This window comes from Oncorhynchus gorbuscha, linkage group LG10, assembly GCF_021184085.1.
Source record: "Oncorhynchus gorbuscha isolate QuinsamMale2020 ecotype Even-year linkage group LG10, OgorEven_v1.0, whole genome shotgun sequence".
Taxonomy (NCBI): domain Eukaryota; kingdom Metazoa; phylum Chordata; class Actinopteri; order Salmoniformes; family Salmonidae; genus Oncorhynchus; species Oncorhynchus gorbuscha.
In genome coordinates this window covers 66601261-66718444 of record NC_060182.1, presented here as the reverse complement: position 1 = coordinate 66718444, position 117184 = coordinate 66601261, and the positions used below count along the sequence as shown (strand labels likewise).

Genomic DNA, 117184 nt, shown 5'->3' with positions numbered 1-117184 from the left:
AGGAATGGGAGTCAAGTTCAGAACAGAACCATATCGACAGTCCAGAGGAACTGGTTTACTCTCGCGCCTCGCTCCAGTTGTAGCCAGTCATTACTTTACCTCAGATGCACGCGGAGAAATACACAATAACACATATCTATTGCCGCGTTCAAGACAACTTGGGAACTCTGAAATTACAAGGTTACATCATGACGTCGGTGATCTTCAGCTCGGAAAGTCAGAGCTCTAGAAAGAGCCCCGAGTTGGAATTCCGAGTTGGATGACCGTTCAAATCGATTTTTCCCAGTCGGAAAAGGAATAGATACCATTATAAATGAGACTCAAACAGGATTTTTGAAGGACCGTCACATAAACTCTAACATTCGTTTAGTCTTGGACCTTATTCAGATGCAATTGACTCAGATGCGGTTGTCCTATTTTTTTTTTACTTCTGTAAAGCCTTTGACACAATTGAACATACATTTCTCTAGGTCTCTAAAACTTTTGGGATTTGGTGAAATGTTATTAAAGTAATTCGCATGTTTTACACAGATATAAATAGTTATGTGCTACTAAACCCTAATACTTCCAAAATATTCAGTATCAACAGAAGTGTACGACAGGGATGCCCAATTTCGCCATTTTTATTCATTTTGGTTGTGGAACTTCTATCTCTAGATATTCTGAATAATGCAAATGTTTATGGCTAAACCATTTTTAACAAAGAAATCAACATTTCCCAACTGGCTGATGATACTACTCTTTTCTTAAGAGACAAAGACCAGGTCGCCCAAGCCCTTATTGCTATAACTGCATTTTCTATTGCATCAGGATTAATACTGAATGTTTCTAAATGTGAAATCTTATGTTTATTTGACTCTGATGATAAAGAAATAGAAAGTATTCCTGTAAAAAAAACACTAAGTCAGACAACATTTGATTTTCTCTCCTAAAATTAAGAGAACTAAAAATATATTTAAGAATTGGCTACAAAGAGATTTTCTATACTTGGGAGAGTACTTCTGTCATTACATTTACATTTACATTTAAGTCATTTAGCAGACGCTCTTATCCAGAGCGACTTACAAATTGGTGCATTCACCTTATGACATCCAGTAGAACAGTCACTTTACAATAGTGCATGTAAATCTTAAAGGGGGGTGAGAAGGATTACTTATCCTATCCTAGGTATTCCTTAAAGAGGTGGGGTTTCAGGTGTCTCCGGAAGGTGGTGATTGACTCCGCTGTCCTGGCGTCGTGAGGGAGTTTGTTCACCATTGGGGGGCCAGAGCAGCGAACAGTTTTGACTGGGCTGAGCGGGAACTGTACTTCCTCAGTGGTAGGGAGGCGAGCAGGCCAGAGGTGGATGAACGCAGTGCCCTTGTTTGGGTGTAGGGCCTGATCAGAGCCTGGAGGTACTGAGGTGCCGTTCCCCTCACAGCTCCGTAGGCAAGCACCATGGTCTTGTAGCGGATGTGAGCTTCAACTGGAAGCCAGTGGAGAGAGCGGAGGAGCGGGGTGACGTGAGAGAACTTGGGAAGGTTGAACAACAGATGGGCTGCGGCGTCCTGGATGAGTTGTAGGGGCCTCTGGCCTGCTCGCCTCCCTACCACTGAGGAAGTACAGCTCCCGCTCAGCCCAGTCAAAACTGTTCGCTGCTCTGGCCCCCCAATGGTGGAACAAACTCCCTCACGACGCCAGGACAGCGGAGTCAATCACCACCTTCCGGAGACACCTGAAACCCCACCTCTTTAAGGAATACCTAGGATAGGATAAGTAATCCCTCTCACCCCCCCCCCCTTTAAGATTTAGATGCACTATTGTAAAGTGACTGTTCCACTCGATGTCATAAGTTGAATGCACCAATTTGTAAGTCGCTCTGGATAAGAGCGTCTGCTAAATGACTTAAATGTAAATGTAAATGTAATGGCACAGGCAGGGAGCCCAGCCAACAGCGAGTTGCAGTAATCCAGACGGGAGATGACAAGTGCCTCGATTAGGACCTGCGCCGCTTCCTGTGTGAGGCAGGGTCATACTCTGCGGATGTTGTAGACTCTACAATGTAGAGCATGAACCTACAGGAACGGGCCACCTCCTTGATGTTAGTTGAGAACGACAGGGTGTTGTCCAGGATCACGCCATGGTTCTTAGCGCTCTGGGAGGAGGACACAATGGAGTTGTCAACCGTGATGGCGAGATCATGGAACGGGCAGTCCTTCCCCGGGAGGAAGAGCAGCTCCTTCTCGCCGAGGTTCAGCTTGAGGTGGTGATCCGTCATCCACACTGATATGTCTGCCAGACATGCAGAGATGCGATTCGCCACCTGTCCAAGGCAGAGGGACTGTCGTTTTGTGTAACCCGCATTATCGTTATGTGTAAATCTTGATACTTGTAAAGAGATCAATAAGACCTTTCTTGACTTCATCTGGAAAAATAAGTTTCACAAACTAAAAAAATCTGTCCTTTCTAACAAAAGAGCTGAAGGCGGTCTAGAAGTGTTGGATTTTGTTGACATAAAATACACTTTCAAGATAAACTGGTTGAAAAAACGTTTGATCAATACTGATTACCAAATAATGTGTTTAATAAATTGGGAGTTCTTCAATTTTACTGAAATGTAATTATATTCCTGAAAGATTACCTGCTAAATTGGCTAGGTTTCACCAACAAGCTTTAATGGCCTGGAAAATATGTTTCCTGCACAATTTTTCCCCACATAACTCTTTTGTGGAATAATTCAGACATAACTATAAGGAATAAGTCATTGTTCTACCCCAGCTGGCAAGAGAAGGATATTGACTTTGGTCTTGATATTTTCGACAACAAGGGTAATATTCTCACATATGAACAATTTATAACATTGAAAGAGTTTCCAATACCTTTCAAAAAGTTTATTTCTATGATCAAAGCCATTCCCAGTGGTCTAACTACACTAATGGAAACTAATCTTAGCTTTGGTAATGATCACAAAGTTTATCCAGAACTCAGATTGGAAGGCATGGGCTTACTTGAGAGATCTTGTTATAATAAATATATGACACATTCTTCATTTACAAAACCAACTTACACCGAGTTTTTCTGGAACATGCTTATTCCTGACATGTCTGGAAAAATGCATGGTTAAGGCCTTACAAATACCGTATACCAAACAAAGTTAATGAAGTGCACTTCAACATTTTGCATAAGATATATCCATGTAATTCTATGATATCCAAATTTGTGGCTATTGATGATATCTGCGTTTTCTGTGTAAAAGAGGGTGAGAATCTGTCTCACTAGTTCTTTGAATGTAAATTTGTGTCAGAAATACTTATTTACCATTATGAACACTGCCTGTTTTTGACATTAAATATATAATATGTTACTGTTGCAGTGATAACAGACCACTGAAATTATTGTAAAAATGTTCATTCTTGTTGCCAAATACTTCATACACAAACAAAAATTCCAAAATTATATACCAAAATTACATATTTTTCTGATTGAATTCAACTATCTTATTAAAACATTAACCCTAGTGTATAACAACAAGAATAACATCTTCCAAAATCATTATAATAAGATTGTTCAGTGAATACAATTGCACTAAAATCGTTGATTTGTTGTATTATTTTAGTGATATTTTTGGTGTTTAGTATTTTCTTGTTAATACCTGTTTTGTTTTGTTAGACATGTTTGATGTAGCAATGTAAAGTTGATTTTTCTATTATGAATAATACAGAGAAAAAAAACTAGTCACAGAAAAAAAGAGCTCTAGAAAGAGCCCCGAGTTGGAATTCCGAGTTGGATGACCGTTCAAATCGATTTTTCCCAGTCGGAACTCGAATGTTTCAGAGTTCCCAGTTGTTTTCAACGCGCCAATTATTCATGTATTCATCCGGCTCTGGTAAATACAGCGGCTGCCTTCATTGATTACATCTTGTAATGTTGTTATTAGCTGTGTAGCAAATGTCTCGTGAGCTCTGAGCAGCACAGCAGCCTAACCTAGCAGTTATTATGGCTACTCACACGCAGAGCGGCTGAATCGCATTAGTGGAAACCATGACTGTTCTCAGGGCACATCTGCCGGTTTTGACTAGGATAAGTGACTTTTCGTAGCAGGTTAGTAGAATTTACGTGGCAGGTTATTAGGATAAATAGGTTAAGGTTACAAAAACGGTTAGGGTTAGCTATAGTTGTAACCGACGGGACTCGAACATAAACTCAGCAAAAAAGAAACGTCCCTTTTTATTTCAAAGATGATTCGTAAAAATCCAAATAACTTCACAGATCTTCATTGTAAAGGGTTTAAACACTGTTTTCCATGCTTGTTCAATGAACCATAAACAATTAATGAACATGCACCTGTGGAACAGTTGTTAAGACACTAACAGCTTACATAGGGTATGCAATTAAGGTCACAGTTATGAAAACTTAGGACACTAAAGAGGCCTTTCTACTTACTCTGAAAACACCAAAAGAAAGATACCCACGGTCCCTGCTCATCTGTGTGAACGTGCCTTAGGCATGCTGCAAGGAGGCATGAGAACTGCAGGTGTGGCCAGGTCAATAAATTGCAATGTCCGTACTATGAGACGCCTAACAGCGCTACAGGGAGACAGGACGGACAGCTGATCATCCTCACAGTGGCAGACCACGTGTAACAACACCTCCACAGGTTCTGTACATCCGAACATCACACCTGCGGGACAGGTACAGGATGGCAATAACAATTGCCCGAGTTACACCAGGAACGCACAATCCCTCCATCAGTGATCAGACTGTCCGCAATAGACTGAGAGAGGCTGGACTGAGGGCTTGTAGGCCTGTTGTAAGGCAGGTCCTCACCAGACATCACCGGCAACAACGTCGCCTGTGGGCACAAACCCACCATCGCTGGACCAGACAGGACTGACAAAAAGTGCTCTTCACTGACGAGTCGCGGGTTTGTCTTCCCATGGTCGGATTTGCGTTTATCGTCGAAGGAATGAGTGTTACACCGAGGCCTGTACTCTGGAGCGGGATCGAGGTGGAGGGTTCGTCATTGTCTGGGGCAGTGTGTCACAGCATCATTGGACTGAGCTTGTTGCCATTGCCTGCAATCTCAATGCTATGCGTTACAGGGAATGACATCCTCCTCCCTTATGTGGTACGCTTCCTGCAGGCTCATCCTGACATGACCCTCCAGCATGACAATGCCACCAGCCATACTGCTCGTTCTGTGCGTGATTTCCTGCAAGACAGGAATATCAGTGTTTTGTCATGGCCAGCAAAGAGCCCAGATCTCAATCCCATTGAGCACGTCTGGGACCTGTTGGATCGGAGGGTGAGGGCTAGGGCCATTCCCCCCCTGAAATGTCTGGAACTTGCAGGTGCCTTGGTGGAAGAGTGGGGTAACATCTCACAGCAAGAACTGGCACATCTGGTGCAGTCCATGAGGAGGAGATGCACTGCAGTACTTAATGCAGCTGGTGGCCAGACCAGATACTGATGGTTACTTTTGATTTTGACCCCCCCCTTTGTTCAGGGACACATTATTCCATTTCTGTTAGTCACATGTCTGTGGAACTTGTTCAGTTTATGTCTGTTGTTGAATCTTGTTGTGTTCATACAAATATTTACACATGTTAAGTTTGCTGAAAATAAATGCAGATGGCAGTGAGAGGACGTTTATTTTTTTGCTGAGTTTATCAAGCTAGCTAGCTACAATCAGGCTTGGTTTCTAATGCGATGCTGCCACAGACCGGGGAAAGACAGACTAGCAGCTAATGAAGGAAATTATTTCTAATTTCTGCGCGTAAACGGGCCGAGAGTAAATTTTATAGGGATGGGGCAGGGACGTTCCGGGTTTATATAACTGTTGCATGATCAGGACCATTTGACAGGACAAGACGCGGCATGAATTAATGTTAACCCCCCCCCTATATCTGATTTCAAACTACAGCCTCTCACAGTAACCCGTTTTCTATCCAACAGTTTTATGCTCGTAAAGTACAACAACAACAAAATAGTATGTCGCGACAGGCCTGATGGAAACTGCTAATTTGTCGGTAAAGTTTCCAAATGTCAAACAAAACAAAATACGTTAGAAAAGGTGGGATTTTTTGTTTCGGTAAAATGTATTATGATATAAAATTGGTTTCCGTCACGCGATGACGTGTGTGGTCATCCCACTACGACTCGGGAAAACATGCAGTTTATTAAACTAGAGGAAATAAACAATGAACTTCACAGGGTGGTGAAAGTGCCATGTGATGATCTTGGTGCTCCTTTCCAATAAATATCGAGGGTCTTATTCTGGTGACATGATGATCGATGATTGCCTTCCGTTTTTTTTTTTTTTTACCTTTATTTAACCAGGCAAGTCAGTTAAGAACACATTCTTATTTTCAATGACGGCCTGGGTTAACTGCCTGTTCAGGGGCAGAACGACAGATTTGTACCTTGTCAGCTCGGGGGTTTGAACTCGCAACCTTCCGGTTACTAGTCCAACGCTCTAACCACTAGGCTACGCTGCCGCGTTTGACAAATCAAAGTAATCTCATCATGTAGGCTATTGTATCTGCCAGTTATTGTCTAGAGTGCAGGTGCCAATACAAGAGTGAGCACATTCACTAAATAACGCAATTGCTTTTGTGTCAAAACCATCAGTAGAGGTGAAAATGCAATGGAAACCCAATTCATTTGCATTAATTTGCATATTTAATACATGAGAATTTAACCCCAAAATGTATTTTTATGTGCACAAGTCAACAAGTCAATTTGATGGAAACATCTCTGGTGGGAAAATGTGCATATTTTATTTATTCTGATTTTCGAATATTTGCATGGAAAACTGTCGCCAATTGGATGGAAACCAAGCTACTTTGTTGGATGAAAAATATATAAGCGGAATAATAGTGCCCTCTGCTACCTCTTGGGGCTGCCTCTATTGCAGCCACTCTGCAGGTCTACTGCTTACAACCAGCCTACTGCTTACAGCCAGCCTACTGCTTACAACCAGCCTACTGCTTACAGCCAGTCTACTGCCTACAGCCAGCCCACTGCTTACAGCCTACTTCAGTGACATTCATAGGATTAGGCTACATCTGTATCATTCATATTTAATCAAATTGGCCTGTCATGATTACTGTCATTCTCTGACATGTTACGTGTACTTGTAATAACAAAACAATTCAAATTCATAAATTTGAGCTAAAAACCAATGTCTCAAAATTCATGTCATTACTGAAACTGCATTTAATTTTCCTTAGGAATGCAATAGCCTTCCAACTGGGATCTATCATTCTATCATGCTGCAAATGGATAACCACACTTTCAGGAGACATCTCTGAGTTACCCAAAACCAGTTTGACAATCTTACCATCCAACGGAAGCAGCATGCATCAAGCACATTAGCCTGGAGGTTGCCCAAAAGTTCCTCTGATCAAGAAAGTTCTGATGTTTGTATGGTACCTTGCCAATCAGAACTGTTTCCGGGAGATGTCAGACACATTTGATGTTTCCCAGGGAGCAGCCCACAGTGCCATCATGGAGGTCCTGACATTGGTATGCAAACTTGCACCGGTTTACATCACCTGGCCTACAGACTGCAAGAAGAGATCAACATCTGGCTTTTCCACAGAGTCTGCCATAGACGACGTCATTGGAGCATTCGACGGCTGCCACATCAAGATCCAGAGGCCAAAGTTAAGGTGCGATAACTACATTAATTGGAAGTCATTCTATTCAGTTCCCATCCAAAATAATGATAATGGTGCCCTACAAGCTGCAGACCTAGAGCAGAATGCCTGTGTGAGCCGTGGGGTGGTCATTGAGCAGACCTTCAGGCCTGGTCGCATAGACTAGATGTAACATAGTAAATGTACATCCAGAACAGTTGAATTAGTATGATATGTTACGTTTCGTATGGTTACATAAGACAGAAGGTTAACTAAGGCAAAAATTAAAGTAGGGCAGTTGGTTGGTGTGGATTTGTAGGTGTATAACGCCAACATCTAGCAACCCAAAGGTTGTGTGTTCGAATCTCATCACAGACAATTTGAGCTAATTAGCAACTTTGCCACTACTTAATAATTTTAGTTACTTTACAACTACTTAGCATGTTAGCTAACCCTTCCCCTAACCTTAACCAGTTTAGCTAACCTTTCCCCTAACTTTTACCATTTAACCTAACCTTAACCCTAACCCATAGCCTAGCTAATGTTAGCCAGCTAGCTGACTTTAGCTTTAGCCACCTAGCTAGCCACAACAAGTTGGAATTTGTAACATATTGTACATTTGCAAATCACAACATATTGTACAAATTGCAAATCACAACATATTGTACAAATTGCAATTCGTAACATATTATACAACATGGATGGATATCCTCAAATTAATACATACCATACGAAACGTAACATATCATACTAAGTGTAGTGTCTCAGATTTATGTACAGAATAATATGAAATGCTCAGACCAGGTTGGGCAGAAACAAATCAGTAACTTTGTTATTTAACTTCAACGAATCACGACCTGGCATAGGATATCAACACTGAAGGGTTGGCTATTATTTAAGTGTTAGTTTTTATTGGTGTGCGGCCATCGACTTTTATACAGAGCGCCCAGAATTATCTGTGCCATGAGTTAAAAAATTATAGCTAATGACGTTGTAAATCCTGCCATAGACATGCGCATATAACAAAATCAATGGTATCAATGGTACCAAACCAAATATATTAATATGTTTAAAGCAATCGAGGTAATGTATTTGTGATGACTAAACAATCTAAAGCACAAAGTGTGTAATTCCATTCAATATAATGTGCTGAAAATGCAAACTTGTGTAATATAGTAACACGTTTTGTGCACCAGAGAAATTAAAATAATATAACATACCTAACTAAATATTCTGAAAGTATTCAGACCTCTAGACTTTTTCCACATTTGGTTACGTTACAACCTTATTCTATCATTTTTATAAAATAGCTTTTTTTTCTCATCAATCTACACATTATACCACATAATGACAAAGCAAAAACAGTTTTTTAGACATTTTTGCACATTTTATTAAAAATAAAAAACAGAAATACCTTATTTACGTAATTATTCAGACCTATGCTATGAGACTCGAAATTGAGCTCAGGTGCATCCTGTTTCCATTGATCATTCTTGAGATGTTTCTACATCTTGATTGGAGTCCACCTGTGGTAAATTCAATTGATTGGAGATGATTGGGAAAGGCACACACCTGTCTATATAAGATCCCATAGTTGACAGTGCATGTCAGAGCAAAAACCGAGCAGTGAGGTTGAAGGAATTGCTCCAAGACAGGATTGTGTCGAGGCACAGATATGGGGATGGATACCAAAATATTTCTGCAGCATTGAAAGTCCCCAAGAACACAGTGGCCTCCATCATTCTCAAATATAATATGTTTTGAACCACCCAGACTCTTCCTAGAGCTGGCCGCCCAGCCAACTGAGCAATTGGGGGAGAAGGGCCTTGGTCAGGGAGGTGACCAAGAACCTCAATATCACTCTGACAGAGCTCTAGAGTTCCTCTGTGGAGATGGGAAAACCTTCCAGAAGGACAACCATCTCTGCAGAACTCCACCAATCAGGCCTTTATGGTAGAGTGGCCAGACGGAAGCCACTCCTCAGTAAAAGGCACATGACAGCCCGCTTGGAGTTTCCCAAAAGGCACCCAAGACTCTCAGACCAGAGAACCTACTCTCAGACCAGGAGAAACAAGATTCTCTGGGCTGATGAAACCAAGATTGAACTCTTTGGCCTGAATGGCAAGCGTCACGTCTGGAGGAAACCTGGCACCATCCCTACGGTGACGCAATGGAGGTGGCAGCATCATGCTGTGGGGATGTTTTTCAGCGCCAGGGACTGGGAGACTAGTCAGGATCAAGGTGAAGATGAACGGAGCGAAGTACAGAGAGATCCTTGTTGAAAACCTGCTCCAGAGCACTCAGGAACTCAGACTGGGGCGAAGGTTCACCTTCCAATAGGACAACGACCCTAAGCACACAGCCAAGACAACGCAAGAGTGGTTTCGGGACAAGTCTCTGAATGTCCCTGAACTTGAACCCGATGAAACAACTCTGGAGAGACATGAAAATAGCTGTGCAGCAACACTCCCAATCCAACCTGACAGAGCTTGAAAGGATCTGCAGAGAAGAATGGGAGAAACTCCCCAAATACAGGTGTGCCAAGCTTGTAGCGTCATACCCAAGAAGACTCGAGGCTGTATTCACAGCCAAAGGTGCTAAAACAAAGTACTGAGTAAAGGGTCTGAATACTTATGTAAATGTGATATTTCAGTTTTTATTTTCAATAAATTAGCAAAAATGTCTGAACGTTTTTTTTTCCTTTGTCATTATGGGGTATTGTGTGTAGATTGATGAGGGGGGGAAAACGGTTTAATCCATTTTAGAATAAGGCTGTAATGTAACAAAATGTGGAAAAAGTCAAGGGGTCTGAATACTTCCTGAAGGCATTGTATGATGATAGTAAATGTAGCACACTCGTATATATTTTTGTTCCTATTTTAACCATGGAGAGGTAAAAATGCTCCTAAACACAATCCATAGGGTCTATACAGCAGGCTGAACATCTGACTTCCTTAAAGGCAGTACCTTTAGCCCTATATATTTGAGTTGGCTAACCTTAAGAATCACAAAATGACAATTAGCTATATTGTTTTTACTAACGTCAGGGAGTGAACGTTATTTATAATAAGGGTTACATGGAGAAAATCGTACCTCTCTTTAGCAAAAATATATTTTACCTAAATCCTCAAACTCTTGAAAAAAAAAAAGTGACCCTCGCCTATACCCAAAATAATAATTAAAACATAGTGGATAGCACAGAACATCCTTACTGTTTACCCTCACTTCTTGGACAGACCAGAGCCTTTGATATGCCGTTTTTATTATCTGACCCTGCTGGTCATTTATGAACGTTTGAACATCTTTGCCATGTTCTGTTATAATCTCCACCCGGCACAGCCAGAAGAGGACTGGCCACCCCTCAGAGCCTGGTTCCTCTCTAGGTTTCTTCCTAGGTTCCTGCCTTTCTAGGGAGTTTTTTCTAGCCCCTGTGCTTCTACATCTGCATTGTTTGGAGTTTTAGGCTGGGTTTCTGTACAGCCCTTTGTGTCATCGACTGATGTAAAAAGGGCTTTATAAATAAATGTGATTTTAGAAACGGTTCTTAATCCTGTTACTAGCCTGTTCAACCTCTCTTTCGTATCGTCTGAGATCCTCAAAGATTGGAAAGCTGCCGCGGTCACCCCCCTCTTCAAAGGGGGAGACATTCTAGACCCAAACTGTTATAGACCTACAGTGGGGCAAAACAATTGTGCAAGTTCTCCCACTTAAAAAGATGAGAGAGGCCTGTAATTTTCATCATAGGTACACTTCAACTATGACAGACAAAAATGAGAATAAAAAAACAACAACACATTTTTAATTAATTTATTTGCAAATTATGGTGTAACTAGGGTGTCATTAACTAGAATGTCGGTGCACCAAGGAAAATATTCAGATTATAAAGTTATAATTTTCCTAATATAACGTTCAGATATTTTAATATCTGATCACTTAGTCTTCTGATTAATGAATGATCATTTACCTCACGTTAGTCTCGTTCCAAACGTAGTAAATTGTTGGTTATCTGCACGAACCCAGTCTTCACTATGAGTCATCCATACATCAATTGTCTAAAAATCATTTATTTACTAACTAAATAATTCACAGAAATGCATAACAAACAGTAGATAGTTACAAGGAAATGATAGCGGAGTTTCCCTAGTGGGATAAACCGGCATTGCGGCTTGGTGTACAAAAGGGAAGTAGGGGTCGACTGAGATAAGACAACACACAGTTGATAATTAGAATAATTGAAATGCTAATCCTTTCCACATGAACGCTCACTCAATCGGGAATCATTGCAATCAATCAATATATTTACTCTCAGTGTGTCATCGGGATTTCTGTTGAAAAGTTCGTTTCTGTTGGAGAGTTTGTCTGCTCTCTCTCTGTCGTGGTTAGAATGGTTAGTTCAGAGTGACATTCATTTATGTCGTTATAGAATAGTTTCGGCGGTTGTTGGTCTTCGCGTTCAATGATACCGAATTCTTAGCTGCAGACTAGCAATTAATATCAAAGACTTGTTCTTATTCTGTCGGTATCGATCGTCTAAGAGTTTAACCACGTCGTATGGTTAAAAGATTCAGCCCTCTACTCAAACCTTATTTCCCTCTATGATAGAGGTACTGGTCTCGTCTCAAACCTTGGCCCTCTCGTTATCGATGGTAAGCTGGTCTGCAACCTTTAGCCATCTCGTAATTGAGGTAAGCTCGGTCTGGTGATAGAAAACCCGGGTGGGGTTTTATTCGGAAGAGCAGAAAAGGGCCTGTCCCAGAACGCCAGACAATAACTGTGCTCATGGGCGGTCTTCTGATTTAGTTCAGCTCCAAAGGGAATTGGAGTTGCCTTCATTAAACAGTCCAAAATCACATTACACAATTTCATAAACATTATCATCCTCACTCATTCATCTTATACAACAATTAGATGTAAGCCTCATATCTGAGGCTATGGTATAAACAGCGTTATGGTAATGTGGTCGTATTGTCTCCCATGAGTTTCACAAAATTGTACCAAACGGACCAGTTCGTAGCGGGATTCTTCACCGATCTTTTATACCTTCTCCAGAACATGAATGTTGTTCGGACCTCAAGTTCTGTGAGGTGGAAGAAATTCCTTTGTTCTCTCTATGAAAACTCACTCTCTCTCTATACTGTGGCCATGAGGAGATAATCTCCTCCAGGAATTTACGACCTCTGACCACAGCAGCCTGGTTGTAGGAGACAGAGAGATAGGAGATGGTGCATAGAAAAGGGCTGGTGCAGAGGGAGGGGTGGGTAGTGCTCACGGTACCAAAAGAGGGCAACGCCAAGTCCCAGCCTTCTGGCAGAGGCAACCAGATTGTCAGCCAAAATTGCCTGGTACTTAGTGGAATTCATTATGCCATCAATCTTAACCAGTGCCTCTGGACCTCTGGAATTAAAACAGCCCCAAAACATCACTGACCCACCACCATATTTCACTGTGAGTATGAAGTGCCTCTCCTTCAATGATGTCGCTCTTGCTGCTGGTGATTCTCTGATCCACCTCTACGCAGATGACACCATTCTGTATACATCTGGCCCTTCTTTGGACACTGTGCTAACAAACCTCCAGACGAGCTTCAATGCTATACAACACTCCTTCCGTGGCCTCCAACTGCTTTTGAATGCTAGTATAACTAAGTGCATGCTCTTCAACCGATTACTGCCCGCAACCTCCTGCCCGACTAGCATCACTACTCTGGATGGTTCTGACCTAAAATATGTGGACAACTACAAATACCTAGGTGTCGGGTTAGACTGTAAATTCTCCTTCCAGACTGACATTAAACATCTCCAATCCAAAATTAAATCTAGAATTGGCTTCCTATTTCGCAAACAAAGCCTCCTTCACTCATGCCGCCAAACTTACCCTCGTAAAACTGACTATCCTACCGATCCTTGACTTCGGCGATGTCATTTACAAACAACGATGTCATCCCCCAACACTCTACTCAGCAAACTGGATGTAGTCTATCACAGTGCCATCCATTTTATCACCAAAGCCCCATATACTACCCACCACTGCGACCTGTATGCTCTCGTTGGCTGGCCTTCACTACATATCCATCGCCAAACCCACTGGCTCCAGGTCATCTATAAGTCTTTGCTAGGTAAAGCCCCTCCTTATCTCAGCTCACTGGTCACCATAACAACACTGACCCGTAGCACGAGCTCCAGCAGGTATATTTCACTGGTCATCCCCAAAGCCAACACTTACTTTGGCCGCCTTTCCTTCCAGTTCTCATCTGCCGATGACTGGAACAAATTGCAAAAATCTCTGAAGCTGGAGTCTTATATCTCCCTCTCTAACTTTATGCATCAGCTGTCAGAGCAGCTTACTGTACCTGTACACAGCCAATCTCTAAATAGCACATCCGATTACCTCATCCCCATATTATTACTTACCCTCTTGCTCTTTTACACCCCAGTATCTCTACTTGCACATCATCATCTGCACATCTATCACTCTAGTATTATGCTAAATTGTCATTATTTCACCTCTATGGTCTATTTATTGCCTTACCTCCCTACTCTTCTACAGTTGCACACACTGTATATGGATCTGTTTATTTGATTTGATTTTGTGTTATTGACTGTACAGTTGTTTATGTGTAACCCTGTGTTGTTTTTTTGTCGCACTGCTTTGCTTTTTCTTGGCCAGGTCGCAGTTGTAAATGAGAACTTGTTCTCAACTGGCCTACCTGGTTAAATAAAGGTGAAATAATCTAAAATAAAAAGCATTACATGGCAATGCAGAAATGTTGATAGCGCACAGGGCTGCGGGCCAGAAGGTTGTGCAGGTTCACAGATCACCTTGAACAAGAATAGGGGTGGAAAGATCTCCTTTACAGTAGAAGCGTTACATTAACCTATCATCAGTATTTGGAGATCTGAAAAGAAATAGCCTTTTTATAAAACATTTAATGCAATTCTAAGTAAATTTACATATTAGCAGAATATTTTTTAATACCAGACAAATTACTGAATTTACAGGCTAAGAATGGCCCGAGAGATAGGCCTGTGTTCATCTTATATTTCTCCAATGCCAAATCAGTGTGTCTTGTTTGTAACAAAACTGTCCCTGTTTACAAATAATTAAATCTGAGACATCAATAGGAATCTGAGCATGGTACTTAAAAAAATTAGGCCTACCTTTTCCAGCCCAGACAGTAGGCCTACCAACGTAGAAATATTTAAGCTTTAACTACTGGCTACTCTTCTTCCTTGGCTTAACCAAACGAGAGAAGGTCACAAGTGTTTCCCTAAAAGCTGTCAGGGTTTAAACATCTTCTACAGATCGAGTTTTGATTTTAACTTAACAGCCCTTCACTGACATGGAGGTAGGTTATTTAAAGAGTGCACGGTGAGTGGAGGAATTGGCCGACAAATCTATGTATATAGCAGCCTATAGCTTAATTTCATCTGTCAAACAGGTAGGCCTAGCTCGTATTTCTTAAAAAGGAGGAAATAGGCTCCAAAACAAAGCCCTCGTTTTTATTAAAGTCTAAATGAAGATGGTTGAAATTAATTAGCCTACTTTCAGCACCATGAGCTGTCCATTTTCGATTGATTGTGCCGCGACTGCTGGTTCAAGTTTCAGCACCACAATGCAAGTAACTAGAATCTGGCTTATTGTGGGGTCAATAACTCTGATAAATACATAATGGCAAAAAACTGTTTTTATTCAAATGAATTATAGTAGTAGCAAGCTATCAAATTTGACCTCTTTGACCTCATCTTCGCCCTCTCCTTCTCAAACTGAGCAGAACATAAGCTAGTCCGTGTGCGAGATATGGCATATTTTTGGACTAGGCCCAATCAAAAATTATTTTCAGAAGAATTCTTTGACTCTCCTCCTGACCTGCCAGTGTAGCACTACACCCAGCACAGCAGCGATCTTAGAAATACAACTTTGCTCTGTGCTTCTCCAAGCATGCAATTCGTAGCCTATGGATCATTTGATTGAGACCACACTAAATAGCCTATAGATGCATTTGATATTGCATGCCCAGCAGAGAACCAGAGATGGGGGGCTGCATTGGACACACAGGTATATAGTCTAATACGCAACTCATTCTAAAACACAGTAATATTGAAATTACATCAATTACGTGACCCCTCCCTGGACTACATTTAAAAAATACGAAACCCTCCCCTTGACAGAAATGAAAAGTATGACCCTCCCCCATGTACCGATTCTGTACATTTCGATCCATCCCTTAGGTACTCGAGTAGCGAGGTCGAAAACTACAGCTGGAAAATGCATTCATCACATCATGCATAGCTCTCACACGAACATTTTACATCTTATTCACTGTTATTGAAAGAGGTGACCTGCTTCAAAAAAATGACCTTAGCTAGTTGGCATCGTTTACAGTTTCCAAGTTGGGGGAAAAGAAGTGAAATGTTCAAGATGGTTAGCTACCGCGTAAAGCACTTCACCTCACCCTCCCCTCAAACATGCTTATCGATCTAACGCAAACGTTTCATAATGGTTGTATGGGTTGATATTTTTTTTAAATAACTAGCTGAACGGTGTCAAAGATAGCTAGCCATCTCACCACTTTTGTCAAATTAGCCACTGCACGGCCCAAAAATAACCTTTGGGGTCGTAGCAGGGGCATGCTCAAGAAAGGACAATGAGTTCAATCACATTATGGATATCAGGTCAATTTGACAAATGCACTAAAATATTTCATTTGGATACCATCAAATTGGTTTAATATGGCATTGGACAATAACATGTTTAATGCCAATGTTATGTATGACTCATGAGTTACTTGAATGTAACCACAGGTGGCCTATGAGAGAAAGCTGAGCTGTAATATTTGTAACTGGTGCGGTGTGTGTACATGTACAGTAGATGATTAAAACAGCCTCACATTGATACATACATTTTATTGAATTCAATTGAATTCAATAGGAGTAACAAACCCGGAAATGATTTAAATACATTTCAAACTAAGAAAAATGTCAGACATTAACACTGAGAAGACCTCAAATCCTCATACCCAAACTGATGAGTAAACTATCAAATCTTTATTAGCACAAACAAGGTCATAGACAACATTACAGTGGTATATGTAAGAGTTTGATGTTATAACAATCCCCAACATGAAAGTATGTGCTTTGAAGAGGGATGAGTAGAGTGCAAAAATAGATCTAGCAATAGAATAAAAGATTAATCCATACACACACAACTCACACATTATATATGCAAGTCAATTTTGATCAAGCCTGTTTGCCCAATTATTAGAGCACAGAAGAGTCACCCGCACTCATTATTCTTATATTTGGCATCAGGGCTGGAGTTCAGCTGGTGGCTTTCAATCCATCACCTGTGAAGTTTCCCCTCCATCCACAGGTACATTAACATAGGGAACATAACCATGGCATTAGCCCCGACTCCACATCAAACACTGACCATAGGTTTAACCTGTTTTATACATTTTCTGCCTATAAATGCTTAACTGCGTCTTCACCAAATGCAAAAAAAACAACATAAAATATAGCTCTATCAGCTTATGTATACAGTAGATACATACTTAAAATTGTGTACACACAGTTCAAACATACCAGTAGACACATATACAGTGGGCAAATAGAAAAATAAAAAATTAATGCACAGTTGAATTTAACACCAGATGGCTGCATGTTTAACATTTAATTAAAATAAACAAATGGTTACATTGCTTTGGTATGAGTTATGGAGGCTCTCTGCTCAGGAAGGTATCACCTGGTTGGTCAGCTAGATGCACAAACAGTCACATCCCTCAAGATGGCGCCACTGAGTGGACTTTCAGGGAGAATCAGGTACAAACTCCATGGCACTATATTTCAGACATCCAGTCACTGCCTCTACCGCTTTCACTCAAATCCCTCCATCTTTCTCTGCCTTCCTCAATGCCTCGAGTCCGCAGTGGCTCCACCCTTAGAACCCAAACATATCGTCTTTCTCGGTATTGTCTGCGTCCGTTTTGTCCCAGTTAGTTGGGGACAGGCACTCTTCGGTGTTGAAGTCCTGAGGGTTTACCCCAATGTCCAGGACCTGGGGGTTATTGCGAGACTCAGCGAGTCTAGACGGGGAGAAGGAAAGACTCATCACATTCATCAGGCAAAAGACACCATATAACAGATGGGATGTGAACACTCAATACATTGAAATGAATGGAGATGTCGTTGCATTAACATTGAAATGCATTGTGCAGTAGTACAATTTAAAATGGTCAAATGTGTGTATTGGCTACAAGCAAACATTGTTGAACATGACATTAAATATACTATAGACAAATGTGTCAAATTTGAGTAAGTGTAACTACAAATACTGTGTTGGTCTCATGTTACAGTATCCAGAACTAAACAGTAGAGGCATGTTGTGTGAAATAATCAAAGAGTGAGGTATGGTCATCTAAGTAAGACAATCTCTTCACACGACTACAGCTCTCAGACCTGACACAAGACAATGTTTCAACACACGCCAGACACTTTCAACACTTCACTGTAACCACTTGGCTCACCATGTCATCACTCATTTAGTGATGTGGCAACAACGGTGACATGGCTGATGATTATAAAGAAGAACGCCACAAATCCGAGGCATGGACAAAATGAGAATAAATAACATATCAACACGTTAGCATAGAACCCTGCCTTGCATACACAGCACAGCCTTCCCACCTTCCCAGCACAGCCTTCCCAGCCTCTGTGCACTTTGCTGGTTTTAAGTAGGATCCTCTAGTCCAAACTTAAATCATATGGGTACTTCTCGGTTTGAGCCCTTCGTTACCTCAGCATCGTCAATAGGGAAAATCAATAGGACAGGGTTCCGAGCTGTGGCAACAATACTCCTACATCGAGATATGCAACTACATCGTGGCAGTAAATGTACACATCCACGCTCAGACAGATGGGCTGGGTGCGGTGAGGACAAGAGAGTGACAGAGGGGGGGTCACAGTTTGGATGAGAGTGGTGAATGTTGTGGTGGTGACTGGGGGAAGTAATGGGGGATGGGGGGGGGGCATGGCACATCCAATGGATGACATCATTACCTGAGTATGATTCAAAGCTATCCAGACTGCGGCTGAGGGGTGCAAAGGAAATGTAAAATGTCAGACAGCTGTACTAAAAGATGAGAAAATCATGTCCCCTATAGTCATATTTAGGAACTGCAGAGGATGTACACCCATGCCCAAAGTTTCCAGTAGCCTTTTAAGCCGGAAGGTGTCACGGTAATCCCTTGATTTAGAGCAATGGCTCATCAGTCCACGGTCAGTATCAGTATTGAGAAAAAGCCCTGGGCTCAACTTTGCTACATACCATTGTTTAAAGGGATGTACACGTGACCATACAGCGGAACTTAAAATCACTCACGCAGAGAATAAAGGGAAGAAATGTCAACACTGTATAGGTTTTAGAACTAGTAAAACGCTAACATACAAGGATGGAGGATTGACACGAAAACTCTTCTTGGATTCACAAGAAGTCCTGAAGGAGGAAAACCACTGTTTACATTACATGAGTCCTTTGACTTCCAGACTTCTGCTACCCCTTTCTACCACCCACAGCATATTTGGAGGAACCAAAGCCCTACTGCCAATTAACTGGCTTTTACTGAAAGCTCTTTCCTCAAACACAGAGGAAAAGTTTGACCTCACTCCACCCTATTCCCTAAGAAAAGAAAAGAACAAGCATTAGCAACAACAAAATATACCCGATTATAAACTCCCTACGTGTGGACAAACAGCCCAGTCTTGAGGAAGACTAAGGTCTCATAGACAGAATCAAATTTTTCTGTCATCACTGGGTCTTTTTAGAAAATTCATACTAAAAGAGCCAGCTTGTTTGAGTCCAGTGACAGAGACTTTGAAGTGGCAGCCTAAGTAATGAAAAACTCCCATACGCATATCAGCAACAGGCATGGAACTAAAAAAAGAATTTAAAAAAAAGAATGAGTCTACAAGTACTGACATCAGCAGATCTTCAAGGTCAGTCCATATGACACTTCGTTTCACCATTGGCTCAACGCCTCCTCAAAGGCTTGCACCAGATCCTCTGCCTCCTCAAAGGCTTGCACCAGATCCTCTGCCTCCTCAAAGGCTTGCACCAGATCCTCTGCCTCCTCAAAGGCTTGAACCTCCTAAATTTTCCTCAATTAAGACAATCACTTCTCCAGAGTCCCCTCGTTAATCACAGCAACAGACACCGCAGCAGATATTAACAGCTTAGTGAGTAATTACTGTGTGCGCAGACAAATAATTATCTGATAACAGCGTTAGATGGCTTGATTACCAGTCTATGAAGCAAACTGTCCCTACCTCTAGACATACAAACAGAGGAGGCCACTGTCAGTTTCAACTGAGAAAATTAAAAGAGTCCTGGGGGAAATTAAAGCACTGACAAGACTGGAATTAGACTCTTACTTTGTGGTAGGCATTAGAAAACATAAATATATTGGGAATTGTGATTCAGCTCCCCAAACTCCACAGTAGGCCTCAAAACCCCATCGGGGTTGATTGAAACAAAATGGCGTCTTTTGAGCTCTGCATGAGTTGGGTTAGCTTAAAATGAGCCCTTGAGTAATCCCAGTCTGTGCAAAAGCACAAGGAATACACTGAAGGACATGTTCAGTCAACCCTGAACCTGCTAGTTGTGTGACCGAAAACCAACGCTCTGTATTTATCCCTCAACCACAACCACTCTTGTCTGCCAGATTCAATCTATCCCAACTTGAAAACTTACTTGTTAAATCACTGCATGTGGGGGCCAAAAGAAAGAGGCTGAGAAAGCAGATGACGACAAAGTGTGGTGTTGACGCCAGTAAACTGAAAACACAGTCTGTTTCTAAGATATAAGCGCAACGAGCCAGGAGGAGGGAGTGGCAGCATTTATGAGACGAGCCCTAACCACCGGCTATTTCCAGAGCAGAGTGTGTGTGTGGTGGGGTACTGCAGAGGGGGACTGGATGAGGTACAGTAACATCACCCACCTTGAGAAAGCTTCATCCAGACCATCCTCAAGCTCCTACCAGAAAAAAAATGTCAAAGTAATTTAAATACTGTTAAAAACATTTAGAAAAGGTTTACAGTAGGTACACTGCAGGAAGTGATCTCCAATATAGATAATGGCATCAAACGGCTCTTATGGTTTTACAGTAGATTTAAAAAGGTAGAGTTATGAACAGCTAAAGTTAACACACACCTCTATCCAAATAAGTATATAATTGCAGAGTAACAACCTGACACCCTCCCCTGTTATGGGGACTATCTGACAAGTATTGTCCTTTTCAATGCACCATTGTCCTGAGCTTAACTCAACCCATACATATACTCTAGTACAGTGTTTCCCAACCCTGGTCCTCCAGTACCCCCCTTACTGTACACATTTTTATTGCAACTCTGGACAAGCACACTTGATTCAACTTATCAACTAATCCTCAAGGTCTCAATGAGGTGTGTTTGTCCAGGGATAAAACTAAACAGTGTACTGTTGGGGGTACTGGAGGACCAGGGTTGAGAAACATTGCTCTAGTATAAATACCCTGCCTTTGAATAAAGCGTGTATGCTAGGAGCTATTGCCAATACTGTATTGTTTCCATCTTACCCGTACAGTATACTGTTGCTGTTCCATCAATTTTATCTAACCCATACAGCTAGTTGTAGCAAAACATATGCTCGCCAAGCCTTGGGTTGTCATCCATAAAGCATTGCCCCTCTTATCAAGCCTGTGCAGCTCCAGTAGTACTATTCTAGCCCCCATTCTCTTACCCATACAGTATTGTTGTTCTCTGTGGAGTGGTTGCGCACCATGAAGGGGTCCAGCTCGCTCTCCTTTGTCCCCGAGTGGACCAGTGCCATGTTCGCCCCCTCTGCCAAGTCTAGAAGGTTTCCTGTGGCCACTTCTGTAAAACAATGGAAAGCAAACATACTTAATGGAACTCAGAGACATATACAAACCTCACTTTTAAACAGACAAAAAAAGTATTGCCTAAATGACATTACAAGCTGTACAAGTGAGACGTCTACCAAGTAATTTATCATAGCATACTTGCACCAATACACATGCACACTTATAATCATCATATGCAAACATAACATTAACCGGAATCATTAGGACCAAGCCTTCCTTATTACCCCTCCTAATTGTCTGAGCATAGATTGTCTGGTCAGACTAACTGTCGCCGGTCCCTTGAAGAGGTCAAATCTCAGTTCTCTAAACCCGTCTCAAAGTTGTACTTGGCTCTATTAACTTCTTGATGCACCCATACCGTTAGTGGGACCATTTTCGTCAACATCCGCTGAATTGCAGAGTGCAAAATTACTAAAATGTTTTAATTTTCATGAAATCACAAGTGCAATATAGCAAAACACAGCTTAGTTTGTTGTTAATCCACCTGGCGTGTCAGATTTCAAAAAATCTTTTCAGCGAAAGCATACCAAGCGTTTATTTAAGGACATCTCTCTCAGTAGACAAAACACTAAACAGCTAGCAGGCAAGTAGATCGGTCACGAAAGTCAGAAAAGCAATAAAATGAATCGCTTACCTTGGATGATCTTCGGATGTTTGCACTCACGAGACACAATAAATGTTCCTTTTGTTCCATAAAGATGATTTTTATATCCACATTGGCGCGTTTTCAGAAATCCACAGGCTCGAGCGATCACGACCAGGCAGAAACAAATTCCAAATAGCATCCGTAAAGTTCGTAGAAACATGTCAAACGTTTTTTATAATCAATCCTCAGGTTGTTTTTACAATATATAAACGATAATATTTCAACCGGAACTGTAGCTTCTTCAATAGGAAAGAGAGAAAATGTCTGCTCCAAGCTGTTGCGCATGCAAAACGCTGCTGGCACGCAGCCATACAATGACGCGATGTGATCTTTCTCACTCATTTTTCAAAATAAAAGCCTGAAACTATGTATAAAGACTGTTCACACTATGGGGAAGACATAGGAAAAGGAATCTGGTTGATATCCCTTTAAATGGAGCGAAGGCAGGCTATGGAACAGAGAGCTTTCAGGAAAAACAGCACGTCCGGGTTGGATTTTCCTCAGGTTTTCGCCTGCAATATCAGTTCTGTTATACTCACAGACAATATTTTGACAGTTTTGGAAACTTTAGCATTTTCTATCCTAATCTGACAATTATATGCATATTTTAGATTCTGGGCCTGAGAAATAGGCCATTTCATTTGGGTACGTTTTTCATCCAAACACTGCCCCCTATACTCAACAGGTTAAAGCACCTATCCTTTTTCCTTAGAAGAACTTGGCCTTTTCTTAATTAGATTTGCTCAAATGTTGGGTTCTCTCTCCTCCGTCCTCTGTCCTCCTTTTGAAAAAGGTCAAAGGTAACAGAGAAGAGGGAACGTAGACAAACGCACTTGTATGAATCACGTGTCATCAGGCAGCTAGTTGTGCAATACATTTGATAGATAAAAGCATAAGCAACATATCGTTTTTAAATGTTTGCATGCTTTGGAGCTGGGGTCTGGGCATTGTCTGGCAGGCTTGCCCCAGGGAGTGAGCGGCAAACAGGAGTATCATGTTACAGGCCTCTAAGAAACTACATCTCCAAGTGGAGAGGACACGGGAGCATGTGCATAGAGATGCACACGTCAGCACACAAACACTAGTTTGTGTGATGAGCAGGAAACTATCAGAGGGGCCCCAGCAACACACCTTCCTGAGGCTCCCAGGTGGTGTATACTTACTGTGAGCACGTTGCATCTCTGTCAATACCACTTCATTATGAGTCTAACCCACACATTCCTCTGTGAGTCATAGCTCAAGTACTACCAAAAATAAAGTGACAGGGCTGCAATCCCCTTACACTAAAGCCCCTCTGTTACAAAAATATAATTTCCAGGTCAAGGGTTTTATCCTCTCTCTAGAGAGGATCTATAAATCTCTGAACCCAAATGGCACTGATCCTTTTGTGATCTCGAGCTGATCCAGTTCCGGCCCATGTTAACAGTGTCAGCTGAGGGATCCCACTCTGGCTGGCTGGGGTCCAACTGGCCAGAAGACGGGGGCACGTGGCTAAGACTATGTTTTAAGGCTGCTCTGTATGTGTCACACAGTGACTGATCCCCATGATCCCAAAGGAGGGGAGAAGAGGGAGAACTCATAGTGCCAGAGGTACTGTATGGTGTAGGGATCTGGAATGCAGCTGTAAACCCCCTGGTTACTTATTTGTTTTTTTAGCACAGACTGTATAACTTATTATAAACTGGGTGGGTTGAGCCCTGAATGCTGATTGGCTGACAGCCGTGGTATATCAGACTGCATACCGCGGGTATGACAAAACATTTGTTTTTACTGCTCTAATTACATTGGTCACCAGTTTATAATAGCAATAAGGCACCGCGGGGGTTTGTGGTAGGTGGCCAATATACCACGGCTAAGGTCTGTATCCAGGCACTCTGCATTGCGTCATACATAAGAACAGCCCTTGGCCATGGTATATTGGCCATATACCACACTCCCTCATGCCTTATTCCTTAAGTATGTACTGGTATTGTTGCATGTGGGACATATTTGGGAGACTGAGCGGTTGCTAGGGAACTGTGCAATGCGAGTGAGGGAAGACTACTGAAAACTACAAGCTTTCGACATTTGCTAATTAGTTGTTTCAAGCAGTGTAAAGTCGTGTAACTCGCTCACCAGTGAAAATAAAAGTACTAAATATGACAAACATTTACTTAACCACAGTGAGGGTTTGGAAGTACGTACGTACGTACAAATCCTGTCGACAGACAGACAGCATTGCCACGGTCGTGAGTTGCCATTGGTTGTGGTAAAAGTGAGAGGAGTTAATAGTTTGAGTGGTCCCGTTTAAATGAAAGAGCACCATTTAGTTTGTTTTCACAAAATAAACTGTCGAGCTGTGTTTTATTGGGACAGCCACAGGTCCGTTGACCGTTTCCATTCGCACGCTGCACCTCAGGTCAGGCGCCAGTAAAGCTTGGAACGGATTATTGGACACAGGACCTTAAGTTTATTTGGGATTGAGCAGTGTTCTTGTTTCTTTTATTGTGTTGAAGGGAAGGGATCCACCTTTTAAAGTATCTGAGCTGCCTGGTGTGTTCCTTGTTCTTCATGATGCTCTCTGCGCTTTTAACGGACCTTTGAGACTATCACAGTGCACGTGCATTTATACGGAGACTTGATTGCACACAGGTGGATTGTATTTATCATCATTAGTCATTTAGGTCAACATTGGATCATTCAGAGATCCTCACTGAACTTCTGGAGAGAGTTTGCTGCACTGAAAGTAAAGGGGCTGAATAATTTTGCTCGCCCAATATTACAGTTTTTGATTTGTTAAAAAAAGTTTGAAATATCCAATAAATGTCGTTCCACTTCATGATTTGTGTCCCACTTGTTGTTGATTCTTCACAAAAAAATACAGTTTTATATCTTTATGTCTGAAGCCTGAAATGTGGCAAAAGGTCGCAAAGTTCAAGGGGGCCGAATACTTTCGCAAGGGACTGTACATACATACACACTGCTCAAAAAAATAAAGGGAACACTTAAACAACACAATGTAACTCCAAGTCAATCACACTTCTGTGAAAACAAACTGCCCATTTAGGAAGCAACACTGATTGACAATAAATTTCACATGTTGTTGTGCAAATGGAATAGACAACAGGTGGAAATTATAGGCAATTAGCAAGACACCCCCAATAAAGGAGTGGTTCTGCAGGTGGCGACCACAGACCACTTCTCAGTTCCTATGCTTCCTGGCTAATGTTTTGGTCACTTTTGAATGCTGGCGGTGCTTTCACTCTAGTGGTAGCATGAGACGGAGTCTACAACCCACACAAGTGGCTCAGGTAGTGCAGCTCATCCAGGACGGCACATCAATGCAAGCTGTGACAAGGTTTGCCTTGTCTGTCAGCGTAGTGTCCAGAGCATGGAGGCGCTACCAGGAGACAGGCCAGTACATCAGGAGATGTGGAGGAGGCCGTAGGAGGGCAACAACCCAGCAGCAGGACCTCTACCTCCGCCTTTGCGCAAGGAGGAGCAAGAGGAGCACTGCCAGAGCCCTGCAAAATGACCTCCAGCAGGCCACAAATGTGCATGTGTCTGCTCAAACGGTCAGAAACAGACTCCATGAGGGTGGTATGAGGGCCCGACGTCCACAGGTGGGGGTTGCGCTTACAGCCCAATACCGTGCAGGACGTTTGGCATTTGCCAGAGAACACCAAGATTGGCAAATTCGCCACTGGCGCCCTGTGCTCTTCACAGATGAAAGCAGGTTCACACTGAGCACATGTGACAGGTGTGACAGTCTGGAGATGCCGTGAAGAACGTTCTGCTGCCTGCAAATTCCTCCAGCATGACTGGTTTGGCGGTGGGTCAGTCATGGTGTGGGGTGGCATTTCTTTGGGGGGGCCGCACAGCCCTCCATGTGCTCGCCAGAGGTTGCCTGACTGCCAGTAGGTACCGAGATGAGATCCTCAGACCCCTTGTGAGATCATATGCTGGTGCGGTTGGCCCTGGGTTCCTCCTAATGCAAGACAATGCTAGACCTCATGTGGCTGGAGTGTGTCAGCAGTTCCTGCAAGAGGAAGGCATTGATGCTATGGACTGGCCCGCCCGTTCCCCAGACCTGAATCCAATTGAGCACATCTGGGACATCATGTCTCGCTCCATCCACCAACGCCACGTTGCACCACAGACTGTCCAGTAGTTAGCGGATGCTTTAGTCCAGGTCTGGGAGGAGATCCCTCAGGAGACCATCCGCCACCTCATCAGGAGCATGCCCAGGCGTTGTAGGGAGGTCATACAGGCACGTGGAGGCCATACGCACTACTGAGCCTCATTTTGACTTGTTTTAAGGACATTACATCAAAGTTGGATCAGCCTGTAGTGTGGTTTTCCACTTTAATTTTGAGTGTGACTCCAAATCCAGACCTCCATGGGTTGATAAATTTGATTTCCATTGATCATTTGTGTGATTTTGTTGTCAGCACATTCAACTATGTAAAGAAAAAAGTATTTAATAAGAATATTTCATTCATTCAGATCTAGGATGTGTTATTTTAGTGTTCCCTTTATTTTTTTGAGCAGTGTATACACTTGATTCCATATGTGTCACTTTATAGTTTATGTCTTCACTATTATTCTACAATGTAGAAAATTGAAAAAAAATAAAAAAATAATAAAGAACATCCCTTGAATGAGTAGGTGTGTCCAAACTTTTGACCGGTACTGTACAGACACACACTGTAGGGGTATATTCCCACTGGGTGGAGGCTCTGCACTATTTATGGTTGTGTCCCCCCCCCCCCAGTCCACACACTCATTTTCACATACTGCCTGCTTACATAGTTTATAGTTTATTATTGCCATACACCTAGATACTAGGTCCAAATGGATATGAACTCAGGTCCCTCAGAAGAGAGGGCAACACAGTACTTCAGGGTAAATGTGCCTCACCAGCAGGATTTGAGGAAACGGTCACAGGGACTAGAATCTCTTGGCTTATAGAATTCCATGGATGAGGAACCGAACAGCCACAAAGAATGTAGATCCCTCAAGCTTTTCAAACAAACTGTTTCCTGTTGTTGGACTCAAGCTTACATGCCAGAGGTCACCTACCTCCTTAACATTCCTCTGTGCTAAATATCTTTAAAAAAAATACAATCAGAGAGACAAGATTCTGAGAAAAACAGACCTCAAGGAAGTATTGATCAAGCCATTATCTACAGAAGAACAAAGACAGTAACCAGCATGAGTGCGTGATTGTGGATTTAGGCTAAAGTGGACTCCAAGACAAAGGACTCAACATGCACCAGATTATAATCACCAGCCCCTGGGCTATATGAATCTTGCCTTTTGAATATCTTTCCATCCTTGAGGCAGAGAGACGTTATGGTTGGTGACTCACCTCCTCCCTTCAGACTGCCCAGGCTGGCCGAGCTCTCCGACTGGCTACTACTAGCTCCTTCCCCATCCGACCCAGACTTCACACGCTTCTCCTTGTCTGTGGAGGAGAGAGATAGAAAGACTGAGGGAAAAGAGAGGTTCAATCATCTAGAATATTAATGTCTAGCTGATCATGTTTGTAATGTCTGTAAACCACTGTTCATCATTCTCAGCAGATATCGGGCACTTGACCAAACAACACTATGGGTGTGTTTGTAAATTCACTCTGGCGTGCGCTCTGGGCATTCGTAAATGCAGAGCATTGTCAGATTGTCCGCTCGTAAATTCAGAGCGTCTCAAATATTTGAGATTCTTTAGAGCGCACACTGGACACTCAGGCCGATAGTGTTGATCCAAGTGTTCTGACCTCACAAGCACTCAAGCCAACTGGCTAAACTTGCTAGCTACTTCCAGACACAAATGAGAGAAACTCTGACTATTTTACTCACCCTAGCAAAGATGGTTAGGCTGTTTTGATGTTATCTAGAGCGTTGGTGGCTAACTGTGCTGCTGGAAACAATTGAATTACGTTTTTTTTTTGCCAACGTTCACTAACGCCGGTAATATTCAACTAACACCGGTTCGTAAATTCATCAGTTATTCTGTACTCTGGCACACTCAGACGAGAGTGCTCTGAAATCAGAGTAAATAGCCAGACTGAATTTACGAATGCACCTAAACATTTAGATATGAGGGGTTGAAGACGCCACAAGGACCAAAAGCTTCTGTAGCGCCTACACTTAACCATGCCAGTCAGTGGCCTTGGGCCAGGAGATTTAAATAGAGTAGAACCAAACAGTGGTCAGGTCTGTAGCTTCAGGAACCAGCCCATCAGGCAGGCAGTTCCTCCGCTGCTTTAATAAAGGAGCATCTGGGTCACGTGGATAAAGCCCGTCTCCTCTCCTAACATTCTTACCTGAACGGGAGCAGGGCTCAGGTTCCAGCGTGAGGCACTGACCCAAAGAGACAGAGCTTTCCTGGAGAATAATTGTTTCTCTGAATTTCAGTTGGTCTACAGCAGTGTTCCTCAACTCCAGTCCTCCAGTACCCCCAACTCCAGTCCTCCAGTAACCCCAACACCCCAGTACCCCCAACTCCAGTCCTCCAGTACCCCCAACACCCCAGTACCCAACTCCAGTCCTCCAGTACCCCCAACACCCCAGTACCCAACTCCAGTCCTCCAGTACCCCCAACACCCCAGTACCCCCAACTCCAGTCCTCCAGTACCCCCAACACCCCAGTACCCCCAACTCCAGTCCTCCAGTACCCCCAACACCCCAGTACCCCCAACTCCAGTCCTCCAGTACCCCCAACACCCCAGTACCCCCAACTCCAGTCCTCCAGTACCCCCAACACCCCAGTACCCCCAACTCCAGTCCTCCAGTACCCCCAGTACCCCCAACTCCAGTCCTCCAGTACCCCCAACACCCCCAACTCCAGTCCTCCAGTACCCCCAACACCCCCAACTCCAGTCCTCCAGTACCCCCAACACCCCCAACTCCAGTCCTCCAGTACCCCCAACACCCCAGTACCCAACTCCAGTCCTCCAGTACCCCCAACACCCCAGTACCCCCAACTCCAGTCCTCCAGTACCCCCAACACCCCAGTACCCCCAACTCCAGTCCTCCAGTACCCCCAACACCCCAGTACCCCCAACTCCAGTCCTCCAGTACCCCCAACACCCCAGTACCCCCAACTCCAGTCCTCCAGTACCCCCAACACCCCAGTACCCCCAACTCCAGTCCTCCAGTACCACCAACACCCCAGTACCCCCAACTCCAGTCCTCCCAACACCCCAACTCCAGTACCACCAACTCCAGTACCCCCAACACCCCCAACACCAGTCCTTCAGTCCCCCAACTCCAGTCCTTCAGTCCTCCCAACTCCAGTCCTTCAGTCCTCCCAACTCCAGTCCTCCCAACTCCAGTCCTCCCAACTCCAGTCCTCCCAACTCCAGTCCTCCCAACTCCAGTCCTCCCAACTCCAGTCCTCCCAACTCCAGTCCTCCCAACTCCAGTCCTCCCAACTCCAGTCCTCCCAACTCCAGTCCTCCCAACACCCCAACTCCAGTCCTCCCAACACCAGTCCTCCCAACACCAGTCCTCCCAACACCCCAACTCCAGTCCTCCAGTGCCCCCAACACAACGCATTTTTGTTGTAGGCCCGGACAAACACCTTATTCAACTAATCATCAATCCTTCAATGAGTCGAATCGGGTGAGTTTGTCTGGGGCTACAAAAAAAAGTGTGTGCTGCTGTTGGGGGTACTGGAGGACTGGAGTTGGGGAACACTGGTCTACATGTTCACATTAGGTGGGTCTCTACACACACCTCAGTATCCACTATGTTTATGCATTGCATGCATGTTTTCTTGCCCCCATGGTGAAAGGGGAGGTTCTTGCTCAAGCATACACACATACGTCTGCAGGTCTGACCATACGCAGTCTGCCTGCAGGTCTGACCATACGCAGTCTGCCTGCAGGTCTGACCATACGCAGTCTGCCTGCAGGTCTGACCATACGCAGTCTGCCTGCAGGTCTGACCATACGCAGTCTGCCTGCAGGTCTGACCATACGCAGTCTGCCTGCAGGTCTGACCATACGCAAAAGGCCTGGCTGCTGACCTACTGTAACTCATGCCTCCATTAATTTCTGTGGCGATTAAAAGCACATGTCAGCTTGTCCCCCAAGGACAATAGTTACATGAAGTCCCTTTTAGGACTCCTTCGACATTGTCCAGCAGAGGCATCAAAACTCATGCACTGCGTCCCATTCCCCAAGAGAGCCAAGGTGGCTGAGTGGTGGCTGGGTTCCAAACTATTCCCTGGGTGGCTGTGCCCTCTTTCCCCTCCGGTGGCAACACTGCACGGGGATAACCCCGTGACAGGGTGTGAGAGAATGCCATAAGGCATTCCAAAAATATTGAGAGTTCACACAGTCAATATCAAAGCTATACTAGCTAGTTGTGTCTACTTCAAATACACTTCAAATGATTGCTTCTCGTGCATAGAGATTAGATCTTATAAGGATGTGGGTCACAGATGCAGTTTGGAGAAATATGGTGGGGTTGTGTGTGGTCGGTTGGGGCAGAGGGATGGATGCAGTGGTGTACAGCAAAGAGACAACCACCCTGATGTTCCTACCCACAATCATCAGGGGACATGTAACTCACGGAGCAGACTACGATTGTTAGTTTGCTCTCCTTCTGCCACAAGAGAACATGACTACTCCCTTTGATAGCTCCCCAAAGCATCACTTCTTTCTACTCCACTCCCTCATCAGCCACATTGTGTAGAACAAGACGAAAAGGCAGCCCAGGAAATCAGAGGGGTTAGCAGTCCTTATGGCTCTGAGTATGTGAACTCTGATGAGGCACGAGGGCAGTGAGCGAGAGAGCGGGGGAAAGCCTGCACTCCTTTTCAGCTTTAATATTAATTTCTGAAATGTGGAGCAGAACACAGAACATATAAAATAGTCCAGTGCCTTGATCTCTGGAAAATAATACAATCAAATGGAAATGCATCTGAATTAAAACACTACCAAAAGGCTCTGCTGTAAACAACCTGTCCAAAACCACAAAAAACGGGAGTGTAAATGAAAGGGTGGGAAGTGTAAAGGAATGAATAGATAACCTCTCCTTCACTCTCAGTGAGACTGGATCAATTGCACAGGGACCCAGCTGGCAGACGGGACTTAACTACCATTGTCAGACTCTCTCCTTCCTCCCCTCTCACTCCTCCTTCTCTCTCCCTCCTCCTCCTCCTCCTCTCCGACAGTGACAAACAGAAAGAGGGGAATGGGTGGAGGGTTTTGACAAAAAATAATCCAGAAACTTTACAAAGGATCTAGGTGCCAGACCAGATAGTCACAACAAAACATCTAGTAACAAAAAATAACTGCTTGTTGCAACTGAATCCTGATGATGAGACATTTTGTATCAAACGAGAACTGATTCTAGGGTGCTATTTATTTATATATTTTTTACCTTTATTTAACCAGGCAAGTCAGTTAAGAACATATTCTTATTTTCAATGACGGCCTGGGAACAGTGGGTTAACTGCCTGTTCAGGGGCAGAACGACAGATTTGTACCTTGTCAGCTCGGGGGTTTGAACTCACAACCTTCCGGTTACTAGTCCAACGCTCTAACCACTAGGCTACGCTGCCACTCCTGCCGCTATGTTCAGAAGACAACAGTTAGAGAGGGTGTGTTATATGAAAGATTGAAGAGGAAGAATTATACTGACACCCACATGTATAGTATACACCCAGGAGTTCTCATTTACATACAAGTCATACATGCAGTAAATGACAGACGTGTTCTGCTGACCTTATGAGAACCATACATGGGTGTGTGACAACCTTCCTTACACAGCACTTTCAGTGTTCATCCGTTTAGCAGGAGCGAGTACCCTAGGGGCTGGATGTCGGTCTTTACAGTAATCTGTGTGTGTGTGTGTGTGCGCAACAGAAAAAAAGTGTACTTAGTAAATAATTCAAATGGACTAAAATCTAAATATTTCCAGTCAGTTTTAAGGAGTAGACTTCATCTATTTGGCGACTTCCATCTCCCCCTTTTCTGCCCTCATGTTTTCACAGTAATAACACAGGAAACACGGCAGATTGACAAGCCTTCTCACCTAGTCCTCAGGCTACATCTCACTGAGCTCCTGTCAATATCAGCCTTTAACCAGAGTAATCTGCCCTAAATTAAGAGGGTTTACTGAACAAAACAAAGTTTCCCTTTCTGGCCTGGTTGTTCCCACAGAGGGACTGTTTTAATCAATGTGGACATTCCTGTTGGGGAGCTAACTGAAAGGTGGGAGCGGCCTAGCAGAGATCCACCATTTCACATGCCTCTGAGGGGTCAGGGCCAAGGCCGGGGAGGACAGGGGAATTTATGTTGCTACATTGTAGAGGAACTATGGTGGGATTGAGCAAACGCACTCCATCCTCCCTCATTCAGCTGCTGTACAGAACATCTACATGCAGTGAGGAGGGATTTAAAGGGATACTGCGAGATTGAGATTTAGGTCGTTTTTGTACTTACCCAGAGTCAGACAAACTCATGGATACCATTTGTATGTCTCTGCATGCGGTTTGAAAATGATTGAAGTTAGCATATCGTTAGCCTAGTGTAATTGCTTGAAGTCTCCAGGTACAGTAGCCAGCTCCTCTCAAAATCGGGGAAACAGACCTAACTACTTTGAAGCTGGGTGGATTGTAATTTGGCCATTGTGGCATCTGAGCACACAGGCAGCGCCATTGAGACAATGTTGAAATGACCAACCGGGGGCCTCCCGGGTGGCGCAGTGGTTAAGGGCGCTGTACTGCAGCGCCAGCTGCGCCACCAGAGACTCTGGGTTCGCACCCAGGCTCTGTCGTAACCGGCCGCGACCAGGAGGTCCGTGGGGCGACTCACAATTGGGGTAAAAAGAAGAAGAAGAAAAAGACCAACCACCCAGCTTTGGAGTAGTTGTCCATTTCCCTGATTTTAATGGCCATTGTACCGAGAGACTTTTAGCAATTGCACTGAGCTAACTCCAATCATCTCGAAATTGCTCACGGAGACATACAAACGACCAAAATCTCAAAGTTTCCCTTTAAATGTGTACTAGAGAGAACATAGGCCGAGAGGCACCGAGTGAAATAATGAAAGAGTAAGGGGGAGGTGAGAGAGAGAAGAGGAGGATAAGAACAGTTACACTCAAAGAATGAGACATTCGTCACACTTCTCCAGTCATCCGGGGTGACCACGCGTACCTTCTTTGGCAGCCTGCCAGAACTCAAACGCCACTCTGAAGGCTTGGGCCACTGTTAACGTCACTGCCTGGGCCTGAGGGGGGGGAAGAGAGGGAGCGAGAGGTAGAGGAAAAAAAGCACAGTAAATATGACATACAAGATATTGGTTAAGTGTTTTAAGATGGGAGAGGAAAACCCATTGAAGACAGATAAGAGCAGAACTAGAGACTAACAGAGGGAGGGGTCGCCGGCCTCCAGAGGAAACTCCTCAACTAAACACCTAATAAGGGAACATTAACCCACGTGACAGTGTTGGTCCCTACTACTCAATTCAACTTCCTCTTCCTTACTGGTTGTTTATGTAGCTGGGAGGAAGTGTAGCCGTTGGACCAGAGCTAAATTAGCAAGGGGAAGGAAAGAGAGGGAGTGGCACACTCATTCACAAAGCCACCCCCTGGGAGAGATACTATTTGGAAGAGGGGCCACAGAGACACACAGACTCACCACTTTCCTCTTGGTGCAGAGGTAGGCGTGACACTCCAGGGTTTCATTCTGTTGGCTCTGGGCGATGTAGGCAAACACTTTGTCGTGCATCTTGTCTGCTGTGCAGTAGGATATCCTGAGGGGGAGTCACAGAGACAAACTAGTTTTAATAAAAAAGTGTCCCTACGGATTGGGCAGGGCTATCACGCAACTTCATCTTCACTAAGCCTTTAAGCCCACCACAATCAGATTTAGACACTTAAATCTTTCATTTCCACATTAAATAAACCCATCACATTTCACACACACACCCTAGCGTGCAGGCGGAGACCCAATCAAAAGATCCAGGCTTTGAATTTTAACTTTAAGGACATTCGTCTGTGGTATGTCCCCAGTGTACCTCGGCTCCATTAGTTTTAGCCAAGACGACTGTGTGATCCCTGCTGTGTCTGTCCGCCCAGCCCTGTGGTGTTTCAGTATTATTGGATTGGATCTTGCCTCTTAAGTGCAGGTCTACTCTAACATTGGAACATGCTCTGTTCTGTAAATGTTCTGAGACATGACATCATATCACCCCGAGACCTCATTGACAGGTGGGTTGGGTAATGAATGACCGCAATCTGCCCTCCCCGTTCCTCTACATCAGCACCCTACTGCTCAAACTCTGAACATCACTCTGCAGAGATCACACGTCTAGTTAACTAATGACTCAGTGATATAAAAATGTAACATGTAAAAAAAAAAAAACATTTCTCTGCTATAAAAGCCAACAGCTGCACTGCGCGATGTTGTGAGATTTACGACAGATGTTAAGAGTGAGAGCATTGTGAAATTGGGCGTCTAGGTAAATACATTTCATTTACTGCTCATCCATCTTCTCTAGCAGATGACTGGAGAGGAGGACCTCAGTGAATGACAATGTTTGCTTTAAATTGAACCAAAATCCTTACATTGAGTCACAGCTAAATAGTTAGTGTTGAAGATCCCACAGCCTCAGAGAAAACTGTTGTGCTCCAGTGTGATGGAGAGTTAAGCAACATGATTGTAATTTTGTCCTCAATGTGCCAACACCTCCTCGGGTTGCTGTGAGAGCGAGCCAACACCTCCTCGGGTTGCTGTGAGAGCGAGCCAACACCTCCTCGGGTTGCTGTGAGAGCGAGCCAACACCTCCTCGGGTTGCTGTGAGAGCGAGCCAACACCTCCTCGGGTTGCTGTGAGAGCGAGCCAACACCTCCTCGGGTTGCTGTGAGAGCGAGCCAACACCTCCTCGGGTTGCTGTGAGAGCGAGCCAACACCTCCTCGGGTTGCTGTGAGAGCGAGCCAACACCTCCTCGGGTTGCTGTGAGAGCGAGCCAACACCTCCTCGGGTTGCTGTGAGAGCGAGCCAACACCTCCTCGGGTTGCTGTGAGAGCGAGCCAACACCTCCTCGGGTTGCTGTGAGAGCGAGCCAACACCTCCTCGGGCTGTGCTGTTGCTGTGAGAGCGAGCCAACACCTCCTCGGGTTGCTGTGAGAGCGAGCCAACACCTCCTCGGGTTGCTGTGAGAGCGAGCCAACACCTCCTCGGGTTGCTGTGAGAGCGAGCCAACACCTCCTCGGGTTGCTGTGAGAGCGAGCCAACACCTCCTCGGGTTGCTGTGAGAGCGAGCCAACACCTCCTCGGGTTGCTGTGAGAGCGAGCCAACACCTCCTCGGGTTGCTGTGAGAGCGAGCCAACACCTCCTCGGGTTGCTGTGAGAGCGAGCCAACACCTCCTCGGGTTGCTGTGAGAGCGAGCCAACACCTCCTCGGGTTGCTGTGAGAGCGAGCCAACACCTCCTCGGGTTGCTGTGAGAGCGAGCCAACACCTCCTCGGGTTGCTGTGAGAGCGAGCCAACACCTCCTCGGGTTGCTGTGAGAGCGAGCCAACACCTCCTCGGGTTGCTGTGAGAGCGAGCCAACACCTCCTCGGGTTGCTGTGAGAGCGAGCCAACACCTCCTCGGGTTGCTGTGAGAGCGAGCCAACACCTCCTCGGGTTGCTGTGAGAGCGAGCCAACACCTCCTCGGGTTGCTGTGAGAGCGAGCCAACACCTCCTCGGGTTGCTGTGAGAGCGAGCCAACACCTCCTCGGGTTGCTGTGAGAGCGAGCCAACACCTCCTCGGGTTGCTGTGAGAGCGAGCCAACACCTCCTCGGGTTGCTGTGAGAGCGAGCCAACACCTCCTCGGGTTGCTGTGAGAGCGAGCCAACACCTCCTCGGGTTGCTGTGAGAGCGAGCCAACACCTCCTCGGGTTGCTGTGAGAGCGAGCCAACACCTCCTCGGGTTGCTGTGAGAGCGAGCCAACACCTCCTCGGGTTGCTGTGAGAGCGAGCCAACACCTCCTCGGGTTGCTGTGAGAGCGAGCCAACACCTCCTCGGGTTGCTGTGAGAGCGAGCCAACACCTCCTCGGGTTGCTGTGAGAGCGAGCCAACACCTCCTCGGGTTGCTGTGAGAGCGAGCCAACACCTCCTCGGGTTGCTGTTACGTTCCCCAGTTTGTGTATTTCAGGAAATGGCTTCCTGAAGTACAAAGCAGCTGATTGGTCGGCCCCATTGCAGATTGGAGCTCTGACCCCGCCCTCTCGTCAGGGGTTACAGCTGTCTGCAATTACCGACTCCTTCTGCAGCTTGAAAAGCCAGTGTTCCTTTGTTAGGAGGAGAGAGCTTCTTTGTATGTCCTGTGATTTGAAGTTGTCTGTATAAATTGTTGTAAAGTATTTTTTAGCCGGTCCTGCAGAGTATGTCAAAAGGACTGTGTTTTTGATTATTGAAACTGCTCACTTTACATTAGTAATTTTATTTTTGTTCACGGGGGGAAGGCACCTTGGGAGTGTTTAGACTAAAAGCCTGGGGGCATACATATACCAGTAGTATGTACTGTCTATGCCACTAGGTAAGACCTGGGCAGACCCCAGGCAAGTCAGGCAAGTCAGTTAAGAACAAATTCTTATTTTCAATGACGGCCTAGGAACAATGGGTTAACTGCCTTGTTCAGGGGCAGAACAACAGATTTTTACCTTGTCAGCTCAGGGATTCGATCTTGCAACCTTTCGGTTAGTAGTTCAATGCTCTAACCACTAGGCTACCTGCCGCCCCCTTCGTTGTTGTGCTAGCTGATTAGCTGTTGTCTCACCCACTGTTTTAGCTAGCTTTCCCAATTCAACACCTGTGATTATTGTATGCCTCGCTGTATGTCTCTCTCAAATGTCAATATGCCTTGTATACTGTTGCTCAGGTTAGTTATCATTGTTTTAGTTCACAATGGAGCCCCTAGTCCCACTCCTCATACCCCTGATACCTCCTTTGTCCCACCTCCCACATATGCGGTAACCTAAGAACAGAACTAAGAACAGATACAGCCCTTGGTTCACTCCAGACCTGACTGCCCTCGACCAGCACAAAAACATCCTGTGGCGGACTGCACTAGCATCGAACAGTCCCCGCGATATGCAACTGTTCAGCGAAGTCAGGAACCAATACTAGTGGTGTGGGGGCTGTGCTTTGGCAAAGTGGGTGGGGTTATATCCTTCCTGTTTGGCCCTGTCCGGGGGTGTCCTCGGATGGGGCCACAGTGTCTCCTGACCCCTCCTGTCTCAGCCTCCAGTATTTATGCTGCAGTAGTTTATGTGTCGGGGGGCTAGGGTCAGTTTGTTTATCTGGAGTACTTCTCCTGTCCTATTCGGTGTCCTGTGTAAATCTAAGTGTGCGTTCTCTAATTCTCTCCTTCTCTCCTTCTTTCTCTCTCTCGGAGGACCTGAGCCCTAGAACCATGCCCCAGGACTACCTGACATGATGACTCCTTGCTGTCCCCAGTCCACCTGGCCATGCTGCTGCTCCAGTTTCAACTGGCCTGGGCCCTAGGACCATGTCCCAGGACTACCTGACATGAGGACTCCTTGCTGTCCCCAGTCCACCTGGCCATGCTCCTGCTCCAGTTTCAACTGTTCTGCCTTACTATTATTCAACCATGCTGGTCATTTATGAACATTTGAACATCTTGGCCACGTTCTGTTATAATCTCCACCCGGCACAGCCAGAAGAGGACTGGCCACCCCACATATGCTCTCTCTAATTCTCTCTTTCTTTCTCTCTCTCGGAGGACCTGAGCCCTAGGACCGTGCCCCAGGACTACCTGACATGATGGCTCCTTGCTGTCCCCAGTCCACCTGACTGTGCTGCTGCTCCAGTTTCAACTGTTCTGCCTTATTATTATTTGACCATGCTGGTCATTTATGAACATTTGAACATCTTGGTCATTTTCTGTTATAATCTCTACCCGGCACAGCCAGAAGAGGACTGGCCACCCCACATAGCCCGGTTCCTCTCTAGGTTTCTTCCTAGGTTTTGGCCTTTCTAGGGAGTTTTTCCTAGCCACCGTGCTTTTACACCTGCATTGTTTGCTGTTTGGGGTTTTAGGCTGGGTTTCTGTACAGCACTTTGAGATATCAGCTGATGTACGAAGGGCTATATAAATAAATTTGATTTGATTTGATTTGAATACACGCAGTCAGTCAGGAAAGCTAAGGCCAGCTTCTTCAGGCAGAAGTTTGCATCCTGTAGCTCCAACTCCAAAAAGTTCTGGGACACTGAAGTCCATGGAGAACAAGAGCACCTCCTCCCAGCTGCCCACTGCACTGAGGCTAGGGAAACTTCAACAAGCATTTCTCAACGGCTGGCCATGCCTTCCACCTGGCTACTCCTACCTCGGCCAACAGCTTCCCCCCCTCCCCCCCGCAGCTCCTCGCCCAAGCCTCTAGGTTCTCCTTTACCCAAAACCAGATAGCAGATGTTCTGAAAGAGCTACAAAACCTGGACCCGTATAAATCAGCTGGGCTTGACAATCTGGACCCTCTATTTCTGAAACTATCCGCCACCATTGTCGCAACCCCTATTTACCAGCCTGTTCAACCTCTTTCATATCGTCTGAGATCCCCAAGGATTGGAAAGCTGCCGCAGTCATCCCCCTCTTCAAAGGGGGAGACACCCTGGACCCAAACTGTTACAGACCTATATCCATTCTGCCCTGCCTATCTAAGGTCTTCGAAAGCCAAGTCAACAAACAGGTCACTGACCATCTCGAATCCCACCGTACCTTCTCCGCTATGCAATCTGGTTTCCGAGCCGGTCACGGGTGCACCTCAGCCACACTCAAGGTACTAAACGACATTATAACCGCCATCGATAAAAGACAGTACTGTGCAGCCGTCTTCATCGACATTGTCAAGGCTTTCGACTCTGTCAATCACCATAGTCTTATCGGCAGACTCAGTAGCCTCGGTTTTTCGGATGACTGCCTTGCCTGGTTCACCAATTACTTTGCAGACAGAGTTCAGTGTGTCAAATCGGAGGGCATGCTGTCCGGTCCTCTGGCAGCCTATGGGGGTGCCACAGGGTTCAATTCTCGGGCCGACTCTTTTCTCTGTATATATCAATGATGTTGCTCTTGCTGCGGGCGATTCCCTGATCCACCTCTACGCAGACGACACCATTCTATATACTTTCGGCCCGTCATTGGACACTGCTATCTAACCTCCAAACGAGCTTCAATGACACAACACTCCTTCCGTGGCCTCCAACTGCTCTTAAACGCTAGTAAAACCAAATGCATGCTTTTCAACCGATCGCTGCCTGCACCCGCATGCCCGAATAGCATCACCACACTGGATGGTTCCGACCTTGAATATGTGGACACCTATAAGTACCTAGGGTGTCTGGCTAGACTGCAAACTCTCCTTCCAGACCCATATCAAACATCTCCAATCGAAAATCAAATCAAGAGTCTGCTTTCTATTCCGCAACAAAGCCTCCTTCACTCACGCTGCCAAGCTTACCCTAGTAAAACTGACTATCCTACCGATCCTCGACTTCGGCGATGTCATCTACAAAATTGCTTCCAACACTCTACTCAGCAAACTGGATGCAGTTTATCACAGTGCCATCTGTTTTGTCACTAAAGCACCTTATACTACCCACCACTGCGACTTGTATGCTCTAGTCGGCTGGCCCTCGCTACATATTCGTCGCCAGACCCACTGGCTCCAGGTCATCTACAAGGCCATGCTAGGTAAAGCTCCGCCTTATCTCAGTTCACTGGTCACGATGGCAACACCCATCCGTAGCACGCGCTCCAGCAGGTGTAGCACGCGCTCCAGCAGGTGTATCTCACTGATCATCCCTAAAGCCAACACCTCATTTGGCCGCCTTTCGTTCCAGTACTCTGCTGCCTGTGACTGGAACGAATTGCAAAAATCGCTGAAGTTGGATACTTTCATCTCCCTCACCAACTTCAAACATCAGCTATCTGAGCAGCTAACCGATAGCTGCAGCTGTACATAATCTATTGGTAAATAGCCCACCCATTTTCACCTACCTCATCCCCAGTTTTTATTTATTTACTTTTCTGTTCTTTTGCACACCAATATCTCTACCTGTACATGATCATCTGATCATTTATCACTCCAGTGTTAATCTGCAATATTGTAATTATTCGCCTACCTCCTCATGCCTTTTGCACACATTGTATATAGACTCCCCTTTTTTCTCTACTGTGTTATTGACTTGTTAATTGTTTACTCCATGTGTAACTCGTGTTGTCTGTTCACACTGCTATGCTTTATCTTGGCCAGGTCGCAGTTGCAAATGAGAACTTGTTCTCAACTAGTCTACCTGGTTAAATCAAGGTGAAAAAATAATTAAAAATAAAATGTGGCAAGCGATTCAAGGTTGGCCTAAGCAATAACAAGTCACACTGATTTTGTAAGGTGAAATTGAGGGTGTGTGTGCTATCGCACGTGCCTGTTTCTGAGTGCTCACACCCCAGGTTAAAGCTCAGACACACAGCTGTTGTTGAGGCCTCCTGAGGGAGAGGACATTGATGGAAAGCGCTATCCACCCATCCACCCTTCATCACCGCAAATCCCAACACTCAGTCTCAAAGTGATGGATGAGAGTGGAAGGGGGATTCTGGGGGGAAACAACGTGTTTTATTGGAAGTTGAAAATTAAGAACTTAAAATTTGGGGCACCCCTTCTCTGAGTGAGACTAACCTGTAAATGGATATGTTCTCGATCAGCTGGTTAGAGGCATAGTCATAGAGGATGATTCCTCGAGGGGACACTTTTAATGTCACTTTCTGGAGTTTCTTGCCACTGGCTTTGGCCTAGAAGAAAGAGGGTGAGAGGGCAAATAGGTTAATGATACTCATGCAACCTCAAACCTGTGACTTTGCCAGTGTGCAAGTATGTGCTATAAGTACACATCTATAGTGAACTAAAATACACTGCTCAAAAAAATAAAGGGAACACTAAAATAACGCATCCTAGATCTGAATGAATGAAATACTCTTATTAAATATTTACATAGTTGAATGTGCTGACAACAAAATCACACAAATGATCAATGGAAATCAAATTTATCAACCCATGGAGGTCTGGATTTGGAGTCACACTCAAAATTAAAGTGGAAAACCACACTACAGGCTGATCCAACTTTGATGTAATGTCCTTAAAACAAGTCAAAATGAGGCTCAGTAATGTGTGTGGCCTCCACGTGCCTGTATGACCTCCCTACAACGCCTGGGAATGCTCCTGATGAGGTGGTGGATGGTCTCCTGAGGCAGACGTGGACTAAAGCCTCCGCCAACTCCTGGACAGTCTGTAGTGCAACGTGGTGTTGGTGGAGCGAGACCTGATGTCCCAGAATTGGATTCAGGTCTGGGGAACGGGCGGGCCAGTCCATAGCATCAATGCCTTCCTCTTGCAGGAACTGCTGACACACTCCAGCCACATGAGGTCTAGCATAGTCTTGCATTAGGAGGAACCCAGGGCCAACCGCACTAGCAAATGGTCTCACAAGGGGTCTGAGGATCTCATCTTGGTACCTAATGGCAGTCAGGCTACCTCTGGCGAGCACATGGAGGGCTGTGCGGCCCCCCAAAGAAATGCCACCCCACACCATGACTGACCCACCGCCAAACCGGTCATACTGGAGGATGTTGCAGGCAGCAGAACGTTCTCCACGGCGTCTCCAGACTGTCACATGTGCTCAGTGTGAACCTGCTTTCATCTGTGAAGAGCACAGGGCACCAGTGGCAAATTTACCCATCTTTGTGTTCTCTGGCAAATGCCAAACGTCCTGCACAGTGTTGGGCTGTAAGTACAACCCCCACCTGTGGACGTCGGGCCCTCATACCACCCTCATGGAGTCTGCTTCTGACCGTTTGAGCAGACATGCACATTTGTGGCCTGCTGGTGGTCATTTTGCAGGGCTCTGGCAGTGCTCCTCCTTGCACAAAGGTGGAGATAGCGGTCCTGCTGCTGGGTTGTTGCCCTCCTACGGCCTCCTCCACGTCTCCTGATGTACTGGCCTGTCTCCTGGTAGCGCCTCCATGCTCTGGACACTACGCTGACAGACACAGCAAACCTTCTTGCCATAGCTCGCACTGATGTACCGTCCTGGATGAGCTGCACTACCTGAGCCAGTTGTGTGGGTTGTAGATTCAGTCTCATGCTACCACTAGAGTGAAAGCACTGCCAGCGTTCAAAAGTGACAAACATCAGCCAGGAAGCATAGGAACTGAGAAGTGGTCTGTGGTCACCACCTGCAGAACCACTCCTTTATTGGGGATGTCTTGCTAAATGCCTATAATTTCCACATGTTGCCTATTCCATTTGCACAACAGCATGTGAAATGTATTGTCAATCAGTGTTGCTTCCAAAGTGGACAGTTTGACTTCACAGAAGTGTGATTGACTTGGAGTTACATTGTTGTTTGTGTGTCCCTTATTTTTTTGAGCAGTGTATACGGATTGTGGACTGTGGAACGTTGTCCCACTCTTCAAATGGAGGGAGCTGGAACACGCTGTCGTACACGTCGATTCAGAGCATTCCAAATATGCTCAATGAGTGACATGTCTGAGTATGCTGGACATTTTCAGCATCCAGGAATTGTGTACAGATCCTTGTGACATGGGGCCGTGCATTATCATGCTGAAACATGAGGTGATGGCGACGGATAAATGGCACGACAATGGGCCTCAGGATCTCATCACGGTATCTCTGTGCATTCAAATTGCCAAAAAGTGAAATGCATGTGTTTGTTGTCCATAGCTTATGCCTGCCCATACCATAACCCCACCACAACCATGGGGCACTCTGTTCACAACGTTGATGTCAGAAAACCCCTCTGCCACACACGTGGTCTGCAGTTGTGAATCCAATTGCACATACTGTAAAATTCTCAACAATTACATTGGAGTTTGGCTTATGGTAGACATTGGTAAACATTAAATTCAGCTCGTGGACATTCCTGCAGTCAGTATGCCAATTGCCTCTCCCTCAAAACGTGGCATTGTGTTGAGTGACACAAATGCACATTTTAGAGTGGCCTTTTATTGTCCCCAGCACAAGGTGCACCTGTGTAATGATCATGCCGTTTAATCAGTTTCTTGATATTCCCCACCTGTCAGGTGGATAGATTATCTTGGCAAAGGAGAAATCGTCATTAACAGGAATGTGCACAAAATTGGAAAGAAATAAAGTGTCAATCACCTCTGGGACTCTGTCCTGTGTGCCCCGGGCCCTATATACGCCCCGGGCCCTATATACTGTGGAGCTGCCAGATTTAATAACAGTACACCTTCCTGTTACTGTACAATACACCTGGCCAGAGCAACACTCGGATGCATCACAACTAATTGCATCTGGGTTAAATGGCTGTTGCAAAAGGTTGGCTTTCATGATGGCGACAACTTGAATGGGAAAGTAAATGGGACTGTTTTATACTGTGGTGGTAGGGGTATCGGAATAGATCAATCCACTGTATTAGGGAAAGTTGTCAAAAGACCCTTTAGAAGGGGAGGTTTTTGTTTTTTGGGGGGGGGATAGGGTGTAGAATGCCTGGGAAGGTCAAGTGTGTAGAAGGTCAAGTGTGTGTGGTGCTGACCGTGGTCACAATCCTCTTGACGGCGGCTGCGGAGAGCTCTTCTCCTTTGGGCTGCTCCACCAGCGTGACGCCCAGGTACTTGAGCTGGAACACCATGCCCTCCAGCAGGGTCTCCCGCGCGTGTCTGTCCAGTTCTCTGGCAGCTCTATGGAGAGGAGAGGGCACAGGTCAGAGACCGGTACAGGTGACCGGTCAAACAGATGGCCCAACACTCTTCAATCTACAACATAGCTGAAAGGTAACAACAAAAAGGTAATTGAACTGCACTATCATTTGTGTGACCTTTATGTTAGATTTGGGGGGGGGGGGGGGGGGTAGTAGTAGAGAAGCAGACCGTCTCTAGTAGTAGTAGAGAAGCAGACCGTGTCTGCCAAACCAGTCATGTATCCAGACATTGGGCAAATACAACAGGACAAGCTTGTCTTCTCCATTTAATAACCTTATCAAAAAGGTAAGAATCAGAGTCATTTGTCAAAAGGCTGCTCTCCCTACATACACTGAGTGTACAAAACATTAGGAACAGATGCTCTTTCCATGACAGACCAGGTAAATAAAGGTGAAAGCTATTATCCCTTATTGATTTCACTTGTTAAATCCACTTCAACACTTTGTGTGCCATTCTGAGGGTGAATGGGCAAGAGAAGAGATTTAAGTGCCTTTGAAAGGGGTATGGTAGTAGGTGCCAGGCCAACCGGTTTGAGTGTCAAGAACTACTCAACAGTTTCCAGTGTGTATAAAGAACGGTCCACCACCCAAAGGGCATACAGCCAACTTGACAACCGAGGGAAGCATTGGAGTCAACATCGGCCAGCATTCCTGTTGAATGCTTTCGACACCTTGTAGACTCCATGCTCCGGTGAATTGAGGCTGTTCTGAGGGCAAAAGTGGGTGCAACTCAATATTAGTAAGGTGCTCCTAATGTTTTGTACACACTGCGTATACTGTAGCTGTTCCCTTCAAAATGTTTTTATGAAATTCAATGCGTGTCCTTTCCAAAGAGCATGGGTCCCGCGCTGCATAGCGATGACATTCAGTAAATCAAATATAACATTGTGAGTTGAATAGGAGCCCTGCCATTTCATTTCTTTCATCTTTCATCTCCAGAATGTGCTGTGAGCAGTACACGAGTGATTTCTCTCAGTCTCTGTATAATGCCAGATAGCCAGAGGCATTTAGTCACAGCACAGAACAACAGTTAGTTACAGCAGAGATGGCACGGAGCAGGACACAGGACTACTACTAGTACCCATACTCCCCCTCTCCCATGAGACCTCAGTCTCAGCCAAGGCCATGAGGGACCACCGCAATAGCCCAGCTATAGAGGGGCACGGCACACCCCTCCCTCTCTGGCTTCACTAGAGAGTAGCTGTGCAGGACTTAACAGGCTTCGTATTCACAAAATGCTTTAAAGCGCACCATGTTTAACTACACTGACTTAATGAGCAGTCTTACAGGCCTAGTTCTGCAAAGCTGGATGGTACGCTGTATCTAAATTCATGTTTCAGAGACGAAAGAGGAATGACAGGGGTTGTTTTGCACAGCTTTCATTTACTTTTTTTTTGTTTAATCATCCTGCACTTCCTTCCTCAAATCAGTAACATGTTAACATGAAAAAGATCTGTATCAGAAATGAAATGGAAGAAAATTACAGTTGATAGTGGCAGTGATCTCTGAGGAGAATTCACAAGCACCAGGGGTGCTCCATTCTGTCAGTTAGAGACAACTATGAAACATGTCCACGGCGGGTCTCTGGCGGTCAGTGATATTTCCTGTTGATCTGGAGGTCATCTGGCCAGAGAATCCTGTTTTTACAGCTGCCATGTTCTTACAGAGCCATTCAGCCAACTGGAATAGGTCACTAGGTTAAAATCATGGTCAGACCTTCAAAGGTAAACCCAAGGACTGGAATCCATGTAGGTTATATTCTTCAATGCAAAAGGTAAAAGGTTCAGATTGTTATGCTTTCACCCTTATTAAGCCAAAGTCACATTCTACTAGGGCCGTCCGATAAAAAAAAAAAATCTTGGGTCGACCGAGAGTTGTCTGTTCTTTCGACCAATCGATTAGTCTACATTTTGAAACGTGTATTTTTCCATAAAGAAAAATCCTAGGTGTTTTAATTAGTGATGCACCGTTATGACTTTTGGGCCGATATCGATATTTTCCTTTCCAAAAAAAAAAAAAACATACCGGATATTTAAATGTTTTGCGGCCTTTTAAGCATTCTAGTACAGTTAAATACAGTGGGGCAAAAAAGTATTTAGTCAGCCACCAATTGTGCAAGTTCCCACTTAAAAAGATGAGAGGCCTGTAATTTATCATAGGTACACTTCAACTATTACAGACAAAATTAGGAGAAAAAAATCCAGAAAATCACATTGTAGGATTTTTAATGAGAATTTTTTATTTTTTATTTATTTGCAAATTATGGTGGAAAATAAGTATTTGGTCAATAACAAAAGTGCTGCAGTGCTGGTCATTAAAAACAAAAGCTAGCTCATGGATGCAAACAATGTTCTTCACCAAAAACATAGCAAAGCAACAATCTGTTTCATTAGCTATAGTTAGCTAGCTAACTATATAGCTCGGTGTCCTCATCTAAAATAACCCAAATTTATAAGACAGTTCTCATTTGATTAATGGTGGTCTGACCATTATGTGAAGCTAGCCACAATAGTGGACTTTGCGGTTAGCCTTCAAAGTAAAAGTATGTCATCGACAGTGATGCAAATGAATACAAATAGTAGAATTATGCGATATTTGAATATATTATGCTAAAGGAGGTTGGCATGTTATATAAAATCAACAAAATACTTAATTTGACAAATCTTTTGAAATCACACTGGATGTATTATACTTTAGAATTGCATTGGGGGCATACTTATTTCACTGTACAGCCTTAACTATGGATTATGGATCAATGACATGGGGTATCAGTCTACTCAGTTACACCCAGAGAACATTAGCGTTGTAGCTCTTATTGCGGGACTGAAACAACTGAATTGAACCACATTTATTGTCAACCTGTGTTTATTGAACACTATTGCAGAGGAAAAACAATCATGTGTGGATGTTTGAGTCTGATAATGCTGAGAAAGACGTTGGGAAAAAATGACTTGGGTATTGAGTAGACTGATACCCCATTTCATTGATCCCCAAACCTTGATCCCCCAAACCTTTAGGTAAAGCTGTACAGTGCAATATGTCAATACAAACAAATAGGCTGACTGGGGAGGTGATTTTACACAGTCACAGTCCCGCGATAAGAGCGACAACGCTAATATTTGCATAAACTCTTCACAGTTGTTCGGTGGGTGTCACAGAGTAGACATAACCCATTTCATTGCTTCACATTCTAACCTGGTTTAACATGATCAAATCTAAATATGGTATGATTCCACCAATTGTAACCTTCTGCATCACATTTAAATAGGTACTTTTATTTTGAAGGCAAACTTCAAATTCCACTATTGTGCCTAATCCTTATTGTGGCTAGCTTCACAACATAACCCAGTCCAGTAGAGCCTCACTTCCCAGACGAAACTAGCTCGCTGCTTATAATGCTAGCTTTGGGCAACAGGGTTAAGTAGCTGGCTAGCTATTTATTTTCATGAACTGAATAGGCAAACAATACTTACTCACAAGGATTCCTAAATCATTGCTAAGAATAATGAAAATGACTGCAGTGTCTTCTGGTCATTGTTTTCAGGCTGGTTGTGTTGGTGCTAGCTAGGTACCAAACTAAAGCTAGCTATCTATCCCAGAAATTGCGGTCGAACAAATAATGCTTCATTACCAACGTGGTATTGTAAACACATTGTTCGTGGCCTTTGCAGACTTTTTTTGTACAGCTTTGACAGTGCTACTGATATTTGTGGTGGCGCTTGGCTTGCACGTGCAAATTCAGAACACACAACATTCTATAATAGAACTGTTATTTGAAGTGACAAATTAGAAGCTTATTTAACGCGTCAAATAGTGTTATTTGAAAGTGTTTTGACATGCATCTTCTTTGACACGCAAAGACCCAAACGGCGTTCCATATTATGTTGTGAAGCCAGTGACACTGTGTAACTCTGAAAAATAGCGCGTTTGACATGGTAGTGTATACCGGTGCTCAACCAGTCGGCAAAAGCCAAGATCACCCACGACAGAGAACGGTTGATTGTCAAGGGCAATGAATTCCATTATCATGGCGTTAATGGATTTTGCCTTTGAGTGGTCTAGTTGAAATGTTTTGACCATTTCAAATGACTGCTCGATCCACACAGCAGACATTGTGCGCTAGGTTAGGAACGCTGTCTTGCACGTGTATCACAACATTTAACGTCATGTAGCTTTGACATCGGTTTTGTACATCAGCGTTAAACTAGACATCGGGCCGATACAGATTTTAGCTAATATCGGCCGATTCCAATACGTTCACCGATATATTGTGCATCCCTAGTTATAATCAAATCAACTACATGCACTGAGCTTGTCTGATGCTTTAAGTGCACTGTTTTGATTAAATAATTAAGACACACAAATAACTAGACAATCCGACTGCAATTGATTTGATTGTGCCTGGCCGGGCTCAGACTTGCTGCGCTGTAAAAAAAAAAATGAAATACAGCTTTTGACTAGCAACGGTTGTCTCTCTCTCGTCCCTGCGGCAGCTACAGTGGTTCCTCCTTTAAAAAGTTGCATCATACTGCAGCACACACTGGGTGCATTCTGTGGCACGTCATTTAATTGTCAGCCATTTCTTCTGTTACTGCTAGTTATTGCTAGTTTGTCCACCAGAGGACATCTTTGAGAAGCATTTGATAATATTCCATATTGGCATTACCAGAGAATTTGAAACCTTTTTTTAATAAGAGTATATGCGATTGATTACGAAATTTGGCTTAATTAGTTTGATTCATATTATGGTGTTTCCATTCAGAGAAAAACGAAAGAGTTTCCGTTAAGATGGAAAATATGGCGCTGTACAACGATTGTTGGGAGTAGGCTACAGGATTGGAGGATTCTAAACCTGTCTATTTCGGCAAATTCTCACTGTGTATGTTTAGTTTTTTTCGGGTGTAACCGGTGTGAAATGGCTAGCTAGTTAGCGAGGTGCAAGCTAATAGCGTTTCAAATCGGTGACGTCACTCTCGCTAAGATCTTGAAGTAGTTGTTCCCCTTGCTCTGCAAAATAGCTGGCTTTTTTATGTCGGTTTTGGAGCAGTGGCTTCTTCCTTGCTTAACGGTCGTTCAGGGTATGTCGATATAGGACTCGTTTTACTGTGGATATCGATACTTTTGTACCCGTTTCCTCCAGCATCTTCACAATGTCCTTTGCTGTTGTTCTGGGATTAATTTGCACTTTTCACACCAAAGTACGTTCATCTCTAGGAGATCGAACGCGTCTCCTTCCTGAGCGGTATGATGGCTGCGTGGTCCCATGGTGTTTACACTTGCATACTATTGTTTGTACAGATGTACGTGGTACCTTCAGACGTTTGGAAATTGCTCCCAAGGATGAACCAGACTTGTGGAGGTCTACAATTTTCTAAGGTCTTGGCTGATTTCTTTTGATTTTCCCATGATTTCAAGCAAAGAGGCACTGAGTTTGAAGGTAGGCCTTGAAATACATCCACAGGTACACCTCCAATTGACTCAAATGATGTCAATTAGCCTAGAAGCTGCAAAGGCCATGACACCATTTTCTGGAATTTTCGCAAGCTGTTTAGAGGCACAGTCAACTTAGTGTATGTAAACTTCTGACCCACTGGAATTGTGATAGTGAAATAATAAATAATCTGTCTGTAAACAATTGTTGGAAAAATGTGTGTCATGCACAAAGTAGATATGATTGGTGATATAAAAACCTTGGGACCCAAATGCATAATGGATGCTCTACCTCCCCCTTGTGGTTGGCTGGAGCAATGAAGCCGTGACGCTGGGTCCAGCGGTGCAAGCTCGCAACTTTTAAAGGAGGAACCACTGTACCATCACAGAACATCAACAGTATTTGGAACAGTATAAACACTAAATTAATTATAAGTAATAAGAGAGGCTGTTCTAACGAGAAAAAAAGAAGAGATCAAAGATCAAAAACAGACAAATTTGTTAAATTGTTTATCCGACGTGGTTGCGAGGCTTAGTGCGCACGGAATCAGTAGGCTACTAAACAAACACTCAAACCGGCAACAGAAGCAGGATACGTCTCATGTCTGTAGATATATATGGAGGATTTAGGCACATTTAACAGTTAGGAAATTGATTATAGCCATAATTAAGTTGGGGATCCCAGTAACTTTTCTTAGACAATTAAAGCAAGGGCTGTTCTCTCGTCTCCCAACTCTGCTGCTGCCTCCGCTTTATAGTTTGCAACACCAATAACCTGGTTCAATTTGCTATTATGCACATAGCAACATGGTCTAGGAAAAGGTGCCAATTCAACAACGCACTGATGTTTCAGACCCACGGACAGCGACTGCTATCAAATGCTGGAGAAAGCACATTTGTTATAAAATAATATTTTTATTATTAGTGTTGCGCCATTCTCTTTAACCATATACAATTTCAGTAGCACGTCAGTGATGGACTGCCATCGCCACGGCATCCACAATGGATTAGTCCACAGGAGCAAATCATACAGTTGTCTTATAGACCATGGAAAATGTGTATATTTTTTCTACTGCTCGACAAAGAAATCTTGGTCGACCAACAGCCTATCGACCAAACAATCAACTAAAATGGGGTCAGCCCTATATTCTAGCAATGTAAAATGCCTAAAGGTCTAGCTTGCTACTCAGAACAGAACACTGTCAAGGTAATGACAGTTTTCCTTTTTTCAGAGCCAATAGCTTCCCAACTGAGACCACACGCACTCAAGGTCACTGATTTGAAAAGTGCAACAACGTGACTTTCCTTTAAAATGGAACAAAATGTGAGTGCATAAATCTTCAAATGTACAGTACACCCTGTTCTGAATGTGGGGGAGGAGTAGAAACTGGAAACTAACATTTCAAAAAGGCAATCTATAATACCCATCTCTTTAGTCCCCGCCCTTGGCGACCAGCCCTCAGTAAACACAGGCTTTGTCATTTTCAACCTCCTCCATCCATATCTCCATTTTATGCTAACCTAACCTCATCATAAACCCAGCCTTTCCAGTCCAGCTAACCGTAACCAGGGCTTCTAAGTGACTGAGTGAGGTTTAATGGTCTGTAATGGTCTTAATGTGAACCTAGACTTACCTTATAGGAGTCTGGTAAACGCCCATGATTGATGTCAAGAGCCCACAACCACCGGGCTGGTAAACGCCAATCTGACCGTGGGTCCTCCACTGATCCGACAATACACTTTGCACTAGGAACATAAAGAGACTATGTTCCTAGACATTACAGCATGAAACCACTAAAAGCTAATTATGCTCCCTTATTAGGTTGCTAAGCAGAAGGATATGGCCATTGTGAGAGTGATGCTTTCAGTTTTACAAGCAGAGGTATAGTCACTTAGCCTTATTAGTGTATTATAGGTGAAATGCCAGTCGAGTCTCATACATTCTGATAGGAATTTGACAGCTGATATGTGAACTTTAAATGGTGGCAGGTATCCTAGCGGTTAAGAGTGTTGTGCCAGTAACCGGAAGGTCACTGGTTCGAATCACCGAGCCAACCAGGTAAAAAATAAAAATAAATTTAAAAAGTAATTGTGCTTTTGAGCAAGGTACTTAACACTAATTGCTACAGTAAGTAGATCTGCACAAGATCATCTGCTAACTGATTAAAATGTTATTTTATACAGTAGGCTGAATTCACTGCACCACTGCTCATTGGGCAAGGCAATGGTTTCCAAGATAGGTAAAGCTACATTACGCATTGATCCGACCACAAGGGTCCTGAAAGCTAGTCCCTGAAAGGGCATCAAGCAGTCTGAAATTACAAACATCCTCCTAAAGAAGACATTTTCCACCAGCTGTTTCTTCCTACTCACGCAGCTGTCAGGTCAGACCAAAAAATAAAATAAAATAAAAAAATAAAATAAAAACATGCAATGAAGACTCAACCAGTTGAGGTTCAGTTAAGACCTTAGGGGCATTTCTTCCTTAAAAAAAATAAAAAAATCTCCAATTCCAATTCCTAGTAGAGGCCATTTGGGGGGGGGGGGGTTGACCAACAGTTCACTCTCCATACAGGACCTCAAGTGTAATCCTTTTCTCATGCCCCCCCCCCAGAACCATACATTTACATGGCTCTGCTCTTGCTCTGCCTACATCCCTTCCTCGCTCTTCCCCTCACACTCTGTACTTCTTATAGAAAACTGCAGGAGATAAATCAACTATCTAGCAAAATGATGTACCACAAAAATAAATTAAAATGTTCATGCCTAAAAGCAACAGAGTAATGGAGGGGCAATTTTCCACGTGTGCCAATTACTCCTGAAATAGCTACATTAAAGTACATCTACCCTTTGAAGCCAAACTCAATGTTCATGAGAGCGGGGTAGTGAGTGAGCTGGTGCTATTTTTATACACTAGCCTATACTCAGAGAGCTGCTTCGTATGGATAATTATCCCTTTCCATATTGTACCAGAGCTCCACAATCTCCTTGCGGTGATTAGTACTCTCTTCAAAAGGCTGTCTACGCTGTCTGGTCAGCAGCACTGCCTGTAAATGAGCAGAGCGCTGGAACACTGCTGCATGCTGGGAGGCCCATGCCGTTTGGCAGCATCAGAGGACCACAGCTGCTCCCAGAGCAGGGGACATAAAAACAGTCGCCTCGGCCCGTGATCTTCAAAGCCAAGCCTGGATAATGAAACAGTAGATGTCGGTGTGTATATGTATGGAAGCTGCACTCAGGCACTGGTGGGGTAGGTGTCTACCTCTGCTCTCATGGGACGACATTAAAAACAGGCCACATCGAACCGTAGTCTACATAGACAAGAGACCGAGGTGATGGGGGCTTGATTAAGAACAAGCCAAAAATCTCACACCAAAGCCAGCCGCTGTACAGTGCACGCACATGACTTGACCGAGGCATGTTCACCGACACATTCCTGTGTGCAAATCTGAGGCAATACATATGCTCCTCTGGAAAAATTTTAAACTAGGCCCTACTTGAATTACCAGGCACCACCATCATGAATTAACAATGAAACAGTTGCAGGAATACAAAATATAGAACCCCACTGAATGTACAGACAATTCTTCAAACAGTAGGGTGGCAGGTAGCCTAGCGGTTAAGAGCGTTGGGCCAGTAACCGAAAGGTTCTCCAAGCCAGCAAGGTGGAAAAATTTGCAAGGCAGTTAACCCCAAACAACAACTGCTCCCCAGGCGCCAATTAAGGCAGTCCACCGCTCTGATTCTCTGAGTTGAGTTAAATGAAGACACATTTCAGTTGAATGAATTCAGTTGTGCAACTGACTAGCTATCCCCCTTTCCCTTCCCAAAGACTCAGTGAACACTGTGTACAAAACATTAAGACCACCTTCCTAATATTGAATTGCACCTCCCCCTTTGCCCTCAGAACAGCCTCAATTCGTCTGGGCTTGGACTTTTCAAGGTGTCATAAGCATTCCACGGGGATGCTGGCCCATGTTGACTCCAAAGCTACCCACAGTTGTGTCAAGTTGGCTGGATGTCCTTTGGGTGGTAGACCATTCTTTATACACACGGGAAACTGTTGAACGTGAAAAGCAGCATTGCAGTTCTTGACACTCAAAGCGGTGCGCCTGGCACCTACTACCATACCCCATTAAAAGGCACTTCAATCTTTTGTCTCCCTCTGAATGGCACACACACACACACACACACACACACACAATCCATGCCTCAATTGTATCGTCGCTTAAAAATACTTAACCAGTCTCCTCCCCTTCAACTACACTGATTGAAGTGGATTTAACAAGTGACATTAGTAAGGGATCATATAGCCTTCACCTGGATTCACCTGGTCAGTCTACGTCATGGAAAGTTAACGTTTTGTACACTAAGTGCATGTCATAACTGTTAGAAGTCTGAACCAATTCCAGAGTGTCTCCCGTCACAGCAGAAATAGAGCTGGTCTGGTACCTGGATCGTGTGGAAGATGCTGGGTTTTGGCAGCAGTGAGAGAAAACCAGTGAATGGCTCTGAATATCAAAACCGATGTGTGCCAGCGGCTGCAAACGGTCTACCAGTAGGCCTGTGTGTCTGTCAGTGGTTGATTCACAGTGTGTGGAAATTCCACCCATCGGAGGTCGCAGTACTAGTGGGAAGCATCAGTGATAAGTGCCCTTAGCCGCCCTTTGAGCTTCTGTAGCTGTAACACACCTTTGATGTGGGACCGGAGAACAGGGCAGAGAGCTTGTGTTTAGAACAGGAGCTCAGACTCATCTGCAGCAACACACTGACAGCATCTGTCAATCCTCCTCCCAGTTCAGTCAGGTCATTTGTCCTCACATCGCTCCTGACCTCAGCTGCACGTGCCACAGAGACTCCAAATGCACTGCTTCTGAACATCAGTAACAGCATGGAGACCCTGGGTTCATCCAAACACACAGTGGCCGTTCCCTCCCTTGTAGCATTGACCAATGGGCGTTAGGAGTTCAGAGGATCACTGCCTTACTCATATAGAGGAAACCTATTAGCCTGCCTTACAGTTATATTAAATTGAGGCTACATTTTCTGAAGAGAAATTTGAAGAATACCAAATTCAGTATGGCACAGAGACCATCAACCTCTCCTGACGCAAAGAGATGCCACATTTTTTTTTACAGGGGGATTGGAATCCAAAGCACTGTAGGCTTGACCCCATTGAGAGGACAGACTGTGGCAGTAGTTAAGCAGACACCGCCAGGTGCTGTGCCAGAGGAAATAAGGCTGGAGATTTAGAGATGGGAGACAAAGGGTCACGTCAGATCACAGCAGTCTCCTCCGTCAACAACCTGTAGTTACAGCAGATAAGGAGGAAAGGAATCCATCCCTCTAGTCTCAGCATAGGCTACCCTCTGCCCGGGAACTTGAGAGGAGGGGGTGAGAGAGGGAAAGACAAAGACGTACAGACAAATACTATTGCCATCAGCCAGAGGAAATGCTTCCTTTGAAATCAATGAAAGCTGCTATACTGCCCATGAGCTCATAACTTTGCATGCCGTCCAATGGCAGTGTCCAAGCTCAAGAATCGGCAAAGACCACGTCTCGATGGCTGATGCGTGCGTTCATTCCATCTTGTGAATTTAAATAATGAGAAATAAAGTTGATTTTGGTTGCATATGACCAACTATACACCACTGGTTATTGTACTAAGATTTATGAAGTCAAGAAACTAACAAAAGCAACTTGTGTAATTAGACGATCCTTTAGTACAACTAGCAACAATTCAATGAGTAGTTGTGAAAAACTGGACCAAAGCTATTGTATTTACACATAAATATATATTTTTTTAAATCGATGAATATGGTACAGTAGGGGAAAAGACACATCCCTATGCTCTTCTCAGCTCTCAAAACAAAGCGTGCTGTGTAGCAGGTAGTACTTCACATGGATGAGATCCTTTTAACGCATGTTGGTGCTAGCAAGCAGGCCAGATAGTGCTAGGTATCAGCAGTCAATCCAGTAGGGTCTGGATATTATAGTCCGCTTCGATTGGTCAATCACAACACGATGTCGCAGAGTATTTCAATAATGTTCAGCTTACTCAAACTATGGTCCGGCCCTGTTCACATCCCTCACCCATGCTCACACGCCTACTTCTCTTCTTTATTGAAAATTAATGGGCTTCTGGTGTTTCGTCGCTCCCAACGTGCTATGTGGATCTCGTGTGACATGGAGCTATATAATGGAGCTGAAGTGTTGGACAATGAGAGAGAGAAACAAAAGACAGTCAAACAGAGAAAGATCGAAAGAGAGGGAGGCACACACACACACACACACACACACACACACCACACACACGAGGATATAACACAGCCAGTCTTGACAGGCCATTGCATGTTATTCAGATACAGTGCATTCAGAAAGTATTCAGACCACTTGACTTTTTCCACATTTTGTTACAACCTTATTCTAAAAATGGATTAAATAGTTACCCTCAATCTACACACAATACCCCAAAATGAAGAAGCAAAAACAGGTAGACATTTTTGCAAATGTATTCAAAATATAATTTACATAAGAATTCACACCCTTCACTCAGTACTTTGTTAAAGCACCTTTGGCAGAGATTACAGCCTCGATTATTTTTGGGTATGACACGACAAGCTTGGCACACCTGTATTTATAGAGTTCCTCCCATTCTTCGCAGATCCTTTCAATCGCTGTCAGGTTGGATGAGGAGCGTCGCTGCACAGCTATTTTCAGGTCTCTAGAGATGTTCGATTGGGTTCAAGTCTGGGCTCTGGCTGGGCCACTCAAGAACATTCAGAGACTTGTCCCGAAGCCACTCCTGCATTGTCTTGGCTGTGTGCTTAGGGTCGTTGCCCCGTTGGAAGGTGAACCTGAGCGCTCTGGAGCAGGTTTTCATCAAGGATCTCTGTACTTTAAAATGTGGGATCATATAAACAGGTGTGTGCACCTTTCCAAATAATGACAAGGCGGATCAGGTTACTATGTCTTTAGTGAGTGTAGCAGAGTGCTAGTTGACGTGGGTTAACCCACTCAATTTACACATGGGCAGAGACAAACATGTCACCTAAAGTAGCCTCTCAAGTTCTCCATCATTGCAACAATGAAAAATCAATTAACTGTAAAGCTACACGGACATGAGTTAAACTTTAAAAAAAAAATATATATTTTTAAGTCAGTCAATAATAGTCCGTTAGTTACACTTCCTCATTCCATTGGCAGGCTGGCTGAATTACTTCTGCTAGCTATACTCTGCTCTGATGCTCCAGTTTACATACAAACAAAAACATTCAGGTAAATTATTAACAACACCGGCATCTCCAGCAAGTCAAGCCTACTGTATCAACAGTTTTGCCTTTGTAGACCCTGAACAAGCTTCTGACAGTTGAGAGCTCCATGCACAGTGTCTTATTGAGCAGAGCTAAATGCTGCCTGGCTGATCAGCATGACCCTGCATAAAGGTACTTGTCCATGCAGTAACTAAGCACTCTGATCCCCAGCAGAATGCAGGCCTGTCAAAGAGGCATTGTTTAGACGAGAGCAAGCCCAACGCACTCCAGCAGTTATATTACACTGGTCACCCCCAAAGCCAATTCCTCCTTTGGCCGCCTTTCCTTCCATTTCTCTGCTGCCAATGACGAACAAACTAAAAAAAATATATATATATATTTTGGTTTGTTTTTAAATCGCTGGAGACTCATATCTCCCTCACTAACTTTAAGCACCAGCTATCAGAACAGCTCACAGTACCTAGCGTATCTGTACATAGCCCATCCATCGACTTCATCCCCATACTGTATTTATCTTGCTCCTTTGCACCCCAGTAGCTCTACTTGCACATTCATCTTTTGCACATCTATCACTCCAGTGTTTAATTGTTATATTGTAATTACTTCACCACCATGTCCTATTTACTGCCTTCCCTTACCTTAACCTACTTACTGCCTTCCCTTACATTTGAACACTGTATATAAACTTTTTCCACAGTAGGTTTGTTTATTCCATGTGTAACTCTTGTTGTTGTGTGTCGAACTGCTTTGCTTTATCTCGGCCAGGTCACAGTTGTAAATGAGAACATGTTCTTAAATAGCCTACCTGGTTAAATAAAGGTGAAATAAATCAAATAAAAAAAACACTTAGCTCTGCCCACCACCTACTCACACCACATAGAAAGAAGAGTGGATTTCTTTCCAGTTGTCCTCTACTTATTGCACTCATATACAGTACCAGTCAAAAGTTGACACTTATTCATTCAAGGGTTTTTCTTTATTTGTTTTACTATTTTCTACATTGTAGAATAGTAGTGAAGACATCAAAACTATGAAATAACACATATGGAATCATGTAGTAAACAGAAGTGTTAAACAAATCAAAACATATTTTAGACTCTTCAAAGTAGCCACCCTTTGCCTTGATTACATCTTTGCACACTCTTGGGATTCTATCAACCAGCTTCACCTGGAATTATTTTCAAACTGTCTTCCTGTCTTCCCACATATGCGGAGCACTTTTTGCCTGCTTTTCCTTCACACTGCGGTCCAACTTATCCCCACCTCCATGCTTCATGGTGGGAACCACACATGCAGAGATCATCTGTTCACCTACTCTGTCTCACAAAGACACGGTGGTTTGAACCAAAAACCTCACATTTGGACTCATCAGACCAAAAAGGACATTTCCACCAGTCTAAAATGTCCATTGCTCGTGTTTCTTGGCCCAGGCAAGTCTCTCCTTCTTATTGTTGTCCTTTAGCAGTGGCCTCTTTTCAGTAATTCAACCATGAAGGCCTGATCAACAGTCTCCTCTAAACAGTTGATGTTGAGATGTGTCTGTTACTTGAACTTTGTGAAGCATGTATTTGGGCTGCAACTTCGACCCCGGGATGCTGGCCTTCCAAGCAGAGTTGCAAAGAAAGAGCCATATCGCAGACTGGCCAATAAAAAAAGAAAATATTAAGATGGGCAAAAGAACACAGACACTGGACAGAGGAACTCTGCCTTGAAGGCCAGCATTCCGGTGTCACCTCTTCACTGTTGTCGAGACTGGTGTTTTGCGGGTACTATTTAATGAAGCTGCCAGTTGAAGACTTGAGGCATCTGTTTCTCAAACTAGAAACTAATGTACAGTACTTGTCCTCTTGATCAGTTGTGCACCAGGGCCTCCCACTCCACTTTCTATTCTGGTAAGAGACAGTTTGCGCTGTTCTCTGAAGGGAGTAGTACACAGCATTGTACGAGATCTTCAGTTTCTTGGCAATTGCTCGCATGGAATAGCCTTCAATTCTCGAAACAGGAATAGACTGATGAGTTTCTTCTGAAAGTCTTTGTTTCTAGCCATTTTGGGCCTGTAATCAAACCCACAAATGCTGAACTCGTCTGAAGGCCAGTTTTATTGCTTTTTATTTCACTTTTATTTAACCAGGTAGACTAGTTGAGAACAAGTTCTCATTTACAACTGTGACCTGGCCAAGATAAAGCAAAGCAGTGTGACACAAACAACAGAGTTACACATGGAACAAAACAAGCGTACGGATGGCACTGATTACTCAGCAATCTGGATGCAGTCCGAGTATTGGAAGCTATTTTGTAAATGACAGTCAAGGATCGGTAGGATAGTCAGTTTATGAGGGTGTTTGACAGCGTGAGTAGGCTTTGTTGCGAAATAGGCCAATTCTAGATTTAATTTTAAAATCAGGACAGTTTTCAGCTGTGCTAACAATTGCAAAGGGGTTTTCTAATAATCAAATTAGCCTTTTGAAATGATAAACTTTTATTAGTTAATGCAACATGCCATTTAAAACACAGGAGCGATGGTTGCTGAGAATGGGCCTCTGTACACCTATGTAGATATTCCTTTTTTTAATCAGCCGTGTCCAGCTACAATAGTCATTTACAAAATTAACAATGTCTACACTATGACATTTTGATATGATAATAATGGACAAAAAAAAAAGTTTTTCTTTTAAAAAATAAGGACATTTCTAAGTGACCCCAAACTTTTGAACAGTAGTGTACGTAAACTTTGTTAAAACTCTGCTGTCCTTATTCGGTCTCTAAATGTTGTCTCACTAGCAGCAACAGATCACCAAGTAAAATTCCTAGTATGTGTAAATGTACTTGGCAAATAAAAGGTGATTCCGAAACAGTTTTTAAAACACAAAAGCGACCAAAAATCGGTGTTCCCTTCGCAATGGAACGCTTTGTATGGAAAACCAAGTTGAAGCCAACATTCAATGTTTTCTTGCTCATAAAAAGCACAACAGACTAGTGCAACACCCTTAAATTGAAACAGCAGGAAACAAAACAAAAGCGCCAACATCAACAAAACTGATCAGAAATTAAATGACGGAATAATTATATTGGAGCAGTCGAACGTCTAAATTTGATACCATAACTTTAAGGACGAAAGAGCAGAGGAAATATCTGATTTTCAAAATGTAGACTATTCCACCAAAACTGAACTTTTTAAATACCCATTCTTGCCTTAGCATTTACTGGTAGATATAACTTGGAACATCTTTCCTACCGCTCTTTGCTCCAAGCAACAACCAGCTGTTTGAGAGTTGCGCCCTCTTCTCTGCCCGACATTATCTATAGGCTATATGTGTGCAGCACTCGTGATAAATAAATCGACATAAGGAACAAACAGCTTCGGGAATCAATCTGTTTTTTTTATCAATTATACACGGAGTGTACAAAACATTAGAAACACCTGCTCTTTCCATGACAGACTGACCAGGTGAAAACTATTAAATCACCTGTTAAATTCACTTCAAAATCAGTGTATATGAAGGGGAGAAGAACGGTTAAAGAAGGCTTTTTAAGCCTTAATACAATTTAGACGTGTGTGTGTGTGTGTGTGTCATTCAGAGGGTGAATGGGCAAGACAAAAATTGAAGTGCCTTTGAACAGGGTATGGTAGTAGGTTCCAGGAGCACCAGTTTGAGTGTGTCAAGAACTGCAACGCTGCTGGATTTCACACACTCAACAGTTTCCCGTGTGTATTAAGAATGATCCACCACCCAAAGGACATCCAGCAAACTTGACAACTGTGGGAAGCACTGGCGTCAACATGGACCAGCATCCCTGAGGAATGCTTTCGACACCTTGTAAAGTCCATGTCCCATCGAATTGAGGCTGTTCTGGTGGCAAAAGAGGGTGCAACTCAATATTAGGAATGTGTTCTAATGTATAGCCTAGATGAAAATAGCATTATTTCAAGATTTATTTTCACTGGCCCAAGCAGGAAACTGACGGGGATGATCTACTGCCCCGGAGGGTTTTCAAAACCACCCCTGTATGTCAAGACGACAAAACAGACAGGGGCATTCCTGTTTATTTTTGATCAATTGCACATTATTTGAATAAATCAGGATTGTGAACCCCCATAAAATGTGTTGCACTGCCGAGTCAAACGGTCGCAAATGCAACGTTTTGGTCACAGTAGCAAACCCTGTTAACCTCTTAAATGTAAATTTCCAACTAAATAGACATACCCAAAAGTAACTGCTGTTCATGTGTAATTACATAATTCTGACAAGCGAAATCTTCATATATTTGGAAAGACATCTGGGAGATTGAGGAATTGATCAGAAAATCGGAGTTACATACTTCAGAATACACAAACAAGATCAAGCACACAAAATAACATTGTTTTTTGTAAAGTCATCTTTTATTGATAAGCTATATGTGAATTATTGATGACTAGAGCTGGAAACGCATCCGATGGCTTCCACAACATGTGAACAATATTAGAAACAAAAATAGGATTGATAGACCTAACAACTAGAAATGGGCAGATGTTTTAGTAAGTGGTGCCAGTGGGATCACGGGGCTTTTCCAAGTGTCCCTAAACCTCTCCAAAGTGGCATATGTCTGTAAATTAGATACTCCAGTGATATTACACATTTGCAATCCCTAAATGCTATTTGTTAAGTATAATAATATCCAAGTGTTTTTTCAACCCCTTGAGTGGGGGGGTCTTGATGGTTGAGAGGTTGCTTTGGGCCCCCAATTCAGCCATTTCCACCACCAGCTGCTCTTAGAAGCCAACTAGGAGAGAGGGGTTTGACCTTTTGCTTTGGCCATCTGCTTGTGGAGAACGAAAGCATTTACTGTTGCAATGTCCAAAAAAAGTCTTATACCACTTCCTGGTCTTGTGGAGTGACCTGGTAGTAGGCTATCAGAGCATCAGATAGGTCGACACCACCCATGCTGGCATTGTAGTAGTTCATAGAAACATTCTTCCCGACCCATGCCACATTGGCATTTTTCAACCTCCTTGAGAAATGGTCATTATTGAATGCCTTATATTGTGTGGTGAGCATGGTTACTTCCCTAGTGTCCTTCCATTTCACAAAAAGCAGCTTGTTAGTTCTGATCCAATGTATGATCCCCCTCCCGTGTTTGTCATGTCATTTACCTTGGTCTTGGGAAAAACGATTCTGTTAGGACAAATGGTGACACACTCCTATTGTCTTTTTCAAGATTTATGAAAAGCATGGGACTAGTATAAAAATTGTCCACAAAGAGCTTGTACCCACTGTCAAGTAAGGGGAAGTCCATCAGCTGCATGACAGAGTCATAACTAAGGTCTTCCTAGTGGGTGTGATCGCCTTGCCTTCATAGATGAAAAAGTTCCACGTGTAGGCAGAATCAGCTAGCTCAACGAGCTTGTAGCCCCATTTGAGTCGGCTTATTTTTCATATATTGCTTCAAGCCAATTCAAGCCTTTGAGGCAACCATGCGCCAATCTATATATATATTTTGCGCAGGCTAGAAGTAAGATTTGCATGCCTCCACCATGTCATGATAAAGGAGCTTGACTCATGTAAGATGATCGTACCCTGCAGTCCCCGTCTGGTCATTCGCCTGATCATTTTGTGGGTCACTCATGTGAAAAGTACAATTGATGGCCAAGAATCGGTTTTCACTCAAACCGATAGAGTGTGGACTTGCTCCAGTTGTCAATTAGTATTGATACTTGGGACTGGTAAATGTAAATCACCAAGGAAATGTAGTTGAGTATGTCACCCATGGTGACAGGTTTCCAGGACATCTTCCTTCCCCTGCTGCTTCTTGTCCCCATACTTGTTGGCATTTCTAATTAGTGTTCCCAGTACAGAGGTGGTAAAGTAGAAACAGTTGTAAGGGAGTGTATGTTTCATCACTAACCAACTGTGGGCGTTTGGGTTTAAACCTAAATTGTTCTGCGTCGTCATCTTCAAGGACCGTATGGCACTTGTTATAAAAGTGTCATCTCCCTCTGTCGTGCTGCTTCCACTGCCTCTCCCTCTTCTCTGTTGAGGCCTAGATTTCCTCCCTGCCCCTGCACCTCCAGATGAACTTACAGAGAGGAGTGGTGCCAGATCTTGCAGTGGGCGTGGTTAAAGAGGAGTGGGTCTCTGCAGAGTGGTGGATATAGAACCATCAGACAGGGTCATTGCGTAACAGTGGGGGGTGAAGACCTTGACTGGTGGGGGCGCTTGCTGGGGAGGGATGGCGCATGAAACGTCATCAAATCCTCTGCATCTGCCACTCGGGCTGGTGATCAATAACTGTAGGTCACAGGAAGACAAATAAGATCTCTTCATCTGTGGATTCTCATCTTTTGGTGCGTATCAACGTATTCAGTGTTTATTTCGTTAATGCTTCACAACACTAACCGGCATGTAAGTTGCAGCCATCTTGAAATTAGGTCATCAGCTCAGCCTTCCCTTATAAATTCGTATGCCCACGTATGGTAGTAAGTCAAGATTTGAAGGCACCGAGGGGTTACCGTTCTCAGACTGAATTTAAAAAATATAAATAAGTGTACCCAAATATGGTGACTTTACATTTAAGGAGGTTAAATGACTAAAACCAGATATAAATGTAGAAAAGATAAATCGAGCTATATATTTTTAAATAATATCTTTGAGACCTAACAACCACCAGATTAAAAAGTCAGGTACAAATAAATGTAAATAATGGCATGGGGCCACCATTGATGTTGTTATGTTTGAGTCACTCAGATAGCATAAGAACACCGCATAAGCCATGGTAAAAATGTATAGAATTGCAGGAAATGTGCTTTCAAACAGCAACACCGTATCTGTGGCCAAGAGAAGGACATTAAAAATGTTGGTCAGAGTCTGCGCCATTGGCCACGCAGAGGCATGTAGACTGATCAAGAGCTTGGAACACAATCTACTGGCTTTCAGCAACTCCTGCCTCAGACAAATCTTGTGCATATGGTGGCCTGAATGGATCTCTAATATAGACCTGTGGAAGAAAATCAACCAGAAGCCCGTTTCGAGCACCATCCAAGAGTGTAAGTGGAGATGGGTTGGTCACACGGTCCGGAGAACATTGCAAAACATGCCCTGGATTGGACTCAACAAAAAAAGCGAAGAAGAGGATGTCCAACAATGACCTGGCGCAGGTGTCTAGAAAGCAACCCAAGGCGTGCAATGTTGAAAAACTTTAGTACAGGCCCCTATGTTCCTCCAGGAACCAAGAAAATTAAGTAAGTTAAGCAGTGCACTTATCTGTCCTGATGTCAATGTTTTGTTTCTCCAGAATTGCCCATCATAACTCATTGACTATTGTCTGGGGCCATCTGTGTCCACAAACTCTGCCAAATCAGGTGAAAACTATTAACTAACAAATAGCATCCAACTTGAGCAGATTCTGACAAAATGATCAACATGCTTTCTGAAATGAATGTCAGCCCGTATAAAATATTCTGTCAACAGCAGCAGTTACAGGCTTACAGACTTTTTATTTTTAAATTAAAATTCTTATTTACAATGGCAGTTGTTCCCTGGTAGGCTGTCTTGTTCAGGGGCAGAACGACAGGTTTTTACCTTGTCAGCTCAGGGACTTGATCCAGCAACCTTTCGGTTACTGGTCCAACGCTCTAACCACTAGGCTACCTGCCACCCCAAAATAGTTGCCTGTAATGAGATTTGAACACACAACCTTCGGGTTGCTAGACGTTCATGATATACACCCGACCAACCACCCTACTTTACAATGTTACAGGAGAAAGTACTAGATTGTTGCATAACACAGAGTAGTTGTCAGTGTTTGATTTGGTGCACTTCCAAAACAATTCCAGCTGACTGGAGGAAGGGATTAGCAGATCAGATAAGACTCTAATCGCTGGCCTGTAAGTCCCAACAGTGAGACACGTGCTGTGCGGCACTGATCAAATCCACTGGGAAAGTGAGGAAGAGGGGGGAGGAGGGGAATTGTCCCATCCGTTAGGGATAAAAACCAGTGGTCAGCTAGGGCCTGTGCTGTTATAGAAGAAAAAGAAACGCACACCTATTAAGACGAGGTGCTGGCTAGCGGAGTAGAAACTTGAAAATAAAAGAGCCGCAGACTCTAGGAGCTCAGATGTTTGTGATTATACCCTGATGAAGACAACTTGGCTGTCGAAACGTTGGTATCACATTTTTGCATCTGAGCTCCTAGAGTGCGCGGCTCTCTTTTATTTTCAAGGGCCTGTGCTGTTAACATGTGCATGAGGAAGTGGTACAGCAAGCAGTGGGAAATCCTTTACACATACAGTCCTTCGCACATTGTTCTTAGATTAATTGACAGCCCTCAGAACAGAGAAAGAGAGGGGTAGATAAAGTCCCTATGCCACAGCTGGGACACCTCATCCAGGAGGCTACATAAATAAACGTGTCCTTTAATTGGATTTGAAGCCTCAGACTCCATGAACAAAGCATTGGCTTTCAGAGTTCCGAAAGCCAAACAGTCTACTGTATAGCCTAACACTTGCTTAGCAATACTGGTATCACACACACAGACAAAAGTTTGGACACACTTACTAATTCAAGGGTTTTTCTTTATATTGTAAAATAATAGTGAGACGAAACTATGAAATAACACGTGGAATCATTTAGTAACCAAAAAGTGTTCAAATCAAAATATATTTTGCACACTCTTGGCAGTCACTCATCTGGCTTCATGAGGTAGTCACCCGGAATGCATTTCAATTAACAGGTGTGCGTTGTTAATTTGAGGAATTTCTTTCCCTTTTAATGCGTTTGAGCCAATCATTTGTGTTGTGACAAGGTAGTTGTGGTATACAGAAGATGGTCTTTTACTAAATAGGGCTAAGTCCATATTATGGCAGGAACAGCTCAAATAAGCAAAGAGAAACGACAGTCCATCATTACTTTAAGACTAGGTCAGTCAATCTAGAAAATTAAGAAACGTAACATTTCTTCAAGTGCAGTCACAAAAATCATCTATCGCTATGATGAAACTGGCTCATGAGGACTGCCACAGGAAAGGAAACACATAATAATTACCTCTGCTGCAGGGGAAAAGTTTATTAGAGTTAGCAGCCTCAGAAATTGCAGCCCAATTAAATGCTTCACAGAGTTCAAATAACATGTCAACAACTTTGAGGTGACTGGTGAATCAGGCCTTCATGGCTGAATTTGTCACGCCTTGGTCATTGTATTTTGTGTTTTTGTTATATGTTTGGGTAGGCCAGGGTGTGACATGGGTTTATATGTTGTGTTTCGTATTGGGGTTTGTAATATTTGGGATCGTGGCTGATTAGGGGTGTTGTTAGGCTTGGCTGCCTGAGGCGATTCTCAATTGGAGTCAGGTGCTTGTTGTTGTCTCGGATTGGGAACCGTATTTAGGCAGCCTGACTTTCGCTTTGTATTTTGTGGGTGTTTGTTCGTGTCCCTGTGTTGTAGTCACCAGATAGGCTGTAATTAGTTTCACGTTCCGTTCTGTTGTTTTTGTATTTAGTTCAGTTATTTCATGTACCGCGATACTTTCATTAAAGTCAAGAGTAACCTACACGCTGCATTTCGGTCTGACTCTCTTCATTCAACAGACGAACGCCGTTACAGAATTGCTGCAAAGAAACTAGAGGTCGACAGATTAAATCGGAATGGCCGATTAATTAGGGCTGATTTCAATAATTTCATAACAATCAGAAATCTGTATTTTTGGGCGCCGATTTTTTTTTATACCTTTATTTAACTAGGCAAGTTAGTTAAGAACACATTCTTATTTTCAATGACGGCCTAGGAACGGTGGATTAATTTGCCTCGTTGAGGGGCAGAATGACAGATTTATCATGTCAGCTCGGGGGATCCAGTCTTGCAACCTTAAAGTTACCTAGTCCAACGCAATAAGGACCTGCCTCTCTATCGTTGCACTCCACAAGGGGACTGCCTGTTACGCAAATGCAGTAAGCCAAGGTAAGTTGCTAGCTAGCATTAAACTTATCTTATAAAAAAAAAATCAATCATAATCACTAGTTAACTACACATGGTTGATGATATTACTAGATATTATCTAGCGTGTCCTGCGTTGCATATAATCTGACTGAGCATACAAGTATCTAAGTATCTGACTGAGCGGTGGTAGGCAGAAGCAGGCGCGTAAATATTCATTCAAACAGCACTGTCGTGCGTTTTGCCAGCAGCTCTTCGTTGTACGTCAAGCATTGCGCCGTTTATGATTTCAAGCCCATCAACTCCCGAGATGAGGCTGATGTAACCGAAGTGAAATGGCTAGCTAGTTAGCGGGGTGAGCGCTAGCTGATAGCGTTTCAAACGTCACTCGCTCTCAGCCTTCTAGTAGTTGTTCCACTTGTTCTGCATGGGTAACGCTGCTTCGATGGTGGCAGTTGTCGTCGTGTTGCTGGTTCGAGCCCAGGGAGGAGCGAGGAGAGGGACGGAAGCTATATTGTTACAATGGCAATACTAAAGTGCCTATAAGAACATCCAATAGTCAAAGGTTAATGAAATACAAATGTATAGAGGGTAATAGTCCTATAATTGCTATAATAACTACAACCTAAAATGTGTTACCTGGGAATATTGAAGACTCATGTTAAAAGGGACCACCAGTTTTCATATGTTCTCATGTTCTGAGCAAGGAACTGAAACGTTAGCTTTCTTACATAGCACATATTGCACTTTTAAATTCTTCTCCAACACTTTGTTTTTTCATTATTTAAACCAAATTGAACATGTTTCATTATTTACTTGAGGCTAAATTGATTTTATTGATGTATTATATTAAGTTAAAATAAGTGTTCATAGGCCTCCCGGGTGGCGCAGTGTTTAAAGGCGCTGTACTGCAGAGCCAGCTGTGCCACCAGAGACTCTGGGTTCCAGGCTCTGTTGTAACCAGCCGCGACCGGGAGGTCCATGGGGCGACGCACAATTGGCCTAGCGTCATCCGGGTTAGGGAGGGGTTGGCCGGTAGGGATATCCTTGTCTCATCGCGCCATCCCATCTAATTTGCTATTAGTGGGACTATCATTTGTTTTTCAATAGGACAATGACTGAACACACCTCCAGGCTATGGAAGGACTATTTGACAAAGAAGGAGAGTGATGGAGTGCTGCATCAGATAACCTATTCTCCACAATTACCCAACCTCAACCCAATTGAGATGGTTTGGGATGAGTTGGACCGCAAAGTGAAGGAAAATCAGGCAATGTGCTCAGCATATGTGGGAACTGCTTCAAGACTGTTGGAAAAGCATTGCAGGTGAAGCTGGTTGAGAGAATGCCAAGCGTGTGCAAAGATGTAATCAAGGCAAAGGGTGGCTACTTTGAAGAATCTAAAATATATTTGTATTCTTTTAACACTTTTCTGGTTACTACATGATTCCATGTGTTATTTAATAGTTGACGTCTTCACTATTAGTCTACAATGTAGAAAATTGTAAAAATAAATGAATCCCTTGGCCATTTCAGCCACATCCATTCCTGACAGGTGTATACATTTTTAAAAAACATTAAATTGAGCAAACAGCCATGCAATCTCCATAGACAAACATTGACAGTAGAATGGCCTTACTGGGGAGCTCAGTAACTTTCAACGTGGCACCGTCATAGGATGCCGCCTTTCCAAGTCAGTTCATAAATGTCTGCCCTGCTAGAGATGCCCCGGACAACTGTAAGGGCTGTTATTAAAACTTCTTGGAGCAACAATGGCTCACCCTCGAAGTGGTAGGACACACAAGCTCACAGAACGAGTCCGCAGAGTGCTGAAGTGAGTAAAAATTGTCTGTCCTCAGTTGCAACACTTACTACCGAGGTCCAAACTGCCTCTGGAAGCAACATCAGCATAATAACTATTCGTCAGGAGCTTCATGAAATGGGTTTCCATGGCCAATCAGCCGCACTTACGCCTAAAATCACCAGGCGTTATGCCAAGCATTGCCTGGAGTGGAGTAAAACTCGCCGCAATTGGACTCTGGAGCAGTGGAAACGTCATGCTTCACCATGTGGCAGTCCGACGTACAAATCTGGGTTTGGTGGAAGCCAGGAGAATGCCACCTGCCCCAATGCCTAGTGCCAACTGTAAAGTTTGGTAAGGAGGAATATTGGTCTGGGGCTGTTTTTCTATGATTCAGGCTAGGCACCCTGAGTTCGAGTGAAAGGAAATCTTAATGCTACAGTACACCATGAAATTCTAGACGATTCTGTGCTTCCAACTTTGTGGCAACAGTTGGGGAAGGCCCTTTCCTGTTACAGCATGACAATGCCCCCATGCATAAAGCGAGGTCCATACAGAAATGGTTTGTCGAGATAGGTGTGGAAGTACTTGACTGGCCTGCACAGAGCCCTGATCTCAACCTCATTGAACACCTTTGGGATGAATTGTAACGCCAATTGCGAGCCACGCCTAAACCACCCAACATCAGTGCCCGAGCTCACTAATGCTTGTGGCTGAATGGAAGCAAGTCCCCGCAGCAATGTTCCAACATCTAGTGAAAAGCCTTTCAGAAGAGTGGATGGAGGCTGTTATAGAAGCAAAAGGAGGGGGGCCAACTTCATATTAATGCCCATGATTTTGGAATGAGATGTCCGACAGTCCCTGTACCATTAGTAGGGCACCAAAAGTAGAGCCTACAGACTTTTACTTCTCTATGGTTATATGGCTCTCCCTATGATGTCACCTATAATATTCTGGTCACACAGGCCACAATAACCAGTTGGCCACGCTCGTCAACATAACACCATGATCATGAGGTTTCAGCAACCACCAGAAAAAAAACTCATGGCAGGTAAATGAACAGCCATAAAGAGCAAATGGTTTTTGCGCTTCACCATGACCTCAGGTTACATTCACTTGGGGATTTCCCCAGGCCTCCATCTGTGCATATCCTGGATCAACTGGTCAAGCTTCTAAATCCAGTATTTCCAATGTAGGAATGGCTCCAGGGAGGTAGCAGAGACAGGTCCTAGGCCAGCACTTACGCAATGTGTCCGAAGCGCAGACAAACATAAAATATAGAATTGGAAAGAAAGTATTAAGAAAAGAAACCAAATGTATTGGTAATTGTTGATGTGAAATATCATTTGACAAACAAAAGCTATTCAGACATGGTGAGCTGTGCAGTGTAAGCCTTTGTCAGCAGCAAAATCACAAGAGCTGGTTGAAGCCAGCGGGAAATGACATGGGTGTCACATTTTATTCTATGCTGAAGTCAGGCAGGGTATGGAAAACAGAAGACAACTGGACTTGTGGTTTTAGAGGATGTTAGTTTGACTGCGCAATCTATGACGAAATGTGCTATTATTATAATAAAAGACATTCTCCAGAATTGTTACAGGGATTGGAATTGTTTTTAGACGACATTTGTATTCCTTGCGACTATGAATGCCTTGAATTATGCTCAATGTGGTTAATGCTTTTTGTGTCATTGTATAATTGCTGCAGATTTGAGAGGTCTCCCTTGAAAACGACACTGGATCTCAAATGGGGTCAATAAATTATGAACAAATAAAGGCAAGGTTACCAAAAGGACAGAATGTGGGGGGGGGAATGCTCTTAGCATGGAAGCCAAAAGAAAATTTGGCATGCATTTACAAGGCCAAGCCCAAAGCATGAGCGCCAAGAGTTGTCAGAATGTTTTCGGTAGAATCCCACATATCTAGCATACATCATGTAGGGGTAGAGGACACTAACATTTAATCCAGGTGCGTTTGGACTGGTGGGTGCTTTGCATGGACTCCAGACATCTCAATAACAAAGCCCTGAATACTTCCATTTCGTGGTCTCAGCATTGAAAGCAGCATGCATCACTTTCACAACGAAAAGGACTGTCTTGCAGCAGTGGTTCAGTTTCCTGTTACGACAAGCTGAAACAAGTTGCTTTCTATCAACAGCTGACGGCAGCTACCTGATCTAGCCATGCTGTATTGAAATAACCACATGGAAACAAGAGGCAGTTATAATGAGTGGTTCAGTGTTATGACCATAAGCACTACCGTACCTTGCTGTGAAGAGTGTGGGTGAGAGGAAATGCAGGTCTAAACTAGAGGCCATCACAGTCCAGGGCCCACATGACATGTGTGTTGAGAGGTCAACAGAAAATATGAAGATGCAACTTTCCCATATATCTTTAACCATGGGTATTATCATCTTCAGTCATCCCTGCCAGGAGAGATTGGGGACTGAGACCAGGCCTCTAGAAAGCCTCTTTACTCCCCCAGAAAAAAAATGGACCAAAACAAAGAATTGATGGCTCAGCAGGGCACATGTGGCATCATGCTGCCAAGTCTGTCAACGACGCCATGGTCTAGGAAGGAAGGCGAGACAAGGGAGGGGGCAGTCTCTATGAAACCAAGGCTATGCCTCTCCTTTAACAAGCCATACTACAGTAGTGTGACCATGTGCACCCGCCCGGGTGATTGCGCATCGCCAACATTGCATTGCTCTCTGTATGACAACCCACTGAAGCCAGAGATCAAAGCTATTGTGAGAATCCTGCAGCTTTGATCAACACTGGGAGCACTACTTAGATGTTGACCCGTAATTGACATGCAATTGACATTCATTGAGTACAAAGACAATAGAATAGTGCATTCAGAAAATATTCAGACCACTTTACTTTTTCTAAATTTTGTTATGTTACAGCCTTATTCTAAAATGTATTAAATTATTTTCTCCTACCCTCATCAATCTACACCCCAAAATGATAAAGCAAAAACAGGTCAAATACTTTGGCAAAAGTATTACAAATAAAAATTTCAATAGCACATTAAGTATTCAGACCCTTTACTCAGTACTCTAAACTCCGTCAGCTTGAATGGGGAGCGTTGCTTGCACAGCTATTTTCAGGTCTCTCCAGAAATGTTTGATCGGGTTCAAGTCCGGGCTCTGGCTGATCCACTCAAGGACATTCAGAGACTTTTCCCGAAGCCACTCCTGCATTGTCTGGGCTGTGTGCTTAGGGTCATTGTCCTGTTGGAAGGTGAACTGTCACCCCAGTCGGAGGTCCTGAGCGCTCTGGAGCAGGTTATCACATCTCTCGCTCTATACTTTGCTCTGTTCATCTTTCCCCTGGATCCCGACTAGTCCCCCAGTCCTTGCCGCTGAAAAACATGCCAACAGTGAAGCATGGTTGTGGCGATGGTTTTCAGAGGCAGGGACTAGGAGACTAGTCAGGATTGAGGGAAAGGTGACTAGGTTTCCTCCAGATGTGACCATTGGCATTCAGGCCAAATAGTTCAATTTTGGTTTCATCAGACGAGAGAATCTTGTTTCTCATGGTCAGAGTCCTTTAGGTGCCTTTTGGCAACCTCCAAGTGGCCTGTCATGTGCCTTTTACTGAGGAGTGGCTTCCGTCTGGCCACTCTACCATAAAGGCCTGATTGGTGGAGTGCTGCAGAGATGGTTGTTCTTCTGGAAGGTTCCGGCATCTCCACAGAGGAACTCTGGAGCTAAGTCAAAGTGACCATCTGGTTCTTGGTCATCTCCCTGACCAAGGCCCTTCTTCCCCGATTGCTCAGTCTGGGCTGGCGGCCAGCTCTGGGATGAGTCTTGGTGGTTCCAACCTTCTTCCATTTAAGAATGACGGAGGTCACTGTGTTCTTGGAAACCTTCAATGCTGCAGAAATTTGTTGATACCCTTCCTCCAGATCTGTGCCTTGACACAATCCTGTCTCGGAGCTCTACGGACAATTCCTACAACCCCATGGCTTGGTTTCTGCTTTGACATGCACTGTCAACTGTGAGACCTTATATAGACAGGTGGGCTTCCTTCCAAATGATGTCCAATCAATTGAATTTACCACAGGATGTACCTGAGCTCCATTTTGAGTGTCAATACAAAGAGTCTGAATACTTACGTAAATAAGGTCTGTTTATTTATTTGTAAAAATGTCCAAAAAAAAAACAGCTTTTGCTTTGTCATTATGGGGTATTGTATGTCGATTGAGAAAACAAAAAACAATTGAATCAATTTTAGAATAATGCTGTAATGTTACAAAATGTATTAAGAGTCAAGGGGTCCGAATATGTTTCTGTGTATGTATTAGAGGTCGACCGATTAATCTGAATGGCCGATTTTCATAACAATCAAAAATCGGTATTTTTGGGCGCTAATTTTCCGTTTTTTTTATTTTTTATATATATATATATAAAAAAAAGTTTATACCTTTATTTAACGAGGCAAGTCAGAACACATTCCTATTTTCAATGACGGCCTAGAAACGGTGGGTTAACTGCCTTGTTCAGGGGCAGAAGAACAGATTCTCGCCGTGTCTGCTCGGGGGATCCAATCTTGCAACCTTACAGTTCACTTTTCCAACGCTATAACAACCTGCCTCTCTCTCATTGCACTCCACAAGGGGACTGCCTGTTACGCGAAAGCAGTAAGCCAAGGTAAGTTGCTAGCTAGCATTAAACTTATCTTATATAAAAAAAATCAATCATAATCACTAGTTAACGACACATGGTTGATGATATTACTAGACATTATCTAGCGTGTCCTGCATTGCATATAATCTGACTGAGCATACAAGTATCTGACTGAGCGGTGGTAGGCAGAAGCAGGTGTGTAAACATTCATTCAAACAGCACTTTTGTGCGTTTTGCCAGCAGCTCTTCGTTGTGTCAAGCATTGCGCTGTTTATGATTTCAAGCCAATCAACTCCCGAGATGAGGCTGGTGTAACCGAAGTGAAATGGCTAGCTATTTAGCGGGGTGAGCGCTAATAGCGTTTCAAACGTCACTCGCTCTCAGCCTTCTAGTAGTTGTTCCCCTTGCTCTGCATGGGTAACGCTGATTCGATGGTGGCTGTTGTCGTTGTGTTGTTGGTTCGAGCGAGGAGAGGGACGGAAGCTATACTGTTACACTGGCAATACTAAAGTGCCTATAAGAACATCCAATAGTCAAAGGTTACAGAAATACAAAATGGTATAGAGGTAAATAGTCCTATAATAACTACAACCTAAAACGTGTTACCTGGGAATATTGAAGACTCATGTTAAAAGGAACCACCAGCTTTCATTTGTTCTCATGTTCTGAGCAAGGAACTGAAACGTTAGCACATATTGCACTTTTACGTTCTTCTCCAACACTTTGTTTTTGCATTATTTAAACCAAATTGAACATGTTTCATTATTTACTTGAGGCTAAATGGATTTTATTGATGTATTAAGTTAAAATAAGTGTTCATTCAGTATTGTTGTAATTGTCATTATTACAAATATATTCGGCAGATTTAATCGGTATCAACTTTTTTGGTCCTCCAATAACTGGTGTTGAAAAATCATAATCGGTCGACTTCTAGTGTGTGGTTATATATATTTTTTTTGTCCACAGAAGTAGGGATGCACGATATTTCAGTGAATATTGAACGGTATCGAACGATATTAGCTAAGAAATGCCAACATTGGTATCGGCCTGAAATCTAGTTTACCGCTGATGTGCAAAACCAATGTCAAAGCTGACGTGCACACCTATATAACGTAGGTACATGACGTAATGACGGCATGTAAAATGTTGCGCTACACGTGCAACACAGCATTCCTAAACTCGTCCACAATGTCTGCTGTGTGGATCGATCAGTCAACAAGTCGAACAGACATTTGAAAGAGTACCAAAATGTCATTGAGACAACTCAAAAGGCCAAATCCATTAACGCCGAGATAATGGAATTAATTGCCCTTGACCGTCAACCGTTCGCTGTCGTGGGTGATGCTGGCTTTCACCGACTTGTAGAGCACCGGTACACACTACCAAGTGCGCTATTTTTCCAGATATTGCCCTACCGGAGTTACACAGTAAAAGTGTCACTGCCATTAGCTTCACGACTGACATTTGGACCAGCGATATCAGCCCCATGGGCATGCGGAGTCTGACATCACAGTGGGTCATCGAGGATTTCGTACTGAGGAAAGTCATATTTCATGTTCACGAATGTGCTGGTTGTCATACCGCTGCTGCCATTTTAATGGCATGTGAGAACATGAACACACTAGCTAGCTCCATTCGAACAACTGACTCAAGAAATAAGCTCATCAGCTGCGCCTGCAGCAGAAGTGATACCCTCGGTCATGGAATTGAAACTCCTGCTCAACAAAACTGCCGACACAGGCTGTGAACAAGCGATTCGGTGGCATTCTCTCTTTACTGTGCTGCGTCACCACCATGCTCGATGCTATGTACAAGGACCACTACTTCAATGCAGACAAGAAACAGGGTTTACGTGAAACGCTACATGCTGAGCTGGACAAGATGGAAACGGACACAGTGACAGTGCACACCGAGGAAGAGAGGCCACGGACAGACAGAGCTGAAACTTCACTGCTTGACATGCATGACAAAATCCTGGTTGAGAATGAAACGACTGAACAAAAGAATGAAACAGCACAGCAAGTCAGTGAAAAAAAATAGGTTTTGATTATATTTTACTGGTAATGGGGACATACGTAAATGACAACAGAATCACTTTTTGGTCAGTGTTTGTGTGTGTGTAACCTTTATTTAACTAGGCAAGTCCGTTAATTAAGAACAAATTATTTACAATGACGGCCAAACACGAAGGATGCGGGGCCAATTGTGCACCGCCCTATGGAACTCCCAATCACGACCAGATATGATACAGCCTGGATTCGAAACAGGGACTGTAGTTACGCCTCTTGCACTGAGATGCAGTGCCTTAGACCACTGCGTACATGTGTGTTAACTATACTAGAATGCATAAAAGGCTGCTAAAATGTTAAATATCGGTGTTGTTTTTTTTGGGCAAGAAATATTTTGGATATCAGTATTGGCCAAAAATGTCAAGGCTTAAAGTCTTGATCTGACAGTTCGAATCACACCTGCCTCTTTTGAATGAGTGGAATCATGAACAGTGATTTGTTTGTTATGTTCGCCTACATCCCTTGGATTCACCTTTTTACCCCGCCCTCTCGCTGCACAGGCCGAGGGCATAGCCATAACCTTAAGTAAAATGAACTACCCCAGCTTGGAGACAGCTCAAGTTGGCAACTAGACGCTGCGCTCCATTTTAAAACCGCCCTGCGGCTTCCGCCGTGTCATCCCCCAAACAAGCAAAAACAGACTCTCGGAGGTTGAGCTCACACCAGGCAAATAGTTGCTTTTAGATATGTCAGTCAGGTGGTTAGCTGTTGAAAGATAATTATATAGCAGTAACATTTAAGGCTCTGGCTAGTATTATTTAGCCAGCTAGAAAGATAAAAGTAAAAAGCTAAAGTTATAACAGAGTCTAGCTCAACAGGAGCAAAAAAAAAAAAGGCTACTAAGTTCTCATTAATAACTTTGCTTTAAAGAGAGTAGACTTCTAAGAGACTGGGATGCGAAGCAGAGGAGATGGAGAGAGAAAGGAAGCAAGCAGAGAGATTAGTACAATGCAGGCCGGGGGGGGGGGGGGGGGGGGGGGGGGGGGTGTATCTGTACTTTACATTTTATTCAACATTCCTAAAAAACAATATACTTTTACTCCATACATGTTCCCTGACACCCACAAGTACTTGTTACATGTTGAATGCTTAGCAGGAAAATGATCCAATTCACACACTCACCTACTGGACTCACTAAACACACATGCTTTGTTTGAGTGTTTGAGTGTGACCCTGGCTATCCGTAAATACATTTGTTTTATATAAACAAGATAATGGTGCTGCCTGGTTAGGTTAATGTAAGGAATTTTAAATTATTTACACTTTTGCTTTTGATACTCACGTATATTTAAAACCAAAAATACTTTTACTCAAGTAGTATTCTACTGGGTGACTTTTACTTGAGTCATTTTCTATTAAAAAAGGTATCTTTACTTTTACTCAAGTATGACAATTGGGTACTTTTTCCACTACTCGTACAGTGGTTCCCAAACTTCGGTAGTCCCTAGTTACCACAGCCACAAGTTATGACTAAAACCCACCCATTTCTACAATGAATCTTCTTAAAATCCGATTTTAAACCTTAACCATACTGCTAACCTTATAAGAAACCTTAAATTATGACCAAAAAGCAAATGTTAGTTTTTAGTCATTTTTACAATAGGCTATAGCCCATTTTGACTTTGACTGTGGTAACTCGTGACAACCTCAAACTTTGGGTCGGGCCCCATCTGGGGCCTCCTGAGAGAATCTGTACAAATTGTATCAAACAAGTTAGGAACTAAAAAAAATATGATATGTTTCAATATGAACATCTCCACATCTTAAAATGCAAACAATACAGTTCTAGAAAAGTCATGTTTTAATTTATATTAGTGGTGGTCTTACCACGGTCACCTACTGGCGTTTAGTTTACCACTAAATCACTGATAAAACAGAATAGCAAGTAATATTCTAATAATTCATGTGAATGTCATCTGATCGATCATGTGTGCTCTATTGATTCCATTTTTTGTGGAGTTTGATTAGTAGGAATACAAATATGAATGCTATGTCATTTGAGAAGAGATATGTAAAGATTTGTTCATTTTATGCAATTCATCATTACAAACTGACTGAACAGTCACTGATGCTACTTGTCAGTGTGAATAATTTGTTATAGTCCCCCCCCCTCCCATTTTAGGGCTATATCATTACAATTGTATAGCTAATAGGCTGTGTATTTGTAGATCGACTGGTGTGAATGAACCTACAGCAGCCAATGTAACAATGGCTGGGCTGGAGTCATTTCTGCTAAAATAATAATTTACTTAGTGTTGATCCTGTGTGTTTAAAATGAGTCACTTGGTGTGCTTATAGGCTACATAATGTCACCCAAAACTGAAACTAAATCGAGCCCCCTTTAAAAAAAAACACCACCACTACTTCACACATTTTTGTAGCACATAGCAACAGCGTGTTGCCAGGTTTGTTTTGAGTCACTTTCGTGTTTGGTGCTCTTCTAGCTCCCATTCATTTCAAGCCCGGAACCTGCTCGAGTTCCAAAATCGAAGTGAATGTAACAGGTAATAACCCGCGCGATAACAGGTAGCCCTGCTGATTCCAAGAATATTCCATGATCTAGACCAGTCTATAATAGCAGAACGATGCATGCTAGTTCCACTCCACGGTGACGTGGCGGAATAGACGTTCTTCACGTCTGTGAAAAAAAACACGTAGTTTGTTACCTACCATTATATAAACCAAAAGAAAATTAACTCAAAAAAATGAATAGTTACATGCACACAACAATGGAATCGTGGATAGACATATTCATATAATAGTTCGATTAAAACGTCCGATACATTCAGTTCTTCCGAACTCACTTCACTCGCGCTAAATAGGGATGCTCGCTCGGTTGTTGCAAGCACATGCGCAGATCAAATACACCGCTAGAACGTCGATTGAGGTGTCCAAGTAATATTTGAAAGATTGTTCAGGAAACCAGGTGTTTTAACCAGCGTATGTTTACTTCAATTTTGACCTTATGACGATTAAGATAAGCAGAGTAAGGTGTTTACATGACATTTACACAACCTGCCATCATCAGTTGAATATCAAATTAGTGTTTCGAAGTCAGATATTGAGCATGCTAGTTAGTTAGTTAAGTTACCAAACAGTATCGTAACACCGGTACACAAAGTTGGCATGCATGGCCATTTTGGCGACGCATTTGACTGTCTGTCAGGTTCTTGACAAGCCAACACGGGAGACACGCTCCCTAAGGAAAACATTTGTCACGTTTAAACACACTTCATAACAAATTATCCATTGGCAGTCATGGAAAACGGCAATGCATACCATACATTCAGTCGCCTGTTAACTACGATCCCCACGATCCAGTAGGTACTTAACTTTACAGAGGGGGGAATACAGGAAACGGAGTAACGTTAGTATATGACGTTAGCTAGGTGGATCCTAGGTTATTAGCATTATTAGTAGCTACATAGAAAAGACTAGTCATCAGCCATTTTCGCTAACCTTGTATCCACTTGCTAGATAGTCAACTCGCTTCCAATACTTACTTTTATGTCTGCCTACACCCCATGACTGTTTAGCGAGACTGGGGCTCCGAATTATTGCCCTTCCAGCCGACTTCAAAGCGTCCATACCGTAATCCAAAATTGGGGCAAAGAGCCCAACAAGCTTCGGTTCTTGTCTCTCGAAGCACTTGGCCCTGTTCGTCACACACTCTCCCAAACTTTTCCAGCTGTTTTTTGTCTTCTACTTCAGAGACAGCGCAGAATAAATGGATTATGATGTTCATCCCCACTCTGGGCGGTGTTATATGTAAATTAACCGGATAATGTATATGACGTGTATTTGTGGTATCGCACGAGCGAGGTCGCTGCCCTCGAAGCTTGCACAGGCGAAGCCTTCACAGTGACTGAAATGTATACATCTGAAATAATATTCCAAGTTATTCGGATAGTTTGTCAAAAATATCAACAAATTATGTTCAGTGGAACAGAATTTAAGGTGAAATATATAAATATATGTGTTTTCATGGGTTAATATAATTTGCATAAACGAAGTGTGGTTAAATAATGAGGCTATGGGCATGATGAATATGTAGACTAGATTAATGAATTCCCAGTCGCTTTATATTATTTTGTTATCAATGATATTTATTTATTAAAGACTGAATTGACATGACTCCTGTCATGGAGAAAGATCATAGATGGGCTACAATGTGTCATCAAAAGATGATGTGCACTGCACACAGGTGATGGATTTAATCTCAAATTACACATTAATTTGATAGATATTTCAAATCTTTAGATTTTCTCTCAAGTTAGACATTTATTTAATATACATTTATACCCTGGTCCCTCTTCCCTCCCCTTGTGTAACCCAAGACCCGTTCTACCCAAGCCCCACAGCTGCTGGTGAAAAAAACAGTCAAACCAGTTCCTCAGGGCAGTGTCAGTGGGCCTCTGCTCCATCACCATAGACCCCTGCTCACCTCATCTGGTCCCTCCAGACTACTCTGTCCCTCCCTGGCATGCTCTGGGTGACATGTTCACCAGTCTGGAGGCAGAGCTATGTGGATAGGACTCATGGGTGTCACATTCACTCATACATCTCCCTCCAAAGGCCATAACAAAAGCTATTTCTTCTTCCCTAGATTCATGAAGGAAAGGTGACTGTTTGTCCTCAATATACATATTTAAATGTTGGTTGTAGTTAAATCTGAGTAATGAAACTGTGATTCCCACACATGAGCATATGATGACTGTTTCCATTTTTCTAATATCTTTAATCAACCAACATCTATAATGGATAACATTATGGATGTTATCCACAAGGTGAACTTTCCACATTGGATTTCCTTGAGTTTAAATCAACAGTCATTGTCTATCTATTCACATTGTGCACTCAGGGGTTTGGAATGTAAAAAATCTGGCACTTCCAGATTTCTAGGGGAGATGACAGGCCACAAATATAGTAAGAGTACTACAATGTATTGTTTTCCTAAGTGCATAAGCATAGCTGAGTTACAGTATGTACAGTACAGTACAAATTACAAAGAGCTCATTTGACATGAATCAGACGCTACAGATCAAACAAAGCTTTACCTTGTATGAGCAATAAAACTAGCACCTAATACCAAGGGACTCTGTTCACTCTGGTGATAACGAAACCAAATCAAAACCCAGATTCAATAGATATATCTCTTGCAATAACACATACATCTCCTTCAGATGTACAGTTTCATGATGTGTGCTTATACCCACATCATTTGATGAAAGCCTGGAAGGTTATAAAAGTTCTTTGTACTGCCAATAAATCTCAGCTCCAGAGCGAGACCCTGTTCAAAGTTTGAGTATAGCAGACATTTTTCAGAATCAATGAATTTAACAAAAAGAGAGAGACACAGTGGATCAGGTTCAGGTGAGTAGGTAGGCAGTCACTGAAGGCAGATATTTGATATAAGATGCTAATGTAGCCATATCTTGCTCTGCTGGCAGGGGGGACTGCAAAATATAATTATTAATGTGTAATGGTATTCACATATAATGTAGTTACTACTTAACTATAATTCATGCACATCCTGTTTGTTTAATAACTACAGTTTGACAGTATAACTGCCATTGTCGTAATTTGTTGTGAGCAGCAAGTCTATCCACAAGAGTACTGGTTGTCCCCTCGTGGAGAAATAGACCTACCCTTCTTCCGCTGGGTCTGCCCACATTATTCACACCAATGGCCTCTACTATTTCACATCATTGGCAGCACAGTAGATGATATCGATTTAATTGTTTCGCATTGCTCTCATTTCCAAAGGCAACATTTTATGACCAGAGCAACCGAGAGAGTATTTTTAATCTGGTAATTTCTTCTTTGACATATGTTTATTAGGTAAGCAGAGAAAAGACAGCAAATGTAATGCTGTCATTCCTCAACTTTATTTCCACAGTCTGGCCATAGCAGACAAAAAAATCTAAACAAATCAAAATGCTGATGAGACTAAATTTACATTGCATAATGGCTTCATGCTTTGTTTACTGCATACTTTGCCAGATTCAGATTGCTTGAAAAGACCCATTATAATCTACTGTGTCAAATCCAAACGGTAGATGTGCCAAATGGAGATGTTAATTTGGAACAAGTGCAATAACGCACTCAGGACATGCAATTCATTCTTAGAATGCTGCATTTTTATTCCTGATAAGGTTCCTCTATGTGAGGTGGTCAAATATGCATGGTTTGAGGCCTCTATTCCTTACAGTGAGGAATGCCCATGCAGATCAGGTGTATAGAAACAGCCGCAAACAATACTCGCATAAAAGTATTTGCATATAAAGCATGTGAAGAAACTCTTTGTAAAGTGCTTTCATGCATCATGTTAAAAGGGTGCATTTAGAGTATAATGTTGAAGAACCAGAAATGCAATGCACCGATACTTGCCACGCAAGCTTGTTTTCTACCATTGAAAGACTGTCGCTGGCAAAGCTACTCCCTTCTCTTCTCTTACATTTTCCCCAATGCATATGAATGATCAAAATGAAAATATGCAACCAGCCCATAATTTGTTTCCATTTAGAGTTCCTTCACTTAGAAATCGTTGGCTTTGAGGTTGTTCTAAAGACTCATCTATTTATCTGTGGCTCTCAGACAGCCAAAAATGTGGCTAGAGAATGCATAGAGGGATCGGTGACAGAATAAATGGGGTGGTGGGTTTAAGTGCCCAGACTGGTTTGAGGATTAAGGCCATCAATATATTAGCCTTGCGTCCTCCACTAATTACCTTCTTATGTCTACCAAGCCTGGCTAAACAGCCTATTGCACAGAGGCAGCTAGTTTATTAGCTGTGATTTAATGTGATTTGATTTAATCTCAGATGAGACTAAAAAAATATATATAAAAAAAACACACCGATGCACGTTTAAGTTAGAGAAACCTCTCAGCTGAACATGTGAGTTGAGGTTACAGAGGCTTTTGAACACTAAAGAGATGGGCACTGCCTCCTAGTGGGGGTGAGACTACAGTAACATTTAATTGCCCTTTCAAACATCACAGATCACTCTACTGCCTGATGATGTTTATGTACAGTTGAAGTCAGACATTTACATACACCTTAACCAAATACATTTAAACTCAGTTTTTCACACTTCCTGACATTTAATCCTAGTAAAAATTCCCTGTTTTAGGTCAGTTAGGATCACCACTTTATTTTAAGAATGTGAAATGTCAGAATAATAGAGAATGATATATTTCAGATCTTATTTCTTTCATCACATCCCCAGTGGGTCAGAAGTTTACATACACTCAATTAGTATTTGGTAGCATTCCCTTTAAATTGTTTAACTTGGGTCAAATGTTTTGGGTAGCTTTCCACAAGCTTCCCACAAAAAGTTGGTTGAATCTTGGCCCATTCCTCCTGACAGAGCTGGTGTAACTGAGTCAGGTTTGTAAGCCTCCTTGCTTGCACACGGTTTTTCAGTTCTGGCCCAAATTTGTTTATAGGATTAAGGTCAGGACTTTGTGATGGACACTCCAATACCTTGACTCGGTTGTCCTTAAACCATTTTGCCACAACTTTGGAAGTATGCTTGGGGTCATTGTCCATTTGGAAGACCCATTTGCGACCAAGCTTTAACTTCCTGACTTGAGATGTTGCTTCAATATACCCACATAATTTTCCTCCCTCATGATGCCATCTATTTTGTGAAGTGCACTAGTCCCTCCTGCAGCAAAGCAGCCCCACAACATGATGCTGCCACCCCCGTGCTTCACGGTTGGGATGGTGTTCTTCGGCTTACAAGCCTCCCCCTTTTTCCTCCAAACATAACGATGGTCATTATGGCCAAACAGTTCTATTTTTGTTTCATCAGACCAGAGGACATTTCTCCAAAATGTACAATCTTTGTCCCCATGTGCAGTTGCAAACCGTAGTCTGGCTTTTTTTATGGCAGTTTGAGCAGTGGCTTCTTCCTTGCTGAGCGACCTTTCAGGTTGTCGATATAGGACCTGTTTTACTGTGAATATATATACTTTAGTACCTGTTTCCTCCAGCATCTTCACAAGGTCCTTTGCTGTTCTTTTGGGATTGATTTGCACTTTTTGCACCAAAGTACAAAGGAGACAGAACGCGTCTCCTTCCTGAGCGGTATGACGGCTGTGTGGTTCCATGGTGTTTATACTGGCGTACTATTGTTTATACAGATGAACGTGCTACCTTCAGGAATTTGGAAATTGCTCCCAAGGATGAACCAGACTTGTGGAGGTCAACAATTTGAGGTCTTGGCTGATTTCTTTTGATTTTCCCATGATGTCAAGCAAAGAGGCACTGAGTTTGAAGGTAGGCCTTGAAATACAACCACAGGTACACCTCCAATTGACTCCAATGATGTCAATTAGCCTTTCAGAAGCTTCTAAAGCCATGATATCATTCAAGAAATTTGTGGACTGGTTGAAAAATGTGTTTAATGACTCCAACCTAAGTGTATGTAAACTTCCGACTTCAACTGTATGTCATTAAAGGACAAGGGAAGAAACTCAAGACTGAGAATTTGCAAGAAAATAATTTATTCCTTGTTAACCTCAGAGCACTGCCAAGGTCAGACCCGGGGAGAAACAGAGCAGTGACTGCGGGTGGGCATAGAAAACAAAAACGTTTTATACTTTCAACATCAGTTGAGCCAATGACATATGTAGCACTGAGCAAAACATTTTCCATATACAGTTGGTCATAACCACACACACAAAATCACCATTTCAGATGACTGAAAAACCACATCAGACTCAAGCTATTCCTCCCTGCAGGATATAACAATACCAAAAAGAGGAGTAAGGAAACAACTGTAGACGGTTCTTAACACCCATGGCCCAGGCAGTTGCCAATACTGTAACATTCACAAAAATAAAGTCCCTTACTTTCAACTACGTAAACAGTCTACTACAAACAGGTGAGCATTTTCCCACCTGCTTGACATACTTCAGACAAGTCAGTAAGAGGACGTTTGTCAAACACGTCAGCCAATGTATTTGCAGTACATTCCTGGATAGCACATATTACTAGAAAACAAGCAATCCATTCTTGGCACATGGGCTGAAGTTGAGTATTCAGGAATAAAAAGGAGCCCGATGAAGAATTTTCTATGCAAAATTCAGTGGAAATAAATTATGTCTCTTGTTTGGCATTTCCAGAGTCTTGTTTCTTGTACACATTGCACAAAATCAATCAGTTTTCCCTGTCAAACAGGTTTTTTTCAACAGTGCAAATGAAGTCAAATCAATAAAAAACACACATAGGGACAATAGTTCAACCAACAGAACAAGAGTTTACAGCAGAGAGGTGTTATAGTTGGATGCAGGGGAGAGGCCATGCTGGGAGCATGGGACCTGTTTGCAGTAGACTTCGTAGTGGCTAACATTACCATATCAACACACTATAAAGGAGTAACATGACCATACTAGAACAGACAAAATGGCCATATAGTCAGAACTGTTGAGCAAGTAGATGGGCTATCTGTTCTGAACCTAAGGTTAGGGTCAAAATTGTATTTGTGGTTGGAACGCCCTGCAATTCAGTCCTTTCTGGCATAGCCAGATATTGACCCCCACCACTGAGGCCTTGTCTCAAGGCACTGTGATCATGACAATTTGTGAGAGACTATTCTGGGTTTAGAGAGGCATATTATACATGAACTTCGCAATACTGTCTTTGCTTAACACTCTTTTCGACAGGATCGTGGAAATTAGGGGGCTTTGAGGGAAATAAATGTAATTTTGCAGTTGATACTCAACATTTAGGGGTTGTTGTGGATCGTTTACTTTGACATCTCGTTATTGAAACAAATAACGTCTTGGTACAGCTCTGTTCTCATCTCAAAGTGATTTTCCTAACTTTTTGTGAAAGAAGTGAAAAAGGAGAGACCACACAATCCACTTTGTAACATTTAAAAAAAACAATACCACAAAACCCAAGAACAGCCAATGGAAGTTTCAATTTGGTCTCTGATATTCACAACTGAAAAATAATAATTGACAAAACAGGGCTAGAGTCCATGCCAATGTTGCACTACAGTCCTCTGGGCATACTGATGGTACCTTCTTACCTTAAAAATGAACTGATATCTGTTCTCAGCGATCAGAATTTATTACATAGAAATAAGGGTGAGCACTCCTGCTTACCAGAGATCCACATCCCAGCTCTAAAATAAATGAAATCGACACCAATTACCCAATCCCAAGGCCAGAGACCAAGTAACTGGTAGCAGGTGGAGTAGATGGAGAGGGGGGGCTGAAACGCCCTAGATAAGATCCACGCCCAATTCTGAGGTTTCACTAGACATTTACAAGCAGAAACACAACTGGGAATTCCTAGTCGACATGAGATGTCCCATAGACCTTTTTTTTGTTTTAACTACAACAAATACAGTCACAATACAACATCCTTCAGACCCCCCCCCACACACAAAAAAAGTTCTCAGCCGCAGACATGACAGGCAGATCTGTAGGTGGGCTTGAAAAAAACATAAACAAGAGGATGGAAGGAGCGTTCACTTTTTGAGGGGCTGGTAGACAGAGGCGTTGGGGTCCAGGCCGGAAGGACTGGTGTCCATGAACTTGGAAGAGTAGTGGGGGGCCACAGGAGTCATGTTGCTGCTGTCAGCTGTGTAGGAGATGCTGGGCATGACAGCCATCACCTCAGCTATCTTCTGCTTCAGGTCCTTGATCTCCTGGTCCTTCTGCAGGATCTGACCTAGGAGACAGACACACCCAGCAAGAAACTTTCAGATTAGACATTCATAATGTTGTGCAATCTATTCTACATCAATCACATTTAGTAGGAGATAGTTGGGACTGAGGCAGTATTGCAAAGGTGCTGGTCCCAGGCTGAACACGGACCTTGTGCGATCTCCAGCTGTCTCTTAGCGTCACCCAGTGCTGAGAACAGGTCCAGTTTGATGCGGGTCTCTGCAGACAGGCTGTTCTCCAGGTGCTGGGTCTTATCCTGCATGGCCGAAAGCGCTGACATCAGCACTTCCGTGTCCTTCTCATTCTCTTTATACTTGTGGAGCTCCTGAGAGAGGGAGAGAACATCAGTACAAGTGGCATTGTCTGTGTGCCAGTGTACAGCAGGTGTGCATGAGTTAACATTTTGCGTTACTTTAACCAAAACTGATGTTGACGTCAAAAGGCCGCCAACAAAACATACCCGAGTAACTGAACAGTGATCCTCACCTGTACTTTCATCTCCAGCTCTCTGATCTGGTCTTCTTTGAGCTTGATATCCATGGTCAGCTTCTTACACTCAGTCTCCAGTTCCGTGATCCGCCTCCTCAGCGTATCTGTGCACTCCCCCCTGTGGAGAAGACAAAGAGAGGGATCACACCTATACTAACAGCAGGGAATAGCTTGAAACTGGCTAACAACAACTGATAGCAGATTATTTATGGGGAACTATTACCTGGATGCTGCTGCTAGTGCGACGGCTCTAGCTGTGGTGGCCTCTTCCAGCTTTTTGCGTTTCTTCTCGTCTGAAAGCTGTTTCTCTGCATTGGTGCGGGCCTCCTGCTCAACCTTCAGCCTCTTCTCCAGTTGGCCCACAGCCTGTTTGTCCTTCTGCTTGGCCTGGACAGCGTTATGGAGCCTGCATACACACAGCAGCCACAGACCAAGTGAGCTAGTGGGACTCCATCCCACCCCAGGGTGTGTGTGTGTGTGTGTGTGAGAACAATGGTACTAAAATCTAGCCATGTTCAAGAGTGTAAGTAACCACTGAGTCTATGCATTGTGGAGTATGGTCAGTTAGATGACAGGTTGGCTGGTCAGTTGGGTAACCAAGCCAACAGTCCAACCATTTCACAGTACTTCAGTAATCCTTAGACGAACATAATCCAACAGAGCCTTGTGCTCCAGTCTCTACCAACAGACAGAATGAATGAGTGAGTGAATTCAGGCTCTGATGAGATTGAATAGGAATCAGCTGGTCATTAGGGGTAGGCTGTCACCTCCCCTTTAATTGCATCACATTATTAACTGGCCATAACAACTGGAGTTTGTGTCTGTAAGTATATGATAACTGCCCTATTAGGGTGGTCCTCACGAAGCTGTATCACATTAGTGGATACTTCACACTGCTCTCAGGGCAGGTCTGCCGGTTTTGACGAGCAGAAGTGACTTTGAGGCAGCTTAGGAGGTTAGGATAATGAAGGTTAGGAAAAGGGTTGGCTAAAATTATAGAATTGTCCCCGACGCAACTCGAAAATATCTAGCTACAACCAAGCAAGCCCTGACAACAGTCTTGGTTTCCACTAATGCGATTCTGCACCTAGGACACACAGGAATCCCCTTTGGTCAATAATGACTTAATTGGACAATTAAAGCAGCCAGATGCCTAAGTGCTCCCTCTGCTCCAGTCTGGACTGCTGTGATTTGAAGCCTGCCAGAGACTCAAGCTTTAACATGCATGCACTGAGACGAGCAGTAGACTGGATCCTCATCCATAACCTTCACTAATTATTTATGATTGAAGAAAATCCATCCTGTCAGTCCTCCCCCACTCCTGAATGTCTTAGCACAGTGTTATCACTAAATTTCAAACTAGCTCTTCCTGACCCTGGACAAAGTCATTTCGACAAGGGCATTCCAAGCTAAACCCAGTGTTTTTAGCCTCTTGAGCTTACATGAAAAAAGCTGTATGATAACCCTTATGACCTTCGGTCCCAGCTAGTTTTTCCTGACTACGTGACCAGACAAGAAAAAGCTTCTGATCCTAGTCCCAGCAGGTGATCAGATCCAGTCATGTATGACCTTTGACCTGTGCCACTCACTTGTTCTGCAGCAGCTCATTCTCTTGTCGCAGCTGGCCCAGCTCAGAGCGTATGGAGCGCTCAGCGCTGCTCAGGGAGCCGATCTGACTGCGCAAGTCCTGCTCCACCTGTCTGCTGGCCTGCAGGTCCGCCTTCAGCTTCTTCACATCCTGCTCCATCCTGCAGGGTTTGTTTGAAGGTGCAAGAAAATAAATGGAGAAAGAAGGGATGATGAGGAAGAGAAGCAGAGGGGAAAGGGAGGAGAGGAGTTAGACAATTTTAAAATAAGATGTACTTTATTCGTGCATAGGAGATGGACATTTCTCTTCTGCTTTCCCCTCTCACACACACACACACACACACACACACACACACACACACACACACACACACACACACACACACACACACACAAGAGCTCAGTGACTTTCAACATGGAACAGTCATTGGATGCCACCTTTCTCTCACCTCGACGCTACTGCCACCCGGGACATGATATTTCTGCATAGTGCATACAGTAGCTTTGTATCATCCACAGTTCCTTTATTTCTCCAGTCTTTGGTAAAAAGGTTTACCTTGGTTTCGTCTGCTGTTTCAGTAGGGCAATCTTTGTACTTCTTAGCTAATTTCTAACCTGTCTTATGTTCTGCTGCTGCTGAATGGTTTGCATTTTGCTATAGCCTGTTATTCTGCTGTCAAAGCCTCCTGCTGATGGTAGATTGTGCCTGTTGGCCATTTCACTGACAGATGTTTTAGGGTTTCAGTCAATTGTCACTTGTTTTACTTGGCCAATCAGATCGTTGCCGATTGATTGTCACTGGTGGTTTCTCTTTTTCAATATGTTCCAAATTGTTGTTTTAACTGTAACCGTTTTCTTTACTACGGTTCTTGCTTTAAGTTCTCACTTCAAAATGACTTGCTTTTCTTTAACCTACAGTTCTTTGGTCGGTTTACTTTTTCCTTTGGAGTCAGAAGTTCTTTAAACAAAAGCTAAAAATACTAGAAATCCACAGATTTGTTATCACTAGGAGTGTACAATCAATGCAAAAAGCAACATCTGACCAATAAGAAACGTGCTAGCCAAGTGTCTATTCAGCCATATTTGTATACAACAAAAACACACACATAATGTAAGCCAGGGAATCCACTCGTCAGAGTGTGGCAAATGCAGGGTACATATGAATGTGTATTACCCTGAACACCATGACAACTTGACACACCAACTTTGACTTTCTTCTCACATTCTATACCCAGCTGAACAACTACAGACACAAAACAGGCTGACACAGCCATCTTAAACTCAAGGTTCTCCTTTTCAGTCAGCATCATTTTGTGGCAAACCATATATTTTAACAGTCCAAGTTTCTCACACCCCAGCCCACACAGTAGAAACAGCTCTACTTAACACCTATCTATCTGGAGCCTGGGTTAGTTTGAGGTGTCAGGGACTGGCTCCACACTCACATAACATCTGGTAAGGGGAAGCATCCCATGCAGCCATCATGTATCAGCAAGTTACTAATACTTTGAGAATATGAGAACTGTGGTCCTTCTGTAGCTCAGTTGGTAGAGCATGGCGCTTGTAACGCCAGGGTAGTGGGTTCGATCCCCGGGACCACCCATACGTAGAATGTATGCACACATGACTGTAAGTCGCTTTGGATAAAAGCGTCTGCTAAATGGCATATATTATTATTATATTACAACTGTCATCCAGGTGTGACATTCAACATGCTTTGGCTAGACGAACCAAACGAGTGTGCTCGCATACTCCCTTAAAAAGTCTTTCACTTGAAAAACACCAATAGTACAATAGTATTTTTCAAGTGAAAACATTTGCATGAAAACTAATGAATTAGTCGCTCATTGAACACTTCATTGAAGAATCCCTACTGTTGACCAATCACCGACGAAGGGGCGTAGATTTTGGCTACCAACTTTAGATTGCCTTGATTTTTAAAAAAAATGGCATGTGCACGAACAACTGATAAAAACCTTGCCCGAAGACCAAAACATCACAAAATGTCATAATATATGCATGAACTGTTCCGGCTGGGAAGCACGTGGATGCCTTAATGAGTGAGTGTGTGTGTGTGTGTGAGTGGCCTCAAGCAAGCACAGCTGTTTGTTTGGATGATGTGTTCTCTCTACTGTACTAGTGCCGTAGACTTCTCTAATGGGTGCGTGTTAAACTCGCTTTACCAGGTAAGTGTGCTGTACATACTGTGCTATGTATATAATATGCTCTTATCATAAGAGCACCTTCAGCCAGCTCAGCCAGATGCATACAGTATGTGCATCTGCATATAAGTGCTCTTACCGTACGAGCGCCTCAGGCTTGCTCAGCTGATTGTTGGGGATGCAGTTGTCTGTTGAGTCCCTGTGGGAGCCCGCTGCTGGACCCTTCCCCACTGCACACTTCTGCTTCTTCCCAGAGGAAGAGGAGGAAGGGGCGGACAAGGGGACGCTGCCGTTGGTGGCGCTGTGTCCGCGGGGCGAGGAGTTAATTGCGGTGTTGCCACTAGCGTTCTTGTAGTTTTTCGAGGAGGAGGATGAGGAGGAGGAGCAGGAGGAAGAGGAGTTATCATCCTTCAGTAGCAGGTTCTCTGTGCTTCCCACCAGTTCTGTGGTCAGTCTCTTGTTGTTCATATGGTTCTCCATGTACTCCATCTCCTGGAGTTTAGAGTCTACCGATGACGGCAGGATGCTATTGTGTTGCTTCTTGGCCTCACGGCCCTCTTTCCCTTTTTCTCTGTACTCCAGCTCCGGTAGCGGTGCTGGCGTCTTTTTACCGACAAGTGCCCCATTCTGTGAGACTGGGGCGGAGTCCACCTCAGATATCCCTTTAGCTGCTGCAGCTGAATGGAGGGTGAAAGTCAAAAAGGAGAGAGATTAAATACAGTTGAAGTCGGAAGTTTACATAGACAAATACATTTAAACTCAGTTTCACAAATCCTGACATTTAATCCTAGTAAAAATTCCCTGTCTTAGGTCAGTTTGGATCACCACTGTATTTTAAGAATGTGAAATGTCAGAATAATAGTAGAGAATGATATTTCAGATTTGATTTCTTTCATCACATTCCCAATGGGTCAGAAGTTTACATAAGCTCAATTAGTATTTGGTAGCATTGCCTTTAAAATTGTTTAACTTGGGTCAAATGTTTTGTGTAGCCTTCCACAAGCTTCCCACAATAAGTTGACTGAATTTTGGCCCATTCCTCCTGACAGAGCTGGTGTAACTGAATCAGGTAGGCCTCTTTGCTCGCACACGCCTTTTCAGTTCTGCCCACACATTTTATACAGGATTGAGGTCAGGGCTTTGGGATGGACACTCCAAAACCTTGACTTTGTTGTTCTTAAGCCATTTTGCCACAACTTTGGAAGTATGCTTGGGGTCATAGACCATTTGGAAGACCCATTTGCAACCAAGCTTTAACTTCCTGACTGATGTCTTGAGATGTTGCTTCAATACATCCACATAATTTTCCTCCCTCATGACGCCATCTATTTTGTGAAGTGCACCAGTCCATCCTGCAGCAAAGCAACCCCACAACATGATGCTGCCACCCCCGTGCTTCACGGTTGGGATGGTTTGTCCCCATGTGCAGTTGCAAACCGTAGTCTGGCTTTTTAATGGCGGTTTTGGAGCAGTGGCTTCTTCCTTGCTGAGCGGCCTTTCAGGTTATGTCGATATAGGACTCGTTTTACTGTGGATGTAGATACTTTTGTACCCGTTTCCTCAAGCATCTTCACAAGGTCCTTTGCTGTTGTTCTGGGATTCATTTGCACTTTTCACACCAAAGTATGTTCATGTCTAGGAGATATAATGCTTCTCCTTCCTGAGCGGTATAACGGCTGTGTGGTCCCAGTGTTTATACTTGCGTACTATTGTTTGTACAGATGAACCTGGTACCTTCAGGCGTTTGGAAATTGCTCCCAAGGATGAACCAGACTTGTGGAGGTCTACAATTTTTTTTCCTGAGGTCTTGGCTGATTTCTTTTGATTTTCACATGAGTTTTAAGGTAGGCCTTGAGATATATCCACAGGTACACCTCCAATTGACTCAAATTATGTCAGCCAGCCTATCAGAAGCTTTTAAAGCCATGACATAATTTTCTGGAATTTTTGGGAAAAATTACTTACTTTAAAGTAGATGTCCTAACTGACTTAACCAAAAATATAGTTTGTTAGCAATACATTTGTGGAGGGGTTGAAAAACGAGTTTCAATGACTCCAACCTAAGTGTATGTAAACTTCCGACTTCACCTGTACATATTTATTAGGAATCGGACAATCACTTGGATCATTACTTGAACCACATCCCTTTCTAATGGTATCTGGAGCATCTGTTGCAAGGCATGCGTGCATCTCACCTTCCTCTGCTTCCCTCTCTTGTCTCTGTAGCATCTGTTGTTCTGGGGGCAGGGCCTGTTGCAGGAGCTGCATGTAGAACTCATTCTCCTTCTGCACCTCCTTCTGCTTTCTTAAGCGCATTTTATAGCTGACGTAGCTCTTGAAGCCAAAGCCCAGCGTCACCACCGGGTAGCCAATGCTACAGAGAGATCGATCGAGAACAAAGTTCAGACAACTCATCCTGCCTGATGTATCCAAGAAACTGGTTCACAAGTTGAGACGGCGGCAGGGTAGCCTAGTGGTTAGAGCGTTGGACTAGTAACCGGAAGATTGCAAGATCAAACCCCCGAGCTGACAAGGTACAAATCTGTCGTTCTGCCCCTGAACAGGCAGTTAACCCACTAGGCCGTCATTGAAAATAAGGATTTGTTCTTAACTGACTTGCCTAGTAAAATAAAATAGATATATATATTTTTTTTTTTTAAAGCATAGGTACTATGAAAAAAAGCCTGGAGATGAACATCACTGCCATATGTAAAGCTAGAGAAATTACAAGCCTTAATATCCTGCATTACTACATAACAGCGCATAATACATGCCATCTAAATCCACTTAGAGGTCTTTGAGAGTACTTAGATTATAAATGGTGTGTATGACCTTACAGATCTGGGGCAGAAATATTCCCGAAACCCCATCTTAGAAGATCATATTTTTCATAATTCTACACACTGAATGAAACCAGCATGTAATCGTGTTCTCTTTTTGAGCTTGGGGGATATCTAGCAGTCATTACTTGTACATTATGCCTAACAAGCAGAAATATTGTTTTCTGAAAGTCAATGGGGCAGAACAATCCCATCCCCTGCTTGGCCTGTGGGTCTAAGGATTCTTCCTCACAGATAGCCTACACACAGACCTGCCTCCAGAGCTTGGAAAAAACTGGACTTAAAAGGAAAATTCCAATCTGGCCCAGATTTCTGTATTTTGAATGCTACATATCTTGAAATCTTAATTGCTGACATGCAAAACATGTTGGGACTATATCAACAATGGACTAATGAAACAAATGCCAAAATATAGTTTTTGGGTGGAGATTTCCTTTAACAACTTACCAATGTGCAGCAAATGGGCGACACAAGTCGACATGGAAGTTCTTCAGGTCTTTGAATCGGATGGCTGCCTCGATGTACACAAATAGTATCCAAAGAGACACTGTGGGGAGACAGACCCCTCTCTCTGTGAAAGCAAAAAAAAGTGAGAGAACAGAAAATAGACTACTGGTAATGATAATCACACAACTACATGCGTCAAGATACAGTGCCTTCAGAATATATTCACATCCCTTGACTTTTTCCATTTTTTGTTACTTTACAGCCAGAATTGAAAATGGATTAAATTAAAGTTAAGTTTTTTTTGTCACAGGCCTACACACACACACACACACACAATACCCCATGTCAAAGTGGAATAAGGTTTTATACATTTTTACAAAAATGAAACACTGAAATGTCTTGAGTCAATAAGTATTCAACCCCTTTGTTATGGGAAGCCTAAATAAGTTCAGGAGTAAAAAAAAAACATAAGTTACATGGACTAACTGCAATAATAGTGTTTTTCATGATTATTGAATGACTTCATCTCTGCTGCTCTGTACCCCACACATACAGATAATTGTAAGGTCCCTCAGTCAGGCAGTGAATTTCAAATACAAAGATCAGGGAGGTCTCCCAATGCCTAGCAAATTAGGGCACCTATTGGTGCAGACATTGAATATCCCTTTGAGCATGGTGAAGTTATTAACACTTTGGATGCTGTATCGATACACACGTTCACTACAAAGATACAGCTGTCCTTTCTAACTCAGTTGCCGGAGAGACGGGAAACCGCTCAGGAATTTCACCATGAGGACAAGTGACTAAAACAGTTAGAGTTTAATGGCTGTGATAGGAGAAAACTGAGGATGGATGAACAACATTGTAGTTACTCCACAATACTAACTAATTGACAGAGTGATTGTTAAGGACTGGGGAGGTTCAGGATTTTTAAAATTAAACAATGAGCAAAGCACATTGAAAAAATGGTTCAGTCTGCTTTCCAACAGACACTGGGAGATGAATTCACCTTTCAGCAGGACAATAACCTAAAGCACAAGGCCAAATCTACACTGAAGTTGCTTACCAAGAAGACAGGCAATGTTCCTGAATGGTTGAGTTACAGTTTTGACCTAAATCTGCTTGAAAATCTATTGCCAGACCTGATAATGGTTGTCTATTAATGATTAATAACCAATTAGACAGAGCTTGAAGAATTTGGCAGATTTGGCAAATGTAGCACAATCCAGTTGTGGAAAGCGCTTCGAGTCTTACCCAGAGAGACTCACAGTTGTATTTGCTGCCAAAAGGTGATTCTAACATGGGGGTTGAATAATTATCTAATCAAGATACAGCTATTAGCGTTTTATTTAGCATCCATTATTTTTTTACAAAATGTCCACTTTGACAAAAAAATGAAAATGGCATCAATACTAATCCCACTTTGTAACAACAAAATGTGGGAAAAGTCAAGGAGTGTGAATACTTTCTGAAGGCACAGTACATGGTCAAGATAACCACATGTCCACATGAAAAATATCCATGCAGACCTAGTTCCTCCAAACATGAAACAAGGTTTTACATTGTGGTCAGCAAAGCAGCCTCCCACAAGAACACAAACATCACAACAGCAACAGGGTAGATCAGCTTTTGAGTGACAAGTACAAAGTGAGACAGACACACACACAACCACAAAAGGACAGCTTTTCAGTGAGGCATACAAAAAAACAAAGAGCTCTCCAGAGCTAACATGACTCAATGTGTGATTGTTGGCTGAGACAGCAAGCCAGCCCCCTTTACCATGTCTGATCCCTCATAGTACGTTCAAACAACCCACTGGCTTTATGGGAAAGTCCCGGGCCAACTATAATTACATCAGCAGCAGGACAAACAGAATCAGTGGATAGAGAATAGATAACCCCTGTCCATTGTCTCCTGGGCAGAAATAACCACAGGCACATTCACCAACACAGGGTAGTGAATAATGAATGTATATTAAAGATGCACTATGCAGAAATCACTTCACCATTTCATGGCTGTAAAAATTCTAATAGTTCACCTAATTTCAATTGATGTGACAAAAAGGCAAGTATAGTGTAGAGAATCATTGTACCACCTAAACCGCTGTGAATTATATTTTCAATAACCAAAAATATTGTATTTAACTGTTTGAAGCTGGTGTACAAAACAGAAAGTAAATAAGACAAAATAAACTCAACTTAAAAACGAGAAGTATTGAAATGGCACACAAAGAACAATTTGCAGCTTCTTCAATGAGAATGACATGCATAACACACATTTCTATGTGAATTTGGTGAGTCGCCCTAAAAGTTACATATTGCAGCTTTAATACTCCAATGACAAAATAATGTATTATTTCTCATTTATGCTTTAAGATTAAAATGTCAAATATGTCATTAATCCTTCCTCCAAATGACCCTTCTAAGGATAACATTTTGTGGAAAACCCCAAATCATGGTATTTTTTTGTTCTTGAAGAGTCACCCTCCTGAGAAACTCCTGTCACCAGTCCCATTTATTTACAGCTAGGCTTAAATAGTGCAATACAGGGAAAACATCACAAGGTTGGTGGCACCTTAATTTGGGAGGACGGGCTCGTGTTAATGGCTGGAGCGGAATGGTATCAAATATCAATCAAATCAAATGCCATTCCATTTAATCCGTTCCTCAGCAGCCTCCGCTGGATGATAACCACACACTAATTCACTGTAATCACTAAGCTATTTTCCTTGTTAAAAAGGCAGGTGAATAGGAAGAGAGCTTACCTGTATGCCACACGTACTGCACCCACACGTAGGTACTGGCAGCAAAGAACAGCCATTGTACAGGGATGAAGAGCAGGCATATGATGTCGGAGGTAAACGCCACACACACAAAGAACACTGAAAACGCCTGGAAGAATGGAGACACGAGTGGGGTTAGTAGGAGCTCTGCAAAAAGGCAGAAAAACACATCGCTCCAAACAACCAGAGAGATGTGGGTCACATATTCTCCACATCACAATTTTTAATTGTGTGATGATTAAATTGGCAATTAAATGCAACAACATATCTGCAAAAGACATCAAAGCCCAATCAATGACTTAGTAGAGTCACCTCTAGAGAATTGGAGGGGAATAACATTATGTAAATGTTTTGAAAACATAGCCGCACTAGTCCAGGACTCAGATCTTGTTCTGCAGAGGCTCCATAGACCTACTCTCCTCGTCTATACCACAGATCGGTCAGGCCAACCCAGGACACAGCCAGACAAACTCACCAGCCCCTGGTATCTGAAGGAGTCGTACACACTTCTGATGAACAGCCAGAAGGGCCACAGGTACTCAAACCTGAACTCGAGCACAAAGTCTGCCAGTAGCACCAGTGCCCACACCACCAGGAACTTCAGGTACAGGAAGGTACTGGAGAAGAAAGAAATGTATGAGTTTTAACATGTCCAATGCCACAACCAGCCACAGACTGTTCTCTATGCTACTGTCAGGCAACCGGTACCAGAGCATCAGGACTTGGACCAACAGGCTCAGAGACAGCATCCATCTCCAAGCAATTAAGACTTATCTAATCAATAGCAACTCAGACTGTATGGACTATTTGCATTGACTACCTGCACTGGCTATATGCACTCAAAAAGTCCACACACACACACACACACACACACACACACATACACACACACAACTTAGTATTATGCATCCTGATGCCGAGTCACTTTACACATCTACCTCTATTACCACATATCCCTTCACATTGATATGATAATGCTACTCCTTGTACAGTGCCTTGCGAAAGTATTCGGCCCCCTTGAACTTTGCGACCTTTTGCCACATTTCAGGCTTCAAACATAAAGATATAAAACTGTATTTTTTTGTGAAGAATCAACAACAAGTGGGACACAATCATGAAGTGGAAAGACATTTATTGGATATTTCAAACTTTTTTAACAAATCAAAAACTGAAAAATTGGGCGTGGCCTTGGTTGAGCTAGCCCACCAAGGCGAACCTGGGTTGACTTCAAAGTGCCAATGGAAACAGGGCTTAAGACATGTGCTACTGAAATTGTATATGGTTACATAAGAACAAAACGGTGCAACACTAATAAAAATATTTTAAACTCAGCAAAAAAAGAAACGTCTCCTCACTGTCAACTGTGTTAAAATCAAAAGTAACAGTCAATGCAGCTGGTGGCCACACCAGATACTAAGTACTGCAGTGCATCTCCTCCTCATGGACTGCAACAGATTTGCCAGGTCTTGCTGTGAGATGTTACCCCACTCTTCCACCAAGGCACCTGCAAGTTCCCAGACATTTCTGGGGGATATGGCCCTAGCCATCACCCTCCGATCCAACAGGTCCCTGACATGCTCAATGGGATAGAGATCCGAGCTCTTCCCTGGCCATGGCAGAACACGGACATTCCTGGCTTGCAGGAAATCATGCACAGAACGAGCAGTATGGCATTGTCATGCTGGAGGGTCATGTCAGGATGAGCCTGCAGGAAGGGTACCACATAAGGGAATGACATCCTCCTTCCTGTAACACATAGCATTGATCTTTTTGGTGTTTCTCCAGAGTCAGTGTAAAGGCCCCTTTTGTGTCCTAAGCTTTCATAACTGACCTTAATTACCATCTAAGCTGTTAGTGTCTTTAACGACCATTCCACAGGTGCATGTTCATTAATTGTTTATGGTTCATTGAACAAACATGGGAAACAGTGTTTAAACCCTTTACGATGAAGATCTGTAAAGTTATTTGGATTTTTATGAATTATCTTTGAAAGAGGGTCCTGAAAAAGGGACATTTCTTTTTTTGCTGAGTTTAACTAATGCGGGAGAAAGCGCATTTGTTATAGTGGTCACTGTCCGCGGTTCTGAAACATTGTGCTGTTGAATTGCCGCCTTTTAATAAACCATGTTGCTATCTGCATAAAAGCCATGTTACCCAGCATATTGGTGTTGAGAACAATTCGGAGGCAGCAGTGGAGTTACGAGATGAGAAACAGCCCTTGCCTTCAATGTCTGAGAAACGTGATGAGAGAGGAACCCAACTTAAATTAGGTCTGTAATCAACAGCCTAACTGTTAAATGTGCCTGGATTTATTTATTTATTGAGGTCAGAAGTTGACATAAACAGAGTTTAAATGTATTTGGCTATGGTGTTTCTCAATTCCTGACATTTAATCCTAGTAAAAAAATTAACTGTTTTAAGTCAGTTAGGATCACCACTTTATTTTAAGAATGTGAAATGTCAAAATAATAGTAGAAATAATTATTTATTTCAGCTTTTATTTCTTTAAATCACATTCCCAGTGGGTCAGAAGTTCACATACACTGAATTAGTATTTGGTAGCATTGCCTTTAAATTGTTTAACTTGGGTCAAACATTTTGGGTAGCCTTCTACATGCTTCCCACAATAAGTTGGCTGAATTTTGGCCCATTCCTCCTGACAGAGCTGGCGTAACAGAGTCAGGTTTGTAGGCCTCTTGACTTGTACACATTTTTTCAGTTCTGCCCACACATTTTCTACAGGATTGAGGTCAGGGCTTTGTGATGGGCACTCCAATACCTTGACTTTGTTGTCCTTAAGCCATTTTGCCACAACTTTGGAAGTATTCTTGGGGTCCATGTCCATTTGGAACATACATTTGCGACCAAGCTTTAACTTCCTGACTGATGTCTTGATGTTGCTTCAATATATCCACAAAAATGTCCAACCTCATGATGACATCTATTTTGAAGTGCACCAGTCCCTCCTACAGCAAAGCACCCCGCAACATGATGCTGCCACCACCGTGCTTCACGGTTGGGATGGTGTTCTTCGGCTTGCAAGCCTCCCCCTTTTTCCTCCAAACATAACGATGGTCATTATGGCCAAACAGTTATATATTTTTTTCCATCAGACCAGAGGACATTTCTCCAAAAAGTACAATATTTGTCCCCATGTGCAGTTGCAAGCCGTAGTCTGGCTTTTTAATGGCGGTTTTGGAGCAGTGGCTTCTTCCTTGCTGAGCGGCCTTTCAGGTTATGTCAACATAGGACTCTTTTTTACTGTGGATATAGATACTTTTGTACCGGTTTCCTCCAGCATCTTCACAAGGTCCTTTGATGTTGTTCTAGGATTGATTTTCACTTTTCGCACAAAAGTATGTTCATCTCTAGGAGACAGAACGGGTCTCCTTCCTGAGCGGTACGACGGCTTCGTGGTCCCATGGTGTTTATACTTGCATACTATTGTTTGTACAGATGAACGTGGTACCTTCAGGCGTTTGGAAATTGCTCCTAAAGATGAACCATACTTGTGGAGGTCTACAATTCTTTTTCTGAGGTCTTGGCAGATATTTTGGGGATTTCCCATGATTTCAAACAAAGAGGCACTGACTTTGAAGGTAGGCCTAGAAATACATCCACATGTACACCTCCAATTGACTTAAATGTCAATTAGCCTATCAGAAGCTTCTAAAGCCATGACATTTTCTGGAATTTTCCAAGCCGTTTAAAGGCACAGTCTTACGTGCCCTAGGTGTATGTAAACTTCTGACCCACTGGAATTGTGATAGTGAATTTTCAGTGAAATAATCAGTCTGTAAACAATTGTTGGAAAAATTACTTGTGTCATGCACAAAGTAATGTCCTAACAGACTTGCCAAAACTATAGTTTGTGAACAAGAAATGTGTGGAGTGGTTGAAAAACAATGACTCCAACCTAAGTGCATGTCAAGTCCGACTTCAACTGTGTGTGTGTATATATATATGACACAATTCCTTGTGCATTTTGCTATTTGCCTCATGACTGCTGCATACTTTGTTGAATATAAACTTTCTTAACCCAACCGTGGGACAGACTGTTTGTTCCCACACTCGGGACTCTGACTCTCTATTTGTTGTTACACAGACTTTTGGCCTCCCATCCTATTCTAACCACCTCTCGGTGGCTTTGTATTCATGTTACCTGATGAAATTGCTGTACAATATGATCTTGTTGCTATCTGACGCACATTCAGATGTCCTATGCCATGTCTTGATCGTATTACTGTTGATGATATCTGGAACTGTACATGAACACCCTGGCCTATCTACTGTTGCTAGCCCCAATTCTGACTTGTGCTCTGATATCTGCTTCACTAATTACGGCTCTCGTAAATGCCTGGGTTTTCTGCACGTTAGAACACTAGAAGCTTATTACCTAAAATGGATACATTTAAAGTGCGGGTTCACAGCTCCAATCCAGATGTGTTGGTCTTTACTGAGACGTGGTTAATGAAGAGTGTTCAGATCTTCCAAACGGTGGAGGAGTGGCAATCTTTACCAAGGATCACCTTCAGTGCTCGGTTGTCTCCATCAAGTCTGTCCCCAAACAATTTGATTTGCTGGTTTTAAAATGTTCAAATAGCTCTTTGTTGACTATTGCTGGGTGGTATCGTCCTACATCAGCACCGGCCTGTACACTACCGGTCCTAATCTCTCTTCTGGCCCCTTACACTAAGTCTGAATTTGCCCTGCTTGGTAACCTAAACAGGGACATGCTTAACCTCTTGGTCCTACCTGGCATGCAGGCGTCCCATCTAGAGATCTGGAAATGCAAATGCGCTACGCTAAATGCTAATAGTATTAGTTAAAACTCAAACGTTCATTAAAATACACATGCAGGGTATTGAATTAAAGCTACACTCGTTGTGAATCCAGGCAACAAGTCAGATTTTTAAAATGCTTTTCGGCGAAAGCATGAGAAGCTATTATCTGACAGCATGTAACACCCCAAAAGACCCGCAGGGGACGTAAACAAAATAATTAGCATAGTCGTCGCTACACAAACCTCACAAATAAAATATAAAACATTCATTACCTTTGACCATCTTCTTTGTTGGCACTCCTAGATGTCCCATAATCACTATTGGGTCTTTTTTTCGCTTAAAATCGGTCCATATATAGCCTAGATATCGATCTATGAAGACTGTGTGATAAACTGAAAAAAAATAGTGTTTCATAACGTAACGTCATTTTTTTAAATTAAAAAAGTCGGCGATAAACTTTCACAAAACACTTCGAAATACTTTTGTAATGCAACTTTAGGTATTAGTACACGTTAATAAGCGATAAAATTAATCAGGAGGCGATGTAAATTCTATAGGTGTCCGTCTGGAAAAAGATGTCCGGAGAGCTCTCGACCAAAACATCCGGTCGGAGACCGGAGGGAATCGGTTCCCTTGTGTCGGTTTGACCAAGAATCAAAGCCGGATCAAATGACAAGACTCTAGACATCGTGTGGAAGCTGTAGGCACTGTAACCTCGGCCTCATTTAATTCGGTTCTTCTTGAACAATTTCTGGAAGTGGCGCATGGATATTTATTTCCATTTTCAGTGATCAGACTTTCCTGCACTTTTCGATGAAACGCACGTTCTGTTATAGTCACAGCAGTGATTTAACCAGTTTTATAAACGTCTGAGTGTTTTCTATCCACACATACTAATCATATGCATATACTATATTCCTGGCATGAGCAGCAGGGCGCTGAAATGTTGCGGATTTTTAACAGAATGTTCGAAAAAGTAGGGGGTAGGACTAACAGGTTAAACCACCTGACCAAGTCCTAAAGCAATGGGACTATTTTTCAGATTATTACCAATCCCACAAGGTATGACTCCAAACACCCAGAAAAAGGCTAAACTCCGAGGTTATTCTCACAAATAATTCTAATAGGTATCAGTCTGGTGTTTTCTGTAATGACCTTAGTGATCACTGTTTTACAGCCTGTGTTCGTAATGGCTGCTCAATGAAACAACCTGTCCTGATTTGTCATAGACGCTTGCTAAAAAAACTTTAATGAGCAAGCCTTCCTTCATGAACTAGCCTCTGTAAAAATGGTATAGAATCAGCTTGATCCCCTCAGTCCAAGACGCTTGTACCTTATTTTTCAAATATTTTCCGTGGGATTGTTTAAAAAAATTCATAAAGAAAATGAGAACTAAAAAAACGGTTCAGCCCCTGGAACGACCGTGATCTTGCAGAGTTACTCCACCTCAAGAATTGCATTTGGCCGAAAGGCTCGGCACGCGCATGCTCAGGCTAACTGGATCTCGTTCAGGAAAATTTGAAGTGCATCAGGCTAACCGGAAGGTCAAAGTTAGTTACTTTAAGGAGCAATTCTCTCTGTGGGTCTAACCCAAATAAGTTCTGAGAAACGGTTAAAGACCTAGAGAATTAACCCTCATCCTCACAGCTACCCATGTCCCTTAATGTTGATGTGGTTGTTACTGTCAAGAAGCACATGTCTGAGCTCTTTAAAATCACCACTTCATTAAGTCAGGATTCCTATTTGACTCAGACATGCCTCCTTGCCTGTCAAACATTTTCTCATCTACCACCCATTTGAATGAGACTATCACCGATGCTTCTCCCTCTTTTTCCCCTGCCCCGCTACAAAGTTACTCCATGCAGGCAGTCACTTAAGGAGCTCCTTAAATTTGACCACAAAAAAAAACATCTGGCTCAGATTGTTTAGACTTTCTTCTTTAAGGTCGCTGCCCCTATCATTGCCACGCCTGTCTCTCCTTTCTGGGGAGGTTCCCATTGCTTGGAAGGCAGCGACGGTGCGTCCTTTATTTAAAGGAGGAGATCAAGCTGATCCTAACTGTTATAGGCCTATTTCTATTTTGCCCTGTTTATCGAAGGTGTTGGAAAAACTTGTCAATAATCAACTGACTGGCAATCTTGATGTCTATAGTATTCCCTCAGGTATGCAATCTGGTTTCTGCTCAGGTTATGGATCTGTCACTGCAACCTTAAAAAGGTCCTCAATGATGTCACCATTTCCCTTGAATTAAAAAATAATAATTTTACCACTTTTTATCCCCAATTATGTGATATCCAATTGTTGTAGTAGCTACTATCTTGTCTCATCGCTATAACTCCCGTATGGGCTCAGGAGAGACGAAGGTTGAAAGTCATGCGTCCTCCGATACACAACCTAACCAAACCGCACTGCTTCTTAACACAGCGCGCATCCAACCCGGAAGCCAGCCGCACCAATGTGTCGGAGGAAACACCATGCACCTGGCAACCTTGGTTAGCGCGCACTGCGCCCGGCCTGCCACAGGAGTCACTGGTGCGCGATGAGACAAGGACATCCCTACCGACCAATCCCTCCCTAACCTAGATGGTGCACTGTCCTTCTCTAGGCCAATTGTACGTCACCCCACGACAGAGCCTGGGCGCGAACCCAGGGACTCTGATGGCACAGCTGGCGCTGCAGTACAGCACCCTTAACCACTGCGCCACCCGGGAACATTCTAACATTCCAATGTTCTGCTATCTTTATTGATTTGGCCAAATATTTTGATACGGTAGATCATTCCATTCTTGTGGACCGGCTAAGGAGTATTGGTGTCTCTGAGGGGTCTTTGGGCTGGTTTGCTAACTACCTCTCTCAAAGGAGTGCAGTGTAAAGTTTTAAAAATCTGTCTCAGCCACTACCTGTCACCAAGGGAGTACCCCAAGGCTTGATCCTATATACCACGCTCTTCTCAATTTACAACAACAACAACAACATAGCTCAGGCAGTAGGAAGCTCTCTCATTCATTTATATGCAGATGATACAGTCTGATATTCAGCTGGATCCTCCCCGGATTTTGTGTTAAATGCTCTACAGTGTCCAACAAGCTTGCTCTACCCTTAACCTTGTTCTGAACACCTCCAAAACAAAAAGGTAATGTGGTTTGGGAAGAATGCCCCTCCTCCCACAGGTGTGATTACTACCTCTGAGGGTTTAGAGCTTGAGGCTCTTGAGACTCCCCCCTATCTGAGATATCTACTGCAGCCCTCATCCTCCACATACGATACCCGTTCTGCCAGTAACATTCTGTTAAAGATCCACAACGCACACACATCCCTGGGTTGCTCGTCTTTTCAGTTTATTGCAGCTAGCAACTGGAACGAGCTGCAACAAACAGGACAGTTTTATCTCCATCTCTTCATTCAAAGACTCAATCATGGACACTCTTACTGACAGTTGCGGCTGCTTTGTGTGATGTATTGTTGTCTCTACCTTCTTGCCCTTTGTGCTGTTGTCTGTGCCCAATAATGTTTGTACCATGTTGTTATGTTGGGTTGCTACCATGCTGTGTTGTGTTACTGCCTTGCTATGTTGTCGTCTTAAGTCTCTCTTTATGTAGGATCTCTTGTTGTTGTGTGTGTTTTGTCCTATATTTTTATTGTATTTTATAAATCCCAGGCCCCTGCCTCCGCAGGAGGCCTTTTGGTAGGCCATAATTGTAAATAGGAATGTGCTCTTAACTGACTTGCCTAGTTAAATAAAAGGTAAAATAAAATAATTAAATACAATTTTTTTTAAACTGTTCGGGCAGGAGAAGCTGGTCCTCTCCTGAATGGCTCTCGCTGTAGGATTGTATGAATACACAGTTTTGAAGTCAAATGGTTTGGCTTACAGCAGAATCTGGGAGCTCGGACCTAGGCGGAGAAGAAGATCAGAGTCTACCCAGACCTGAGTGCCAAACTGCTAAGGCAAGGGCCACCTACAATGAGGTGAGGTCCCAGCTACACAAGCCAAATCTGAGATGCGGTTTCATTTGCCCGGAAAAACTAATCTTGACCTTCCAGAACAACATACATGTTCTCAAGACTTGAGAATCACATCAAACCCAAAACATAAGGGCGTGAGTCAACAGATATAACTCCATTATGACTGGCTTAATATTCAGAAAAAATGCTTATCCATCCACATTCACCTAGCCTATGGCTATGATGCTGCCCTCAGCATAAGAAAATGGATGTTTCTCAAAATGCATACTACAGTGCTCCGAGCACGCAAATTGGAGCCCAGGAGGGTCGGAGTAGGAGTCCAAATCAAAGTACGCGAAATGGAGCATGGAGGGCACTTCTCAAATGCGTACTCCGTTTGGACATATTTTAAACCATGCATTGATGCACATACACGCACATTGTAATATTGTTCTATTATACATTTGGTATTGTAGATATGTAGTAGTGTAATGTTATATGATGTACTGTTTTATATTTTGTTTTGTCTGTGATGTAAGTGTCTTGGTGGGTTTGGACCCCAGGAAGAGTAGCTGCTGCCTTGGCAGCTCCTTAATAAATACAAATATGCCAATTTTTCACAATAACGCCTTGCTATCTGGAGGGCAGCTCTTTGCGGAATTCGTACCCCTGCCAATATCATGGGTGTGAGAACCTACCACGATTTGAAAGACATTACCAGGCAACTCCCTTTTCCTATATTTACAACTTAAGTCAGCTATGCAAGCTTATAGAGTCCCATGAAATACCAAACTACCAAACCCCCCAATGATGGGATTTAGAAATAAATTATCTGGGCCCCCGAAAGAACTGATCTTTATAATATATAAACAACTTTTGGAAAGAGAATATTCTGAGCTAGCCATTAAAAAAGGATGGTCCACAGATCTCAGTGAATCTGAACAACCCTTTACTTGGAACAGAATATGGAAAAATATGATCTTGGCATCTCGTAATCTGAACCATCCTTTAATATATTAAAAAATGTCAAGACCATTTAACACCAAGGAAACATTTCACAATGAAATTGGCCCCAACTGTTCACTGTGTCCCCTAAATTAGGTAGGCACATTCTTTCATAGAACGTGGGAGTGCAGTGCAGTTAATTCAGTTGGAAAATTCATTTTGAAGTGCATGAATGTAAATATTAAATTATTTGCATCTACTATGTGTTAGTTAACCATGATAGCCCTTTGAAAATCGCTCTATTAAATCAGAGAAGATTACTGCTGGCAGGCAGCACTGCCGCAAAAATGATGTTGGCTCTTAGATGGCAATCACCTCACTCTCTCCCAATGCGGCAGTAGATAGTTACTATAAGAAGTTACAACATAATTATCAAGAAAAAGAATGAATGATGCTAGTCAAGGAACAAATATACTTCACTCTGTAAAGACTAATTTCAGCTAATGTTGGGCATTAGCTAAGATTATTATTTACAGTTACAGAGCTTAATGGCTATGATAGGAGAAAACTGAGGAGAGAAAGAGACTTCAGAAAGTATTCACACCACTTGAAATTTCGATATATATATATATATATATATATATATATATATATATATATATATATATATATATACAACAAACACAGACTTTTCAAAACATTAGGAATACCTTCCTAATATTGAGTTGCACCCCCCTTTGCCCTCAGAACAGCCTTAATTCGTTGGGGCATGGTGTCGACAAGGTGTCGAAAGCATTCCACAGGGATGCTGGCCCATATTGACTTCAATGCTTCCCACAGTTATGTCAAGTTGGCTGGATGTCCTTTGAGTGGTGGACCATTCTTGATACACACAGGAAACTGTAGAGCATGAAAAACCCAGCATTTGTTGCTGTTCTTGACACATTCAAACCAGTGCACCTGGCACCTACTACCATACTCTGTTCAAAGGCACTTCAATATTTTGTCTTGCCCATCTGATTGGTACACATACACAATCCATGTCTCAATGATCTCAAGGCTTAAAAATAATTATTTTCCCTGCCTCTACCCCTTCATCTACTGATTGATTAACAAGTGACCTCAACAGATTGTAGCTTTCACCTGGTCAGTCTATATCATGTTCATAATGTTTTGTACAGTCAGTGTATATATTTTTTACTCAAATATAATCATAAGGATGTTTATTTGTGAGTGACAGACCACTGGGGAATATGAAGTGAGTATATAAAATTAGCATATTATACCTGTAACCGACATGGGAAAAAATACAAAATAAATAAAAATGTGGTCACAAACAAAGGAAAGTATAATTTTGTAATTTGGGTGAATTATCCCTTTAATGCACATAGACATTTTTGCTGTCTGAATTACAATGAGTGTTATCTGAATGACAGGGTGCAATGCAGGCAAGGTTTGTTTGACCAACTGAGTTGGCAAATAATCTGCAAAAGGGGTGATTAACTCCTGCTAACTGTTCCATAAGTATCCAGCCAAGCTAGGAGGCTAAATAACGCTGCTGCCTCCCGTTGTAGTTAGTTAAAGTTACCTAGCTAACTGACTACTTCAGACCGCAATATGGGATAAATATCGTTATTTGAGATGCCTAATTGAAGCAGGTGTCAAAACCAGCCCCATGCTACGGCTTGGGGCCCATCCCTGGCTAATAACCTAACGACGTTACACCAAAGATAATGTATACCATTCCATTTAGCTAGCTAGCTATTCTATCCACAACATAGCTAGCTAGCTAACAACTTGTTACCTAGCGGATTTACTTGAATGTGAGTGACAGTGTAACATTTTACATTAGGAGTGACACAGTAGCTATTGTTAGCTAGCTTGATACTAGTTGACAACCCAACCCTGCAATTAAGGAGTCTTAGAAGCAAGTACCCTTAAAGCAGTGAGAACACATCACTAGTAGCCTTCATATACCTGCCGTATATACCCTCGGTGATTCGGTTCCGTTTTAACGGCCGCCGGAGTTTGCTGCAGTCCGCATTGCGCCGCTTCATCCTCCTCCCCTTCGCGTTGGCTTTTGAATTCCTACTGTAATCTTATCCAGTTTTCTTGCGTGAGCGGACAATGATAATAAATATAGTCCCTGTGAAATATAACACTGTTATTATTTTTCTACTGGAAACAAAGAAATAAATAAAATACTATTCAGGAACCTCCTCTTTTCTCAAAGCGCATGCTAGAGCTATAATTTACGTCTGTCCGGTTGTGAGACATTCGCTTTATCCAATCACTTTATTTGCCAAAAACTTTCATATTTTGATTGATGCAAAGATGAGCCATTTATATTGCTCGTGTCCACCAGAGAGGTACGGTAGACAGCATCTCGAGCGTGAGCCTCGCCATTCGACCAATTATATTATTTGTGGATAAATCAGGCATTTCTGATTGACCTATTGGTTAGCCCTGGGGCGGGTTTTCTTCCCACCGTGGAACCAATGAACACCCCGTACTGTGACGCTAAACGAGAGACACAGGCAATCTTGTTGGCCATGATTTGTGTAGATTTCAGGGGTGTAGTGCTGCTTTAGCTCCCTTACTTTTTTATTTATTTGAGCTGTTAAAACTATTTCTGGAAAATGTATTACGATACATTCTAAATAAAGTATATCTAATTACCACTAAAATTCCATACAAAATGATAGAATGACAAACCAAATAAATATGTATAGCAACCTAGAGGTAGGTAAATTGTGGTTTCTTCCATGTCATCTCTCTGGCGCAAAAAACGATGCGGGCGCTTCAATGAGGCAGCAGTCCAGGTGTTGTTGTGATTCTGGATGGCCAGATAGCCACCTACAATGACAAGACACTGCCATCTGGGGAATCGGAAGTGACTCGTTTCAGCTAGTTTAATCTTGTTATTGATACCATTTCTTGTTTTCAGGTGTTTTGACAGATTTAAACTGTAACAATTTATTTGACAGACAAGTGTTCATTGTGCAAATGTATTTATGTTTTCAGTAAAGATTGGAGACGAAATATAGTTTACATGTTGTCAATAATCTAAGCAAACACCGTTAGTTGCAGACACATCGGTTTTGTTGCTAAACAACCAAACCATATATAAACTACATGTGTGTGCTGTGCGGATGCCCGTTGGAGGCTTGACCACTTTTCCCAATCAGAACGTTGAAAAAAATCTAAATTCACAGTGTGTCTGCCTTTATGTTCATAAAACTCCACGGACCTCCTCTTGGAAGTGAACAAAGCCAGAACGATACGTGTCCACTTGGTTACGGAGACACCATTCTACCTAGGTCACCCAAACCAGAGTGGCCACCGCAAAGCCCAAGGAACCTGAGCCTCTTTGGATGTTGCTGTAGCCCTGCTTGAGATATTTAGCCGACATTGATTGAGTTGAGACGCAGGGCCCGTTCTAGTTTGGTATGTCAGGTTGGCAATTGGAAATGTGAATTGGGCCAAGTTGGCGATAATAATGCATTTAGGCAGTAGTGTAAAGTACTTAAGTAAAAATAATTGAAAGTAGTACTTAAGTCAATTTTTGGGGGGTATCTGTACTTTACTATTTATGTTTTTGAAAAAGTTTACTTTTTAATTTCCTGCAATTTAACTTAGAAATGATTTATTCACTACTTGCTCAATTGATTTGATAGCATCTATTCAAATAAATTATATGAATTGGTAGTTCACCTCTCTGTTTTCTTTTATTCTGTAATAGGGTATACTGTAGCCATGTGATCAAGATAAATCAAAGTTTATTTATGATACAGCGTGTACATTACACATTACAATAAAATGCCTACTCAAAATAAATCTCTCCTCACAAACAGTGCAATGATATTAAGCTATATGTATTGTGCATTCGTAACGTACTCAGAACCCTTGGCCTTTTCCACATTTTGTTACTTTACAGCCTTATTCTAAAATTGATTAAATTGTTTTTTTCCTCATCAATCTACACACAATACCCCATAACGACAAAGCTAAAACTGATTTTTAGAAATGTTAGAAAATGTATAGAAATTAGGTTGTTGTCCTGTTGGAAGGTGAACCTTCACCCCAGAGGTCCTGAGTATTCTGGAGCAGGTTTTCATCAAGGATCTCTCTGTACTTTGCTCCGTTCATTTTTCCCTCGATCCTGACTAGTCTCCCAGTCCCTACCTCTCAAAAAATCCCCACAGCATAATGCTGCCACCACCATGCTTCACCGCAGGGATGGTGCCAGATTTCCTCCAAACGTGATGCTTGGCATTCAGGCCAAAGAGTTCAATCTTGTTTATCATGGTTTGAGATTCCTTTAGGTGGCTTTTGGCAAACTCTAAGCGGGCTGTCATGTGCCTTTTACTGACGAGTGACTTCTGTCTGGCCACTCTACCGTAAAGGCCTGATTGGTGTAGTGCTGCAGAGGGGGTTGTCCTGGAAGTTCTCCCATCTCCACAGAGGAACTCTGGTGCTGTCAGAATGACCAATGGGTTACCAAGGCCCTTCTCCCCTGATTGCTCAGTTTGGCCGAGCAGCCAGCTCTAGGTCTTGGTGGTTCCAAACGTCTTCCATTTAAGAATGATGGAGGCCACTGTGTTCTTGGGGACCTTCAATGCTGCAGACATTTTTTGTTACCCTTCTCCAGATCTGTGCCTCGACACAATCCTGTCTCAGAGCTCTGAGATAGACTGTTCTCTGTAATGGGTAAGTATAACAATTGGATTTGTGTCTGCACTGATATCAACCTTGGGATCCCGGTACATTAAGGCAGCATTTCCCAAACTCGGTCCTCTGAGCCCCAAAGGGTGTATGTTTTCATTTTTGCCCTAAAACTACACAGCTGATTCAAATGATCAAAGCTTGATGATTTGTTGAATATTTGAGTCAGCCACACACCCCTGGGTTCCAGAGGAGATTGGAAAACACTGCATTAAGTTACTGATAAACAAAGTAATCAATGATGAGTGAAATGCTCTGTTTGTATCAAACAATTAATTAGGTTAAAAATCCATGCAGTTTTATATCAAGCAATACATGTGCCTCTTGAAGTTATGCTGTCTAACCTAAATCATTGGAATGTTGGAAGATAAAAAGGAGACTAAAATGTCTCCAGAGAGGCAATGTATAATTTTAACCATACAATATTCCCATGAATCTCCAAAATATTGTTTTGTTATTTCTTAGTATGTGAAAACTGCACTGTAATATACCATTGTGATTGTTGAGTCAAACTTCAAATATTAGCCAAGAGAACAGAGAAAATTGAACTGTGAGAGCTGTGCATAAAGACTCATCTCACACTTGTTTTACATTTTCTATTTAATGCTGCTGTAGTTGTTCAGGTTCAGTGATCTCAGTTTGGTTACTATACAAGTACTGTGAAAGTATAAGCATTGCAGTCAAATACAAGAACAGAGATGGTGGTCAGAGCACCGAAACCTCAGAATTAAATCCTTCCTTTAAACTACACCTTGAATTATGAACCATCAGATTATGGTTCAGTAGAATGGCTTAATTACAGACCCCACATCTCGACAATAGGAAAGACAAATTGCCCACATTAAAGGTTAAATTCTTATTATCAGTAACTGTATAATAATAAAATAGGCTATTTACAGGACTAACACTTCCATAGATGTCATGCCTCCCTGATGCATGCCCTCATCAGAAATCAAAATATTTCTAAACATTATTAGTGCACTAATGTGTATTGTAAAAACAATAAAAAGGAAAATAATAATCTGCTCATTTATTATTTTGCACAGTTTCCAAGATAAATAATGGAAGGTAGTAAATTATTGTAACAGAATGGCTCCACACATTTGGAGTGAAAAGACACCTAGATCCCATTACAAGAATTCAAAAGAAAAGAACATTGAATTAAAAGATGGAACAGCAAATGATGCTTTAGTAAAATGTACATTTGTACAGCAACAACCAACCTACTTATAAATTAAACAAGTTAATCTAAAAAGCAAAATTATAAAGTCATTATATAAAGTGAATATTATATATATATATCTATATATATTGAAAGACGGAAGGTAGTGTTTTGACAGGCCAAAGCGTACACTACTGTCTCATACAATGAGAGAACAGATAGTATGACAGTTGACAGAAACCAGAAACCATTACTGCCACAAGTCTTCAGTGCGTCCAAACTTAAACACCAAGCCCCTGGAGGAAAGGATTGGGGGTTTATTTAGAGAAAAGAACTACCATAAACATTGTGTTCTATAATACTAAGGTCAAACATAAATAAAACGTAATACTTACCCAAAGAAAATGAATGCATTTTGGAAGAAAACCGCAATACCAGGATACACAACAAGTTTCTCTGTAAACATAAAAAATACCTTTATCATTCTTTACAATGTTTTGCACAGTGACGGTTCAATGTCGATGAGCTGTTTGTTTGGGGTACATAACAAGCACATGCTGGACTTACTGGGCACTACGAAGCCTCCAAACAGGATCCACATGGAAGCGATGAGAGAGCCGAACGCCAGCATGAAACCAATGAAGAGCCACACACGAGCTCCTGCAATCAGTGATACAAAGAGTTGGGAGGGATTCATTTGTGTCTGAAGGTCTCTTATTTAAACTCTATGTATGTGAGTGTATATATCTGTGTGTGTATTCTTATAGCAAGAAGTCACCAAAGAAGTCAAAAACTGGGCCCCCAGAATTAGGTAAATCATGTTACTGCAGAGGTTAAAACAATACAAACATATACAGCGAGCAATGCCGCTCAGAGCTGAACTCATCTACATCAATCTGCATTTAGAGTCAACTCCTAACTTCTAATCTCTCATACACATACCTGTCTGCCCAATGCAACCTTCACTGTAGCTGTCCCCTCTCACCTGGCCATTCGAGACAGCATTGATCCTAGATAGGTACAAAAGACAAAAGTTGAAAGAGTTAAATGTATTTAAGGAAGATTTGAACAGATAGTTCCTGAATTAAAATGAGACTGACCCCAAACCTGTATGACACATTCCCAACACAGCATGACTTACATGAGAAAAGCCACAGTAGCGATGACTCCACATGTGTGATAGGCATGATGGAATACCGCCTCATCTGGATATTTCACAGCTGCATCAATGATTATCCACCAACCAGTGAAAAACTGCAAGAACATGAATTAAGATTTAGGCGATATGCCGCCGCCTTTTCCTCTTTACAGTGATCTAAAGTTTTCAAATGTAATAGCAAAGTAGAACCTACCAGGACTCCAGCAGCTATAGATGCCATGGTGTTTCGCCTCTCTCCCCAGTCCACATTGCACTCGCAGTCTCCGCACCGGACACTGTCCAAAAACCCTGACATGGTACTGAGCTGAAAAGTGAAGGGAAAAGGAGCTGGGTTAAAAAGTAACAGACACATGCAGGGATGGAGTTGACTATTACAGCTAGGTAGCTAATTACAGTTCATGTATAATTCCTGCACCGTGAATAAATTCACTTTTCCCATCAAGAAAATATTCTAAACTCTATTCTAAAATGTTGCACAGACACTAGTTTGTGAGATGACAGATGCCAGGCACCCACTCCACGCATACAGAGTAAAGGTCTTCAAAACAAATAAAATACCAATAAAATAAAAAGTTTCAGAGAGGATTCAAGACAGACGGGGTTCATCTGACAATTGATGCAGTTGCGCAGAATAAAAACAAAATGGTGATTCAACTCAAGTTTAAAACAATTCACTAATACAGATTATTACCAAGTGCTAAAACAATAATCAACTAAAATATTGGACCCATTCCGAAATCTATCCTTGGCTTTCCCAACCGACACTAATAAATGTATTTATTTTAAAAAATGAGACCCGTTCCCAAATGGACAGTCATACCCGTTCCAAAAAGGCCCGTGGAAAAACAGACCAGTGCCGGTTCGGATCCGAAGAACCTCTCAGATCTGAGAATATAAAGAAACCCCAGACTGGGCACCGTCAATAAACGAGCAATATTGGCCAAACTATCCACAGTTACGTGTCCTTAACTGCCAATAACACATTACAAAAAACTGTTGCGTTTCGATGTGTACAACTTCAAAACTTTATAGCCTATTGTTTTATTGGTTTTTACTTTCCTAAAATAATAATTGTCTACCTCACGGTTCAGCTGTCAGAGATTCGGTCATTGCATGCATACAGACCTACCTTTAAAAGTAATCCTCAAATGAATCATCTAGTTTTTCAAAAGTATCTGATTTCACATTTTTTTGCTGGTAACGTAACAGTTACCGTTTTTGTAACCCCTTACATGTAACAGATTACATGTAATCTGTTACTCCCCAACCCTGATTGTTAGATTAAAAGGAGTAACTCTGAGCCTCCCGGGTGGCACAGTGGCCTGGGGCACTGCATCGCAGCGCTAGCTGTGCCACCAGAGACTCTGGGTTTGCGCCCAGGCTCTGTCGTCCGTGGGGCGACGCACAATTGGCCTAGCTTTGTCCGGGTTCGGCCGGTAGGGATATCCTTGTCTCAACGCGCACCAGTGACTCCTGTGGAGGGCCGGGCACAGTGCACGCTAACCAAGGTCACCAGGTGCACAGTGTTTCCTCCGACACATTGGTGTGGCTGGCTTCCGGGTTGGATGCGCGCTGTGTTAAGAAGCAGTGCGGCTTGGTTGGGTTGTGTTTTTCGGAGGGCGCATGGCTTTCGACCTTCGTCTCTCCCAAGCCCATACGGGAGTTGTAGCAATGAGAAAAGATAGTAATTACTATCAATTGGATACCACAAAATTGGGGAGAAAAAGGGGGTAAAATGTATTTAATTTAAAAAAAGAGTAACTCTGGTATGCCTAAAACATTCTTCCTCCCCTCAAATTCAACTGTCAGAGTCAGTTGGAGCGCCAGTGTGCACTGCCTAGCTAAACCTAGTAATAGCCATACCACACCAAAACTTCTCAAAAGTTTCTTAACTTACTTTTGATATTACCCTAATAAAGTTAATTCATTGCTTATAGGGAAAATGCAAACAGGTTATTATATTGCGGCATTAAATTAAGTTTTACATCTAGCCCTCTGCTTTTTCCTTTGAGTGCAAGTAACCCTATAGTAGGCCTACCCATCATTATATTATAGCAAAAACATTACAGTTGGAACTTAATTTGGCCAAAGAAAATACTCAACAGAATGAAACACACATATTGCATATTTAAAGAACTGGTTAAACCTTCAGAAACGTTTTCAACAGGCTAGGCCTATAATTGCAGCAATTACCAAAGGCGGCAAGTTCCTACCATAGGCCTACCCAACAAACGACAGAAATAGGATAATGATATTAATTTCACAACAGGTCTTCTTTGAACCTATTTTAAAAGAAATACAGAGCACAAAATAAAAACAGTATAAACTTAATTTAGAAAATTCTCAACAAAATGAAACATAACTATTTTTTTTATATTTAAATAACTGGTTTAGATATGTAAATAGGACTAAAATAATAATGACATACAATAATAAAAACGAAAAATAAATTTAAAAGTACAAAATTGCATTAAACCTGAATAGGGTCCGATTACGTTATCCTCATCTTTGTCCGCTACAATATTAAAACTTTCCCCCAAGGAGGACAATCCCCTTTTCATCTTATTTTCACTATACTCTTAATAAATTGTATTGAGTCGCAATTGGCTTACACAGATTGGAAGTTTGCGCAGTTGACATCACCTCACAAATTAAATGAGCAGAGGAAGGATCCAAATCGGGTCCAGTCAGTAAATAACGTTTACCCAGACCAGTGACGTTTATATCAGACCCGAGACAAAAATCAAAATGTAGGAGCTGCTTCCAGGTCGTATCTCGGAATATCTGGCATGTTGGACCCGTGAAGACTTCTAATAGAGACGTAGTAATGGCGTATTTTTGTAGGCATCAACTCTGCCATGGTTCGTTGCACCAAGCCTATGGAGAAAATTGGATGATAAACGCGAAACATAATGTCTGCGATAAACACAGGTTTAGGAGATCTTATGTTTTGTTCTACGAGAAATATTCATCAGCTAACGTCACTTTGTGTATTTTTAATCATTTATTAGATCAAAGGCTAAGACATTCACAAAGGGCATGTTAATTTACTGTTATTATCCCAGATAACAAAACGTATAAAATCATTTTTTTCTCATACCTTTTTTCGCCGTTTATACCAAACCCATTTTTTTGCCATTAATTTTCCCATAGGGATGCCTGAACGAACCAGAGAACTCGTTTCCTGGATTTTAGGACTACAAGGACTTCATGGGACATGTAGTCTAGCTATATTTCCAACAGCTTAAAACTGCGACAGAGGAAACGATTGTTAAATTGGCAAGGGTCTGCTATCGATCCTGGGGCCGTCCGAGGATCCCAGCTCGGTATACCCGAGCTTTCAGTGCTAAGGATTCGCCTATTTAACACCCCATGTATGCTTTTTACCCTATCCGTGTGTTAAGTCAGTTCGAGTGGAGTTAACAAAGAGCACTGTTGACGCTCTCAACCGCATAAGCTCTCAAACACGAAGAATCACCCGAACAAACGTTTTCAGGAATCACACTAATTATGATAACTTACGTGTGTATATATATATATATTATTGTTTCAAATAAATCGATACTGCGACAGTCCCATTTGTGGGTTTGATCGCAGTCCATTGTTCAAAGCATTTCCTTCCTTGAAGGATCCTTTGTGTTGGGACGCAACGCACAACTCAGTAACTCAAACTACAACATCTCAACGGCAATAACAAACACACATTAGAAATGGTAGTCACCTAATATTCAGTTAATTACCTTTTCTTTTTGGGGTTCGTTATGGAACCCCTAGACTCCGTTTATTAGCCTATACTTTGCTTCTGAGAGAGCTGAGACGCGCGCCTGCTCAGTTCACTTTCCACGCCTCTTTGATGTTGGATGCGCCAATGCCATTTTTGTAGATCGGCACAGTACTGTACTCACCATAGATTGTTCAATGTTCATCAATTCAGTAGATTAAATACCATACTTAAATAAAACGTACGTTTCAATTGCACTATTTTATAATAATAGTAAAACAATTTGAAAAGAGAATTTAGAGCTGTTACGCCAGGATAATCACTATGGGCCAGTGGGCATACAGTGTAAGCTACTGTAACCACTCACTGTCTGCATCTCTCTGGCATAGTAGAGGGGAAACCATTGGTTAGAGGATTGTTTCATGACTTTCCATTTCCACGAGACAGTCACATGAGATCACAAGTGTCATATGACTTGCTTTCTTTTCTTTTTCTACCCTTTGTAAACAAATATATGACTAGAGCATCAGAATGTATAGCATGATGATATAAGTAACGTTTCTGACAATGTTTACATTCATCTTTATTAACATGTGGTCAGTACATGGGAATGGAAGGTTAAAACAAATGCCTGATAATCATAACTTTTTGCATGCCATTTTCATAAAATACAGCTGTAGTACTTTCCCTAATGGTATACCATTGTTTACAATAATAGAATTCAGA

General features: G+C 42.8%; 3 protein-coding genes across 6 annotated transcripts; all 3 read right to left on the bottom strand.

The window, feature by feature from the left end:
- Window positions 1-16621: 16621 nt before the first annotated feature.
- On the bottom strand, window positions 16622-78837 carry LOC124046379 (low density lipoprotein receptor adapter protein 1-B-like). Its single transcript, XM_046366699.1, is given in 10 exon segments — window positions 16622-17700; window positions 20611-20645; window positions 21390-21523; window positions 27528-27623; window positions 33326-33398; window positions 33809-33923; window positions 40854-40966; window positions 43750-43866; window positions 43869-43894; window positions 78528-78837. Coding segments are annotated over 10 exon segments (939 nt in total). The 5' UTR covers window positions 78613-78837; the 3' UTR covers window positions 16622-17555.
- A 6058-nt stretch (window positions 78838-84895) lies between these two features.
- Window positions 84896-108002, bottom strand: LOC124046378 (macoilin-2-like). The gene is made up of 11 exons (XM_046366698.1): window positions 107669-108002; window positions 96493-96634; window positions 96000-96126; window positions 93236-93359; window positions 92144-92322; window positions 90088-90625; window positions 87789-87947; window positions 86423-86605; window positions 86197-86317; window positions 85861-86035; window positions 84896-85714 (listed from the first exon to the last, which is right to left on the bottom strand). The coding sequence occupies exons 1-11, from the start codon at window positions 107746-107748 to the stop codon at window positions 85512-85514; spliced, it is 2031 nt and encodes a 676-aa protein (XP_046222654.1). The 5' UTR covers window positions 107749-108002; the 3' UTR covers window positions 84896-85511.
- A 2996-nt stretch (window positions 108003-110998) lies between these two features.
- Window positions 110999-116636, bottom strand: LOC124046377 (transmembrane protein 50A-like). Of its 4 annotated transcripts, none has more exons than XM_046366695.1 (7): window positions 116478-116636; window positions 112931-113041; window positions 112720-112832; window positions 112521-112588; window positions 112146-112238; window positions 111974-112034; window positions 110999-111874 (listed from the first exon to the last, which is right to left on the bottom strand). In XM_046366695.1, exons 2-7 carry the CDS (start codon window positions 113030-113032, stop codon window positions 111829-111831), a joined length of 483 nt encoding a protein of 160 aa, XP_046222651.1. In that variant the 5' UTR covers window positions 113033-113041; window positions 116478-116636; the 3' UTR covers window positions 110999-111828. The 4 variants fall into 4 exon arrangements, with proteins under 4 accessions (XP_046222651.1, XP_046222652.1, XP_046222649.1 ...); XM_046366696.1 differs by having other exon boundaries at window positions 116459-116576; XM_046366693.1 differs by lacking the exon at window positions 116478-116636 and adding an exon at window positions 115838-115891.
- Between the last annotated feature and the right edge of the window lie 548 nt (window positions 116637-117184).

Coding starts and splice junctions, on each gene's coding strand:
- LOC124046378 (XM_046366698.1), bottom strand. CDS start 107,748: ATGAAGCGGCGCAATGCGGACTGCAGCAAACTCCGGCGGCCGTTAAAA. Junction 96,127..96,492: donor CCTTCAGATACCAGGGGCTG/GTGAGTTTGTCT, acceptor CCATTCTTCCAG/GCGTTTTCAGTGTTCTTTGT. Junction 92,323..93,235: donor CGCCCATTTGCTGCACATTG/GTAAGTTGTTAA, acceptor ATCTCTCTGTAG/CATTGGCTACCCGGTGGTGA.
- LOC124046377 (XM_046366693.1), bottom strand. CDS start 115,888: ATGGGAAAATTAATGGCAAAAAAATGGGTTTGGTATAAACGGCGAAAA. Junction 113,042..115,837: donor GGTATAAACGGCGAAAAAAG/GTATGAGAAAAA, acceptor TTCACTTTTCAG/CTCAGTACCATGTCAGGGTT. Junction 112,035..112,145: donor TGGAGGCTTCGTAGTGCCCA/GTAAGTCCAGCA, acceptor TTATGTTTACAG/AGAAACTTGTTGTGTATCCT.